Source organism: Schistocerca americana, chromosome 4 (genome assembly GCF_021461395.2).
Source record: "Schistocerca americana isolate TAMUIC-IGC-003095 chromosome 4, iqSchAmer2.1, whole genome shotgun sequence".
Lineage (NCBI taxonomy): Eukaryota > Metazoa > Arthropoda > Insecta > Orthoptera > Acrididae > Schistocerca > Schistocerca americana.
This window is the reverse complement of record NC_060122.1, coordinates 194,530,326-194,674,504: the sequence shown is the minus strand read 5'-3', so window position 1 is coordinate 194,674,504 and position 144,179 is coordinate 194,530,326.

Sequence of the window (144,179 nt, the reverse complement as noted above, 5' to 3'; positions counted from 1 at the left end):
AACAGAAAGGTTTAGGTGTTCGTTCTTCCCGCGCGCTGTTCGGGAGTGGAATGGTAGAGAGATAGTATGATTGTGGTTCGACGAACCCTCTGCCAAGCAAATGTGAATTGCAGAGCAGTCATGTAGATGTAGATGTAGACCTTGATCTCCATGACGCATGGCTCTTACATCTTGGGAACCAGTGTGGATGTATGAAGTTTACAGCCATTCTGCCAGTCAAATGGACCAGATATGTCTCATATGACATCCACAAAAAGATCAATGATGCAAAAATCTGGCTGATAACCTTCACAAATCAGTTCCTGTATATCCGCGCCGCCAACCTACCCATTCATCGCATCTCCCTATCCCTCAGGTCACCCGACGTCGCAGAGACCAAAGAACGCTAAACGTCATTCGCCTTCGAAAGCAAGCTTGTCAGCAAGCAGTTGCAGACATGTGGCGTCATTGTGTCAGGCGGCTGCCCAAGTACAAGTTACTGTGGTGGCTGGGATGTGTCAAATCGATGAAAGGCCCCGATAGCACACGGACGTCACAGACCGAGCTGATAAAGGACGACACTGGAGATTTATTATACAACGTCACGTGAGCACGGGAAGCAACCACCGTCGTCCCAGTGTCTCTTGGCCGTACGAAGCATCAAAGCCAGTCTACTCTGCATCAAGGTGGAGCAACTGGAAGACGTTCGCGACTGTGCGGGATTGCAAGACGGTATCCCCAACTAAATGGAGACAGTATAACACGTTGTGTGCGAGTTGTGCCACCGCAAACGTCAGGTCATCATAGTGATAAACGCGGAAGAGGGCGGGCGTGCTGTAATGCACACGTTCGCCTCATTACTCTGGGACTTTGTACATGGACCATCTGTTGTATGTCTCTGATTGTGTAGAGGTGCTGAACGATTTTTCAGCATCTATGGACATAATACCTGATAATATCCTGCTGTGACCCATCACATGCCTTTGGTGCGAGGAGAACCTAAGAAACCACCAGGGCTGGACAGTTTACCCCAGCAATTCTACCACAATTTTTGTGACTTTATGGGTAAAAAGTGACTTCAGATGTTTCCAGAACTGATATATCCTTATTTCTCTGTCCCCACGAATTCACTGAAGCATCCTGATCCCAGTGATGAAACCAAGTGGTGGCTGTAGGTGGCAGGACTTTCACCCAGTCACACGCCTTAACAACAGCTACAAGATCTTAGCCCGCATCCTAAGCCCACCTCTCCATGCTACTATGGGGCAAACAGTCTATACTAGTCAGATCTGCTTGGATGGTGTTGGAAAAAATTGTACACCATTAAGAGAGTACCACAACATAATAGCACTGATGGAGACCTACAAAGTACAGGGCGCCGTTGCCGCTATCGATTTCGACCACAAATTCCACTGAGCCGACCATAGATTCCCATGAGCAGTTTTGGACTGCTTGGGCCTCTCTCCAGTATCTGCTGGGATGGCCCTTCGACTGACCTACAGGATGTGACACTGCCTAATGGTAAACGGTTACCAATTTAGTCGCATTGTTATGAGATGGGAAGTGGGACAAGCATGCCCCTTGTCGGCCAAATTATTTGCAGCAGTGCTTGAACGAGCTTTGCATCGTCCACGGCAACGATTAGAAGGCATTTCGATATGGTTCATTCGACTATGATGTGGTATTGACAAATCAGTTCCTGTTCAGAGTCTGAAATACACACAGCAATTCAGCAGTCACGCTAGTACAGGGTGATGCTGGTAGCATCATCAACATGAGGGAAACAAAATACACGAATGTCTGAGGAAGGTCTCCCCCAAACAACAGTTGTGCCTTCAAATATTTGCAGGTACTGTTCTCTAGCAATGTTCACTGCACAGTGGCAGCAATATACGACTGACTACTACACCAGACATGAGCAACAAACAGCATCGAATGGACATGCTCCCACAGACATATATTGTCTCAAAACTGAATATTTCGCCTACGTCTTTCCCTTGATGGTTACGATGGCCGACAGGTTACAAGCAGGAAAAGGACATTCAGTGAGCCCTGGTCTCGGTTTTAAAGAGCGGTACAAGACCCTGACATTGCTGCATTGGGGATGGGGAGAGGGGTTGGGCGGTATTGGTTTAATTCATGTCTATAACCGCACTCGAATATTCTATCTCAACAGTGCGTATTGAACATGGACCTGCGCCCATGCGAATCTGATGGACAACCTACGATTGCCAGAGTCTGTCTCCTCAGACAGAGTATATTTTTCCAACAACCAGGACGAATGCAAGCTTTTCCCCTTTACTACATATCTCGCGATGCACACCAAAGCACACTCGACTTTTGGTTCCTACTGATGATGACACATGCGGTTCCAGCTGCCACCCAAAATGCAGAACCCATTTCGCTACTTGTTTAGGTTCCCTATTTCAGGATCCTACTGATCATTGGGATGTTCTGGGTATGAGATGCTGTTACTGAAGAAGGTTCATGGAGCTAATAGATCTTATATGGATGGAATAGGAGGGGACTCCCACCAAGAGATAAGGGTTAAAATAAATAAATAAGAGCATAGAAAAACCTCCACAATTCCCTCCCTTATCGTGAAGCATATGGCGTGGGTGTGGAGAAATAATGACCAGACCTCTCTTGTCGACCCCTGCTCTACCTGCCGTCTTGCTCCCACAGCAACCCTTCGAAAAAAAGTTGGTAGACCACTAGACATGAAAGGTAAAGTTTGACTTTAAGTCTCGTTCTGGCACAGTTTTAATTCTCCAAGTAGCTTATTTTTTATTGTTACTTCCTACAATCCTCTCACAGGCAATGCCTAAATATAGAATGATAATTATTTCCTTCTTTTGTGTCTCTTAAAAGGATGCCCTTCCTTGTCCTCTTCTTTTTTATTCTTGACAATATCTCTTCTTTCTTTACTACCTAGTCATACACCATGTAACAATAAGCAATTAACTGATTTTATCAGAAAATCTCAGAACAATATTGACAATAACAATAGTGAATTGAATAAAAAGACTTGAAATGAACTTCATGAAATCTACAAAACGAAAAATTTAAAAAATCATTTTAAACTTAATAAACAACAGTTAATTGAACTTATCAATTGACCTGAAGATAATATTAATGATATGGAAAATGAGTTTTATTTTCAAAAGGTTCTAGTAGATAAATGTTAAGTTATTAAATAAGAAACTTTCAGAAAAAATGTTCATGTTTTAATTTTCTAGAATATGTCACTTTTTAAAAGTCACCTAAGTGAATTAACTGAAAACCTTCCACTTTCAAATTGAGAATGAAATGAATAATGTTGATAATATAGCTTTTAATTGAAATTAAAGAGCAAGTAATCACTAATTTTATGTATGTTTTAATACAAAAAATAGCAATTGAAGCTAATATGAAATTTTATTGTGATTTTAAAAGACAAAACGAAATAAAAGAATTTGACTTAGGTTAGTTTAGTTATGTCGTGTTCCGTAGATTATTTTCACGATTATTTTATCGAAATGATGTGGAACATGTCAGATTACAAGATATATAGGGTGATCAAAAAGTCAGTATAAATTTGAAAACTGAATAAATAACAGAATAATGTAGATAGAGAAGTACAAATTGACACACATGCTTGGAATGACATGGGGTTTTATTAGAACCAGAAAAACACAAACGTTCAAAAAAAGTCCGACAGATGGGGCCTCATCTGATCAGAATAGCAATAATTAGCATAACAAAGTACAACAATGCAAAGATGACATTCTTTATAGGAAATGCTCAATATGTCTACCACCATTCCTCAACAATAGCTGTAGTTGAGGAATAATGTCATGAACAGCACTGTAAAGCATGTCCGGAGTTATGATGAGGCATTGGTATTGGATGTTGTCTTTCAGTATCCCTAGAGATGTCGGTCGATCACGATACATTTGCGACTTCAGGTAACCCCAATGCCAATAATCGCACAGACTGAGGTCTGGGGACCTCTGAGACCAAGCACGACGAAAGTGGCGGCTGAGCACACGATCATCACCAAACGACACATGCAACAGATGTTCCACACGTCTACCAATACTGTGTTTTTGTTTTGGTTCTAATAAAACACCATATCATTCCAAGCATGTGTGTCAATTTATACCTCTCTATCTACATTTTTCCATGGTTTATTATGTTTTCAAATTTATACTGACTTTTTGATCACCCGGTTTATACACACATGAAAAGTACTGATATTAATACTACTGAAAGTTTTACTTCTGCATATGCAGCTACATTTAGAGATGCAAATTTCTTATTTTTTCTACCAGTTCTGAAACAGAAACTCGTCTATGGAATAGAAGGAGGTGTCCAGAATAATGGATTTTACGTTAGATCTAAAACTTGATCTGCTACCTGCCAGACAATTTATGTTGTTGGGCAAATGACCAAAGATTTTTGTTGCTGAATAATGTACTCCTTATTGAGCAAGTGACAGCTTCAATAACGGATAGGAAAGGTCATTTGTTCCTCTACTGTTGTACATATGAACATCATTGTTCCTTGCAATTGAGATGGATTATTTATAAGGAATTTCACTAGCAAATATACACTCCTGGAAATTGAAATAAGAACACCGTGAATTCATTGTCCCAGGAAGGGGAAACTTTATTGACACATTCCTGGGGTCAGATACATCACATGATCACACTGACAGAACCACAGGCACATAGACACAGGCAACAGAGCATGCACAATGTCGGCACTAGTACAGTGTATATCTACCTTTCGCAGCAATGCAGGCTGCTATTCTCCCATGGAGATGATCGTAGAGATGCTGGATGTAGTCCTGTGGAACGGCTTGCCATGCCATTTCCACCTGGCACCTCAGTTGGACCAGCGTTCGTGCTGGACGTGCAGACCGCGTGAGACGACCCTTCATCCAGTCCCAAACATGCTCAATGGGGCACAGATCCGGAGATCTTGCTGGCCAGGGTAGTTGACTTACACCTTCTAGAGCACGTTGGGTGGCACGGGATACATGCGGACGTGCATTGTCCTGTTGGAACAGCAAGTTCCCTTGCCGGTCTAGGAATGGTAGAACGATGGGTTCGATGACGGTTTGGATGTACTGTGCACTATTCAGTGTCCCCTCGACGATCACCAGTGGTGTACGGCCAGTGTAGGGGATCGCTCCCCACACAATGATGCCGGGTGTTGGCCCTGTGTGCCTCGGTCGTATGCAGTCCTGATTGTGGCGCTCACCTACACGGCGCCAAACACGCTTACGACCATCATTGGCACCTAGGCAGAAGCGACTCTCATCGCTGAAGACGACACGTCTCCATTCGTCCCTCCATTCACGCCTGTCGCGAAACCACTGGAGGCGGGCTGCACGATGTTGGGGCGTGAGCGGAAGACGGCCTAACGGTGTGCGGGACCGTAGCCCCGCTTCATGGAGACGGTTGCGAATGGTCCTCGCCGATACCCCAGGAGCAACAGTGTCCCTGATTTGCTGGGAAGTGGCGGTGCGGTCCCCTACGGCACTGCATAGGGTCCTACGGTCTTGGCGTGCATCCGTGCGTCGCTGCGGTCCGGTCCCAGGTCGACGGGCACGTGCACCTTCCGCCGACCACTGGCGACAACATCGATGTACTGTGGAGACCTCACGCCCCACGTGTTGAGCAATTCGGCGGTACGTCCACCCGGCCTCCCGCATGCCCACTATACGCCCTCACTCAAAGTCCGTCAACTGCACATACGGTTCACGTCCACGCTGTCGCGGCATGCTACCAGTGTTAAAGACTGCGATGGAGCTCCGTATGCCACGGCAAACTGGCTGACACTGACGGCGGGGGTGCACAAATGCTGCGCAGCTAGCGCCATTCGACGGCCAACACCGCGGTTCCTGGTGTGTCCGCTGTGCCGTGTGTGTGATCATTGCTTGTACAGCCCTCTCGCAGTGTCCGGAGCAAGTATGGTGGGTCTGACACACCGGTGTCAATGTGTTCTTTCTTCCATTTCCAGGAGTGTATATATACTCTGATGGTGCAGTTAAAATACATAACTCCTTGAATAGGTGCCTACATGACGTCCATGGGTAAACACCAGCAATTATTCTCACTTCCCTCTTTTGTGCAATCCATACTTTATGTTAAAGTGATGAGTTACCTCAGAAAACGATACTATATGACATTATTGAGTGGAAATATGGTAAGTACATTAGGAGACTGATCTGTTTGTTACCAAGACTAGCGATCATATGAAGAGTGAAAGAAGTGGAACTTAATTGTTTCAGAAGCTCAGTAATATACTTCATCCAGTTCAAGTTGTCATCAATGTGAACCCCCAAAAATTTGGAAAATTGTACCATGTTAAGAGAGCCTATTCAAACGCTCCCCCCATGAACCATGGACCTTGCCATTGGTGGGGAGGCTTGCGTGCCTCAGCGATACGGATAGCCGTACCGTAGGTGCAACCACAACGGAGGGGTATCTGTTGAGAGGCCAGACAAACGTGTGGTTCCTGAAGAGGGGCAGCAGCCTTTTCAGTAGTTGCAAGGGCAACAGTCTGGATGATTGACTGATCTGGCCTTGTAACAATAACCAAAACGGCCTTGCTGTGCTGGTACTGCGAACGGCTGAAAGCAAGGGGAAACTACAGCCGTAATTTTTACCGAGAGCATGCAGCTTTACTGTATGATTACATGATGATGGCGTCCTCTTGGGTAAAATATTCCGGAGGTAAAATAGTTCCCCATTCGGATCTCCGGGCGGGGACTACTCAAGAGGATGTCGTTATCAGGAGAAAGAAAACTGCCGTTCTACGGATCGGAGCGTGGAATGTCAGATCCCTTAATCGGGCAGGTAGGTTAGAAAATTTAAAAAGGGAAATGGATAGGTTGAAGTTAGATATAGTGGGAATTAGTAAAGTTCGGTGGCAGGAGGAACAAGACTTCTGGTCAGGTGACTACAGGGTTATAAACACAAAATCAAATAGGGGTAATGCAGGAGTAGGTTTAATAATGAATAGGAAAACAGAAATGCGGGTAAGCTACTACAAACAGCATAGTGAACGCATTATTGTGGCCAAGATAGATACGAAGCCCACACCTACTACAGTAGTACAAGTTTATATGCCAACTAGCTCTGCAGATGACGAAGAAATTGAAGAAATGTATGATGAAATAAAAGAAATTATTCAGATTGTGAAGGGAGGCGAAAATTTAATAGTCATGGGTGACTGGAATTCGAGTGTAGGAAAAGGGAGAGAAGGAAACATAGTAGGTGAATATGGATTTGGGGACAGAAATGAAAGAGGAAGCCGCCTGGTCGAATTTTGCACAGAGCACAACTTAATCATAACTAACATTTGGTTTAAGAATCATGAAAGAAGGTTGTATACATGGAAGAACCCTGGAGATACTAAAAGGTATCAGATAGATTATATAATGGTAAGACAGAGATTTAGGAACCAGGTTTTAAATTGTAAGACATTTCCAGGAGCAGATGTGGACTCTGACCACAATCTATTGGTTATGACCTGTAGATTAAAACTGAAGAAACTGCAAAAAGGTGGGAATTTAAGTAGATGGGACCTGGATAAACTGAAAGAACCAGAGAATGTACAGAGATTCAGTGAGAGCATAAGGGAGCAATTGACAGGAATGGGGGAAATAAATACAGTAGAAGAAGAATGGGTAGCTTTGAGGGATGAAGTAGTGAAGGCAGCAGAGGATCAAGTAGGTAAAAAGACGAGGGCTAGTAGAAATCCTTGGGTAACAGAAGAAATATTGAATTTAATTGATGAAAGGAGAAAATATAAAAATGCAGTAAGTGAAACAGGCAAAAAGGAATACAAACGTCTCAAAAATGAGATCGACAGGAAGTGCAAAATGGCTAAGCAGGGATGGCTAGAGGACAAATGTAAGGATGTAGAGGCCTATCTCACTAGGGGTAAGATAGATACCGCCTACAGGAAAATTAAAGAGACCTTTGGAGATAAGAGAACCACTTGTATGAATATCAAGAGCTCAGATGGAAACCCAGTTCTAAGCAAAGAAGGGAAAGCAGAAAGGTGGAAGGAGTATATAGAGGGTCTATACAAGGGCGATGTACTTGAGGACAATATTATGGAAATGGAAGAGGATATAGATGAAGATGAAATGGGAGATATGATACTGCGTGAAGTGTTTGACAGAGCACTGAAAAACCTGAGTCGAAACAAGGCCCCCAGAGTAGACAATATTCCATTGGAACTACTGACGGCCGTGGGAGAGCCAGTCCTGACAAAACTCTACCATCTGGTAAGCAAGATGTATGAAACAGGCGAAATACCCTCAGACTTCAAGAAGAATATAATAATTCCAATCCCAAAGAAAGCAGGTGTTGACAGATGTGAAAATTACCGAACTATCAGCTTAATAAGTCACAGCTGCAAAATACTAACACGAATTCTTTACAGACGAATGGAAAAACTAGTAGAAGCCAACCTCGGGGAAGATCAGTTTGGATTCCGTAGAAACACTGGAACACGTGAAGCAATATTGACCTTACGACTTATCTTAGAAGAAAGATTAAGGAAAGGCAAACCTACGTTTCTAGCATTTGTAGACTTAGAGAAAGCTTTTGACAATGTTGACTGGAATACTCTCTTTCAAATTCTAAAGGTGGCAGGGGTAAAATACAGGGAGCGAATGGCTATTTACAATTTGTACAGAAACCAGATGGCAGTTATAAGAGTTGAGGGACATGAAAGGGAACCAGTGGTTGGGAAGGGAGTGAGACAGGGTTGTAGCCTCTCTCCGATGTTGTTCAATCTGTATATTGAGCAAGCAGTAAAGGAAACGAAAGAAAAATTCGGAGTAGGTTTTAAAATTCAGGGAGAAGAAATAAAAACTTTGAGGTTCGCCGATGACGTTGTGATTCTGTCAGAGACAGCAAGGGACTTGGAAGAGCAGTTGAATGGAATGGACAGTGTCTTGAAAGGAGGATATAAGATGAACATCAACAAAAGCAAAACAAGGATAATGGAATGTAGTCTAATTAAGTCAGGTGATGCTGAGGGAATTAGATTAGGAAATGAGGCACTTAAAGTAGTAAAGGAGTTTTGCTATTTGGGGAGCAAAATAACTGATGATGGTCGAAGTAGAGAGGATATAAAATGTAGGCTGGCAATGGCAAGGAAAGCGTTTCTGAAGAAGAGAAATTTGTTAACATCCAGTATTGATTTAAGTGTCAGGAAGTCATTTCTGAAAGTATTCGTATGGAGTGTAGCCATGTATGGAAGTGAAACATGGACGATGAATAGTTTGGACAAGAAGAGAATAGAAGCTTTCGAAATGTGGTGCTACAGAAGAATGCTGAAGATTAGATGGGTAGATCACATAACTAATGAGGAAGTATTGAATAGGATTGGGGAGAAGAGAAATTTGTGGCACAACTTGACCAGAAGAAGGGATCGGTTGGTAGGACATGTTCTGAGGCATCAAGGGATCACCAATTTAGTATTGGAGGGCAGCGTTGAGGGTAAAAATCGTAGAGGGAGACCAAGAGATGAGTACATTAAGCAGATTCAGAAGGATGTAGGTTGCAGTAGGTACTGGGAGATGAAAAAGCTTGCACAGGATAGAGTAGCATGGAGAGCTGCATCAAACCAGTCTCAGGACTGAAGACCACAACAACAACAACAACAACATTCAAACGCTACAGCAATTGCTGGTATGACTGTATTCAGTGTACACAACTGCATACAGTGAGTTTTTTCAAAATTAAAATAGAGTCAATTTTCTGAAAACCTCTTAAAAAATTCTTTGAAAGATATCCTTCACAATATCTTCAGTGTCTTTTTCTGGAATGGGATTTATTATAACACTCATGTCATCTGCAAAACTACTAGTTCTACTTGTTAAGTGAGAGGTCATTCACATGAGTAAGAAACAGCAAAGGACCCAAAATTGAACCGTGTGGGACTCCCTTTGTGATATCTCCACATTCAATAGACTTAACCACCCTTCTAACATTATTCTTGTTATTCAGCACAACTTTTCACTTCACAGCTTCTGTATTTCCTACAGTAGCTTTCATTACATTACCACCTAAACCTTCAATTCCTTGTTTAACTTGTTCAGTTTCATTGATAACTGGTTAATCTCCTTTTTAGTATGTTTTATGGTCTTTTCTTGATTTTTTTCATTTTTAAACTCTGTTTCTAAACTCTGTGTATTTTTCTGTTTCGTTTTTCTTTTAATAAACGGCTTCTGGATTGTATTTTGAAAAAAATTTATAAGGATAAAAATCAATAATCTCTTTTATGTTACATTCATTGCTTATGTATAAGAGTTTATATTTGTGTTTAACGCTTAGTGTTTAAAAATTATTACTCTCTTCTTTGTATTTACTGTTATTAATTTTTGTTTTGATATCTATAATCATAAAAACAAATTCATCTTTATTCCAAAATTTACTACACAATTCAGTAAAAATGTCAAATTTTAAATCATCTTTATCTCATATCTCATGATAAACATAACTGAAATGTCTATCATTATGTTGAAAATATTTCAGAAATTAAGATTATATCTATTTGTTTTCGTATTTATGAACAGTTTGATATAAGTAAGACCAATCAGTTCCTTTGTGTCTACTTCTACTGAAATATTCTCTAACTATATCTTGATTTTCAAGACTGAAATCATCAAAAACTACAATGCAATTATTTTCACATGCATGTAATGGTATAATTTCATCATCATTTTCAATGAAACTAGTAATTTTTACATTAACTTTACATTCTTTTTTCTTACACCTTTTTATAAATTCTTGATATTTTGTTTGATCTGAACTTTAAATATATATATATAGTTTCTTCCAAGTTAACCATCCTGGTGCCAGAATATAACTGTCACACATAAATGTACTTTTCCACAATCACTTAGTCCTATTAACAAACATCATATATAACTTTGTAAAAGTTTTCTACATTTCAATTTTCCTTTTCTTTTCATGTTTTCTTAATTTCGGTTTCCTATCTGTTATTGATTTACATAATTGTTATTAATGCAATTGTATGGAGCATTTGACTTCAGTGAAAATTCATCAATTCTGAAAAAAATTAACTTTCCCAATAAAATAAACATTTAGAAAATATTCATTGTTGGATTAATTCAACTTTTTTAATTCCATATGTTAGAATGAAAAACAATAACCAATATACCAAGCAGAAATGACAGAAATTACTGTTTGTATATATAGTTTGTAAAGCTTTTCAAATTATTCAATAAAAGAGTCTTATAACATGAAAGATGATGATATTTTTCGAATATATTGACAGTGATATTAAATTGTTTGTGGATGAACAAGAATGCACCTGACAATTTTTTAAACCTATGAAAAAACAATTACTCATTATATTCTTCCAACCATCATATTTGAATTAATAATTATAAATTTTTTCTAGCTGATGGCATGTCTTTTAAACATAATGATTGTATTCACTAATAAACTAATATTGTTTCTTCCTCTAAACCAAATGCTGTATTTGGTGGACCAATAATTTATAATCCAAATTAACCTATAAATATTCAAATTTTTGATACGACTTAAAACTTAATATTTACTATCGGTAATGACAACAATAATTTTATCAACTTAAACTGTGCATGGGTAACAGTAATTTTAAAAACGAATTAAGAATTTTTTCCTTACTAAATCATGGACAAAATCGAGAGTTATTATTTTAATCATTTCCTCTTAATGAAAGCAATTTAAATATTCTTAACATAAAAATAGAACCTTAAGTTAATGGATACATCCTAGTTGTTCACAAATTCAAATGACATTTGATGTTATTCACACAGATGGAACAGTTTTTTCAGCTTATGATAGTAAATCGAAATTTAAAGTAACTACTAACTATATCTTATAATTGTTTGATGTTGTTACAGTTCAAAAAAAGGAAGCAATATTTTATATAGAATAGAACATTCATTTATTTCTTCATTCAATTAACTTTATTTCTATCAAGTGAATTAATTTTGGAAGGACATATTCTGAACCACAACAAAAATTAAAAGCAAACAAAATGAAGTACTTTATCTATTACTGATATTTGGTGGATTTTTAAAGGATTTTAAACAAATAATTTGAGAAAGAGATTTAACACAAATATCCAATTGAAATTCAAGGAAAGATCAAGAATAATCTTTTCTGCAATGGACTACTAATAATGTTAACAGGATACATTCAAAAGAATGTAAAATTGTTGTACAATGTATGAAGATTAATATTCCTGGTGTTAAATATGAACCAGAGTACCACTTGAGCTACAACAAGAACACTGAAAATACAAAAAAAATATTATTTTCTTTTTTCAGACTTTAAATAGTGGAATTTGCTGGAGTAAATGAAAAAAGAAATTTTGAACCAGATATCACTAATTATGGTAATTCTGCAGAATTTGATATGCATTAATGTAATTTTGTAGTTTTCCAAACTAATAAAAAAACATATGTTGCATGATTCTGCTTTATTTCGCCATGTTAAATTCTAATATATTTATATAAATATGGAATAAATGAAGTTTTTACCCTAGACTTAAGGAATCTTCATTTCCAAAAAACATTCAAATGCTCATGATGCTTTTAAAGATGTTAAAAGAGTAACACAATCAAGTAAATATATAAATGTTAACCCATCCAATTTTATTCAAAGTTGTCTATTATTTAAAATAAGCTATGTAATAAATGTATTTAGCAGAATTAAAGTTTTATCTACAGATATGAATATGTGAATTATTTATGAAAATATACCATAATGTAGATTTGCACATATTAATTATGTGTGGTAAAAAGAATTTAACTTACAGTCAGAACATAGAATCCAATTGAAATTTTTAATTACATAAATGAATAAAAGATGACAAAGTTTTATGAATGTTATTTTCATTTTTACATTTCCTTTTGAAATATTTTCAAAAACAGAGAAGATGAAAACAGAAAAAATATCAGTTTCAAAAATTAAAATCTTTGATAAGTGTTTTAATATTTGAAAAACTAAAATTTCCAATTTAAATAAGAGCAAAACAAATGAATGTGAATGGTAGTATTGAAAATCTAGGAAGTGAACTTAACAGTTATTGTAATGGTTTTGTGGCACTGTTCATCAAACTATTGGAACTCAAAATAAATAAATCTTACACTATTTCAAAACCTGAAACTTTAAAACTAAAGATAGTGACAGACTTTATTACTCTTATATGATAAATGTAACATTACTCTTCCAGATCATTATACTACAATCTTTTCAAATTACAATTTTGAATTAGAGAAAATTGTTGGAGGAAAATTTATTTATTGACATGAAAAACAAAATAAAGCAAATTAGTTCACGTTACTGAATTTTAAGATACCTTAGATTCTTGTATTTCGTTATTTTCAATTAAATGAAAATTTAATTTGTCATCATAAACAAATGTTTCACTCTGAAATACAGTGAAACTGAAATCTAGGTTTTAAATCTGGAAATTTTAGAAAAGACTCAATTTGCTCCAGAATCGGCATCAATATGCTGCTACTATTTCAATATGCATTAAATATTAATACAAGTAATGTTAAAAATAGAAACAGACTATTGCACTACTTTGAAAAAGAAATTAAACCTGAAACTTCATTAAAGACAGCAGCAACTCTCTTTTCATCTCATTTCTGCTGTAGTAGTCTTATTCAAAACGCAGTTGAGGCATTGACTTAGAGCCTAAACTTTGCAATGGGAAACCACAAAACTATGCAAAAAATCGCTTATACTTACTTCATGTGAAAAAATCGGCTCTTGAACTTTTTAAGGCCATTTTCTTGTGGAATGTCGCTGTTACCATTTATATTCTCATCCCCTCAATTGACGACGACATGTTAATTCTTTCCGTGACAATGTCGTTTACGGTTAAATAAATTCCTTCCCATCATACAAGGCTCTTAAATCAAATACCTGAAATACCTCACATCGAAACGAAGGGTTTTTCAGTAGAAAGGCGACAGAAGCGGAAGCCTCGCGCCGTCGAATATTTGACAGAGCTTCTGAATTCCACTACATGACAAAAGTTAGAAGGTTTCCATGACTGTGCTCAGGACTTCTTTGACGTAAATCTCCGTTTGTAGCGTAGGAATGCGTGGCATTTCCTTTTCCAGGTTCCTCACGTCGCTCCTCAGACGTTCTTCTCCAGACGTGCGACCTACTGGGCGATGAAGCTGTGCGCACAACACAGCCGGGCTGCCTTCCCTCCAGCTGCTCCGTAGTCGAAGTTTCAGTATGAGAATCTCCTATCGCACGCTGAGCCTCAGAAACACAGCACGCAACAGGCGTATTGTTCGCCGATCGTCGTGTATGCGAAGAGTCTCCGGCCTCTATATGGCTTCCTTGTTCTGAGAAAGGATTAAGCCAGGTCAGTTTATAGCGAAAAACAATTATTCTGAAACAAGATATCGTCTGTATCTCTCTTGCTTCATTCTGTCAGAAAGATGCCTTGGAGGAGAAAGGCTTCGAAAGCCACGCGTTTTCATTACTATAAAATCAGAATAGACTAGTCAAATAAGTAACAACAAACACTGTCAAACTTCTTTTGTCCAACGTATAAACAACATTCAGTGTGATGTAATGGGTGTTCGATTAAAACCATGAGCAAGTAGTTAGTAAAACTTTATGTTACATAAAACGGCACACAGAGCTACAGTGTGTAATAAACTCTGCTCACATTCAGTAAGTCTTGCGAGTTAAGACCATTAATGAAATAAATACATATTTAACATCATCAGCCGATTCAAATTTCAGTAATAGACACTTACGACACGATACTCCTACCTATAAAATGACTAAGTCGAAAAGAAAAGCTGAAGAACGTAATATTTGAACAGCAACTAGATCTCAACACATACACAAAGGATATTATGAGCAATTACAAATTTCGTTACAATACATTCGGGTGAAGTATGCAGTCAGTGAAAGAATATTTGAATAGGGCGTGTCGTTGTCGCCAATGACTATAAAAATGTGCAAATCTTGACAAGGAAGGCTCTAGAAAGTTCTTGGATGGCCTTTCGTTTGTTCGACAACGAGGACACAAAGGAGATCTAGACTGTCACAAATCAGCCTAGCTACTTCCGTTACTTTGGTTTATTCTGTTACATCTATTGTTTTTTACTAATGGTAAATGTCGTCTCTTTGCCAATACGATAGTTAAATTGGTACTCAAATCGAGCAAAATACATTAACCAAACAACAGGCAAGAAGTTCGATAAAAATATAAAAAGAACATAAAACCACTTCCCCCCAAGATGAATATCGTTCTTCGATTCTTAATTAATTCACTTCAGACGAGTGGCAGAATGGTACCTTCTGGAATATTCCAGCAAATTATTTCCTGCTATCAACTCAATGATCCACCGACGATTCTATGTGTTGTAGTAAGATAATCCTGCTAAACGACACGACAATGCAAAGTCTCATACGGCAAACACACTATCGACACTCCTGCAGAAATTCGCTCCCCTACGCTCTGTAAAGAAGTATGGGACTCATCATCATCATCAACATCATCATCATAAAATACTGAATCAGTACTGACACAAAGTTTCTATGGAACAGTGTGCCTACTTAGCTGATTGGTAACGTGCTTCTCTGCTATGAAGCGGGCCGTGTGCGGTGCCTCCCGGCCAACAATGCCACACGATCATTTCATTTTTTTTTCTCAGGAATAAAAATCGATGTTGGTAAGCAGGATTGAGGAACTACATGGAGATGTACATCAAGATCACTGCACAAAGTATTAGTCACAGCGTTGAAAGATCACACAGCTCACTTAAGAACATTGTAGATGGCGTAAAACCCTCCAGCGCTGACGCAAGCTGTGGCAGTGAAGCGGACAGTGTGCATACGAGCGCACACACCCACGCGCGCGCCTGTGTGTGTGTGTGTTATTCGACGTATGCTGTACAACTTGAACCATATGACAGGCCGTAAGAACAGCGGTCGTAGAAACATCCTAACCTACAGGCTTTTAACAGTCAACGTTAGCCTGACAGAAACTGCTACAATCAGTGAATTCAAGTCTATCTTAATCAGTATTCGCACCCTGCTAAGAAAATGTTATGCAATGGACGGTTTCAGTCAGGTATCCCACGAGAGACCATATCTCACAATGGCACATAACGATGAATGTCTTCAAAGGACCAAAAAACACCTAAACTAGTCGGTAGCTGACTGGAAGAGTGTATTGTAGTTCGACGAGTCGTGATTTTTGCCTCTTTACAAATAATACAAGATGTCGAGTACACTGGCAGCCAAATTTGGCCAGAGGTTGGCTGATTGATATGGGGGAGGAGACCAAACTGTGAGGTAATCGGTCTCATCGGATTAGGGAAGGATGGGAAAGGAAGACGACCGTTCCCCTTCCAAAGAAACCACCTAGGCATTTACCTGAAGCGATTTAGAGAAATCACGGAAAACCTAAATCAAGATGGCCAGACGCGGGATTGAACCGTCGTCCTCTGGAATGCGAGCCCAGTGTGCTAACCACTACGCCACCTCGCTCGGTAGTGGCCAGAGGTGCCTCTAAGACTGTTGAGGGCTTGAGGCGTCCGCTTGACGAAAACAATGCTGCCGCTGAAACAGACTAACATAGGTGTACTGATAAGACGGATGCGTAGGTTCCAGGGCAGGACACACACAATGATAGTAACACTGAACAGTGACTAGTAAAACGTATTAATCAACATTGATTGGTAACACTGGATAATCAGTTGTAGAAAGCAGGTATAACCTATACATCGTGCGTTGACTACCGTTCCATGAACACGAACTAGCTGATTTTCTCTGAACTATCATGTGATGAACGGACATGATATAAAATCAGAAATACAGAAAATGAAATCAGACGAAGAATTGCAGCATACCCGAACACAAAACAATTAAAAACAATGTTAGGGTTATCTGGATCCAAACGAAATGTGAGGGGATGGAGTTATATGGTCAGATGAATGTGATGAGGTATTCCAGAAATTAGAAAGGAGTTTCCTCTAAAGTAATATAGGGTCTCGCCCAGATTTCAATCTACAGATCTCCATAGCTGCTGATCCATGTGGATAAGCATCACAAGGGGAAATAATTGAAAAATGAATTTTGTCAACTGCAGAAACTAGACACCAAGCTAAAAAATGGTTCAAATGACTCTCAGCAATATGGGCTTAACGTCTGAGGTCATCAGTCCCCTAGACCTAGAAGTACTTAAACCTACCTAATCTAAGGACATCACGCACATCCATGCCTGAGGCAGGATTCGAACCTGAGACCGGAGCAGGAGCGTGTTTCCGAACTGAAGCGCCTAGAACCACGCGGCCACAGCTGCCGGTTATGCACTGTGGAACAACCCGGCAAGCACCATGACAGATTACATCGCCTACGGTAGCCCAAGGAATACGCTGTAAGCGAGCATACTTGAAAAAAAAAAAAAAACTACAAGATGAAATTTGACGAAACTTTTTCCTGAGCTGCACTAACGGCTTTTGGTAGCCTGTAGTGAAAGAAGCCACTGGAATAAAGAGTCTGTGGTAACACACGACACAGACGGGGGGCAGCCACAGCGTGAGAACATCGAACGCTGAATCAGCTTCATCATCAGTGGGTGAGCGAATGGCCGTCCTGTCGCCACCCTGAATCCCCTGGGACAGAAGTAGTGTCCCCCAGCTGTCTGTGTGTAGTGTAAACCATGAAATTGTGAGAACTTATTCAGATGTCTGTGAATCGTGTAATTGAGGCGGAATGTGGGGACCAGTCCGGTATTCACCTATCGGGATGTGGAAAACCGCCTAAAAACCACATCCAGGCCGTCGATGCTACTCTGCCGGGCGGATTCGATCTGGGGCTGGCGCGCCTATCCGAGTCCCTGAAGCAGCGCATTACTGCTTTCGGCTACCCCAGCGGGTTATACAGTCAACGTTTACCCATATATAACAATGCCTCGAGCCTTAGAGACGTGACAGCTGGCAGCTGCTGCATATAAGGGCGCACCAGCAACCCAATGGCAGTCCTACAACTTGACAATAGCAAACGAATGCTTGGCTGCGAGATCGTGTAATTTCAGTTACATGACCCTGCTGGAAACTTGAGATCCTTTTATTGAACCAATAAAGGACGTCCAACATCCCTCCTCCTCATCCTCAGTACCCTATCAGAGTACGATGACAGCCTCTTCAGCCAATATACGCATAAGAACCAAAACTTTTCCCATTCAGTATGCCCTGAGAAAGGGCATTTGCAACAGTGACCGACATGTTGGAGTATTTTACACATTGAAAATGGGAACACACACCCAGGTGAATTTTATTGACTGTGACAACTTAGGCGGAAACGTACGGTTACAAAAATATTCGTTAACTGGAAAGTCGAGTGCAGTGCAACGATGACCTTATCTTTTACACTTCGTGCAAAATTCTTGCATGTCAGAGAAAGCGAGAATCGTAAGAACAGACAGCAACAGGAATATACGCTTCATATAGATGGAGGACTCTGTATCCTTGTATCCTTGAGATAAGGTCAGTTACATGCAACTTCCAGAGAATTTCTTCATGACGACTTTGCAATGCACTTCGTTTCATTCATGTATTTTAAAGTTACTAACTTATTTTCTATGGTATTCAAAGGCACTTGCCTGCCTGATCTAGAGACACAAATAGGCAAGCTAGTCGGTGGTTTTATTGTGTTTCTTGCTCCAAATCACTTCATTTATGGCTACACTGTGAATCGTACAGCCAATCAGTTGCACGCATCCATAACTCTAAGTTGCTAACTACTGCCATGTTCAACATTTTACAGTTCGCTTTTTTGATGAATGGGCACATCGAACACCGAGTCAAAAAGACAAATCAACAAGAGTGATAAGATATATTATCTCTCGCACAGAAACCTCAGGAATGGCAAATTTTGGTCCAAACTGCACCATCTCGTCTTTTCAGCGTCAGCAACATATGCCAACATATGGTGACGCCGTAAGCATTAGTGACGATGCAGCCGGCAGCTAGTGTATATAAGGGCGTGCCAAGAGGTCTCTGGCAGGCATACCATCCGACATTTGCCAGAGTGTGCTTGGCCGTAAGCTCGAGTATAACCACTTGACGCGTCTGGAAACTCGGGAATTTTTTATTCAGTGTTACCGCCGCAAGACTTTGGTCTCGTATGTCAACTATTGGTGTTTTCATTATTATACAGCGCTACGGTATAACTGCAGCTCGTTTCCCATTCCCATATCTCCACCAACGTTCGTCCCTAGTAGCTGAGTAGTCAGCGCGACGGAATGTCGTACCTAACGGCCCGGGTTCGATTCCCGGCTGGGTGGGAGATTTTCCCCGCTCAGGGACTGCGTGTTATGTTGACCTTATCACCATCATTTCATCCCCATCGACACGCAAGTCGCCGAAGTGGCGTCAACTTGAAAGACTTGCACGAGGCTACCGGTCTACCAGACGGGAGGCCCTAACCTCACGGGACTTTCGTTTCTATCTCCGCCAATGGTAAGCAGTTCAGCAAACAGGAACTTGCAATTCCACTAACGAAGACAAATAATTTAGACCCCGATGAAGGCCGTGTAACATCCCTCCAATATCCTACCGGATCACGATAACAGACACGTCCACCAGTGTATTAGAAACGAATCTTTCCTCATTCAACTGTTAGCAAATACACCGTGAAGAAGTTCATCTGTGACTGTGAGCAAAACATCGGAGAAATTTACACGTTGAAAATCCAGTCACATACCCAGACCAATTTTTTTAATAGAATCGAATATTTGTTCAAGATAAGCAGTTCTTCTTCAAAAGACGATTGTGTGGACCCACTTTGATTTTTTGACCAGGATGTAACAGCAGATTTGTGGCTGATTTCTTTTGAGTCGTGTAACAGTTTTATTCTTTCTGTCGTAATATTATCATGCGTATGTGGTAGTTTTTCTCCTAAGCTACACTCATTGTGACTTGTATGCTATGTTAAGTATTGTGGGTACCGCATTCCACACCACTTTCGCATTTTATGTAAACATGAACTGGTTTCTTTCGAAGTGTAGTTCACAAAAATTCACCTCATTGTGTAGGGCCTGTATCTACGACGTCTTGCTGTAGTTGGTAAACTCTTCTGCTATTAATTATTTCTTGTGCAGAAAAAGAAACTTTATTGTTTAATAAATATATGTAGTTACAAGAGGACTGTATGTAGGCAGGATTGTGATGTATTACTTCATAACTCTCACACTCATTAAGAAACCTAAAGAAAGATAAATGTAATGTGTTTCTCCTTTTCATTGCTAAAATTTACTGCTCTGCGTATGCTCCCTTCTATAGAAATCTGTACAGATTATACAATTCGTATTCTTCGTATATCGTATTTGACAGTGTAGCTTATTATCAGCCTGGCGCTGTGCGCTGTATAACAAACGTGAGTGGCAATGTTGCGGCTATTCATATACGTCACAGTGTAGTTCTATCCCTAAATCGTTATGAGATGTGTCCAAGATGTTCACCACTAATCATATGGTCATATGCAGTGCTATTCTTTCTTTTTCTTTTAGGCATTACCTTACTTCTAACGACATGGCCAAGCGGTTCTAGGCGCTACAGTCTGGAACCACACGACCGCTACGGTCGCAGGTTCGAATCCTGCCTCGGGTATGGATGTGTGTGATGTCCTTAGGTTAGTCAGGTTTAAGTAGTTCTAAGTTCTAGGGGACTGATGACCACAGCAGTTAAGTCCCATGGTGCTCAGAGCCATTTCAACCATTTTTCTAACGACATGTAAGAGTGCTGCCATTCATTAAGTCAGGAGGCAATTTTGTACAACTCTTTCTTCAGCTCTTTAGCGTCGTTAGACAACTACTCTTCACTGCAAGCGCTGCATCGTCAGTGAACAATGTTGGATATCTGCTGGTCCAGTTTGATAAAGTTGATTTGAAATCTCAGAAGTCCCGTTACGCTTACTTCGGGCAAGCCAGATGTGGCTTTAGTACCTGTAAAATTGCCACCGGCCGGTGTAACATACTGGGTTATATTGTAAAAGCAGTCTGTATCTTCTTTAAACCCTTCTGCCTCTATTCCTGATCCTTGTTCACCTTTGGTTTGTTGTTTTTCAGATCACACCTTTTGCCACATGCCATAGAGCTTTGGAAACCCACTTTTACTCTTATTAACAGAATGGGAAGACTTGCTGTACCCCGTTTTCAGTGTCATGCGAAGTCTCTATGAATGTTTACTAATACCTGACGCAATGAGTTATCCGAAAAAAGCGCACCGGAAAATAATATTGAGATTTCAGCGCGAAGATGCATGGAAGGATTTTATTAAATATTCATTATGCATTTCTCAGGCAAGGCTCTTTTCATGAGTGACTTCACGGGGGATACAGATAATGGTGGAATGAAAGGGGGAGGGGGGAGGAGATTATATTCCATGAAACAGATATATGTTAGCTAGATATTTCTTCATTTCCGACTCACGCATTGTTTAAAATGAACAATCTTATTACCACTATTCCTTAAGTGACGTGTGGATTTACCATATACATCTACCTTTACAATCAATATCGGAAAGGGGATCTTGGTCAAAGATGACAAGGCAACATAACACTCGTGCGAGCCAATTTAAACCCAATTCCAGGAGGTTTCAAAGAATTTCCACACTAGCATACACTACCGTGAAACATGGATCTGTAAAGATACTAGAAGGAAAGCGCCCTATGCTGATTAAAGATCTAATAATTCAAATAAATAGTAACCTGTCAACATACTCTGACTTGTAAATAATAGATTTCAGCTATCAGTCGTCCTTTCTAAATTTTATTGGCATATCTAGATTTCAGCTAGCAACTATCCATTCTCAATGCACTGTCATTTTTGATCAATGCATGTAATGCCTGTTGGTCGGGCTTTATCCACAGTTCATTGAACAATGCTATCACTAGGAGCGGTGTCTTCTCAAAGCATTCCAGATTCCTTCGCTGCACGCATCTTCAGAGTTCTGGTGACGAGGGGGGCGGGGGGGCCAAACAATCGCCAGAACGCTAAAGAAGTGCCAAGAGCTTACTCAGTCGGTAGGACGCTAAAAAAATTCGGGAGGCCGTCGTTATGAGCCCACAAAATTTGCAGGACGAGATATAGAACCGAAATACCTAGACAGTTTCCAAAAATTTGGGCGTTTGTTTGCTTGACCAACTGCAAAATTAAAAAAAAAAAATAGTGGGACGTTAACTGTCCTCGGCCACATTAAGCCACGTGCCAGGTTTGAACAATATTCAGTGGAAGTATGAAGGCTTTCACGATCGGATGGCATATCTTCTGGTAAACCTTCCGGGATGTAAGGTCGTGGTCCATGAAACTCTGCAGCTCCTAACGTTTCGTCCAGAGCTGCGCTGGACATCTTCAGAGGGGTGTTTCTCCTCGGGTCGGCAAGACTCACCGAAGGAGAAACACCCCTCTGAAGATGTCCAGCGCAGCTCTGGACGAAACGTTAGGAGCTGAAGAGTTTCATGGACCACGACCTCACATCCCGGAAGGTTTACCAGAAGATATTCAGTGGAAGGTTTTCAAGACTGTTCAACGATAACTAAGATAATGTTCCCTGACGACTACTGTTAATGTGCACGCCCAGTTACTCGCACGTCTCCAATTACTCGCACATCAACACATTTGCAGAGCGTACTCATCATGGAGTTCACTAAAAGCGTGAAAACAGGTTGCCGATATGAAACTCTAATAATAATAATGAAAAACCGGACAAGAGGAAGTAGGAGTCGCATTCTAAGGCTCTGGTACAAACGTATAAATGTGTGTAGATAATAATAATTATTTTGCTGTGCACAGTTGCCTGATGCTGGTTGTTCTATATGACACCATTTTGGCTACTTGTGTGTCCATAACCTACACCAGTTATCCAACCACGGAATGGGTAGTAAGTTTAACGTGGAGTCCCAACCACTTGTTGTTTCTATCGACTATTCGCATCGTTAAGAGGTGAACGCTAGGTTAAAAACAGAACTGAAAACTCTGCCGTCCGACCGAGACTTGGTCCCAAGACCTATACGTTAGCAGCCACGCACATTAGATCATCAGGACCGATATTATAGAATTTGTTTATATATATGTTTTTAAGAGTGAGTTTCTGGGTATCAAAATGTGTTGTACACATGGCAGTTTCTTTTGTTTACATTGATTTTGAAGCTTTTTTTTTCGCCGCCAAGGGACCGTAGGACTTAATACGTCTACCCGTTCCCGACAAAAAATGTGTCTCAAGAAAGCGACAGACAGACGCACAACAAACGGCCAAGAAATATTTTTATGTGATATAATTACTGATTAACAATGTTCGAAGTTTTTCCTTTACTTGTACTATGAAACCGGACTTCTTGTAAAGTTTCACGCTTCCAGATCAACGGGAAGTATCCTACAGGTTTTGATGAGTCAGCTTATGAATATCGAAATAGGTGACACAAATTACCAGACTTTTAGACTGCGTTGACTTATAACGTGATTCCCAATCTTTCTTAGACCACTACCTCTAAGTGAAATGATACATTAGCAAGCAAGTAGCCCCTCCCCCTCCCTGCCATCTGTTTGCTTCGCCTCCCCCACATAATCACCAACCTTACCAAGTAACTAAGACATAGAATTTTTAAAATGATAAAAGACGAATGACATTTGTGTGGCTGTGGTTTTGTTAGAATGACTTGCAAAGGAATTCGTTGTGAGACGCAATTCCTACCTGCAACTTCCCCTACAATACTCTTTGCCAGTGCTGCACTTGACCGACCTGCACACTGCAACCCCATTTAAAATTAAACAAGTTTAGATGTGTGCACTTCATTGCTGCACTCGTTACCTACCGAGCGAGGTGGCGCAGTGGTTAGCACACTGGACTCGCATTCGGGAGGACGACGGTTCAATCCCGTCTCCGGCCATCCTGATTTAGGTTTTCCGTGATTTCCCTAAATCGTTTCAGGCAAATGTCGGGATGGTTCCTTTGAAAGGGCACGGCCGATTTCCTTCCCAATCCTTTCCTAACCCGAGCTTGCGCTCCGTCTCTAATGACCTCGTTGTCGACGGGACGTTAAACACTAACCACCACCACCACCACCACTCGTTACCTCTGAAATGACTGAAATTGGTCAACTTCAGGCTGTTAATGCTTTGTATCTAACCACTCTAATAATAACAATAATAACATTGTGTACAGCACTATTGTAGTCATTGTGTAGTTACTGCTGAGTTGTGGTGTCAGTAGCAGTAATGGACACCAGAAGATCCTGAGGAAGATCCCAGCAGAGGGGTCGAAACGTCGATCATTTTAGATGAAACATAACGCGGCCTAATAACCCAGAAGATTTTAACTTCAGTGACAACGGCCACGGAAGCCTATAGACTTACATAATTTATTTATCTTTTTCGAAACAAGTAGCGGAGCAATTTCTGCACTACTGTGGGAACTATCTACAACTTGGAGAATACATTTGCTTGATATATTTAGCATTTGTAACGTTTATGTCTCAATTTCATCATCAGCACTGTACGGGTCAATGCACAACACATGTATGAAAGGAGTTGGGTGTGGGAGGAACCTGTAACCTCCACCGTATTAATGCTACTGAAGAGAAAAAGTAATTATTGATAACTTATATAATCAACATTAGAGTCTTAGAAAACTGTGATAATAGTAATGATCATTTGAAAATTATTTAGCTTTGTGACTGAAACAGAATCGACACGTTTAGTTTTTACCACTCAGAAAATTTCATTTTATCCCTTAGCGGATAGTTACCCCCCGGCTGGGAACCACTGACTTATAAGCTCTACTTTTTCACGTTGCAAAGGGGCGGTAGACTTTGTATTTCAAGGTGATACATCTACCCTTTACTGAGAAAAAGGGGTCGTAGTAGTCGGACAGACAGACAAAAATGTCAGTCAATAGGTGTTTATGGATTATGGTAAGACACCCTAACATAAATTTCGTGCCTACGCAGTGCTTCAGACAGTATAGGAATATTACAAACAGAACAGAAGACTATTCTGCTGGACTCATTCCGTGTAAGACAGGAATTACAAATGACACTTAGATGAAAGGGGGCTGAAACAGACAGTGCGCCCAACCATTATCTTAAATCCACCTGTTACCTGCACCTATTGTTTACGAGATCCCGGTTCTGAATAAAGAAGCCAGTATTTCACTCGAAACCTTTTTGTTCTCAGTTTAGCTGAGGTTCAGACAGAAGTTTGTTTTCCTCCCGAAACGTCATAACTTTGAGTTAAGGATATGCTCTACGATTCTGCAACGCACCGACGAGAGAGACGTAAAATCTAACTTAATTTCTCTCAGGGCCTGGTGCGCTTTCGGTAAACTTGACTTTCGTAGTCCACTCTCGGACGAAATTTAGCAATTTTCTTATTTCCAATACAGCCCTTGTCTTTAATACAACTAATACTCTACGCTCTAAACTGAGTCATAGAACAGTAAGATACGTGTAGAAATCCTGGAGATCGCCAACAGCGAAGCCTTTTATGTTGGGCAGACCGGAAGATCTTTTTTCACACGCTTTAGAGAACACACAGGTATACACAACAGAACAACTTTTGTGAACCTTGTCCGCACATCTAAGCGTAAAGTAGTAGACATGCGCCGTACGCGAAAAGTTCCCGAAGATAAAGGGCTTAACGTATTGGAAAACAAACAAATTTATAGAAATAAAAAGAGATACGCAGATCACCTTCTGAATGACCAATTAGAATAAGCTGACCATAATTTTGTAGCATTTATAATGGTTTATTAACAGTCTACGTAAGCCAGAGAAGGAGACTGTGATTTAGTAAGTTGTTTGGTTACAAAAATTGTTTGTATATATTGACATGTAGGTGCTTATGGCAGAGGTTCGAGATATAACAGATACTGTATCATCACTTAGCCATAATATTAACTATAGACTGCGGACTCAGCCTAGCTACTTCATTTTCGTTATTGCTTTTTGTTTAAATGCCCCCATTCACGGTAGCTCTTGACACACAGCATGGATTACAGACATCCTCTGCGCGCTGCACAACGTATTCACATACGCACTATTATGACCTACTCATACCTTTAATTTTATTGTAGTTATCTAAATTGTTTTTGAAAGTATACGTGCATAAAAATTACATTGATTCTGAAGTAGACACGTCGCACCCAATAAGGGCTGCCCCTGCATCTGGATTAGATGACTATTAAAGTAAGTTGGACCCCATGTGGATTTCGTTTAGGTCTGCTCCATTTCTCCAGTGGCTGATACTTTGTGGGACTCTTCCAGGTCCGGCTGGTTCAACATTCAGGTTTCCATTTTACTTCACTATACTTTTATAATTAAAGATATGGGTTTTTAAAATGTTTTGATTAATTTTACTGTTGTTTTCTCATTGTCAATTACCACACAGCTTGTAATTAATACAGATTTTATATGGAGAACAAGCCCATGACAATATCATATGTGTGGCCAGATGGCATTCCTAATCGTTGTATTGGGCACTTTGAGAAACCTACCTTCCTTTCTAGCGCACCGCTGTTCATTGCATGTAACTACAAGATGTGATCCTTTAGCATGCACTACACAAGTCATCCAGTGGCGAGATAAGTAACTTCGTAGCACGTGATTTGCCTGTATGTTTACACTCTGACAGCAGCATAGTACTGGGCAGCAAGCTTGTGAGAACCGTGTTCATCACCAACATGAACGGACAGCAAGCTTGTGAGAACCATGTTCGCCACCAACATGCACGGACGGCAAGCTTGTGAGAAACGTGTTGGCCACCAACATGCACAGATGGCAAGCTTGTGAGAATCATGTTTGCCAACAACATGCACGGACAGCAAGCTTGTGAGAATTGTGTTCGCCACCAACATGCACGGACGGCAAGCTTGTGAGAATCTTGTTCGCCAACAACATGCACGGACGGCAAGCTTGTGAGAATCGTGTTCACCAAAAAATGCACGTACGGCAAGCTTGTGAGAATTGTATTTCGCCGACAACATGCACGGATGGCAAGCTTGTGAGGACCGTGTTAGTCACCAACATGCACGCACGGCAAGCTTGTGAGAATCATGTTCGCCAACAACATGCTCGGACAGCAAGCTTGTGAGAATCGTGTTCGCCACCAACATGCATGGACAGCAAGCTTGTGAGAATCGTGTTCGCCAACAACATGCATGGATGGCAAGCTTGTGAGAGTCGTGTTCGCCAACAACATGCACGGACGGCAAGCTTGTGAGAATCGTGTTCACCACCAACATGCACGGACGGCAAGCTTGTGAGAATTGTGTTCGCCAACAACATGCACGGATGGCAAGCTTGTGAGAATCGAGTTCGCCACCATCATGCAAAGATGTTAGAAGGATTTTATTATCAGTGTGCTTTTTATCATCTGCGTGTGTTGCATTACCTAGATTTTTATCCAGACATGTGTTAATGGGAAGTCCTTTTTATGCTATGATTTGATGTAATGTGACTTGGCAATTTTGTAACAAGATCCATAAAGTATGTGGAATTTTATATATATTATGTAATCCATAATAAGAGTTATATTTTCTCTCGAACTCCCTCCCCCTCCTTGTTTTCTTTGTTTTCACCCTAGGCGAGATGATGGCACTACAAGACTTTTGAGACCGGTCATGATGGAACAATAAATGTCTCTCTATTGAGATCATGCCATAGAAGTTAAGTTAGTAATAGAGAGGTTCCAGATAATACGTTTACGACCTTTTTTTACGCCACCAGAGCATTAACATATGCTGGTATTCAGCTCTAAGCGGTTTTCGAGACAGTCTAATCAACCATTTTCTGAAGACTGCAATCTTAATAATAAGAAGCCACCGCTGTCACTGTAATTTGACTGGAACCCAGCGGCATTATCCCTTGCTCTAATCGCGATTGTTCTCTGTCAACAGGCGCAGATTTCTATATGAGTGTGAGCTGAAATGTAATGCCTGCGGACTTTTTCCTGTGTTCTGAATATCGGTTGAAGTAGTAAATGTCATCTGTATCACCCGGTCGGCCTTATCGCTCCGCTGACGCGAGTTGCAACCTTCTGCGGCTAGAGGGATCCAAACTGTGGCGTGTAACATAGTGGTTTTACACGTAATTAGGCCTACGAGAATGACTTGCCGCGGTGCGTACATCGCTCGCTCAGCTCGGCAGACAAACTACGTTTCTACACCTCTTAACTCGTAAAAATGTGTGTATGTACGAGTACAAACGAGAACTGCATCTTCTTCTGGAATCGGTTACTATGGAGTGTTACTGTTGTTAGTCCTGCAATGATCGGAAGTCCATATGCCTACTCATAGTTACTTACGGCTATACTGGTGTGCAATATAATTTAAATCATGCCAAACTGAATATCAGTTGCACGGCGCACCACTCTCTGTATGAAATGAGGACTGTTAAAAAGGAGACTAAATGCTACACACATCAAAAAACGCTGTGCATCACTTCGCTTCCGTGAGTTCCGGGACCAGTACTGGAAACTGGAATACAGATCAATATAAACATCAATTCCCCCCTTCTTGTTGCTCATAAAACCACACATTTCACGTTGTACCACCATACAGCGAGATCTTCATAGGTGGTGGTCCAAATTGCTGTACACATCGCTACATCTAATAACCAGAAGCGCGTCCTCTTGCATTGAAGCGTAAATGTATTCGTCGTGACATGCTATCCACAAGTTCATCAAGGCGTTGTTGGTCCAGATTGTTCCACTCCTCAACGGCGATTCGGCGTAGATCCCTTAGAGTGGTTGGTGCGTCAGGTCGTCTATAAACAGCCTTTTCAATCTATCCCAGGCATGTGCGATAGGGTTCATGCCTGGAGAACATGCTGACGACTCCAGATGAGCGAGGTCGTTATCCTGAAGGAAGTCTTTCACAAGATGTACGCCAATATGTTGCCGATATGGTTGCAATATCGATCGGAGGAGGGCGTTCAGATATCGCACAGACGTTACGACACCTTCCAAGACCGCCACCGGCGTACGTTGGCTCAACATAATGCCACCCCAAAACAGCAGGGAACCTCCACCTTGCTGCACTGGCTGGACAGTGTGTGTAGGGCGTTCCGCCTGACCGGGATGCCTCCAAAGATGTCTCCGATGAGCGTCTGATTGAAGGTATATACGACACTCATCGGTGAAGTGAACGTACTACCAGTCCTGACAGATCCATTCGGCATGTTGTTGGGTCCATCTGTACCGCCCTGCGTGGTGTCGTGGTTGCAAAGATTGACCTCGCCATTTACGTCCGAAGTGAAGTAGCGCATCATGCAGCGTATTGCGCACAGCTTGAGTAGTGACAAGACTTCCTGTGGATGCACGAAAAGCGCTATTCAACATGGTGGTGTTGTTGTCAGGGTTCCTCCGAGCCATAATCCATAGGAAGCGGTCATCGACTGCAGTAGTAGCCCTTGGGTGGCCTGAGAGCGGCATGTCATCGATTGCTCCTGTCTCTCTGTACCTCCTCCATCTCCGAACAACATGGCCTTGGTTCACTTCGAGATACCTGGTACTTCGCTTGTTGAGAGCCCTTCCTGGGACAAAGTAACAATGCGGGCGGAATCGAACCGCGGTATTTTCCGTCCAGGCATGGTTGAACTACAGACAACACGAACCGTGTACCTCCTTCCAGTTGCAATGACTGAAAGTGATCGGCTGTCGGACCCCCTCCGTCTAATAGGCTCTGCTCATGCATAGCTGTTTATATCTTTCAGCGGGTTTAGTGGCATCTCTGAACAGTCAATGGGACTGTGTCTGTCATACAGCATCCACAGTCAACGTCTGTCTTCAGGAGTTTTGGGAACCGGGGTGATGCAAAACTGTTTTTGATGTGTGTATAAACAAGCCGTTCAACCATTTATATCGAGTATTGACCTTAAATTGATGTTGATGTGTAGACTTCGTAATAGCATTATCGTTTGTACGTACACTCCCACCTGCGAGTTAACAGGCTTAGAAACGCATTTTCGCTGCTGGGCTGCGCGAACGAGCGAGTTCAGTCCTACCTTCGTGACGTACGCACCACGGCCTGTCGTTCTCGTAGGTCTCGGTCGATGCGTGAGTAACGGCATGCTGTGTTTTCGGAGTTTCTAACCGCAGAAAACGTGCCTCCAACTGAGATGCATAGAAGAACGAAAGCTGTGTCCACTGATGATTGTGACGACATCAGCTGCGTGTAGGATTGGGTTGACGTGCTCGTAGTGAAGAAGACGGTGGTGCTAACCCCAGCTTGTGTAGGCAGAGATCGAAGTGGATGACTGCTTACGGCAGCCGATGAGACTCGTCACAATTGGGTAGATGAACTCATCAGAGAAAATCATGGGATAACACAGACACAGCTAGCAGACATGTTTGGCATATCACAAGAGTGTGTACAGGCCATCACTGTAGAACTGCAGGGCAGAAATATGCGTACTTGGTGAGTGATTCGAGCGCTCACTCCTGACATGATACTGGTGAGATGGAACATCTGTCAACAACTTCTTTTGCGTTGCGAGCTTGGGGGTGATGCACATCTTAACAACATTGTGACACGTTACGAAAGCTAGGTTCACCATGTTGACCCAGAAAACATGGGTTCCACCGCGAAGGATCAGGAACGTCAACAAGTTGAAGACCTTGCTATCAGCAGGCAAAGTCGTGCTCACAGTGTTCTTGGATATTCAAAGTGTGGTGCGTTTGTAACTGATGCCTAAAGAGACAACCATAGTGTCTGCCAGGTACTGCGAGAGTAACAGAGGACTGTAATCATGTATTCGAAGAACCCTTCTACACCATTTCCTTCAGGATGACAATGCCACACGAACTGTGTGACACCTATAGCAATCCGACGCCCTGGGTTCACTGTCATCGATCATCCTTCATACAGTCCCGACTCGGCTCCATCCGATTTGCATCTGTTTTCAAAACTTACAAAACATCTTAGAGGTCTTAACTTTGGTGATGATGAGGCGATGCAAGCAAAGGTGTGTTTGTGGCTCTGTCAAAAAGGTCGAACTGTGCAATGACGGTATCAACAAACAGGTGTGTCGTGGGGAGAAATGTCTTCGTTACCGGGGCGAGTATGTTTAAAAATTAACATGTGGACAAGAAGAGGAGGCCATAAAATGTTAATAAAGTTCGATTTATTTAAAAACCTTCAAGAAATTTCACATATCAAATTCGGAGGCTCTACTTTTCAGCGTGACCTCGTATTTGCTGTTCTATCAATTGGTCATTCGTGGATCTGTGCTCTCAGTGAATGCCCGATATACTCATCACGAAACTATGGGCACATTAAAAAGAAACAAAAAGAATATTTAAATGTTTATGTGATAGTACTGTATAAGCTACATATGCATCTTATCTGCCTCTGTGGTTACGAAGTCTTACTAGGGCTCAAACACCCGCTCGGATAAACTAATTCGTGTTGCACCTTCACAATATTGAGAGCACTGGAAACAATCAGAAATATACGGTGTTACACAACTCTAAGTCAAGTATGGTTGCTAACATTTATTTTTCCATTTTGCTGGTTATTGACATCCATTGTTGTGTATTGTATTACTTTAAGAAATACAGCAACCAATGCATCCAACCATGGTCTTATGTATTTTTATTTAGACCATTGCGTGTTTCGTGCATTCACCCATCTTCAGTTGACGTATTAAGTAATTACATCTTCAAATAGCATGTCGTTAAAAAACATCGACTATACTTTGGACGCTGCAGCTTTTCTGTGCTAATTAGTAATTTTCTTCATCTATTACACTTAGCAGAATGTGTATTTACAATGTGTGACTCGTTAGATGAAACTACTTTCTAATTTGCTTGTTGTTGCTCCTATTTTCGGCGCTTATAGTCGTGGCAGACACACTTGTTGCTTGTCTCATGCATTTATTCATTTTCAAACTTGCTCCAATATGTCAAATTCATTTAACTTCATATAAAATATGAAGTAATAATTATTTTGTATGAAATATATTTATTACATCTGTAAGACTGAAAATAGTTTGTGTATCAGTCACTACTAAACTTGTCATATAACCTAGCCTAGCAGTTACTAAGGTCATTAAGGAAACACAAAAATAAATTAGACTGGTAGTATATTGCATGGTGAGCACTTTTAATTTTGAAACATTCAGAAGCTTAAAAATGTTCGATTTATACGCTCAACTGACTTCAGCAATACTTTCAGAACCTGTAAGCAAAGATGTAATTATGACTGTAGACATAATTTTTCCTTGTAAACCATTATGAGAGTCGGCAACATGACGAATACTGTGATGTTTTTGTGCTTCACACAAAGAACAAAATGCATAATATTGGGACTTCTATAAACAGAACAGAAATTAAGTGCATCTAATGAGTAATATGTAGTATAAAAATGGATGTCTCTATATGTTTGTGTGTTCTCCACATCTCTTCCTAAACGAATGAACCAACTTCAAACAAACTTACCAAAATTATCCGTTAATTTCAGGCAACAATCGCTGTGTGGTTAAGTATCATCTACCTATCACAGATAAGAAAATACACTCCTGGAAATTGAAATAAGAACACCGTGACTTCATTGTCCCAGGAAGGGGAAACTTTATTGACACATTCCTGGGGTCAGATACATCACATGATCACACTGACAGAACCACAGGCACATAGACACAGGCAACAGAGCATGCACAATGTCGGCACTAGTACAGTGTATATCCACCTTTCGCAGCAATGCAGGCTGCTATTCTCCCATGGAGACGATCGTAGAGATGCTGGATGTAGTCCTGTGGAACGGCTTGCCATGCCATTTCCACCTGGCGCCTCAGTTGGACCAGCGTTCGTGCTGGACGTGCAGATCGCGTGAGACGACGCTTCATCCAGTCCCAAACATGCTCAATGGGGGACAGATCCGGAGATCTTGCTGGCCAGGGTAGCTGACTTACACCTTCTAGAGCACGTTAGGTGGCACGGGATACATGCGGACGTGCATTGTCCTGTTGGAACAGCAAGTTCCCTTGCCGGTCTAGGAATAGTAGAACGATGGGTTCGATGACGGTTTGGATGTTCCGTGCACTATTCAGTGTCCCCTCGACAATCACCAGTGGTGTACGGCCAGTGTAGGAGATCGCTCCCCACACCATGATGCCGGGTGTTGGCCCTGTGTGCCTCGGTCGTACGCAGTCCTGATTGTGGCGCTCACCTGCACGGCGCCAAACACGCATACGACCATCATTGGCACCAAGGCAGAAGCGACTCTCATCGCTGAAGACGACACGTCTCCATTCGTCCCTCCATTCACGCCTGTCGCGACACCACTGGAGGCGGGCTGCACGATGTTGGGGCGTGAGCGGAAGACGGCCTAACGGTGTGCGGGACCGTAGCCCAGCTTCATGGAGACGGTTGCGAATGGTCCTCGCCGATACCCCAGGAGCAACAGTGTCCCTAATTTGCTGGGAAGTGGCGGTGCGGTCCCCTACGGCACTGCGTAGGATCCTACGGTCTTGGCGTGCATCCGTGCGTCGCTGCGGTCCGGACCCAGGTCGACGGGCACGTGCACCTTCCGCCGACCACTGGCGACAACATCGATGTACTGTGGAGACCTCACGCCGCACGTGTTGAGCAATTCGGCGGTACGTCCACCCGGCCTCCCGCATGCCCACTGTACGCCCTCGCTCAAAGTCCGTCAACTGCACGTACGGTTCACGTCCACGCTGTCGCGGCATGCTACCAGTGTTAAAGACTGCGATGGAGCTCCGTATGCCACGGCAAACTGGCTGACACTGACGGCGGCGGTGCACAAATGTTGCGCAGCTAGCGCCATTCGACGGCCAACACCGCGGTTCCTGGTGTGTCCGCTGTGCCGTGCGTGTGATCATTGCTTGTACAGCCCTCTCGCAGTGTCCGGAGCAAGTATGGTGGGTCTAACACACCGGTGTCAATGTGTTCTTTTTTCCATTTCCAGGAGTGTATGACATCACTGAGACGCGTGGAAAAACACGGCATCATCCACGAGGTTTTAATTAATTTATACTTTACTGCTAATGCGCTCCTACAGTAGAGTGAAGGAAATCTCTAACATCTGGATGCGCTTTTGACAGAATCTGACTGTGAAGTTCAAATGGCTGTAGGCGGAAACAACAGCCGTCTATAGAGCTATGAAGAGGCGTTGCCGTGGCGACGTTTACAAAAACATGTTCTAGACAGGCGAAGGTGCTGAGTACAGTGTAAAAAATTGTTTAATAGTTTCATAGGTGTTTCCACGAATAGAATACATGAAAAAGAATTTTTCTATACTTCACTTCAGACACAGTTATTTTTTTGTTTGTTTTTGTTCATAACAGAAAATTAGAAAAATGAATACCCAGACAATCCAGTGGTCATTAGCTACTTGTAAATAGTCATCTCACAAACGGTAGTAGAAAACCGAAACTGTTATATTGTACAAGGTAGTTTTTAACGATGTACTAGTCGAAGGTGTAAATACATATTATTCCAGTTGAAGATGCGCAAAAGCTCGAAGCGTGAAAAGGTAAAAAGAAAAACAGATAAATGTGGATGGTTATTGTGTCTTAAAGTAAAAATGTAAGTACATTTCTTACATATGGTGCTAATAGAGTGTCTACTTCTGTGTGTCATCAATTGATGGTTTGAGCTTAAAATGAATCTCGAGATCGTTATTCTCGAAAACGTTGATTTGCACGCGTTTAGGTATTATTCACATTTAGTAGTTCTTTATTTTCTTTTTGTCTCAGCTGCACTGACAATTTTTGGTGATGCAGTTTCGAACTTTTCCGTTCATTATCGAGAACTGAAACTTCTTCTTTTGCTTCTGCCCTGTCCCAAATCGATTCAGGGTCGGCATGGTCACTTACGAATCTGGCGTGGTTAGTGTAAGGGTACGAGGTACTTATAAGCGGCGGAAAAATCGAATTTTTTTATGCCTATATTAAATTGTATAGATTTTCCTGATTGTATTGATATATACATTCTAGGGTTGCAAATAAATAATGACCTATATATACCAAATTTTAAAGTTACGGTCATGTATGCCTCTACGCACCCTTTATTTCTGTTACACAAACCAGTAGTATTTCAAAAAGAAGAGTGAACTTTCTGTTTACAGGGGTTATACGTATGATACACTGCATATATTGGTAACAGTGCAGATTTATAGTGTGTGTAAATGATTATCTTGTCTAGCATTTACTTTCGTTTCGCTGAAGCAGTTTGTTCACGTGTTTCTGAACGTTCGTTGCCGAAGTGCTACATATATTTGTGGAAATACTTATCTTTTAGTATGTAATCAATACGAACTATGCCACTCATCAAGAAATTCAATAAAAGGAAATTCCGTGGTAACCAGTTCACAAGCAACGCAAGCCACGCTGTTTAAAGTAACCTGTCTATCAGTTCTTAAGGGAAGTAACTCCCACATGGCACGCTGTCTGGAAATAATTGAACAACAAAGTAGCAGGAAGGGTTTAGTGTCAAATTTGTTGTTCTGTGTAGATCCTGCAATAAACCTACCACGAAAGCGACTTAGAACGTTGTGCATAATTCATATGATGTGAATTTGATGTTAGTGCATACGATGCATGGAACAGGAAAAGGAAAAATGCTGCTCAAACGTTTTGTGGTTTGATGGACCTTCCTATTCCCGCCAGTAGGTTCAGAAACTGCATAAAAAAAACTTTTAGGTGCCTTGACGGTTGTGGCTAAAGCATCTATGAATCGTGCAGTAGAACAAACTGTAAATATTAGTGAAACCAGGGAGATTGCTGTTGCACTTAATGTGACATGGCAACATCAAGGACATCGTTCCTTGAATGCTGTTGTAAGTGCACTTTTAGGGAGAAGGTGTTGATGTTGAGTGCTTATCTAAGTGCTGCCACATCTGCCATAGTAGCACTGAAGGACATATTCAACATCATTGTTCTAAGAATTATGATGGTTACAGTGGAGATACGGAGTTTAATGGAGCCCTAAAAATATTTCAGAGGTCGGTGCCCGTTTATAACGTTAAATATACGAAGTACCTAGGCGATGGAGACTCTAAAGCTTTCAATAAAATTAATCACTTCAGTGTTTATGGTGATACCTTGGTAACAAAATTGGAGTGTTGTGGACATGTGCAAAAGAGGATGGGTGCTAGATTGAAGTAGCTACAAAGAGAAATGGAAGGAAAGTTGCTGCCTGATGGAAAACCTCTATGATGCCGAGGCAGATTGACACAAACTGAAATAGACCTTCTTCAGAGTAATTATGGACTTTCCATTAGTCGAAGTGCACCTCTGAGTGATGTTACAGCAATTAGAAAAGCTGTACTGGCCACCTACTTTCAAAAGTTGTCCACAGATCACCACCCTGTTAACGGAGGTTGCCCTAAAGGAGCAGATTTTTGGTGTGGTTACTAAAAAGCAAAATAAAATGGTCAAATACACCATCATAAGCATTCTCTTCCGGAGCCTGTTATAAGTGAAATAAAACCAAGTTTTAGAGACCTAAGTGACCAAGTTTTGCTTAGTGAATGTCTTCATGGGAGCACTCAGAATACAAATGAAAGTTTCAAACATTTCCTATGGGAAAAATTACCGAAGAATCTTTTTGTAGGACTAAATACATTAAGATTTCGTGTAATAGATGCAGTGAAATGTTTCAATGATGGACAGATAGGAAGGTTGGAAGTCCTGAGAAATTTAGGCATAAAATATGGCTCTAATATGGAAGATCAGTTGCTTGTGTGTGGAGACAACGGGTGCATGAAACTGAAAGATTCGCTCATCAAGTTACCAAAGAAGCAAGAAGTGGTAAAAGGAATGCATAGTTTAATTAGACTCCTATCTTCATTCGCTATTAACCACAAGTATGTTTCAGAATTCAAGTACAAATATTGCCTACAGTTTATAGAGCATTGCTCTAATTTTTTTCTGTAACTTGCAACAGTACATACTTATGTAGCAGACCTAGCCTTTATCGCAGAATCAACTAAATTATAGAAAAAATGACATTTTTATTGGAAAAAAATGTCACCAGAGCACCTCCCTATTCCTGAGATGTTCGCAAACGATTAATACTAACATTGGTACATTTTGAGCTGTACATAACTGTTAAGTTTCTAAAATTCCGATCCTTGGTGGAAGTGCCTACTTCACAGTAAGTCATCCGGATTGCAGTACAAAAGAGTGCATCATTCCAAACTAACAACACAGGCCAAAGATGGAAAACTTTTTTTTGCTGAAAATACCCTATGCTTATGTTTCTAGAGTGGGAAATCTAAATATGATAGTTAGAAAACGATATCACCCACTATTTCTTCACATTTTGCAGTTAAATTTATTAAATTAAGCGATTTTTTAAAGAATTTAGCAGCTTTTCTATAGTTAAAAATAATTTAAAAAGGAGTTGTAATGAACGTAGATGACGTTGGTAGCACTGCTGCAAATCATTTTCTGGCAAAAGAAAAGATCGATACTATTTTTGTGTTAACATACGGTGTTTTGTTTACTGTCAACCTCACATCACCAACATGTACCTCCTGTACATGTGCTCTCTGCTGAGAGTTTTTGTTATACTTGTAGTGAATTTGTGATTACGAAACACGAAAGAAACATTACAGACTTTGTAAAAAAGGTTTATCTATCATACTTTGGATCTAAACTTCGTGATCAAGATAAATCTTGGACGCTGCATAAGATATGTTATGTGTGTGTTGAAGATCTCAGAAAATGGTCCAAAAAGGAGAAAAAAGCCTTTAGATTTGCTGTTCCTGTGATATGGAGGGAGCCAAGAAATCTTTGTGATGATTGCTACTTTTGCGGTGTTGATATTACTGGTCATAATTTGAAAAAAAAGAGACGGCAATAAGCTACCCTAACGTTCCGTCGGCCATTCGACTAGTAGAGCATGGTGTAGATTTGCCGGTTCCTGAACCACCAGATGATTTAAATTCTATTCAAACAGAAGTATTTTCTGATGTAGAATGTGATTTAGATGAACCAGGCGATGATGAATTCCGCAGTAATACAGAAAATCTAGAGCCCAAATTGTTTACTCAGACAGCGCATAACGATCTGGTTAGGGATCTGGGCTTAACGAAAACAGAAGCAAAATTGATTGGCTCTAGATTAAACGAAAAGAACTTATTGGCAGTTGGAACCAGCATATACATGTATTCAAAGAGAGAGAAGCAATTTTCCAAGTTTTTTCAATAAGAAGGGGATTTCGTGTACTGCTCAGACATTACCGGTTTGATGATTGAGTTTGGTATTGAACACGAAAAGGAAGACTGGGGACTATTCATTGATTCATCCAAAACTAGTTTTAAGACTGTTTTATTACAGAATGATAACATGTATGCATCTATACCTGTGGGACGTTCTACACATATGAAAGAAGCCTATGAAAACCTAGAAATAGTGGTAAATAAAATAAGCTATTCTGCTCATGGTTGGATGATATGTGGCTACCTAAAAGTAACATGCATGCTCCTTGGCCAGCAAAGTGGCTTTACCAGATTTCCATGTTTCTGGTGTGAATGGGGCAGTAGGGCTAGGGATCAACACTGGTGCAACCCGGCCTGGCGTGTGACGGAGTCTTTAAAACCTGGTGAGAAGAACTCCTACCACCTCTACATATGAAGTTAGGCCTAATGAAACAGTTTGTAAAGGTTTTGCCTAAAGATGGGCCGTGTTTTACGCATCTCTGCCAGAAGTTTACACATATTTCAGATGCTAAACTAAGGCGTCTTTGAGACGGACCTGACATTAGAAAATTTATGTTTGATGTTAGCTCTGATTACACAGTGACCTTAAATGAGAAAGAAGCGTAGGTATCATTCAAGCAAATCGTTACAAAGTTCTTAGGACATGAAAAAGACCCAAAATATGTTTGCATTATAGATACAATGTTAGAGAAATTTAAAACTTTAGGATGCTTAATGAGCCTGAAAGTTCGCTTTTTGAACGGTCACCTTGATTACTTCCCGGACAATATGGGAGATGTTAGTGACGAGCAAGTAGAGCATTTTCACCAGGACGTTAAAATGATGGAAAAACGCTACCAAGGCCGCTGGGACATCAAGATGATGGGGACTACTGTTGGCCAAGTTCAGCAAGCGACTCATCGTAGACAAAGCTACACAAGAGGCTTCAAAGAAAAAAGAGAAAGAAAATACAAACCAATTCCAGCTGACAAGTGAAACCTCTATTAACACATATCATTGTTTTAGGTAGCTTACTGTAAATACGGCACCCCAGGGGACTTCAGCTAGAAGTACGCGGGTGGCGACCGCGGGGACCCGAGCTGAGTCTGACATTGCTTCCACTTACTTGTGTCAGACTCCTTCTTTCTCCTTCCCTGTCGGCCTCCCTTGGCCAACTCCTGCTTTTTCGACCCCAACGGTATTAGGTTTCGAGGCCTGAGGGCGTCTTTCCAGTTTTCTTATTCCTACTTATAACCCAACTCCTGAGGGGAGCTCACCCCTTAAGAAATGCCAGCATTCCTGTAAGCTGTTAGGGTAACACCGCTGGTGGGACGGGAGGCCAGCACCCTCTCTTCGTAAAAAATTAAACATGCTTTCAAGACTACAAGTAAGCCTCGGAACATTACTGACAAAAATAGACGACGTCAATGGCAAAGAAACGGTATACGATTTGGAACGTGGAATGTAAGGAGTCTGTACAAGACAGGAGCTGCAATCAGAGTGGTCAAGGAAATTCAGAGGTACGAACTAGACCTAGTTGCACTGCAAGAAATCCGGTGGGACGATGCTGGGAGCATTGATGTTGAAAACTGTACAATTCTGTATGGAGCCTGTGATCGAGGTCCTCTGTTAGGCACTGGTTTTTGCGTCAGTAAGACGTTGGCCACAAATTTTTCAGAATTCGTTTCAGTCAACCCAAGAATATCTTTTCACTGGAACTCTGGAAGTAAAGCATATTAAGGCGACTTTTGTGAACTGTCATGCTCCCACGGAGGAGAGCGAATGTGAAGTGAAAGACGAGTTCTATGCACAGCTAGAGGCAGTGATGGACGCTATACCAAATGGACACCTGAGGATCCTCCTTGGTGATATGAATGCCAAGGTTGGGAAAGAACAAATATTCCAAGGCACAACAGGTAGGCACAGTGTACACAACCTAAGCAATGACAATGGAGTTATGTTCATCAGCTTCGCTACCTCATTAGAGTTGTTCATCTCCAGCACAAACTTCCAGCGGAAAAACAAACATAAGGGAACCTAGGTATCACCAGATGGGAGAACTGTAAATCAAATAGACCATGTTGCCGTTGATCTCAAAGCCAAGAGATGGGTGTTAGACGTTAAGACAGCGCGGGGTGCCGAAGGTGGGAGTGATCGTTTGCTGGTCAGAGGCCATTTAAACATACGGTGTAAAGGAAGAACGGGGCCTAAGTTAAAAAGAGTGGAAAGGTACCATGTGGAGAAACTAAAAGATGAGGCAAAGAAGACCAGATACCAGTTGCAACTTAGTAACCGCTTTGAAGCACTCAGTGAAGTGGACGCGAATCAGGACTTCGAACTTATGTGGGGAAACATCCAGAGCTCAGTTAGGGATACAGCAAAGGAAACACTCATGGGAAACCCAGTGGGCAAGAAGATCTGGTTTGGAAAGGAATGTGCAAACGCCCTGGAAAGGAGAAAGGAAGCCAGGAACGGCTGAAGGGGACAAATCTGACACAGGCCACAGCACAATTTGAGGATGTCCGAAAGACTACATAAGCAATTCTGAGAAGAGTAAATACATAAGGAATATCATCACTGAAGCAGAAACAGACTTCAGAGGACAAAAGACGAGGGAAATGTTTCTGAGGGTGAAGTACCTCTGCAAAAGTCACCAGGCCAAGCAGAAATTTGTCAAAGATTCCCGTGATAAGATCCTGACGAACGATAGGGACATAGCTGAGAGATGGAAAGAGTACTTTCGACAGCTGCTAAATTGTGATGAACCCGAACTGCAGTTTGATTTCCAGTATCCAATTACAGCCGATGCAGACTATCCCCCACCTACCCTGGATGAGATAAAAACCAGAATCAGACACCTTAAACAGAATAAGAGTCCTGGTGAAGATGGAATACAGGCTGAAATGATCCTGGCAGGAGGAGAGAAACTGCAGAAAAAATACACCGACTGATACAGGCAATATGGACCAAAGAAGAACTACCAGGAGAATGGAAAACAGCTCTGATTTGTCCAGTACATGAGAAGGGCGACAAACTGAAATGTGACAACTATCGAGGAATCGCCCTGCTTAACTTCTGCTATAAGATCCTGTCCAATTGCCTCATTCATAGAATTTAGCCACTGGCAGAATCGGTGATTGGGGAGTACCAGGGAGGTTTCCGGCCAGGACGGTCAACAGTAGATCACATCTTCAGTCTCCGGCAGCTCACTGAGAAACTGTGTGAATATGGTAAAGATTTGCATATTTTATTCGTTGATTTTAAGAAGACCTATGATTGCAAACATCGCAAGAGCCTGCTCAACTGTTTAAGGGAGTTTGGCATAGTAGAGAAACTCATCAATCTGATAAAGATCTGTCTGAACGAAACACATGCAAAGGTGACGATGGGAAATCGCGTAACTGAGGATTTTGAAATTGTGACAGGACTCAGGCAAGGAGATGGGTTGTCCCCTATCCTGTTCAACTTTGCCCTCGAGAAGATCGTACGCGAGACCTTCCTAGAGAACGAAGGGATTGAAATCGAAGGAAGAGACTGGCATACTTGGCCTATGCAGACGACATCTGTTTACTCTCTAGGTCGGAAGAGGAGTTGGAGCAAATGACCAAAGCGCTAAAGGACGCTGCCAGCAAATTTGGGCTTAGCATAAACGAAGCTAAGACAGAGTACCTCGTAATGACGCGTGGTCATTGTCAGACTGCTGATCATCTACAATCACTGCAGGTTGGGGACCATTCCTACAAGAGAGTGCAAGAATTCAAATACCTAGGGGCACTTTTCACTGAGAACTCGTCATATGAAGCAGAGATCAATGCCAGAATACAAGCAGGAAACCGATCTTACCACAGCCTAGCACAACTGCTTCGGTCCAAATCTCTCTCCAGACAGTTCAAGATTCGACTGTACAAAACCCTGATCCAGCCTGTTGTTCTATATGGCTGTGAGACATGGAGCATCCGGAAACAGGGCTTCCATAAGCTCCTTGTCTTTGAGAGAAAAGTGCTTCGGAAGATCTTCGGTCCGGTTCTGGATGCAGATACAGGGGAATGGAGGATCAGATACAACCAAGAATTTGAGGAACTATACCAGCAGTCCAACGTAGCAGGAGCTGTCAAAGCCAAACGAATGCAGTGGGCCGTCCATGTGGCCCGCATGGAGGATCACAGATGGCCTCGGAAGCTCCTGGATTTCACACCTACAGGAAAGAGACCGCCAGGGAGACCCAAGAAGCGTTGGAGGGATGGACTCCATGAAGATTTAAAACAAATGTCAATGGATGTGGACGAATGGCGGATAGCAGCAATGGACAGAATACAGTGGAGGAGGAAACTTGTAGATGCCTGTGGTCCACTGGGCCTGATCACGTAATAGTAGTAGTAGTAGTAGTACTGTAAATACGGGCCATGCTTATGTTGTAACAAAACGTTTCATTAATTTCCCCGTTTACCGTGTAGCATAGCATTTTTATACTATATACCTAAAATGAATCTTCTCGAAAACTATGGGTGGTACAAAAAAACTAAGGCTAGATTTCAATTCAGCACATAAAAATCTATAAAGATCAGCAATCAAAGTAAAGAAGTGTCTCAAAAATAATTTATCGTTGGCCTATGTAATTTACTTGTTGATAAAAATGTACGAATGTCACTGCTAATAATTTTAGTATCTATAAGGTAATGCTTCAACAATGAGCGGAAGAGTTGGAAACTAGTCTCTAAGTACCAAGACTCTCAATGCAACTGAGAGACAAAAACAAAATAAATAATATAACTGACTACCGTTCAGGATGGCTTTACCAAAGCCAGGTTGGAAATGAAAACTATTATTGCCTTGGTGATCTCGTTTCTTTGCTGCATCGTAATGCTTTCTTTGTGACATAACTACATACGTCCGTATCGATTGACTGTTGCCTACTCGAATTTATAATGCAATGTACACGCGCTGTAAGCAAAGCGCAGTGCATCGCGTTTAAAGGCGTACGAGATACACAGGATTTGTTGATAAAATTGCCAGGGGCTCAGAAGGATATTTCTCTACGACTGCTCGAGAATAAGCCGCAGCCTCTGTGGCACAAAGCGCTGAGCGAAATAACACGTGTAAACATACCAAGCTTACATTTCTCAAATAAGATGATTCACTTGCAGTGCTATATCGCTGCGACTTATGAAGCAACTGATGCTATGGACCATTCCACAGATTACGCTTGTAAAAACTGATCGTACTAAGGACGTCTCGCTGCAGTAGCAATACTGGATAAAACCTAGCCATAGACGAGACTAAAGAATGTCACCGAGAACTGTGAACAAAAAAAAAGTCTCAGAAGGAACAACAGAGATAAAAGCCATTGCTCAAAGTAGGTTCCTCACAGGCTATCGCACTGGAATAGGAATGTTACTCAAACGACTTGCGTTTCTTCCTCATGTGTTTTTCGGTCAACTATGATTATATAGCAGCCGCAACCCACACACAAGTGTTTAGACATACATATGCCAATAATCTGACTGGACTATAGCTATGATGTGGCTGAAGAATATTTAGCTATACGACCTACATGGTATACCATTAAGGAACTATTTAATACGGGTGCTACATCCCGTGTGGCCAGCGATCGAGTGTGTGACGCTCCTCAATGTGTTTGTCTACCGTTCGATGGGCATAGTGTACTCATAGTATTAACCAACGAACAGTAATGATTAAGTCTGCCCTTGTTGGAGCAGAATTATTGCACGGCTGTGAAAATGATTTCAAGCGTTTTAGTGACGAAATTGTCAATGATAGGACAGAGAAGGTCAACCGCGAGCGTTATCTTCCCCAAAGTGGCGAAAAACGTCAAAACCACATAACGTATGCCACACCTACGGACGTCGCAACAAGATGTGACCGACCGTTTTCCCAAAGGAAGTTCTTTGCCGGTGTGCGAGGTTGCTGGGTATACTTAGTGAGTCACCGGATGTATTCCCCTTGTCGTAGCTCGGCGAATGTGGTGTCTTTCTAACAGTGAGTGGATCCAGGAAAGAAGTGGCAGCGTCATGTTCACAGAAAAATCACTTTATAGTTAAGTCGGCTGTTCATTTGAATGCACCCCTAGTTCAAGTCACAGCCCTGTCAAAAGCTGACAACATGGTCTTTTCTTGGAAAGCGTCATAATATGAACTTGTAGGTGAATGTTATGGTTTACTTGATGAACTTTGACGGATGATAATTGGAGACCATTACGATTGCCTCTGAATACGAGTTATTGTCACATGAAATATAACAAGACATAATTCGAAAAGGAAATGCGTAGTACAAACTAGACTGGAGAACAGCTTCACTACCATTGTTACTAAAGATTTTGCTGAGTTCCAAAGATCGGATATATTCCAAGCCTTACATCCACATACCTATGTGAACGGCACCATTGGAGGCAGGTAACATACTGTGCATACATTATATTCAACGTGGTGAGCTCCATCATGGGTGGAAGAGAGCAGGACAGAGGGAGGAGGAGGAGGAGGAGTAGGAGATTAGTTTTTAACGTCCCATCGACAACGAGGTCATTAGAGAGACGGAGCACAAACCCGGTTTAGGGAAGGATAGCTAAGAAAATCGGTCGTGTCCTTTGTCAAAGGAGCCATCCCGGTACTTGCTTGCGCAGTTTAGGGAAATGACGGAACATATAAATCAGAATGGCCGGACCTGGCGTTGAACCGGCGTCCTCCAGAATGCGAGTTCAGTGTGCTAACCACAGCGCCGTCCTACTCGGTAAGAACAATAGAGTGCAATTCATCGTGGTTACGATAGTCCTTCAATAAATGTAAACTTATGAAAAGAAAATGAAGTCAAAAACCATTCGCGGCAGTCGTAACAAACTGATCAAAACAGCAGACTTCACAAATTTTATTCCTCTTTGTTTGAAATATTCGTTAGCTACTGTCGCATCCTTGCATCTTGGCGAAGATTCACTAACAATGGGAAATGGTTTCCCAGTTTTTATTATTTCTCACGGTGGTAACGCTATTTCAGTTTTCATTGTAGTCAACAATATAAAATGATGCCGACTACCATGACCAATTTATTATCTCTACTTACCTACATTCAACAGCCTCAATAACAAGATTTACTCTAATCTCTTCCAGTACCATCAATTTACTCATTCTGCCGTGTCATCCAGGTGTAACGTTTTCTGAACGCCTCGACTAAAGAACAGTAAAGTTCTCCTTGTTCGTGGTATGTCTGTTTCCTCTAGAGTTCTTACTAGTGCTCATCTACCGGTCCTTATTTTTCTCTTAATTATCAGTAATTTGCTTTACCTTTACAATTCGTATCTTTCCAATATTTTCTTCGTCGAGTCTCTTGTGGCTTACAAGTTCTTTCACACAATTCTATGCCCCAGATTTGCAATTTTAGGAGCTCATTCTAATTGCCATATAACTGCTCGATAACAGCTGTCTCCAAGTTTTGAATATACTTCTCATATTCTTCTTGTAACGACCACCTTATGCACTACTGCTTATTAAGTGTGATACATCATTCACCCCTTCTATTATGTATTTAGCTACTCCCTATTCTCAAACGTCAGACAATCTTCCTTCCTTGCACTCCTCGTTTCTACCACTCTTTATCGGTTTCATCTTGGTTCAAGAAAAAGTATCCTGTTCATAACTGATGAACAAGTAAGAATTACTGTATCCAATTATAGCCCCACATAGGCCTATAAGTGTCTGAAAACCAATAGTTTCCCGTTACTATGTGTTATGATCGAGTAGATTAGCTCCTTATAATAATGTTGCCGAGGTTCCACGCTGCAGAACTTTGTGACAAACACATAACAACAGGTTTTCCACGTGATCACCGTTCATTTGAAGACAGCCTTCCGCACGTTACGCACACAAGATCAGTATACGTTCAGAAACCCCAGGCATAGTGCACATGCATGGACAACATTACACAGTGCAGTCTTCTCAGTTTCCCCACAAAAAAGGAAAAACAAATTACAACGGACTGAAGCCGGTTGACATCCAAGACCACAGTTTTGGTGATACACGACGAATATCATTGTAGTCAAGATTCGGGTTTCGTATTCCCGAACAGCCACGTGAAGTTATGCCAAGTGCATCGTGATACGCATTTCTTCATCATAAATAGCCCTAGACATAATTAGTGTTGCAAAATTCGCATGAGTGCACTTGTGCATACGTCATATCGGGGCTCTATGATTCTTATGATCATTTGCTTGTTTCATTGTCCTCTATTCTCACCTTTTGTCTGTACTAAAGACCTGGACTTCTCTCAGCATCGAATGAATCAAATTTTCACCCAATGCAGGCTCGATGTCATGGTACCAGCAACAAAGTGCTTTCTCGATTAGATCGATTTGATATGCTCAGTAATACTGACGTAGTATTTTGACAATACTGACGAAATGTTATCAAGAGCGTTCATATCGAGAGAGTTTGCTGGCTGCCACAATCTCTGGAAACCTAGATTATTCGGAGATAGGTGTGCAGCCCGTAACTGGTGACAACTGGCACTTTTACCTTGAAACGTAGATGGTCCAAGGTTTGTACCACTGAAATTGCCCCTAGTTATGTTGACTACCTCCTTCCTTATGGTTTTTATTATGCCGTAACAGCGAGTACCCTGTACCTGTACATATTTTTATCCTTCCAACCCCTTTGGAACAGAAGACCAACGAGACAATAAAAGTTTCACATCCTCTCTTGTTTCGGTTCACAGTTTCAAGCTAGTATCACTAGTTTGTCAGAGAAAAATACCTCGCACCAGTTTTCCGCTACCTTGTCTTCCTCGTATATATTTAGAAAGTGAACCTTGCCTATGATATGTCTCTGTGCAGAGGTATCTGCTAGAGAGTATTTCTCTTGACAGTCACCTCTGAACGTCATCTAAACACTCATTCATGTAAAATACTATTCTTAAAGTCTTGTTCAGTTACGGAAGCAATTTAACACGAACTCTTCCTCTTTTCTCAGCTTGCTAACATTTTTATTGACATGGACAGTCGAGGGCTTATGTCCTTCTTACGACTACATATGTGTCGCAAGTTTGATTTTACAACCTCTCTGCTTTTTTAAAATCTTTCATACTGTTTTGTAGCCAATGTACACTTTTTCTTGCAGTTTCGCTACTTCTTACACTTTCTGGGCTAACAAAATTTCTTGCTTCTCTCTTTGTATCTAGAGTGAAATATTGATCTATCTTCCCACGACCTAAAACGAAAGTTCTAACTTCTCCGGGGACATTTTTAAATATTTAGAACCATAGTAACGTCATATAAATGGTGTGTAACAAGCATGAACATAGAAAGTGTCATAATGACATTTATTGTGACTTTTTCACATGTTAGCTACTCTTAGCAAGCACAACATGCTACAACGGAAAGCTATTATGCCCTCTAGAGGTATAACGGGAAGTTACTACTTCTTTTCTAAGCATATAGAAATTGATAAATATTAAACAGTGTGTCAACAAGATTTTGCATTCGAAATGAAATGAGTGAAATCATCGGATGGCATTGATGGCTAGGAGTCCCCACCTGAGGAAACTGCAAGTCTTCTCAGTTGGCGCCGTATTGGGCGACATGTGTGTCGATGATGATGAGGACAACGAAACAAACAGTACCCCGAGCGGACAAAATCTCCGACGTGGCAGGCAATCAAACACACGCCTTCTGCATGACATTCAGGTGCACTGACCACTCAGCTAAGGGGGCAGACATTTTCCAGTCATGTTGACCTCATTCTATATCTATTTTAAAATCCGACACCTAATACTCTAGATTAGATTACATTAGATTAATACTAGTTCCATGGATCATGAATGCGATATTACGTAATGATGACGAGTCAAATTTTCCAAAACATGACATAATTAAGTTAATTTAACAACATAATTAAGTTAATATAACAACTTTTTTATTTTTTTAAAATTTTTTGTTTGTTTCTTTTTCTTTTTTTCTTAATTTATATCTAAAAATTCCTCTATGGAGTAGAAGGAGTTGTCATTCAGAAATTCTTTTAATTTCTTCTTAAATACTTGCCGATTATTTGTCAGAGTTTTGATACTATTTGGTAAGTGACCAAAGACTTTAGTGGCAGTATAATTCACCCCTTTCTGTGCCAAAGTTAGATTTAATCTTGAATAGTGAAGATCATCCTTTCTCCTAGTATTGTAGTTATGCTCACTGCTATTACTTTTGAATTGTGTTTGGTTCTTAATAACAAATTTCATCAGAGAATATATATACTGAGAAGCTACTGTGAATATCCCTAGATCCTTAAAGAAAAGTCTGCATGATGATCTTGGGTGGACTCCAGCTATTATTCTCATTACACGCTTTTGTGCAATAAATACTTTATTCCTCAGTGATGAATTACCCCAAAATATGATGCCATATGCAAGCAGTGAGTGAAGCCAGGCGTAGTAAGCTAATTTACTAAGATGTTTATCACCAAAATTTGCAATGACCCTTATTGCATAAGTAGCTGAACTCAAACGTTTCAGCAGATCATCAATGTGTTTCTTCCAGTTTAATCTCTCATCAATGGACACACCTAAAATTTTTGAATATTCTACCTTAGGTATATGCTGCTGATTAAGGTCTATATTTATAAATGGTGTCATACCATTTACTGTACGGAACTGTATGTACTGTGTCTTATCAAAATTCAGTGAGAGTCCATTTACAAGGAACCACTTAGTAATTATTTGAAAGACATTATTGACAATTTCATCAGTTAATTCTTGTTCGTCAGGCGTGATTACTGTACTTGCATCATCAGCAAAGAGAACTAACTTTGCTTCTTCATGAATATAGAATGGCAAGTCATTAATATATATTAAGAACAACAAAGGGCCCAAGACCGACCCTTGTGGAACATCATTCTTGATACTTCCCCAGTTTGAGGAATGTGCTGATCTTTGCATATTATGAGAACTGCTTATTTCAACTAGATATTATGTTAAATATTGATAAATGATTATGACTGATGAAAGAGTTCTAAAAATTATCAACATTCGAACAAGGCATAGGGTGGCATGAAGACAAGGAAGAAAATATTGCAATTATTTTAAAACTTGATGAATAATGTTAACTGATGTAGGGTTCTAAAACTATCAACTTTCGAGCAGAACGTGCAATGTTGTATCCCAGGAGAATACGAAAAGTCGTTAAAGTTGCTCTCTGGCGGCGTGACAAGCCAGTCTACCTGACTCATTGTCCAGCAAACTGACAGATAGGAGCAAATCCTGAGCCGGTCACCGTAGCCCAGAACCGACTGCGACATTCGGGACAGTCCGGGTGTCCAAGTACAATGACATCATGGCAATGGTAATACGCCATCTTGATGGTGACAGAAATGAGCGTCTCAAGAAAGCTCACTTATAACACAATAACAACTGTTTACGCACTGATGCAGCAGAGAAGAGCGTCTGAAAGACGAATTTGAGAAAGCCTGAAGCCATTAGGAGAGTTGATGAAACAAGAAAACTACTACATTCTATGTCATTGCTACCCCCTACCACAGTACAGCGCCAACATAAACACTATGATTTTCGCAATCAATGATCTGATGCTGTTCTGTGGAAAGGGGCTGCTCTGTCAGTCAGCTCTTCGCACGCCTAATCATTGACAATCACCTATGGAGCTACAGATCACACTGGGGAGAGACTCCGACGCTGCGCGCACCATCGCCTTGTCGCTCATCGTTGATGGGGTGTACAGACTGGTCCACTGGATGCTTGACCAATGGGGTCAAGAACCAGTTCGCCATCTATCTTTGTGAGGGGAGCCACTGTTGCTGATCTCGTCCATGCTTCCGCCCTTAAATGGAATCCGTGGATCGAACGCTGCATGGTAGTGCGTACTTAGGGGCAGGAATGAAGGTAGAGTCACCTGGGTCGACTTCTTCGACGTCAACAAGAATATCTTGAATGTCAGCTAGCAGAGCTGGTGTCCACTATGTGCCGCACCGGCTACGATGTCAAGCAACTGACCAGTCATCATTTAATGGCTGTCGGACGACCCATCTTCTACACAGCAGTACTGTTGGCTTTATGTGCGCCTGCTTCTGCTGAGGGGGTTCGCACACCACTGCCCTCACTAAGCTGCCAATGTCATGGGAAGAGAATTATGTTTTTTTGGGTAATAAAATCTTTTCTTCCTGCTCTTGTTTGTAAGCCTATCTTTCTCACCACACACTGCTCAGCACAATCCCGACGACTGTCGGGTTCTTGCACTTGATCCCTATAGCTGTTGTCAGCAAGTGACGGCCTGCGGTAGAGACGACTACGCCCGAGGCCACAACCAAACGTCTACAGAAGCAGCAGTGGCCGACATCCTCTACACAGCTCCACTGTATGGTCAGCGCTTTGGATTGCAGTTCTCTACGCTGTGGTGCTGATATTTGTTGATCTTCAAAAATGGTTCAAATGGCTTTGAGCACTATGGGACTTAACTTCTGAGGTCATCAGTCCCCTAGAACTTAGAACTACTTAAACCTAACTAACCTAAAGACGTCACACACATCCATGCCCGAGGCAGGATTGGATCCTGTGACCGTAGCGGTCGCGCGGTTCCAGACTGTAGCGCCTAGAACCGCTCGGCAACTCCAGCCGGCCTGTTGACCTTCCTTTTGCGTCATTTGTAGTGAACTTATTTAGTCATGGGGACTTCCACAGAATGGTACGTTAAAAGGTCATTAGTTAGGCCTCAAGAATCTCTGGATTTCTCTTTGTTTCGTATTGCATTTTGTCTAGGGCAGACTTGCCATGTGTTCAGGCAGTGCCAGATAAAAGAATCACTTGCGAAGGATTTGGACTCAAAGCACAACAGTTCACAGACTCCTGTAGGGCCATGATACGACGTAAATATAAAGTGGCGTCTCGTTATTGTTCGTCTATATCGTGTACTGTTTCCCTATATATATAACAAAAATGCCAGCCACACGGGAAGCAATTCTGAATGAAGTGAAAGCCTTGAGGTGCGTTGTTGAGGACTACATCTCAGCATAAGCAGAGCAACGAGACAGCACGTAGGAGGGTAGAGGAATAGCAACCCACCGGTGGACAAAGTGCATTATGTTTAAGGAAAGAGCAAAACTGTATTCAGTGTAACCACCCTCTCCATTGATCGCGCATTTCTGGAAAAGCGACTGAGGATGGAACTGCTTTTATTGCTGACGTCAAATTTGCCGCCGAATTGGCAAAATCGTTGGAGGGAACGGCATTGTATACGGGTAAATTGCGGATAGTACGTGATGTAAATATGTACGTTGTGTACCACGGGACTCTTAGTAAGGCCGCAGCGTTTGATGAGCTGGCTTACGGTATCATCCAGCGATATCGAAAGCAGAATAGCGCAAGCATTCGCAGAGACAAACTCAATGTACCGCCGCAGAAACACGGCGAATCGGAATAATCTTTTTTTGGCTAAATCAGGAACTTCATGCGCAAACGTAAAATAATAATAATAGGTTCCTTTTACAGACTCCGTGACTCATACAGTAGCTGAACGGTTCAAAGATGATGATGATGTTTGGTTTGTGGGGCGATCAATTGCGCGGCCATCAGCGCGCTTACAAAGTCCCAGTCTTCACACAGTTCAATCTAGCCACTTTCACGAATGATGATAAAGTAATGATGAGGACAACACAAACACCTAGTCCCCGGGGAGCCGCCGGAAATCGAACCCGGGACCACGTGCTCCAAAGGCAGCAACTTTAGCCACTAGACCACGAACTGTGAACTGAACAGTTCAAAGAAAACTTAAGTGTCATTTCAAATAACTAGCACACAAATACAATTATAGTGGGTGGTGACAGCAGTCGACCCTCGACATATTGCCAAAAATACGTGTTTAAAGTCGGTGATAGGCATAAAATGTAGTCCGAAATCGTACTGAATGCCTTCTCAGAAAGTTATATTCAACGACTAGTTTACTGTGTGGCTAGCCCCGGCGGAGGTTCGAGTCCTCCCTCGGGCATGGGTGTGTGTGTTTGTCCTTAGGATAATTTAGGTTAAGTAGTGTGTAAGCTTAGGGACTGATGACCTTAGCAGTTAAGTCCCATAAGATATCACACACATTTGAACATTTGAATTTGGCTAGTACAGTACTCCATTAGAAGTGTAAGTAGTTGCAAGAACATACTTGACCTCCTAGCAACAAATAATCCTGTCCAAATAGGGAGGGTCATGAGAGATGCAGGGGTTAGTGAACACAACGGAGCTGTAGCTAGACTGAATACAGTAACATCCAGACAGACTGAGGATATACACAAAATTCATCTATTAAAAGAAGCAGATAAAATATCGCTTGTCACTTTCCTGATAGACAGTTCTTACTCCGTCCAATCTGACTATTTAAGCGTAGATCAGAAGTCGTTTCAATTCAGAGAAATAGTGTCAACGGCAATTCAGAGAAATATACCAAATAATCAGAGATGGCACTGATCCCACATGATACACAAAAGAGGATACAAAGCTATTGCAGAAGCAACAAAAAAGCATGCCACATTTTAAAAAAACGCAAAATTCCCAATATCAGCTTCCACAAAGAATATCTGTCTCGAAATCTCGCAGAGAACCAAAAGAGATTCTCGTCGTACGTAAAGTACACCAGTTGCAAGATGCAATCGACATCTTCACTCCGCCATTACAATGGTGATGCTGTTGTTAATAGCGCCGTTAAAGCAAAGTTACTAGACACTGTTTTCCGAAATTCCTTCAGAAAAGGAGACTAAGGAAAAACTCCACATTTCAAACCAATGTAAACTGCCAACATATCTTAGGAGTATATATCCTCGGTGTAGCGAAGCAGCATTTAACACTTCGGAAATGCAAGACTTCCGGTCCAGATGGAGAGAAGTGATCATCAAAATAAAATAAGAAAAATCATTGCTCGCAAGGAAATATTTAAGTGTTAGTTTTTACAGCGTGCCGTTCGAGAGTGGAATGGCAGAGAAGTAACTTAAAGATAGTTCTATGAAGCCTCTACCAGGCACTTAATTGTGAACTGCACAGTAATCCTGTAGATGCTGTTGTAGAAACGTATCAGCTGACGTGCAATAAGGAGGCCGACAGTGTAATCCTTCGTGAGGCAGAGAATAGGGCTATGTGTGTGATTGTAAGGAGTATTTCTGCTAATCAGTAGCTCTGTATGATGCTGACTGAGTAACGATGGTAAAAGTCTAATATAAGGCAACGAATGACTTTATTGTTCATATGATGCGTTTCGGAATTCATCCATCAACTGATATCCTGTTGCCAATGCTCCACGTATAAATGTTGGTTCAAGTTGCATGTGAAATAAATGTTTGCAGAAGCGGAGAGCATCCATGTTTTATCTTGACTTATCATAGTGTTTTCAAGAGAAATAGACGAGTATGTGCGATGGTAGGAGGAAGTGTTCAAAAGAACGAGAATTGCATGATTAACACCAGCACTGGTAAATGTCATTTTGCAGCAGCGGAGGTAAATTATGTAGAGTACGAGATTACTCAGGAAAACCACGTTTAGCCTCAGCATTGCGGAACCTCTCGCCACTGCAGACAGCTAAACAACTGCACCTCTTTTCGGTTCCTGTAATTATTATCGTAAATCTTTAAAGAGTATCGCTGAAATTACGAACTTTGAATATTTTGGTATATAAAGGACCAAAATTTGTTTGGTCTAATGAACGTTAAACATTGTTCAGTACTCTGAAACATGAGTTTCCATCTGGTCGATATTTCCAAGCTTTGAAAAATAATTCTTTCGCTGTGTCTTGCGATGCAAACAGTATGGCTACTTGTTGTGTTCTTCCTCAGAGTATAGGTAGTAAAGAACATCCTGTAGCGTATGTCTCCCGACAGTTGAAGAGAGCTGAGCGACATTATTCCATGACTGAGAAGAAAATATTGATAGTCGGCTACGGTATTTCTTGCTTCCGCTTTTATTTATATCGTCAAAAGTTTCAAGCAGTGATGTATCACGCTGCGTTAAAATGGTTACTAGGACTGAAGAAACCTTGTAGCTAAGGAACGCGATGTGCCCTACGATTAAGCTTATTTAAGAAGTAATGTACAAACCAGTCATAGCCGGCCGGAGTGGCCGAGCGGTTCTAGGCGCTACAGTCTGGAACCGCACGGCCGCTACGGTAGCAGGTTCGAATCCTGCCTCGGGCATGGTTGTGTGTGATATCTTTAGGCTAGTTAGGTTTAAGTAGTTCTAAGTTCTAGATAACTGATGACCTCAGAAATTAAGTCCCATAGTGCTCACAGCCATTTGAACCATTTGAAGCCAGTCATGCAACCGCACCTAATTTTAAAAGGAAAATAGCACTTCTACAAGCAGTTGTGAGTAGCACAGCTGAGTGACAAGACACCTAGACAACTGATGCTGACTGTCGGATTTTCAAGACGGTTTGTCATGCGTGACGGCTAATTGAGCAGAACGACAAAATGCGGATTGCGGGTGTAAGTATCTGCAAAGTTCCAGAACCAAGTATTGAGACAAACACATCACCTTCCGTTGACAGGCCACGGTAGGTATAAAGGAAATGATAGATGGGTTCTCGAGAAATTTTGATCGAGGGTGAGGAAACGAGATGTCGAACGATAGACAAGGAAATGGCTTTTCTTTAGCCAACAACCGATTCCAAAACAAAGGCTACGGGAATCCCATCAAAAAAATTAAAAGGTTTTTCTGAGTCATCAGTCATTTCACTGGGTTGATGTGGGCCGCGACCAATCCTTCTCTTCATTGCAACGTTGGTCCTCAGTTATTTGCTGGATGTACTCCAATCTCCGTCTCCCTCTACAGTTTTTGTGCTCTACGGCTCCCTCTAATACCATGGAAGTTACTCCCTGACGTCTTAACAGATGGCCTATCATCCTAACCCTTCTCCGTGCCAGTGTTTTCCATGTATTTCTTTCCTCGCCGATTCTGCGCAGAACATTCTCATTCCTTACCTTATCAGTCCACCTAATTTTAACATTCGTCTGTAGGACCTCATCTGATATGCTTCAGTTCTCTTATGTTCCGGTTTTCCCACAGTCTATGTTTCACTACCAAACAATGTTGTGCTTTAAACGTGTACTCTCACAAATTTCTTCCTCAAATTAAGGGCTATGTTTGATACTAGCAGACTTCTCATGGCCAGGAATGCCATTTTTGCCAGTGCTAGTCTACTTTTGGTGTCCTCCTTGTTCCGTCCGTCATTGGTTGTTTCTCTGCCTAGTAGCAGAGTTCCTTAACTCAATTCTCCTACGTGATTACCAATCCTGATATTTAGTTTCTCGCTCTTCTTGTTTCTGTTACTTCTAATTACTTTCGTATTTTTTCGATTTACTATCAGTCCATATTCTGTACTCATTCCGTTCAGCAGATCATGTACTTCTCTTCACATCAACTCAGAATAGTAATGTCATCAGAGAATCATGTTTTTGATATCCTTTCACCTAGAATTTTAATTCCACTCCTGAACCTTCCTTCTATTTCCATAATTTTTTCTTCGGTGGATGTACAGACTGAACAGTAGGGGTGAAAGGCTACATCCCTGCCTTACTCCCTTTCTAATCCGACCACTTCCTTCTTGGTCGTCCACTCTTGTTATTCCCTCTAGGCTCTTGTACATATTTTATGTTACCCGCCTCTCTCAATAACTTACCCATATTTTTCTCAGAATTTCGAACACCTTGTACCATTTTACATTGTCGAGCGCTATTTCCAGGTCGACAAATCCTGATTTTTCTTTAGTCTTGCTTCCATTATCAACTGCAACGTCAGAATTACCTCCGTGGTGCCTTAACGTTACCTAAAGCCCAATTAATCGTCACCTAACACATCCTCAATTTTCTTTTCCATTCTTCTCTGTGTGTTATTCTTGTCTAGAACTTGGACGGATGAGCTGTTAAGCTGCAAGTGCGATAACTCGCACATCTCCGCTCTTGCAGTGTTCTGAACTGAGTGGACGTTATTTTTCCGAGACTGAGATATGTAGGCAAACTCATACGTTCTACAAACCAACGTGAATAGTCCTTTTGTTGCTAATTCCTCTAATTACTTTAGAAACTCTCATGGAATGTCATCTAGCCCTTCTGTCTCACTGATCTTAAGTCCTCCAAAGCTCTCTTAAATTCTAATTGGGCCGGCCGCGGTGTTCTAGCGGTTATAGGCGCTCAGTCCGGTACCGCGCGACTGCTACGGTCGCAGGTTCGAATCCTACCTCGGGCATGGATGTGTGTGATGTCCTTAGGTTAGTTAGGTTTAAGTAGTTCTAAGTTCTAGGGGACTAGTTATAAGTTCTAGGGGACTGATGACCACAGATGTTAAGTCCCATAGTGCTCAGAGCCATTTTGAAATTCTAATTCTAATACTGGATCCAATATCAATTCTAAATCGACTCCTGTTTCTTCTTCTGTCTTATCAGACAAATCTTCCCGCTCATTGAGGCCTGCAATGTATTCTTTCCACCTCTCCACTCTCTTCGCTGCACTTAGTGGTTGATTTCCGGTTGCCTCTTATTGTTAATACCCTTACTTTTAATTTCACCGGAGGTTGTTTTGAGTCAGTCCCACCGACAATCATTTCTTTTTCGATCATATGCAGCCATTTCGTCTTATCTCCCCAGCACTTTTGATTTATTTCATTTCTCAGTGACTTGTATTTCTGCATTCCTGAATTTCTCTGAAGAGTTTTGTACTTTCTTCTTCCATCGATCAGCTGAAGTATCTTTTCTGTTACCCATGCTTTCTTCGCAGCTACCTTCTTTGTACCTATGTTTTTCTTTCCATCTTCTGTGATTGCCCTTTATAGAGATGTCAATTCCTCTTCAACTTTACTGACTACTGAGCTATCCATTGTTGCTGTATCTATAGCCTTAGAGAACTTCAAGCGTATCTCGTATTTCCTTAGTACATCCGTATCCCATTTCTTTGCACACCGATTCTTCCTGACTAATCTCAAACTTCAGCGTACTCTTCACTAGTACTAGTCTGTATCTGCTCCTGGGTACGCCTTACAATCCGGTGTCTGATTTCGGGATCTCTGTCTGACTATGATGTAATCTAGGAGAACTGTCCCCGTATCATCCGGCCTTTTCCCAATATACCCCCTCCTCTTGTGATTGTAGAGCTTAGTATTCGCTATTACTACCTGAGAAATGGAACTCAGTTCGATTTACATCCCCCTCATTCCTTCTGTCATGCCCATATTCTCCTGTAACTTTTTCTTCTTCCCCTGCAACTGCATTCCAGTCTCCCACGACTATTAGATTCCTATCTCTCTTTATGTACTGTGTTATCCTTTCAAAATCCTCACATACTCTCTCTGTCTCTTCATCTTCAGATTGCGACGTTAGCATGTGTACCTGAACTATCGTTTTTGATGTTGGTTTTGCTGTTGATTCTGATAAGAACAACCCTGTCACTGGACTGTTCACAGCAACGCACTCTCTGACCTTCCTTCCTATTCACAATGAATCCTACTCCGGTTATATCATTTTCTGCTGCTGTTAATATTACTCTATACTCATATGACCAGAAATCCTTATCTAGTTTCCATTTCACCTCTGCTATATCTAGACTGTGTTTTTGCATTTTCCTTTTCAGATTTTGTATCTTCTCTACTACGTTCAACTTCAGAAATTTCAGGCGCCGACTCGCGAACGTTATCCTTTTGTCAGTCCTTTTCTTATGGTCACCTCCCTCTTGGCAGTTCCCTTCCGGAGATCCGAATTTGGGCTATTCCGGAATCTTTCGCCAATGGAGAAATCATCATGTCACTTCTAGAATTACAGGCCACATGTCATGTGGATACACGTCACGTCTCTTTAATGCTGTGGATTCCATTGCCATCTGCATCTCCATACCGTCGATTATTGCTGATTCTTCCACCTTTAGTGGCAGTTTCGCACCCTAAGGACAAGAGAATGTCTTGAACCTCTGTCCGCTCCTCCGCCCTCTTTCACAAGGCCGTTGACAGAATGAGGGTGATTTCTTATTCTGGAAGTTGTCGGCCGCCGATGCTGATTATTAATCAAAATTTAAGCGGTGGCGAGTGCTAACCCGGAACCGAAGAAGTTTTCATTATTAATCAAGTAGTTACCCCTAGACGACAGGAGTCTTATTTAATAGGATAAGAGTAGGGAGTAAGTACATATTGACCGCAACCGACCATCTATGACGATATATCGCGATGATTGCTATCCCTGTCCAACAAGTGAGTACATTTGCCTAACCAATGGTACACGATTGGCTCCTCACTTTTGTTCTATATCATATAATCACAAAAATGGTTCAAATGGCTCTGAGCACTATGGGACATAACATCTGAGGCCATCAGTCCCCTAGAACTTTTTAGAACTACCTAAACCTAACCAACCTTAGGACATCACGCACATACATGCCCGAGGCAGGATTCGAACCTGCGACCGTAGAGGTCTCGCGGTTCCTGACTGAAGCGCCTAGAACCGCTCGGCCACATCGGCCGGCCTATAATCACAGATTAGGGCACAAATATTATCCAAGATCTGATGATGCAGTTGTGTCGTCTGTTCTGCATTTGCAAGCCGAGAAGAAGTCCCTTTCAGTCTCAAGGCAGATGGAGAATAGAGAGATTTCATCATACGAGTTCAAGTGTACACAGCTGTTTTGCACACTACGACAGCTGCCATTTTAACAACGTGCTGCTATATTATACTAACGTTTACGAAACAAATCGTGACGGCCTGAATCGATCTGTGTAGGTGGGAGATTGAACTTTCGTTTAAAGATATCGCTGCAACGAACAAAACAAACACTTGTCAGGAACCTTTCCGTGGTACCCTAGCTATCTCTTCCATCCATCAGGCAGCAAGTCATTGTTATCAGTTTGAGAGGATAATTAATTAAATGGATCATGAGAGTCACTCTGCATCGCGAGTATCTTTTTTCAGTAATCGGATTACACACACCAGGTAGGTCAAATGGGAATCCGTGGAGGGAAGACGAAGTTCCTTTCGAGGAACAGCATTGAGAACTGATATCTGAAGCTGACCGCTGAGGTATTCTACATCCCACACCATCCATTTCACGTAAGAACTGCGCTATTAAAAACACGATAATAACGACTGTGTTACCGTCACCCTGCATAAGAAAGTGGTCTTGACTCTACAGGCACACACACGAGACGCTGATAGTGTTATGCTTTCGGGTAGAAATTGGATCTGCGATTTGGAATCAAGGCTATCCATTCTACCACGTACTTGCGTTGTATCTTGCAGAGACATCTTTTAATGATTGTACCGGCTGGTGAATCTACTCGTGCACTCTCATATCTCGAAACGAGTCACCTTTTTCGAACCTATTTGCTAAGGATCCCATGCAGCAAAAACTTCAGCGCTATTTTTTAGACAGTTCCTCTGCATTGTGGTAGTGATCGAACTCCCTTTCACACACCGGTGTAAAGCTTCATCGCTTGTACTGTAGGAAGACCATAGCCAACAGACATTCAATCACACGAGAGGGTTCCTGCATTGTTCCTTCATAAGAAGTTTGATACACTGTTTCTTCGCATGTAACACAACAAATCAGCGTACATCCCCACATGACTTAGAGATCCGTGTCAGCTGCTGCTAAACCGACATTAACATGTTTCTATTCTCTGGTTCTCAAAGAAAGCTGACTACTACACGGCATAAACTGTACCTCTACCAAAACTCAGGCTGGTAGAAATAAAACACAGAGGCGATGTTTATCATTGCCAAAATTGTGAAAGGCGTCGCAACATAAGGGAACTGGAAGAGCTTGCTGTATTGTAGAGCGCTTCCAACAGCTATTCGAAGGTTATCACCTGTACAGTTAATCTCATCTTCCCTATCGACAGGGTAGCGGAAGTCTCCGCGTTCCATTTCGTAAAGCACTGTTCTTTCATTTTGCAGTAATGTATATGATTACTGTTCTGGCGATGATCATTGCCGGAAGATGCTGTTCACAATACTCGCGGAGTAGTACAAATAAAGAGGATTGTCACTTTATTATTGAAAAAGTAAAAACTTATGGAAGGCATAGCAGCATATGGAAACAGGACCAATCTATAGCACTGGGAAACGCTACCAAACAACTATATGGGGGTGATAACATCTACATTTAATCCCATGTTCTACATCGACAAGAAACATATATCCGACGTTAAACTAAGTCTCCCTCCATCTCAGCGAAGTGGTGTCAGTCGATTATTATGCGCTAATCATTAGCATACGTAGTGGACGCTCGAGATGAGAAAGATTCCGTAGATATGGAATGATGTACTATAATACACAATGCAGTTGATAGCGAGAGCAATTTTACCCACAAGTCGGAGAGAGCTATACCTACGACATTCTGCAACCCATGTAGAAACAGTGTGAGCTGAGTTAATGCTATAGGACCGTGTTTTGACTACTCAGTGGAAATGGGAACATGTTTTCGTACTCCGCCACGTATGTACGTTGTATAAGGTAATAGCCAAACAACGTCTGCTCCTGCAACATGACGTAGTACAAAAGACAGTACGAACAATTACAGTGGTGTATGTTATCGGGAAAATTAGGAAGACTCAACATCAAGCAGATCCACGTCCCTCAGCGTCCATTCACGTCTATAACCCAAACATTCTATCATCGTTATTCTGTACTACCCAACAGAGACAAATTACAAACTATAAGAGCTCCACTAACGGCATCTGATATATTTCTACCGTATCCCTCTTTTCCAATATATCGAAAACGAGTACCATCTACGTGCAAGCATCGAGCATATGCGGCGATCCTATTAAATATTCAGGTGTTTATCCAATGGAGCAAGTGGCCAGTGATCGACGTCGCCTGCACAGACCAATGTAAAATTTCATCAGCTGTACTGTACAAGAAAAATCTCCCGCAGGTTATCAGCTGCAGGAGTGGGTCCCAGTTTCATTGTTAGATACACAGATTTTTAGGCTGTAACATGCTTTGTACACATTCTGCTACGAGTTCGACGCCTGTGTCATATTCTAAACTGACATTAACAAGTTTTGGTCCACTGGCTCCCCCAGAAAACTAGACATAGCACGGCGTACATCATGTTGGTGCCCACAGCACACCCACAAAATGGGTGATTGAAATAAGAGACAGTCAATACAAGGAAACTGGAAGAGATTTGAAGCTTTGTGGAGCCTTTCCAAACTGCTGCCCAGGTGATTGACGACCTCTGCATTTACACTCATCATTCAGAGGGACAGGGTAGCTGATGGCGTTGTGTTCCATTTGTTTCCTCATAGCGCTGCCATGCACGCTATCACTGTTTCGGTGTTAGCCATCCCTGGGAGGTGTTGCCTTCTCCACGAAGACTCTTTCTCCATGTCAAACAAGAGAGTCAGTCAATCATTATGTGGTTATCAACAGCGTACCAGTGAACTGTTGGGATGGAAAGGATAAGCATCAATGTTATAGTGCGATCAATGTTAGTAATTTCATTGCAATTTGAACATCAACCAATGAAGCGGCAGCATGTGTACTAATTTCTGTGCCATGGCTAATCAGGCCCTCCACTAGTTTCCGGCCACGCGGGATTAGCCGAACGGTCTCAGGCGCTGCAGTCATGGACTGTTCGGCTGGTCCCGGCGGAGGTTGGAGTCCTCCGTCGGGCATGGGTGCGTGAGTTTGTCATTAGGATAATTTAGGTTAAGTACTGTGTAAGCTTAGGGACTGATGACCTTAGCAGTTAAGTCCCATATGATTTCACACACATTTGAACATTTTGAACTAGCTTCCGACTAACATCGTGAATGTAAATAGATGAATATGTGTACATTCATTCATTGATAATTCTCGATCATACACATCATACTATACCAGACAGCAACCTACATATCTCCAGCACTTCGATCATAGTACATAATTTACGATCTTTCTCTGTGTACATAAGATTCACAGGGCATTCTCGCATTCTTTGGACAAAGTTAGAGACCTAAAGATCTCTTCACGTTGTCTTTGACCAACGATCGCTGCAGCACTAGCACCGATTTAATTTGCAGCTGACCTGAAGTAGAGCGCTACATTCCACGTTTCATGTAAGAACTGTGCGAACTGAGGCCATAACTGCTGTCCTGCATCCATCCAAGAGCTCTAGATTTCTCCAGATGCGCTAATGTCGAGGAGGTTAGCAACACTTATCAGTGTATAGTAGATATGAATGTGTGGTTATGATATAACGGACGCTCAGGAACAAGAAGAGGGTGGTTTTCACGCTTGATGGAGCTCCATGCGGATGGAGTTTGCTGCATTTTACGTAAATCAACCTATCAATTCTAAAGTATTCTTCTAGTGTCTGTGGTCATTACAAAGAAGCTATTGGTAAGAGGGATCATAAACACATGCACTCCTAAGGCTTCAAGGCTCAAAACTTAAAACATTCTATAATATTAGATCGTTGCGGTTTCCAACCTATTAGTTGTAAGGAATGCAACGCTGTTACTATCCCAATGTAAGAAATATATTTCCAATGCATGAAATACATTCTCCTTGCTGGTTTCTCCATGCTAAACGATGGTGATAAACTTAAAACGAAAAACTACTTCGTTAAAACATCGATTCCTTGTTATACATGTATAATATAGCTTTCCAGAGGTGTACAGCCCCCACTATTCACATGCTATGCTCGCATCAGCCCTATATAAAATGATCGTTAGTAACGGTGAATGCAACTCACAAAGAAAGAAACAAACATATTATCGGTGTTTGACATGTGAAATTATACGTCACGCCAACACTAACTCCGTAAACGGAATATCTGTCAAGCAGATGTACATACGGGGACTGTAGCACCTCACAAACAGCTGTCGCTAACTTAGAATCACTGCAGTAATGAAAATGAAGACTCGATTTTATGTCCAAGATGCGGCAGGGGGATTGAGTATGTCGCATAAATCTTCGTTCGTCTAGAGGAGTATGTCGAAACTGGGTGGAAGTCCTCTCATGACTGAGGGGCTTGCTGTTAACGACTGCAAGTAGGCAGTGCTCTAAGTCGCACACAGAACACGCAGTTGTATGTGAGTCGAAGGCAGGTTGTGTCATACAACTGATGTTGCCTCGACGAAAAGTAAAAACTGTGTCCCCAGTTCCCGATGCTTCCATCTCAGCATTTTCCCATATTCCTCTTGCTGTCGTATACTTGTTACCTTGTACACAAATTGTTCTGCACCAATCAGAAGACATGCAAGTACTCCCTCAATGTCCCTGAATTTCGGCGTATTTTCACAACATTCTACTGCATGTCTATTGAGGTAATAGTGACACGCGAGAGTTGACTCCTGTCTTTGAAGCTTTCCTGAGAAAAAGAGAACCATCTGCCTCTAAACTTACTTGCATATGCGTTAAAGGATGACAGAGTGTGGATGGAGTTATCGTTTGAGATGGAGTTGTAACGAGGTAGGATTTAATGGTAGACTGATGATGCATTGTAGACAGAGAGGGACTTGTCACTGTAGTTCATTTGACCGTTTCTTCCGTTGTTCTGTCGGGATGCATCAGTTGTGTGACATAAACTGCATTCGACTTCGGTGACCACCCAAGTGCTAGCCATGCCCGACAGCGCTTAACTTCAGTGATCTGATGGAAACCTCTGTTAGCATCCTGGTAATATACGAGGGGGGACCCAAAAGGAACCGGATTGCTGTCATAAAAATTTTATTGATGAACCGTTTTACAAAATTACTTCAGTCACCTTCAAAATACTCTCCATTACATGCGATGCACTTGTCAAGTCTCTTTTCCCACTGTTGGAAGCATGTTTGGATCACTTCAAGTTTGATATTGTCCAGTGCCCTTTGCGAAACTGTTTTTACCGCCTCCACATCGTCATAACGCTCCCTTTTTAGCGTTTTTTTCATTCATGGAAATTGGAAAAAGGCGGACGGGGCTAGGTCCGGCGAATACAGAGCGTGGGGAACGACAGACCACCTCTGAGATGCCAAATAGTGGGTCACTCGTAAAGCCGTGTGTGCTGGAGCGTTGTCGTGATGCAGAAACCAGTCACCTGATCGCCAAAGTTCCTGGCGTTTCCTCCTCACATCCTCCAGCAAACGCCTTAAAACATCCAAGTAAAAGTGCTGGTTAACAGCCTGGCCAGGGGGTACGGATTCCCGATGCACAGTTCTAAGAACATCCAAAAGACAATGATCATCGTCTTCACATTTGACCTCACTTGCCTTGCTTTTTTTGGTCTGGGAGAGTTGGGAGTAATCCACTGGCTTGACGCTTGCTTGGTTTCTGGGTCATACCCGTAACAACAACTCTCATACCCTGTAATGACTCTGTTCAAGAAGTTTGGATCACGTGGAATCTCTTTTTTCAAGTCCTGACAGACATTCATGCGGATGGTTTTTTGCGCCTGTGTGAGAAGGCGCGGAACAAATTTAGCAGCAACACGTCTCATGTGCAAATCCGCACTCAAAATCCGCTGGCACGACCTCCCACTGATTCCTGTCTCTGCTGAAATTTGGTCTATCGTTTGTCGACGATCCTCGTTGATCTTTTGGCGGACCTTTTCAATGTTCTCCTCATTTCGCGATGTTGAAGGGCGTCCAGAACGAGCTTGGTCTTCAACACACATCTCACCACGTTTAAAGCGCCCAAACCACTCATAACCCTGTGTGCGGCTCATAGCGTCCTCCTGGAAAGCTTCTTGAAGCATTTGGTGCGTCTCCATTGCACTTTTCTTAAGCAGGAAACAAAATTTCACACACACTCTTTGTTCTTTTAAAGTTGCCATAACGACTTCGCAGAGGTAACCCGCCAACAGTCAGAGAAACACAGCACCACATTTGCACGTTCAGCTGTACACTGACGCCGTCTGCACAGCTGTTTCATGAAGATCTCTACTAACACCATCTAGCGTGAGAACTCTGCACTACGTCTACGAGTGGCAGCGCCCTCGGAGTCCGCTTTCTTTTGGGTCCCCCCTCGCACATACAAATAAAACAGGGGTTTGTAATTTCCATGGTTCAAATGGCTCTGAGCACTATGGGACTCAACTGCTGAGGTCATTAGTCCCCCAGAACTTAGAACTAGTTAAACCTAACTAACCTAAGGACATCATACACATCCATGCCCGAGGCAGGATTCGAACCTGCGACCGTAGCGGTCTCGCGGTTCCAGACTGCAGCGCCAGAACCGCGCGGCCACTTCGGCCGGCTCGTAATTTCCATTAAACTGTTCTGCTTATCTTTATGCTGGTCCTCCTGTTGTTCTGTGTGTTTGAGATGAAAGTTTCCGGTGACGTCCACAAACGTGGTGACTCAGCTGCCCTTAACGCTGTTCTTTTATGCATCCCGCAACCTTATAGCTAGCTTCATTAACCAAGCGCGAGATTTTCTTGTTCTCTGACAAGCTTCAAGCAAACTCTTAGTCCTACAGGAAAAGTTAGCTGGACCCTTTTGTAGAAAATTTAATTTAGTTAAATTTTGTACTGGAATACGTTCTCACTAGAGGCCATGGTTTCTGAGGACCTGCCAGGATTTCTAGTATGTTGCTCGTGGCACTGCCTACTACCACTGAACTAAAATTTCCGACTACACGAACTATTCCCGACGTTCGACCTTCTTTGTTCCCTATTGATTGGGCTACTATGCCAGCAGTACTTGGCTACTTCGTGAATGTTGTTAATATAAACGTGAGGTTAATGGACGAAAAACGACTTCTGTAAAAATTACGCTGCTACTAACTAGGTTAACAATTCGATTCAAACTAAATCTTCACAAGTACAGTAGCTTCGTAAGCAGAAGGCCTGACGAATACAGCAATGTAAGTGTTTATGATACACTGCTAGAATTCACAAAACCTTTACGTAAAATATACATGAACGTCAATTTTACGATTTTTAGGAGCTCAACAAAACCGGTGGCGTAATGCGGCCAGCCAATGAAGGCCTTAACAGGTAGAATGTGTGATATAATTAGTGCTATCGCAAATATTTGAGTACGAGGGAGTTCCATGAACAACGTACTAAAAACGGTGACCAATGAGGGCTGTGTGTGGGAGTAGAGCTGCGTTTTAAGGTCACTTTCGTAAATTTTGCTTGAATAACTCGGAAACTACGGCGTCTAGCGAAAACGTATTCGAATACGAAATTACCTAAACTATATTTCCTACAAAAAGGCCTTGTTAATTTTTTTCTGTAAGACTCTAGCGATCGAGAGAGATAATTTAGAAATCTCGCGTTGGTTTTTGAAGGCCTGATACAGCATTACGAGTTGCCTAAAACGACAGCGGTAGGGGCAGCTGAATTATTCTGTATGGAACGACTTGTAGAGTTACGGAGTTAATTAATTGATCTGCGCAGGTGGACGTGCAGCACTACTTTCCCAGCCGAAAACTTGAAATGTGTTTTACGAGCGATTGCAACCATCTGCCAGTGAAGAGAGCTACCGGTGATACCAGGAGGCGGCGTTGAGGCCCCTGCCAGCAGACTACAATCTAGAAGATGGCCGGCTCTGGTCCGACTCCGCCGGCCCGGCGTGTGTGGGCCGGGCGGAGGCCGCCCCGGCGGCCGAACGTAAAAACTTTGTTGCTTGGCAGTAAAAGTTTTATACGACTGCCCGGCCGGCGAGGCGCGCGCCCGCCTGTACTGTACACACACGCACACACACGTAGAGGGACCGCCCAGACGTACGGTGGCACGCGCAGACGCTTCTGCTACAACTGTGGACTCGCCGGCTAGCGGCTACCTGCTGCCTCTTACCTGCCGCCCGGCCTGGCGGGTAAATAATCCCACTGTGCGTGGCCACGTTCCCTCGTGACGGCTCACGGCGGTCACCGCCCGACAAAGGCGCCTTCTCAACCCACCACTTCCATTTCTCTACAACAGATCCGTCCACAAATGGCATAGTCCGGTCACCAACGAGTTTTGTTTCTCTCATCTCTTCAAAAACGTAATGCGGGTACTCTGTGTAATCAGCTGCTATAGTTTCTTCTTCACTGCTACAGCATCCTGAACTTTCATTGCTCACAGTTTATCGCCTAGAATGATCCAGTGATGAAGAAATGGGCACAGCAATGATTCTCATAGATTCATGAACTCAACAGATCTGGCAGTGCTACAGGTAAATTCGTCAAAACGTAAGATAAGGGCACCAAGATTTGCACCGTTTAAGAACGTTGGGAACACTGAAAAAAATTGCTGTTACAATTAGGAAATCAAATAATTATTGAAACCCAATTGTCATGACTCAGACGATGCAATTTATTAATTCATTTGAACATCTTTCTTTCTTTCTTTCTTTCTTTCACTGGTGCCATGTCCCGCACTGACGCAGGTTCGGCATTGTTAGGAACGGATTTGGCAAGGTTAGTATGAAGGGGTAGCCAGATACCCTTCTTGCCGCCTCCCTGTACCCCTCGGGACGGAATTAGTGTACTCCAGCTGTCTGCATCTAGTGTATTTCATGGAATAGTGTGAACGTGTTCAGATGTCGGCAAGTCGTGCAACTGAGGCAGAACGTGGGGACCAGCCCGGTATTCACGTAGCGGGATGTGGAAAACCGCCTAAAAACCACATCCAGCCTGGGCGGCACACCGGCTCTCGTCGCTAATCCGCCGGGCGGATTCCTACCGGGGCCGGCGCGCCTACCCAAGTCCAGGAAGCAGCGCGTTAGCGCTCTCGGCTATCCTGGCGGGTCTCAATTTAAACACTTTAATGGGTTCTAAAAAAGCCTTTGTTTTGGGCCCGACATCCCACCATTTCAGGAATACACAGTCTAAAAATGTACTTTGTGACAGAAAAGAGCTTTCCTATGAAATGAGACACTGCGTGTCAATTGGCCCCATACGGTGATGAGATGCCGTATGGGGCCAATTGGCACGCAGTGATATCGTAAGTAAAGAACTAAAAGGCTACGACATCTAACGGCAGGAAAGGAAAATGCCTCAGATTTACGAGAAGGGTGTTGAAAAGTAATGTCTCCGACTTTCTTAAGTGAAAACTTTTAAGACTTTTTTTTATAAAAATACAGACTTTATTAATACTCCACATCTTTATTTTTCACGTCTACGTATTTTCAGACCTCTGCCGCTAGACGGCCCGACTTGTAGCATTTAAACAGGTGGTCTGTAACGTAACTATGCCGATACACGTGCGCAAGAGCACGCTGTAATCGAGTTTCGATTTCGACGGATTCGTCTACACACGGAGCACCCTCTCCTTTAGTATGGCAACGCCAGGCGCACACGAGCGATGCGACGTTTGCAACAGTCCCACGCCTTGGGTTCGCTGTCATCGATCATCTTCCATACTGTCCCGACTCGGCCCCAATCCAAAACTATAATAGCTCCTTCGAGGACATCACTTTGATAGTGACGAGGCGGTGCCCACAGAGCCACAACCTCTGTGGCTCTGTCAAGGAAGTCAAACATTCTACACTTTAACAACAAACAAATATCTTGTTTAGAAAAATGTGTTCATCACCAGAGTGACTATGTTTATAAATATGTATGTAGATATGACGAATAAGACGTAGAATGTGAATAACATTTGTTTTATTTAAAAACGTTTAAGAGTTTTCAAATAAAACCTTCGGAGGCATTACTATTCAGAACGCTCTCGTAAAGTAGAACTTTCAATTGGCAGTGCCTTCTGATGTATATACCTGTAGGTAAAAGGAGTGTACAGCAAACAAAGTAACTGAATAAATGAATAAAAATTGAATTTATTTAAAGGGATTTTCTTTCCTAGTACGTTTTGAGAACATTTTTCGTAGATAACAGCGGCTTCCTGTAGTACTTTAAAATGAACATAAACAGTCTCGACCGCAAGAATTCTTTACTTCTGTGGTTACCGGTTCTGGGTCAGTTTTAGACCATCTTGAGACCTCACACCATGATAGGCGTTGTTGATGAACGGAGCAGGCGTTACGACTTCACGAAAATTACCTTGAACTCTAAAGTTAGTAATGTTTAAAAATGTTAACGATGTTGAAGTTCTTAGGGAGGGTAATCGCTTGATTTTAGACTGTTTTTGTTGAAGTTTTAGTGAGTGTATTGAGTCATGGAGGACTGAAAAGTGAAGGAGAGTGTTCGCTAAGTAATGAACTATTTAGCGAAATATTCTCGAAAATTTGCGAGTGGTAGTGAACAGTGTTAATGACCATCAAATTATTTGCGTCTTTAACTTTGTTCCAGAGAAATGATTGGACTCTTGCGGCATTTGTTGATGAGAAACAAGAGTACATAAATTATACCAAGATATGCGACATGTTAACAGTAGATCAGTCACCTTTTTAACTGTGAATTTTGGATAGCAATGAAGCCAAATAGTGTTCTGTTATACACTGTTTGACAATTTCTAAAGAACAGAGACTCTTTTGGACAGAAATAATCACAGGCTGCGATGGACGACATGAAACACAGCCCACATGTAACAGACGCGGAATGATATACGTATAAAGAAAAATGGTACAAATTTCACAATATGGGAAAGCAAGATTACGGACACAAAGAACGTACATCTTTGGCAAAGGTCAGACTCCCAACGTTAGGTCAATATTCAGACTCAAAGTAAGGAATATGCTCTCCTCGGGCATTAATGCACATTTTACAGCTGTTATTCCTGCTCACTACCAAGCTGTTGAGAAGTCCTTGGGGAATATTGTCTCACCCCTGGATCTAGGCGTGTTTCGTTGAGAAACACTCCTGACAATAGCATCCCAGGCATGCCCTGTAGGGTTTAGGTTCGGGGAGTATGCAGGCCATCCCATACGCTCAATATCTTCACTTTCCAGTGAGTCAGAGGCCTCAGCGGTTCTGTGTGGGCGGGCATTGTCAGCCATAAACAGAAAGTCAGGGTATACCGCAGCCCTAAATAGACGGACAATAGCCAGTATAATCAAGTTGTAATACCGCCTTGCAGTAACGGTCCTTCGCGCAAAGATTTGCATCGGTTTTCGGCCATTGTGCATAATGCCTTCTCATAACATAACGCTTAGGCCATACAGATGAGCTTCATGAACATTACATGGCGTGAAGCGTGTTCCCGTCTCTCCCCGCACTAACTGGTGGCCAGAATTACTTGCTACAGTGAAGACAGTGAAGTAGGATTCATAGCAGAACTTAGCTCTGGAACGCTGTTGCTGACCGTAACCAACATGCTCCCTGAAACAACGAACTCTTTTTGACTATCATCATCATCATCATCAGCCAATTCAATCATTAGATGATGTGGCCTCTTCGAGTCGTGGATTCAGGTAGGCTTTCTGAAGTCTTCTCCAAGTGGGACGGTCTTGGGCAGTTCTCTCCCAGGTGTTACCAGCGATCTTCTTGATGTCTTTGTCCCATCTGTCTGGTGGTCTTCCTCTAGGTCTCCGGTGCTCTCTCGGACTCCACTCCAGTACTTGCTTTGTCCATCTGTTGTCTTTTCTTCTTGCGACGTGGCCAGCCCACTGCCATTTCAAGGAACCTACTCTCTCTAAGATATCATTTAATAGGCTTCCGAGGATACAAACCAACCTGATTTAACTGACGCGAAATGTTTCTGGCAGAGGCAAGATTACCGACTGTGGTTGCAACGTATGCAACGATTTCCCTAGGAGTGAGATGTCTGCTCCATTTCGCAACTAGTGCTTGCGGTGTGGTGGTCCATCTACAATCACCGATATACTTTCCCATAGCACTGCGACGTTCAGTGGCCTTTTTAATGGTGAGGGACACTTTTGGACACTCCCGGTACTGTGGCCACAGCAGTGATACAGTTGCCGGCTTCGAGTCATCCAACTACCCGTCCACGGTTGTAAACTCTCAAATGACATCGTAGAAATGCTGCCATAACATACGGAATGTTGATTTAAGTGGTTCTACATCAGCCTTCGTCAAGCCCTTTACTGGATGAATGTCAAATGCATAGAGAGCGTTCGTGCACAGACTTTGCCGCAGTAAACACGTCCCGTCCTCTTCATTTCCTTTTACTATCATTGGGCGGGTGTTCCGTAGCAAGTGCAGGTTGTTCCACAGCAACTGGAAATTTTCCCTGAGCAAGTGATACTTTTTTCTTAGTAACTGAGAAGCATTGTAGGGTGCAAGACATGAACAGTATCGCTGTAAGAGGATATTTATTTCCCGTGAATTAGAGACAGCATCGAGAAGTCTATTAGGAAATGAATGTATGCAGTGACGTGATTGTCGTGATAAAATTAGGTTTTAGTACATTTCTGGGGAACAGTGCTCATAGAAAGAAAACACATGCAACAGAGAAAACGTCGAAGTTCTGCTGCCTGCCTACTGAGTCTACACTCCTGGAAATGGAAAAAAGAACACATTGACACCGGTGTGTCAGACCCACCATACTTGCTCCGGACACTGCGAGAGGGCTGTACAAGCAATGATCACACGCACGGCACAGCGGACACACCAGGAACCGCGGTGTTGGCCGTCGAATGGCGCTAGCTGCGCAGCATTTGTGCACCGCCGCCGTCAGTGTCAGCCAGTTTGCCGTGGGATACGGAGCTCCATCGCAGTCTTTAACACTGGTAGCATGCCGCGACAGCGTGGACGTGAACCGTATGTGCAGTTGACGGACTTTGAGCGAGGGCGTATAGTGGGCATGCGGGAGGCCGGGTGGACGTACCGCCGAATTGCTCAACACGTGGGGCGTGAGGTCTCCACAGTACATCGATGTTGTCGCCAGTGGTCGGCGGAAGCTGCACGTGCCCGTCGACCTGGGGCCGGACCGCAGCGACGCACGGATGCACGCCAAGACCGTAGGATCCTACGCAGTGCCGTAGGGGACCGCACCGCCACTTCCCAGTAAATGAGGGACACTGTTGCTCCTGGGGTATCGGCGAGGACCATTCGCAACCGTCTCCATGAAGCTGGGCTACGGTCCCGCACACCGTTAGGCCGTCTTCCGCTCACGCCCCAACATCGTGCAGTCCGCCTCCAGTGGTGTCGCGACAGGCGTGAATGGAGGGACGAATGGAGACGTGTCGTCTTCAGCGATGAGAGTCGCTTCTGCCTTGGTGCCAATGATGGTCGTATGCGTGTTTGGCGCCGTGCAGGTGAGCGCCACAATCAGGACTGCATACGACCGAGGCACAAAGGGGCCAACACCCGGCATCATGGTGTGGGGAGCGATCTCCTACACTGGCCGTACACCACTGGTGATCGTCGAGGGGACACTGAATAGTGCACGGTACATCCAAACCGTCATCGAACCCATCGTTCTACCATTCCTAGACCGGCAAGGGAACTTGCTGTTCCAACAGGACAATGCACGTCCGCATGTATCCCTTGCCACCCAACGTGCTCTAGAAGGTGTAAGTCAACTACCCTGGCCAGCAAGATCTCCGGATCTGTCCCCATTGAGCATGTTTGGGACTGGATGAAGCGTCGTCTCACGCGGTCTGCACGTCCAGCACGAACGCTGGTCCAACTGAGGCGCCAGGTGAAAATGGCATGGCAAGCCGTTCCACAGGACTACATCCATCATCTCTACGATCGTCTCCATGGGAGAATAGCAGCCTGCATTGCTGCGAAAGGTGGATGTACACTGTACTAGTGCCGACATTGTGCATGCTCTGTTGCCTGTGTCTATGTGCCTGTGGTTCTGTCAGTGTGATCATGTGATGTATCTGACCCCAGGAATGTGTCAATAAAGTTTCCCCTTCCTGGGACAATGAATTCACGGTGTTCTTATTTCAATTTCCAGGAGTGTATTTCGTGCGCTGCTGCGTGCTGACAGAATGGACAGCGAGGGTGCCCGCTTTCCAGTATTGTACCTTCTCTCCTTAACAGCACTGGTGGCTCTCAAAGTAGCTCTACCTGTTCGGGAATTCTCTCAATATCGCGCCGCATTGACCTGGTGAGCGATGGGACCATTAATATTCCACAATAACTTGGCTAACGGATAATTGGGCTTAAAAGTCAACATGAGTGCCGCCGGAGCTTGCTTACACGGCTCATGGGCTCCAATACCAAAAGTAAAAGAACAGCAATCGCCTTATCAGAAACCATAAACTGGTTACTAAATATGAAATGTACTGCCAGATATCCAGTTTTTAACTTGTGAGCGGTGAGCAAACCCACATAAACACTGTTAATTTTCTCTGTTGGGGATTGCATTACACTGGATGCCAGTAAATCTTAGAGAGTGTTCGTCGTCGACTTACTCATCACACAAATCTCACACGCTTTGACGAACGTCTGAAACGCATCTGATTAAATACTGATGTCGAAAAATGTGCGAGTGGGGGATAGATCAGTTAGTTATTTCAATTTTTACAGCTCCTTACCTTAAAAATCGAACTATATGTTCGCTCATTGCTCGCATCTTATAATCATTTAAGAAGAACGCACAACGGATAGCTATTTTTTTAAATTTAACATGTTAATCAAGGAGACAGAATACGAAATCCACTTTCATAAATGAGGCTGTTAACTCCCTTTTCGACAAATACACTAGGAATTGCAGTACAGAAATTAGGAAGCATTTTTCAACATACGATACCAATAGTTTATTAAACAGTTTGACTGAACGTAGACGCAGTACGGATTAAAAACGACTTTCCAGAAAAATTGGTTGGTTTGGTCCCCTAATTTTCGCGAACATTTAGTGAGACACCTAAATGCACAAGGCACAAGTCGAAGTTGGGATAGCCAAGGGAAACATGAATTCCGAAAAGAAACTTGCACCTGTACACTCACCAGTACCACAACAAACCGAAATGAAAACCATATAATTGCTACCAGAACTACCACAAAACCTAATGGCTATTCAGCTAAGAGTATCTTGACTACAGATGTGAGAAAGACCATGGGCTGATCAACACGTGGTCCCACATGGCACAACTCGGTTATAGCTTCGGCAAAATTTATAGAAACACGGAAAAGTTTAGAAGCGATCTACAATCGTTGAAGATGTGAGAATATGTCCGAAATTTAACGGAAGATCGAACTAAATGTTATCAGCTAAATAAACAGCGAAAGCACTCTAATCTATACAACCACAAAAATAATATCGCTGTGTAAATACTTATTCTGCACTACAAATTGAGTTCAATCTACTGACTGGTTGAAAAAGCCAGTATTCTTTAGTCTGCTGGCATGTGGTTAAAAACTCTGAACTCCACAATGAAAAAGTGTAAATTTACTACAGAGGAATTCAATAGAAATTTGAAATACGTTTCTAAGAGTATAATTCATGACCTGAAGGAGTAGTTATTTGCTGTAGGTCAACAACGTATAGGCCTAGACTCTACCATTGACCCCAAGGCCGAGTTCCGAAAATTCATGGACAATCTAAATTGCGCCTGAGACAATATCGTATAATAAATTCATCCTCTATTTTGAGAATGGATCCACAGCACCAGCGAATAAGAATGGCAAAACCTTTAGTTCTGTCCTACACATGGAGCCCAACTCACTCTTACACCAGTATCAACATGAGCAGGCACTGATATGAGCGTGAACATTGTTAATGCACATGAGATCTTAATGATGGCTCTCCTTCGGATAATACACGTATTTTCTGGAGAACAAGCAGGCACTATGGTTATTAAACAATGAATCTATAACCGGACGGTATCAATGGAGCTGTCAGGTAGTGTCAGCCATCTGTCTGCCGAGTTTTTTGGAAAGCCTCAGTCTTTTGGAAGAATTTTAGGATTGAACGCAACACTTACGACGGCTCTGAAATGGTGTATGTCGGGGCTGAGAAACACTTCTCTTAGTTTAGCCGAGGCACGTGGTTGGACATACTGTAAGGTACGGGTTGTCTAGATAATTATCTTTGTGATAAAGATGTTGTTCAGTTTAAGTCCAAATGGACATTCAAAATACGCTGCCTAAAGTTTGGGAGCGTAACACCTTCCCCACCCTGCTTCAGAATTTATGAGTAAGGTATGGGCTGCTTCTCCAGCAGGGAAAAGAGTATTATTAACTTTTCTTAGGACTGGACGGAGGGTAGAGCAGACGAGAGAGAGGGAAGACATGGTGCTAGACTTGTGATGGCACGAAAATCTTATGGGGGAGATTGTGTGGGTGTGGAATTACCAAGGTTTTGTGGGAAAGGAGGTGCGGAGATGCGTGGCTACTCTATGGAGAGGAGTTTCTGGTTTTCACTTTTGTTTTGAGTGGGTTGCTCTTTTGACATTCGTCCTGGACGTGACTTTGCACTGGCATTCGTCTTCACTGGGGAGCCTGTAGTGAAGTATGACGAGTCAAATTTGTCCATGGTATGACCGGTGAACGTGTGTAGAATAAATCCAACAAAGTCTATTCGGCGTTAGATAATTTCAGATTGCGTTATCCATGTTTTCAGCCAGAGTAAACATATAAAACTTAGTTTTTTCCAAGCAAAAGACACTCTGTTGAGTGCTAATTATTTGTGGTGTCTATTTGTGTTGTCAACTCGCTTAACGTGTGTTATTTGTTCTATTTTATGATCAATAAACTTTTCCCATTTATTATAAAAGTTTAATCTTGTTTGATATATTAATCACCCATCAATAATTGACTACAGTAATGACAAGACCACCATTTCGTTAAATTGTTTCGGCACTGAAGCGTTATTTAAGATTCTGACAAAAGTGATAACCTCCAATTCAGTCCATCAACAGCAACCGCTCTAAGAGGGTAGAATCAGTTTAGCAGACATATGACCATGTAGACGCAGGGAAGGATTCCAAGATAAAAGTGATAGCTGTCAGAGTGTAAGGCTACAGTAATCTGCAGCCTTTCAAACCAAACCACAAGACCAGTGTAGACTTGCAACATTTTGTGAAAGATAAGGAAATACAAAAAATTTTTGTACTGAAATAAAGCACACATAACGCAGAACAGAATGATATCATATGGCTGAGTGTGTTAACTGTTTTGTTTTCTCTAGTTTTAGTAAGCAACATTATATATATATATATATATATATATATATATATATATATATATATATATATATATATATACTTTACACAATACGTCCCACCTGTCGAGAGTGATATGAGATGTTACGACGACAGTAGATCTGTTTCATCAACTTATTTAACCTCCACCCTCAGCTGTAGTAAATAAGGGACAGCTTAATGGAGGTGTCCAGTTGCCTCTGATGCAAAGCAATAGACGGCCGACATTTCTGACAACAAAGTAAGGAGGAGAGGGGGGGTGTGAAGGAGTTGCTCGAATGTTGCTTTCAGGGATGTTTGGACCTGTGACCGTGATGACAGTACGGCAGCGCAGGTGACAATACCGCAGAGGTGGCCATGACCTCCCTCCAGCGAGCTGGAGGCTCTCTGCTCCAGCAGAGGCACTCTCATGACTCAGGACAGGCTGCCCTGTCCCGTGGTCGAACAGTAGACTGTATACTGCTTTCCAGGATGTCGCTCCTGGTGGCAGAGACGAGAATACTTTAGTACATGAAAGGCTGAGTGGATATGTGGTCCAGCCTATGTTCGTTTAGGGCTTAAGTCACATACTCTAAATACCTCTGTGGTGGCAAGTGAGGAAAGGCTTCCACTAGCGTATTCCAGTCTCGGCTGTTGCTACACTATGCCCAGTTGGCTCTGTTTCGCTACAGTGGTTGGTATGACTTTAATCTTTTTCTGTTACTGATTATCCTGATGTAGATTTTCATCTACACCACGAGACACATTCCTCCTGCTGATTCAGAAGCTTGTTCATAGACAGCATTAATTCCTGCCCTAGAGCTTGATTTAAGCTCGTTAGATTTGCAGCAAACAGCATTTCCATGGGCTCCTCTGGTCAATACAAACGAGGCTGCGAAATCTACCGGTGAGTTATCACTGAAATGGCGGCGGGAAGATGGGAATTAGTCTCCATTATCTCTGACGCTGTTCCATTTAATAACAAACCAGTCCCGTTTAATTCTAGCCCCTTTGCTGACGTAAGCTCCCACTGCACGGAACAACTAGCCGTTACTATTATCTCGTCAATGGTAGAGTGCAACCGATAATCCTCGACCTGCTTAAATTACAATTCCAGCTCGACAACTTCATTATTGGATTCTCGTACCTCCTGTTGTGCCACTAACAACATCAATATGCAGGAAACCTGCCCCTCTCTTATCATCATATTTGGACAGACTATGATTCCCTCAGGTGCATTTTTGTGACTGCTTCCTCCATTTCTACATGTCTTCCCTAGTCTTTTGCCGTTAATAGTAGTCACCGAGTCTTTACTCTTCCAAAATTCTTGAGTATTACCTAACTGACAGGATACGTAAGATGTGCAGCATTCGTAACAGGCTTGTTTCCCTGCTACTGGTATAGAAACGGAAATGAAAAATTTCACTCCATCAGTTCTCCCTGATACTGTAGCTATCTTGAAATAAAAATGTTCTAAAATCAACCCCAACTCCGGTGGTAGTTTCCTTAAGCCCTCTAAATACTGCTCTGGTGACAGCAAGTTAACCCCAGCTGACCTCTTACAGCCTACTGCATATCCTTCAGTAGTTGTGTTTCTTCCCTTCATGCTTGCCTAACATTGTCTTCTACGGATTGCAACCATTTTGTCGTTACTACTTTTCTATTTAAGACTTCTACATCGGTCTGTAGTTCCCTGTTATTCTGATTAACTGCCTCTTTTGTAGTTCTGGCTTACCACATTACTTCTCCAGTCAGTTATCGTAGCGGTCATGTGTTACTCAATCCGTCATTCTCTAAACTTACAATCTTGCGTAGTGCGCCAGTCTTTTTACTCACTGCCTTACCTGTTCTACGGTGTCGTTCAACCTTCGAAAGGCTTCCTCATCACCAATGCCAAATATTGTTTCCATAAGCCGACCTCCAATTTCGATCCAACCTCCCTTCCTCCACGTATGAGGAATAACCCTCAGTGGCTCGTTCATCTCACTTCTTAATTTCTCGTACGCCCCATGTACTCTGTCACATGTATACCCAGGGATGAGTGGTTATCACCCCGTCTTCCTACCTGGCGAACAGCGTTACACCTTCCACGTGCTAGTTCCGTAACGCTTCCACCCCGACGAAGATCAGAAGTCCGACTACGAGCCGCATTATCTCGCCTTCGCTGCACCTCACCTACTGGCAGGAATACCTATTACTTACTTCCCCCTTAAACCCATTGCTTCTCCTCATCCACTAAAACTACATCTAACCTAAAAAAAATATTAAATGACTATCTCCTACGCCTTAACCCTCGTCACTGTTTCACTCACAGCGTCTTGTTTTTTCTTCTAATACCTTCCTCCTCACTCTATCTTTCTGGTCCACAACTCCTATCCCTGGAATAGGTTCCGGAATCCCTTCATAATTTTTCTACTGCTCTAAATGCACAATTTTCGTTCTCGTTGGAAACTTAATCTTGAAGTTTACCGGAGACTTGGTGTTTATCACTTGGTATGAGCCCTGATACTTTGCAAAAAACTTATTTGTCTTTCCCTTTGGCGTGTACGAAGTTGATAGCACCAGCCACTGTCCAACCTTACACTGTGGCAGTCTTGTTTCTCAAGTGCTCATGGATTTATTCTCTGTACTCTATTCCATATTTCCCTGATAACTCTGGAAAATTTCTTAACACACTCTGCGGAATTTCTTTGCTTTGTTTACAATATGTCAAACGGTATTGGTATGTTACGACGATATACTACTCCATATGGCGATAATCCTGCATTCGTCCGCTATTTTGTGTTGTAGGCGGAAACGACATACTTCAAACAGGCGTCCCAGTTGGTCTGATGTGAGTCAACGTAGTATCCAAACATCTTCTCGATTGTTCTATGCACTCCTTCAGTTTGTCCATTAGCTTGTGGATGGAGTGGACTCGTTCTTAACTTCTCCGCAGTCAATTACTTACACAATTCCTGAGAATGCACCTGACTGAAGTGCGTTCCCTGGTCTGCAGCTACTGTTTCAGGCACTCCAAACTTCAGTGTCTAATTATTCCCAGGTGCTTGTGCCACTCTTTGTGCCTGCTGGTTTGCCATGGCGACCATTTCTACGTATCTGGAAAATTGATCGATGATTGTTAGTAAGTACTTTTTCCCTGCTGGTGTTTTATTGAATGGACCTAAAACATCAGGCCCCAGAAATTCGAATGGTGCTAATGCTGCAGGTAACCTCTTCAATGGTACTCTTATTCGACACAAATTCGCTCTTCGTGCGTACTGTATGCAATTCCGCACATACTGTTTTACGCCCGTCTGCCTATTCCTTCACAGCACGTTTCTGCTACTCTTCTGTTGGTAGATCTACAACCTCCACGGTCTGCTAATATATGATCATGAGCTTCTTATAGTACTCTGTTTCTTAGTTCCGTTGATACCAATACCAGTAGTCCGAGCTTGGTTTGTTTTCATAGCAACGCATTCTGCATATAAAACTGTGACTGTTTAAAAATCTGCTCACATTCATCACCTGCTCTCTGTGCATTTTATCTTTCCTTACGCTCATTACCACCAATATGTAATACTGCTATTTTTCTGCTTAAGCCATCCACATTTTGCGTACTTACTCCCAGGTTTATGCGTGGCTTCGAAATCAAATTTACTAAGTCTTAGTGCCGATCGTGTCAACCTACTAGAAGGATCCTTTAACCCCAAAAACCACTTTAATGCCACATGACTGGTTATCACTCTAAACGTTTTACCGAGCAGATAACATTTGAAATGTGTGGCTCCATAAATAAGGCCTAACAGCAATTCTCCATTGTGGAATAATTTCTTTCTGCTGAATTTAGTTCCCATTATGCATACATGTGATACCGGGCACTCTGCGCCTTCTACTTCATGTGTCAACACACAACCAAGTGTATAGTTTGATGCATCACATAATGAGACAAATTCTCTATTAGAATCCGGAAATACCAATATCGAATTCAATGTTAAAGCTTCATTTAGCTCATCAAAAGCGTGGTGGCACTCTTCTGACCACACAAATTCCGTACCATTATCTAACGACTGTGTCAACCGTCTGGCGACATCCGCAAATCCTTTTAAAATCCGGTGGTAACAGCTCGTGACTCCTAAGAATAATTGCTACTACATTACAGACCCTGGTAGAGGATATTCACGTAAAACTCTACTTAATTTTGGATTTGTCTTAACCCCATCTTTATTTACGATACTTCCTAGCTACGCTATTTCTTTCGTCACATAATTACACTTACCTTCACTCAATGTTAACTTCGCTGCCTTTATTTAACCTTACCAAGACTACCCTTAATCGTTGCATATGTTGCTCTGTATCAGTCCCCGACACCACCATATTATCAAGATACACAAAGCATTGCTATGGTTTTAAACCTCTGGAAGTCTTTCCAACAATCGCTGAAACGTTGCAGGTACATTTTTTATATCCGAATGGCGGTCGTCTGAATTGATTGCGTCCCCAGGTTTCCGAAAATGCTGTTTCTTGTCGATCCTGCGGTGCAGTCTCTATCTGGTGATAACCATTCTTCAAATAAATTGTTGAAAAATATTTTCATTGCCCTAAATGATCTACAGTTACTGTGGTGTTTAGCAAAGGATAGGCATCCATCATGGTTTTCGCATTTAGACGTCTGTAAACACAGTAAAACCTATATTTTCGTGTTCCATCCGTTGACTCTTTTGGCATGACGACTGTTCCTGCTCCCAGAGCACTCTTACTTTCTTCATTTATTTAATTTTCAGCTGTTGATCGATAAATTCCTCCAAAATTGGCTGCAAGTACCTAGGTATTCTGTATGGTTTTCTGTAGAATGGCGGGTCATTTCCTGTTGGTATGCGGCGCTGTGTAGTATGTGTAGCTAGTAATGGCCCGTTTGGAAAATATAAATCCTTGGATTCCAAAAGTAATATTTCCACCTGCCCTCCGTGGCTTACTTCTAGGTGCTTCATTTTTCCTTGTAATGCAGTTTCAATGGCGTCTGGCGACTGTCTGATTCACAACCCTCGTGTCCCATCCTGCTCTCGCCATGATACACACATAAGAAATTAATAACCCTTTTGGTAATCTTATATCCTCTTCGTTCAAATTACCAGTAGAAACAGGTACCTTCTTTTCATTCTGTGCTTCTTGTAAGTGTACAATACCTCTTTTAACTAAGCAATCTGCATGATCTAATACTTCATTATTTTATAACTGTTCCACTACACACAAAATTTCTGCCGGAAAACTAGACTCAGAACTGACACCCAGTGATATCCTGTAACCCATAGGTACACAATCGTGCGAATCGAGTTTCTGTGTGATCGTTCGTGGTTTAATCGGTTGTCTTTCGTGACAGAAACCCCTTGAAACATATGTACGCTGGCAATGGCTTCACCTAACTGAAACATTTTTCCATCAAGTTCAACCCTATACTGCCAAAGATCGAATGTGGCACAGTGGTGATATAAGAAACCCAATCCTATAAGCATGTCATAGCCCACGCTGAAGTGTGGCATGGCCTCTGCACTTTGTTTCAGTTCAAAAGTCTATGTCCACTGATCCTAATGATGTGACATCTTTATCCCCCATTCCATGCAATCTGTACCGTGGTGGGTCCCATCGCTTATGTTTCACCAGATCGCTACTGTCGATCGACACATGCAACCATGTGTTCAATAAAATCTTGCTACCCTTCCTTCCTTTTATTCCTCTCTTCGCACAGACCACCTCTGTATACGCTTTCGTAGCATCCCATCTTACTGGGAATGACAGTAGGTGGACCTGGGGTTTCGGTTGGCGTTCAACATCTTTTTCTTCGACAGTCCTCTTCTTTTAGAACTAGCGCTGTCTTAAAAAAACATCGAGCGCCCTCTGCACAGCTTCTTGCAGAATAATATTATTAACTCCTAGTTCATACGTACATCCATCAATTTCCCTTGTCCTATCTGCAAGTTCTTCCACAGTTTCCGTATTTTTTGTTTAGTTATTACCCCTTATTGTTCCCTCTAGTTTCTGGCACTATTTCGTTTCGTATACCTCTGAATTAAACCGTCTCTAAATTCTTCGAATATTGTGGCTCCATTAAGAGCTTCTGTGTGCCCTACGTAAGTTTTAGCCTCCCTGTTAGTCTCAAATTTGGAACACTCAATAGTTCCTTCTCCCACCAACCCTTCATCTCAGCCATATTTCCAAGGCCTTCACCAGTGGCCTGCATATCGTCAGCTGGCTGACCAGAAAAAGGGGCAATTGAACGTGTGACTGACAAATCTAGACCCCGTTGTGAAAATCGGGCGTCTACCAACCTGCGCAGTTCTGATTATCTGCTGTTAATTGTGATACCTTTTCAAATAATATGCATACTACTTCCAGCTCTGACACACCATGCATTTGTGGTTCTGTCTAAATTTTATATTTGACAACCTTTTGAGAACTAACACTCACAAAAAAAGAAAACAAAACACATTAATTTCATTCTTACAACTAATCGTGAGCCACCTTGTCTCTCAGCATTGCATACCCATATGCCCTTGACGATTGCATGTATAATATTTTACTGGAACTGATTCTTTCCATGGGGATGAGTGGCCTTCAAGGTTACACTGTGCACATCTAACAAGTACTAACAAATTGTGACTTCTATTACCTTCAGAACTACACAAATCCATGGGCTATCTACTCACAATAAAATCTACTTTACAAAACGCATGACCATCAAACTTCGTCTCCATGACCAAACTACAATCAAAATTTTTGGACTCACCATACTGTAGGCTGTAGGTTTAGATGTTGCTCCAAGAAGGTGACGTCAATGATATGTCACCAGTGTTAGATGATCCTTGGACTGTTACCTATGTAGAGTGACATGTGGTGTCAGGACGACAGAAGTTTTGTTTAATTAGTTTTTTATTCCGCCAGTCGACAGTAGTACATCAGGAACAGCTTGGTAGAAGTGTGAAGTTGCCTCTCATACATCAGACCTCTGCCTTTGTTGACAGTATGATGACCAGAGCCGAGCATGGTGTCAATCAAATGCTGCTGTTAGCCTCATTGCCAGTTGTGACTATGATAACAGAGCGGCAGCGCAGTTGAATAGGGCAAGGCTGTCTACAGTGCACTTTTTTAGTGCACCGTGCCTACATTAGGAGCAAACCTATTGTTCTCTTCCGATTGACTGGTCCTTAGCCTATAGTTCAGCTAAGTGGACCAAGATCACCTGGGGATAATCCTTCCTTTTAACTGACAGGTCATTAACCTATGATCCCCCACCCCTATCCCTCCCCTCCTTCCCCCCTCCCCCTCGCTGATACAGGCCTAAATTATTCCAATAGTCCCCCTCTAACTCTTTCAATTTAATTAACTACTTAATTAAACTGATGAATTAATTCACCCCTCATCCTGTGGTAAACCCCACAACCCTTCCCTCCCCTCCCCCTCCCGCTCCCCTAGTAACAAATTGGCATCTCTATGCTGGAGAGTATGGCTCTCTCAACAAGAAATTCAATTACATAGCAGAAGGTATATTCGCTATTTAGAAAAATGCAGTGTGCAGGAGTTGGTCTCTCTTGCTCATTAGTCTCTACTGTTTTGGAAGATGCAGGTCTTGTAAAGTACACCAAAGAAGTAATTAAATCTATCGGCTTTTGTTTTCATTCTCATGGCGCAAGGAATACAATCATGAAACACCCATCACACATGTTAGATGACCTTTGGACTCTCACCCATTTAGAGTGACACGACACATCAGGACGACAACAGATTTGTTTAATTAACTTCTTTATTCAGAAGAAATACTTCAGTTGATTGATGAAAGGAGGAAGTACAAACATGTTCCGGGAAAATCAGGAATACAGAAATACAAGTCGCTGAGGAATGAAATAAATAGGAAGTGCAGGGAAGCTAAGACGAAATGGCTGCAGGAAAAATGTGAAGACATCGAAAAAGATATGATTGTCGGAAGGAAAGACTCAGCATACAGGAAAGTCAAAACAACCTTTGGTGACATTAAAAGCAGCGGTGGTAACATTAACAGTGCAACGGGAATTCCACTGTTAAATGCGGAGGAGGGAGCAGATAGGTGGAAAGAATACATTGAAAGCCTCTATGAGGGTGAAGATTTGTCTGATGTGATAGAAGGAGAAACAGGAGTCGATTTAGAAGAGATAGAGGATCCAGTATTAGAATCGGAATTTAAAAGAGCTTTGGAGGACTTACGGTCAAATAAGGCAGAATGGTTAGATAACATTCCATCAGAATTTCTAAAATCATTGGGGGAAGTGGCAACAAAACGACTATTCACGTTGGTGTGTAGAATATATGAGTCTGGCGACATACCATCTGACTTTCGGAAAAGCATCATCCACACAAATCCGAAAACGGCAAGAGCTGACAAGTGCGAGAATTATCGCACTATCAACTAAACAGCTCATGCATCGAGGCTGCTTTCAAGAATAATATACAGAAGAATGGAAAAGAAAATTGAGAATGCGCTAGGTGACGATCAGTTTGGCTTTAGGAAAAGTAAAGGGACGAGAGAGGCAATTCTGACGTTACGGCTAATAATGGAAGCAAGGCTAAAGAAAAATCAAGACACTTTCATAGGATTGGTCGACCTGGAAAAAGCGTTCGACAATATAAAATGGTGCAAGCTGTACGAAATTCTGAAAAAAGTAGGGGTAAGCTATAGGGAGAGACGGGTCATATACAATATGTACAACAACCAAGAGGGTATAATAAGAGTGGACGATCAAGAACGAAGTGCTCGTATTAAGAAGGGTGTAAGACAAGGCTGTAGCCTTTCGCCCCTACTCTTCAATCTGTACATCGAGGAAGCAATGATGGAAATAAAAGAAAGGTTCAGGAGTGAAATTAAAATACAAGGTGAAAGGATATCAATGATTCGATTCGCTGATGACATTGCTATCCTGAGTGAAAGTGAAGAAGAATTAAATGATCTGCTGAACGGAATGAACAGTCTAATGAGTACACAGTATGGTTTGAGAGTAAATAGGAGAGAGACGAAGGTAATGAGAAGTAGTAGAAATGAGAACAGCGAGAAACTTAACATCAGGATTGATGGTCACGAAGTCAATGAAGTTAAGGAATTCTGCTAGCTAGGCAGTAAAATAACCAATGACGGACGGAGCAAGGAGGACATCAAAAGCAGACTCGCTCTGGCAAAAAAGGCATTTCTGGCCAAGAGAAGTCTACTAATATCAAATACCGGCCTTAATTTAAGGAAGAAATTTCTGAGGATGTACGTCTGGAGTACAGCATTGTATGGTAGTGAAACATGGACCGTGGGAAAACCGGAACAGAAGAGAATCGAAGCATTTGAGATGTAGTACTATAGACGAATGTTGAAAATTAGGTGGACTGATAAGGTAAAGAATGAGGAGGTGCTACGCAGAATCGGAGAGGAAAGGAATATGTGGAAAACACTGATAAGGGACAGGATGATAGGACATCTGCTAAGACATGAGGGAATGACTTCCATGGTACTAGAGGGAGCTGTAGAGGGCAAAACCTGTAGAGGAAGACAGAGATTGGAATACGTCAAGCAAATAATTGAGGACGTAGGTTGCAAGCGCTACTCTTAGATGAAGAGGTTAGCACAGGAAAGTAATTCGTGGCGGGCCGCATCAAACCAGTCAGTAGACTGATGACAATAAAAAAAAAAAAAAAAAAAAATCCGTCATTCAGCTGTGGTACGTGAGGAACAGCTGGAAGAGGTGTGTAGTGGCCTCTCAAGCAAAGCAATAGACATCCTGTATTGTTGACAGCATGGAGAACACGGATGAGCATGGTGTCAATTGAATGCTGCTGTTAGTGACATTGCCGGCTGTGGCCATAAGGACAGCGTGGCAGCACAGCTGAAAGTAATACTGAGGCAGTGGTGACCACCCTCCATCGAGTGTGTCGCTCTCTGCTCCATCAGTGGCTCTCTCGTGACTCAGGGCAGGCTGCCCCATCCTGTGGACGAATAGTGGACCCTATACTACATTCCAGGATGTTGCCCTGAGTGTTACATGCTCATTGTGTGGGCTGTGATACTGAGGCGAGAATATGTTAGTACACTAGTGGCTGAGTTCTTATATGCTTCAGATCATGATGATTTAGGGCTTAAGATACATACTCTAAACACTTCCTTGGCAGCAAGTGAGGAAAGGCTTCTGTCCTTCCACTAGGGTACAGCACCATTGGCTGCTGCTATGCTGAATCCAGCTGGCTCTGCTTGTCAATGCCTGTTGTGTGTGTTTTGCTTCGCAGTGCCTAACATTCTTGGCTGTCTGTCACTGGATCCATTGTAACTCACTTCTACTCTAGCATACATTTCGACTGAATACAGTCGATACACTATAGTTACATGAGACTCTAGCGAGTATTATTACCAGTAATTTAAAATTGCGTCATATTCGCAGCTACTCGACGTCTGGTAACGATGATGTACAACGGTCTCTCGAAAAATATGCCTAATGCAACACATTTTCTTGCTGAAAGCAGTTTTGTTTCATTCAGGATTCCAAGTTTTATTCAGAATTCCAATACACCACATTATTACCCAATATATTGACGACAAAACTCAAGTCTTGAACATAACCCCCATTCAACGCGATGGCCTCAGGTTACCTTACGTGGAGGACATGTATGCTCGTATGTATGGTACCATGCTATTGATCGACGTCGAAACCAATGTCTTGCTGCATAAATAAACTCCCTATCATCCACTTACTGCTTCCTGAAAAGTGCATCCTTCATTGGAGCACACTCATGGAAGTTGGAAGATGCGATATCCTGACTGTAAAGTGGATGAGGAGGAAGAGTCCAATGAAATGAGGTGAGCTCCTTTCTGGTGCACAGATTTCCGTTAGGCCTTGAACTGTCATGGTAATCCGTCGAGTGACCACATGTTCCAATATTGCACGAGTCACAACTTCATGTGGCCAACTGGAACATTGGATATTGGACAGGTTTCTCCAACACTGTAGTGATATTGACAGACTCCTGTCTCAACGATTTACCGTGTTTTTCTTCACTGCCAGGTCTTCTTAGACATTCTGCTAGCGCCTATGAACATCTGCGATGCTCTGCTTTCAGGCAAAAGAAACTCAAAAACTGCTCACTCCTTGTAAAGTACCTACATTGCAGACGTCATTTTAAAGTATATGTATTGCTGCCAGAAAACTAAACGTCATGAAATTATGGGGGCTGGAGCGTGAATATTCCACGCTGTCCCATAACAAACATTACATTTCTTTTCAACAGAAATTGACCGAGAACTGAAATGTATCGCATTACTTATCGAACGTCTTTTGTATATAAGCAGTTCAGGTGCAGCCTTGCCCACAGTTGTTTGTCCGGATTAAAAATAACTGAATATTAATCTTGCGTTGATCGCCAGTTCTGATCTTAATTTCATCACTAATCTCTTCTTCCGTCCGTTTTCTCTCAATCCACATTCGGTATTCATTAGACTGTTCATTCCATTCGACACGTGCTTTTCACTGAGGATAGCAATTTTAGAAACGAATTTTGTCATTGATATCCTATAGTTCTGAACTTTAATCCCTCGCTGTAAACCGTCTCTTACGTCCCTTTTGATTGAACAATAGTAAAGAAAAATTACTTCCCTATGTTACAGCATTTTTAACCCGAGGTCCTCGTTCTTGTTCATTCGTTTTTTCGTTCTCTCTCCGTTCTTGGACGTATTGTATATTGTCCGTCTTTCCCTATAGCTCGCTCCAGGTCTTCCAGGACTTCGAATATTTTGCATCATTTTTACAGTGCCTATAGTTTTTCCCACGTACGTAAATCTTGTCAACGTATCTTCATTTTTCTTAAGTCTCCTTTCGATTAGTAATCTCAATGACAGAATTGCCTACCTGGTGCACTTACCTTCCTGAGAGGCAAACTGATCACCATCTAACAGGCCCTCTGTATATTTTTATTTTCGGGAACTTCGATGCATAAGCAGTTGGCTGATTGCGAGATAATTCTTCCATTCATCTCCCTGAGCTGTTTCATGTTTGGCTGGATGACATTTTTCCTGAAGTCTGATTGTACGTCTTGTGATTCATGTATCTTACACATGAACTTGAATAGTCGAATAGCTGAGTAATCAGGGGAATGACCTAAATCCCTCTTCTAGCATCTGGTCAACCAACTTCTTCATTTGATTCTTGCACAGTACTGAAACACAGTAAAGAGGATACGTAACTGGTACGGTATGCACGAGTGGAATTTTGTACGCTTCCTGATTGGTCTACCCCATTTATTTGTAAACAAGCCGGGAAAGGACTCGGAATACTCCCGCTACTGTGTAACTTTCTACGAAAAGTAGTGATCATGCTCAAACTCTCCGAAGTGACAACTGTTAAAAATAGTTATGCTGGGCGCTCAACAAATCCCCATGCCGGCAATATTATGTGGCTATCCCTGACAAATCCAGAAGTTAAATTACCCCTAAGACAATGTCTATACTAATAACAAAAGAAGAAAGTCGTCGCGTTTGTTTGAACACGCTCATCTCCACAACTTCTAGATGAATGTCCGTGGGGGTTTTCATGGGTAACCTGAGTGTAGCTTTCGGCAACGTTCGGGCATTATTTCATCAAAATCAAATCACGAAAAAAAGGTATTGCGATTTATAATTTTATCTGAAACTATCGTGTCTGTCTATTTGCCTTTTTAAACACGCTAATCTGTAAGGCAAGTACGCTAATTTTGGTGGTGTTTTCACAGGTTGCTTGAGCATACCTGCGGGCAACATATAGGCTTTATTTCACCAAAATCAAAGCCCAAAAAAGAAGATAACGTTAATTTAAATTAAAATCATCTACTAAGCTCAATAGTTTGGATGTTCAGTCAGCACGGTGTAGTACAGCAAAGAACTAACAGATGGCGTTGTTAGTTTCGCGGTACACCAAAGAACAAATAGACGGCGCTCTCTGCCATCGGAAGTTTACATCAGTGGCAGAATTAATTTATATTGGTATGGTGTCTGTTCTTCGGACTGGGTTTAAAAAAAAAAATAGAGACTACTGAGTCGATTCGGACGCAGCTCGAAACTGGTTTTGTGGTCTTACGCCACCGGTCTCCAGAATTCGCTTCGGCTATCCGAGCACGTCTGCCGTCTGACCCAAAGCTCCACACGCCTCACATACAGAGTAGTGTCCCCTGTTCATAATTCCTCTTCGCACGCAGCCCAGTTGTATTACCACGAGTACTCGAACATTTCTGTGCATCTACATTGAAAAATCTATATTTCGTGAGGCGCATACATCATGTACGTCTCGCGTCTGTTAATTCAGGCTCTACAGTCTGGAACCGCGCGACCGCTACGGTCGCAGGTTCGAATCCTGCCTCGGTCATGGATGTGTGTTATGTCCTTAGGTCAGTTAGGTTTAAGTAGTTCTAAGTTCTAGGGGACTGATAACCTCACAAGTTAAGTCCCATAGAGCTCAGAGCCATTTGAAACTTTTTTTTTTTTTGTGTATTCAGACATGCACTGACTTATATCAATGTCCTTGTGATGCAAAAGTCTGAAATGTCTTTCGTCAAAGAAAATTAAGTACCACAGTCTTGATGAATACAATCTCACTGCGAATTTACTTGGGTAAAATACGTGAGTTCACTGATTAGCTTTGTGTATCGAAAATTTTACATTGCTTTGTTACTTTCGATAGGTTGTGTTTATATTTGACTTCTTTCCTGCCGGCCGGAGTGGCCGTGCGGTTCTAGGCGCTACAGTCTGGAACCGAGCGGCCGCTACGGTCGCAGGTTCGAATCTTGCCTCGGCCATGGATGTGTGTGATGTCCTTAGGTTAGTTAGGTTTAATTAGTTCTAAGTTCTAGGCGACTGATGACCTCACAAGTTAAGTCGCATAGTGTTCAGAGCCATTTGAATCACTTCTTTCCTAGGAATATTTTTCTACCTCAGGGACAGAAATATTTTCGGAAGCTTATGCCAACGATACAGTTAACAGTCGCAATCTTATCTTTAGGAATACTTACTAATATTGAAATTATTTGGCATACATGTACTGATTTACCGATTTTGTTTTCTGTATTAAAACGTTGACGACATTGCTTTGCTTTTTTGGATGGTTTTATCTATATTCAGTGCTCGTAAGTAAAGATGATTTTGTTTTGCTTACGAATATGAATGTCTAGTAAACGGTTGAGAAGATTGTGCTTTGTGCCGTCTTATGAATCCAATGAAGATCGTGAGGCTGCAGGTCGAGAACACCACGCCTTAAGTCGCTCACTGGAAAGTCCTTCCGAAAGCGACTGTCTTGCATTATCTCGATCCTCACAACCTTTCACTCACAGAGGCTTAAAGTTACTCTACCCAATGTAAGACAACAGAAGCGGAAACTGGGGAAAGTGACGCAGACGAGCGATTTTTTATACCCCAAAACTGTATTATTTCTAGCAGTTTAACATTTCCCTTTAAAACTGTGCAATTACCAATGAGCTTATGCTGTGCCATGACCATAAATAAGGCACAAGGAGAGGCAGTGCATGATACAGGTGTGTACTGTAGTGTAAGCTGCTTTTCGCAAAGCCGGCTGTAAGTGGCTCTCTCCCGCGTTAGTGAAGCAAACAACCTCTTCGTTCATGTCCCAATTTACACTACTTCAAATGTTATATACAAAGTAGCTTTGTGAGTAAAAAATAAATTACACACTGACGAGTTGTTGTGTTCAGCTAGAAGTAAGTACCCAGACAATGCTGTGTTTCTCAGCTAAAGCTGAATAAATTCGGATCCAAGGACAGCTTGAATGGCGAAATTATGGGGCTCCAACTTAGAAATGAATTTCAAGTGAAATCTGCAATCAGAAATTCACACAATATTTCACCAAGTAACTTTGTTTATTGGTCACTGGCTATTTTACAAATGATAACAACCTTGCGCAGTTGACGAAATTTTAAAACGGCACAAATGGCAGAATACCAAACATGACTAGTCAACGAGACAGGAGAAGTCGAGTCCAGGAGAGAAGAAACATGTTCTTCAATAATAAACATAGAAATTAAGGGCACAGGGTGGTTTTAAGCGTTAACTATTCTATCGGGCAACTCAGGACATACTGCAGTTAGCTCTCCATAGCATCTTATTAGAAGTCATCCTAGCCTGGAAGATTTATTAGAAGACGCTATGAACCGCCCCACCCAAATGACTAGCACTACTGCACCCAAAACATTCCTAAGTCAAATGGCACTTAAGTTTGCTCACAGCCCTTTCGTCAAGCAATAAACCTGCATCACATCACCTTTAGCAGCACGCTGCACATCAGCGTGTCTGGTATTTTCAGCTTTCAAAAGAAGTGCTTCGAACGATAACTAAGAATTATACATAAATGTAAACAGCATGCCTGGTCTGTCGTGCGGAGTGACTATTTCCAGTATGTTACAGACAATATCAGATCTTTTATGCATTAAACACAATGTTTGAGCAGCATGTTGAATGCTACTAACGTACTTGGACAATACCTCTTATTCGCCTTGTATGCGAACATAGTAAATCCCAATCAGGCTCGAGTCTTCAACAGATCCTCAGCGAAATTAGTGGCAAATTGAGCTGCACCGTTCATGGCGGAGGTTCACAGCATCCTTGTGTTATGGCTGTTCCTATGATTTTAGATAGTTAAAACTAAGGTTGAATGTAATTTTAGTTCCATTTTCCAGAGGTTTTAATAGCATTCTTCCACTACATCTAAAAAAAAAGGTTAATATTGCGTTATCTGCAGAGGACAGCTGGTAGAAGCTTAATGAGGTTTTGTATAAGTTGTTAGGTGTCCTAATGGAATCTGGTACAACGGTAGAGTCGGAAAAATCAGAATTGCAATGGAAACAAGTGAAACCTTTTGGGCCCATTTCGACAGCATCAGCGATCTGGACTGACACGGAGAAGTTAGTGGAATCAGACTCTCTTTTGTCTATTAAACGTGAGCTGGTCACTGTGTTTCTCTGGTCGGTTAATTTGTACAAAATCTTCATGATTTTAACTGTTCTATGTACACTACGCATGTGTGCATTGATGGATAATGGGCAAGAAGACTACTCTGACGTGGACAGTCAAACACTAACGGAAGTTAAGATTATGAAACAAAGTTCTTTTGGTCATGCCTCTTCTTTCACACCTCAACTTGAGTGGGAATATGTTCAGATAGTTCGAAGATACGTTTTGATGTTGAGTTATTCCACGCATTTGAGGTGCATCAAGTGTTGAAGCATCATACTATCACGTTTGCGAGTCAGGCTCTCATGAGATGGCCATGCAATTATAGGTTCTACTTATTTGGCGCAGTGGTCCAGGATTATCCTGAACACAGGGCACTAAAATTCTTAACGAGTTCAAAACGTCTTCATGGTTACTAAACCAGGTGAGCACTGGATCTTCAAGGGTTTATTTTCCCAGATGTGTATGTCGTCAGTCAGGATGAGGTCACTGCGATTGGGTTTTTGAGGTTGAATCATTATAGAAGGATGATCTCAAGGTAAACAGTTTCAGTATTGTGAACAAGAGTCATGTGAAGCAACAGTATCGCGTATGCAAAGTATAAAAGAGTAGCGCATCAGTGGAGCTGTCATTTGTACTCAGACTACTCATGTGAAAAGGTTTCACACGTGATTATGGCCGCACGACAGGAATTTTTAGGCTTTGAACGAAGAATTTTCAGAAATAGTTAGGGAATTCAATATTCTGAGATCCTAATCGTTATTTAATTCTGTATTCCGAAATGCACAGTGTCAACAGTGTCACGAGAGTACCAAATTCTGGGATTACCTGTCACCACGATAATGGCTGTGGTCGACGGCCTTCTCTTAACGAATAAGAGCACCGATGATTGTGCGGAGCTGTCATTGTTACCAGACAAGCAACAATGCGTGAAATAACCACATAAACAATGTGGAACATACAACGAACGTATCGGTTAGGACAGTGGGGCGAAATATGGCGTTAACGGGCTGTGGCAGCCGATGGCGGACGCGAGTATCTTCGCTAACAGCATGGCATCTCGTGCAGCACGTCTCCTGGTCTCGTGACCATATTGGTTGCATCCTAGGCTACAGGGACACATGAGTCATGATTTCACTTTGTAATAGCTGATGATAGGTTTCGAGTGGTGGAGAGCACACGAATTCATGGCCCCAAATTGTAAATTGACGGAATGTCAATGCTAAGGGCCCGGGTTCGATTCCCGGCTGGGTCGGAGATTTTCTCCTCTCAGGGACTGGGTGTTGTGTTGTCCTAATCATCATAATTTCATCCCCATCGACGCGCAGGTCGCCGAAGTGGCGTCAACTCGAAAGACCTGCACCAGCCGAACGGTCTACCCGACGGGAGGCCCTAGCCACACGACATTTCATTTTCAATATTGTGGGCAGTATTTTCGCGGAATGGACTGGGTCCTCTGGTCCAAATGAACTGATCATTGACCGGTAATGGTTATGTTTGGCTACTGGGAGGTCATTCACAGCCATTCATGGAGTTAATGCTCCCAAACAACGACGGAATTGTTTTGGTAGACGGTGCAACATGTGAAAGGGCCACAATTGTTTGTGATTGGTTTGAAGAACATTCTGGACAATTCCAGCGAATGATTTCGCCACACTGATCACACGATATGTATCCCATACAACATTTATGAGACATACTCTAGAGCCAGTTCGCCCACAACATCCTGCAAAGGCAACACTTTGGTAATTACGGACAGTTATTAAGGCAGTACGGTAAATACACTGAAGCGCAAAGGAAACGTATAGTCATGCGTATTCATATACAGAGACACGTAAACAGGCAGAACAGGGGGCTACAGTCGATAACGCCTGTACGACGGTTGGAACTTTAATAGTGGCAACTATTTATTTACAGCTCGTTCAAAATAGATACGTGTTTCAAAGTTTTACTGACCTTGAAGGTAGTCACCAGCATTGTGTATAACCCGTTGAGAACGATTTCAAAGTGGTGGGATACTCTTAACAGTGCCAGTTGTGTTCACAGTTCGAGCGGCAAGGGCTATTGCCCGAGAAATTTGTAGCAGTTCTGAAGCGAACGTCATGAAGTGTTTCCTTCTGTTTAGAAATCAAGTTGACCTCACGAGGGCCTATGTCAGGGAAGTGCAGTAGGTGGTATAGCACTTAGCAGCCCCATCAGTCACACATATCAGTAGCAGTTTGCACTGTACGTGCTTGAGCATTGTCCTGCAAAATGATGGCCAGGTCCTGCAGAAAGTGTCATCACTTCTGTCTCTAAACTGGTCGCAGGTTGTGTTCCAAGAATGAACAGCATAGAGACAGAAGTGATGACACTTTGTGCAAGACCTGACCAACATTTTGCAGGACAATGCTCAAGCACGTACAGTGCGAGTGGAGGAGTTCTCCTTGAGGTAGTGGCCGATATTAAACATGAAAAAAATATATTAATGTGGCAGTGACGGCTATCTACCACTAACTACTGAATCAAAAGCGATATTGTAAATAACTTGTATTTATTGTAAATTATCTCACGATAGAAATTAGATCATATTGAACAAATCATGAATGAAAACAAATTAAACAAATTGTACACTGTTCTTAGATATACTACACTGGTAAGATTGGCTCTCAGCTCTTTATGTTAAGTTGATGCAAAGTTAGATTCAGTTATGCCCCTGGATAAGCAAATGGTTAATGCGATCTGACTGCGTTCCCATAATCTCTTTTGTGTCTGAAATAATACGAACTTCAGACACCACCACCAAGAAACAAACCAAACAACATGCAAAAAGACAAATAGCCAATAACGAATCGTAAGCAAAACTGCACGGATGCTCAGTGGAAGGCAACAACACGATCCAACAACTATTTCTAAACTTTACTGCCGCTGCTGCAAGTTTACAATACCGTCTACCAGCGTGCTGGCTCCGTCGATACTGCTGGTGCAACGACTGCAGCTGCGAAGTCGCTGAATTAGGATAAGTCTCTCAAATATCTTGAGCAGAATAAACTATGAATGAACAAGTGTTGTAAGCAAACTCATGGTTTGCGATGGGTGATGGCAACTCGATGCTTGCAGGTACAAATCAGTATGAGTGGGTTCATGGAGCTCATACTGTTTCAGATCGAGATAGCTTACCTCAAAAACTCGCCTATCTAAAGACAGTATTCAGCGAAAATGGGTATTCCATCCGGCAGATTAACAGGGCACTAACAGTTAAAACTAAGAAGCAGGAAGTGAATAAAGAGGAGAACATGCCGGAACAATCTTTAGCTTTTCTTCCTTTCGTTGGCAACACTTCGTTTAAAATAGCAAGAATCCTCCGAAAATGTCAGGTAATAGTGGTTTTCTGCCCACCATCGAAGATTGCGGACCTTGTGGGATCAGTTAAAGAGAATCTGTTTCTACGAAAGGCCGGAATTTACAAGATACCGTGCTAATGTGGTATGGCTTACATACGTATGGCTTATATAGGTCAAACCACAAGCACCGTGAAAGAATGCTGCACTGAACATCAACGTTACACCCGCCTTTTGCAGCCAAGCAAGTCCGCTATTGCTGAACATTGTATTTCTACTGGACATTCAATGGAGTAAGAGAAAACAATGATTTTGTCCACAGCAAAGTCTTTCTGGGACTCCATTATTAAAGAATCCGTAGAAATACGACTGGCGGAAAGTCTGTTAAACTGTGACAGCGGCTACCAGCTGGACAGTGCATGGAATCCCACCATCCACGATTTGCTCAAATCGAAGACAACAGAGTGCGTCGACGGCCGTGGCAAGTAGCAACGCAGAGGGCGACTGAATTCCGCTATTCCACCAACGAGGGCACTGCCGGCGGGCAGTGTGGTTCAACTATCAAGTTTTCGACGCATGCGCAGAATAGTTACAGTGCGCTATATATTGCGGAACGGAGGACGTTTTCACCAGTCTGCGACGGCTCACCTGAAGATGACTGGCAGGTGCCCAGTTGAAATATCGTGCGAAGTATTGAACGACGACCGGCTGCAAGCCCGAAATTTGTTTGAACAGTCAATTCGTCCGGAAAATTTTAAAATTCACACATGTGAACGTAACTGCCTAGAACTGCAGGTCCAAAGTCTTTGACAAATGGTGCAGGAGTCATTACTTCTCCTCAGATGCAGTCATTGGTGTCAAAGAGTGAAAGAATGTGCTAAGGTCTGATCAAGGTAGATCCATAAAATGAAGTCAGTAGTTGCCAACCGGAAGGTGGAATGAGTATAATATATTTGAGTAGGAGGATCTTTGACGGTTAAGAGAGCCGGCCGCGAGCAGTAAAAAAAAACTCTGGAGTCCCAGCGAGGTTCCCGGAGGAAGCAAACGTGTGGTGACAGCTTTAAGGTTGCACTACCGCTGCGCAATTTACACTGAGCAAACCTTAGCACATATATATGAAGATATATAATGATTTCAAAATGGTTTCGGTTAGATAATGTTAAAAGCTTTTGACAATGTTGACTGGAATACTCTCTTTCATATTCTAAAGGTGGCAGGGGTAAAATACAGGGACCGAAAGGCTAATTACAATTTGTACAGAAACCAGATGGCAGTTATAAGAGTCGAGGGGCATCAAAGGGAAGCAGCGGTTGGGAAGGGAGTGGGACAGGATTGTAGCCTGTCCCTAATGTTATTCAATCTGTGTATTGAGCAAGCAGTAAAGGAAACAAAAGAAAAGTTCGGATTAGGTATTAAAGTCCATGGAGAAGAAATAAAAACGTTGAGGTTCGCCGATGACATTGTAATTCTGTCAGAGACAGCAAAGGACTTGGAAGAGCAGCTGAACGGAATGGACAGTGCCTTGAAAGGAGGATATAAGATGAACATCAACAAAAGCAAAACGAGGATAATGGAATGTAGTCGAATTAAGTCGGGTCATGCTGAGGGAATTAGATTAGGAAATGAGACACTTCGAGTAGTAAAGGAGTTTTGCTATTTGAGGAGCAAAATAACTGATAATGGTCGACGTAGAGAGGATATAAAATGTAGACTGGCAATGGCAAGGAAAGCGTTTCTGAAGAAGAGAAATTTGTTAACATCGAGTATAGATTTAAGTGTCAGGAAGTCGTTTCTGAAAGTATTTGTATGGAGTGTAGCGATGTATGGAAGTGAAACATGGACGATAAATAATTTGGACAAGAAGAGAATAGAAGCTTTCGAAATGTGGTGCTACAGAAGAATGCTAAAGAGTAGATGGGTAGATCACATAACTAATGAGGAGGTATTGAATAGAATTGGGAGAAGAGGAGTTTGTGGCACAACTTGACAAGAAGAGGTGACCGGTTGGTAGGACATGTTCTGAGGCATCAAGGTATCACAAATTTAGCATTGGAGGGCAGCGTGGAGGGTAAAAATCGTAGAGGAAGACCAAGAGATGAATACACTAAGCAGGTTCAGAAGGATGTAGGTTACAGTAAGTACTGGGAGATGAATAAGCTTGCACAGCATAGAATGGCATGGAGAGCTGCATCAAACCAGTCCCAGGACTGAAGACAACAACCACAACAGATAATGTTCAGAGTTAGGATGTGTATATCCAAGGTTTGACGCAGTAACCGATTTGTAACATTTTTGTAAGAGTGATTAATGCTACAAAAATGTTGGAAATGGTAGTTTTGTGTACGACTTAAAATTTTAACAGTATATACACTCCTGGAAATGGAAAAAAGAACACATTGACACCGGTGTGTCAGACCCACCATACTTGCTCCGGACACTGCGAGAGGGCTGTACAAGCAATGATCACACGCACGGCACAGCGGACACACCAGGAACCGCGGTGTTGGCCGTCGAATGGCGCTAGCTGCGCAGCATTTGTGCACCGCCGCCGTCAGTGTCAGCCAGTTTGCCGTGGCATACGGAGCTCCATCGCAGTCTTTAACACTGGTAGCATGCCGCGACAGCGTGGACGTGAACCGTATGTGCAGTTGACGGACTTTGAGCGAGGGCGTATAGTGGGCATGCGGGAGGCCGGGTGGACGTACCGCCGAATTGCTCAACACGTGGGGCGTGCGGTCTCCACAGTACATCGATGTTGTCACCAGTGGTCGGCGGGAGGTGCACGTGCCCGTCGACCTGGGACCGGACCGCAGCGACGCACGGATGCACGCCAAGACCGTAGGATCCTACGCAGTGCCGTAGGGGACCGCACCGCCACTTCCCAGCAAATTAGGGACACTGTTGCTCCTGGGGTATCGTCGAGGACCATTCGCAACCGTCTCCATGAAGCTGGGCTACGGTCCCGCATACCGTTAGGCCGTCTTCCGCTCACGCCCCAACATCGTGCAGCCCGCCTCCAGTGGTGTCGCGACAGGCGTGAATGGAGGGACGAATGGAGACGTGTCGTCTTCAGCGATGAGAGTCGCTTCTGCCTTGGTGCCAATGATGGTCGTATGCGTGTTTGGCGCCGTGCAGGTGAGCGCCACAATCAGGACTGCATACGACCGAGGAACACAGGGCCAACACCAGGCATCATGGTGTGGGGAGCGATCTCCTACACTGGCCGTACACCACTGGTGATCGTCGAGGGAACACTGAATAGTGCACGGTACATCCAAACCGTCATCGAACCCATCGTTCTACCATTCCTAGACCGGCAAGGGAACTTTCTGTTCCAACAGGACAATGCACGTCCGCATGTATCCCGTGCCACCCAACGTGCTCTAGAAGGTGTAAGTCAACTACCCTGGCCAGCAAGATCTCCGGATCTGTCCCCCATTGAGCATGTTTGGGACTGGATGAAGCGTCGTCTCACGCGGTCTGCACGTCCAGCACGAACGCTGGTCCAACTGAGGCGCCAGGTGGAAATGGCATGGCAAGCCGTTCCACAGGACTACATCCAGCATCTCTACGATCGTCTCCATGGGAGAATAGCAGCCTGCATTGCTGCGAAAGGTGGATATACACTGTACTAGTGCCGACATTGTGCATGCTCTGTTGCCTGTGTCTATGCGCCTGTGGTTCTGTCAGTGTGATCATGTGATGTATCTGACCCCAGGAATGTGTCAATAAAGTTTCCCCTTCCTGGGACAATGAATTCACGGTGTTCTTATTTCAATTTCCAGGAGTGTATATTGAGATCAATATTGTGCTTAAATCTAACAGCCTGAATCATAATCCACATTATTTGCTTGTATGGAATATGAAAATGAGGAGTAAAGTAAAGTTACCCACCAATGAAAGAACGTAAAGAAAATGAGGCCTCTTTGCACTATATTTGTGTGCAGCTCATGGTTTGAAATCGATTTTGGTATAACTGAAGTTATCAGAGCAAAGTTATTTCAAATAACTAACTTTATGCCATTCCACAACTGGCATTACTCAAGGCAATATATAATTCCATTAATTAAACATCAGGGCCACAAGTTAAATTTTCAGTACCATCTTAATGCCATTGCATAAACAGCGCCATTCTCTTAAACGTAATTGCTGCGTCAAATATATGTTTCATTACTGGCAAAATGGAGGAGTTCAAGAAACAAGTTTGCAGACACAGTCAGACGCAGGTTGGTTGAATAATTAATTTGGAACAATTTTACTGTTGATACTTTCACTAATTAAAAAGGACAATTTTGCTTATATACTTTCAAGAGTAGTATCATGCATTGTGTATAATACAGCAGTTGTCCCTTGTTGTGGTCACATGTGGTCGACCAGAACCTTGATGGGGAGTATACAAGCCTTCAAGTTCCCATGTAGTTAAACATCAGTCCGCTGTCAGATCCGACTGCCCCACAAATACGGACATTGGACGATTCAAACAGCTGGCCAAGTATAGACGAACTATGAGCCCCCTTTGAAATTCTTTCATGTACTGATAACACAGCTTCATGTGTGTTTTTAGCCTCTCCATGTTCTTGACAGTGACTCTGTTCATGACCCTTATACAACCTAAAAAGCCTGGTAAGAACACTAAACAGAAACAACACAAATCACTTACATACTCATTGATGGTTTGCACGTTCACGAAGGTCTATTGACCTCTGACTATGTTTTGTGGGTGCTTCACTTTTTTGTCGGGCATTGTACGAGCCAAATGCTAAGCTTATCAGTACCTGAGGTGGCGATAAAGTGGGGCTAGTCCTACCATGCGGATTACAGCTACTATGAGGGCCAGGAATGGTCTTCAAAGAACACCAAGAACCAAGACCTAAAAAGGATCAACATTGAAATATTAGCATGCCAATGATAGCTACTATCAGGTACATATCGATGGCCGAATTAACTCTCCAGGCCAGTGACTGTTCAGATACATTCTGCACATGAAAAACCACATGTCCCAGTCAGCTGCTGTGACATTGGTGCTTAGTCTTCCCAGTCGCAGAAAACAGCCAACCACCAAGTTGTTGTCCGGACCAAAACGTACTCCTCCATTCGCTAGCGCACTGTTTTCCGTTCCCCAATGACCATGCTACGCTCTGTTCCCAGTTGGCTTTCACCACCTAAGCGCAGGAGTGGCACAATAAATGTGAACAGTCTTGGGCACGTTATTCTGGTACCAAGATTTCTAGGGATTTCTGACGTAAAAAACCTCAGTACCAAGAAATAATTGTTGCAGAGTAAAGTCTGTCTTGGAACTATCCTCGAACTAACCGATTTGTAAAAGTTCGTTGTGTCACTGTGGTGACAACTCTTGTCACTGTGGCCGTAGAAACAGCGCGATGTGCCACAGCAATACGCCGAACACGGCTGTCTTCCAGTGACTACCTAACAGATCAAAACGAAAGTTTCTGTTCCGATACTGACAATGTTGAGTGTTTGTGGAAAATATTCAAGGCAATCGTAAAATGCGTTTTAGACAGGTACGTGCCGAGTAAAACTGTGAGGGACGGGTAAAACCCACCGTGGTTCAACAACAAAGTTAGGAAACTACTGCGAAAGTAAAGAGAGCTTCACTCCAAGTGTAAACGCAGCCAAAACCTCTCAGACAAACAGAAGCTAAACGATGTCAAAGTTAGCGTAAGGAGGGCTATGCGTGAAGCGTTCAGTGAATTCGAAAGTAAAATTCTATGTACTGACGTGACAGAAAATCCTAGGAAGTTCTGGTCTTACGTAAAATCAGTAAGCGGCTCGAAACAGCAATCCAGTCACTCCGGGATGATGATGGCATTGAAACAGAGGATAACACGCGTAAAGCTGAAATACTAAACACCTTTTTCCAAAGATGTTTCAAAGAGGAAGACCGCACTGCAGTTCCTTCTCTAAATCCTCGCACAAACGAAAAAATGGCTGACATCGAAATAAGTGTCCAAGGAATAGGAAAGCAACTGGAATCACTCAACAGAGAAAGTCGACTGCACCTGACGGGATACCAGTTCGATTCTACACAGAGTACGCGAAAGAACTTGCCCCCCTTCTAACAGCCGTGTACCGCAAGTCTCTAGAGGAGCTGAAGGTTCCAAATGATTGGAAAAGAGCACAGGTAGTCCCAGTCTTCAAGAAGGGTTGTCGAGCAGATGCGCAAAACTATAGACCTATATCTCCGACGTCGATCTGTTGTAGAATTTTAGAAGATGTTTTTTGCTCGCGTATCATGTCGTTTTTGGAAACCCAGAATCTCCTCTGTAGGAATCAACATGGATTCCGGAAACAGTGATCGTGTGAGACCCAGAAAGTATTAGATACAGGCTCCCAGGTAGATGCTATTTTCCTTGACTTCCGGAAGGCGTTCGATACAGTTCCGCACTGTCGCCTGATAAACAAAGTAAGAGCCTACGAAATATCAGACCAGCTGTGTGGCCGGATTGAAGAGTGTTTAGCAAACAGAACACAGCATGTTGTTATCATCGGGGAGACGTCTACAGACCCTTAAAGTAACCTCTGACGTGCCACAGGGGAGTGTTATGGGACCATTGCTTTTCACAATATATATAAATGACCTAGTAGATAGTGTCGGATGTTCCATGCGGCTTTTCGCGGATGATGCTGTGGTATACAGAGAAAATACAGCATTAGAAAATTGTAGCGAAATGCAGGAAGATCTGCAGCGGATAGGCACTTGGTGCAGGGAGTGGCAACTGACCCTTAACATAGACAAATGTAATGTATTGCGAATACATAGAAAGAAGGATCCTTTATTGTATGATTATATGATAGCGGAACAAACACTGGTAGCAGTTACTTCCGTAAAATATCTGGTAGTATGCGTGTGGAACGATTTGAAATGGAATGATCATATAAAATTAATTATTAGTAAGGCGGGTGCCAGGTTGCGATTGATTGGGAGAGTCCTTAGAAAATGTAGTCCATCAACAAAGGAGGTGGCTTACAAAACACTCGTTCGACCTGTACTTGAGTATTGCTCATCAGTGTGGGATCCGTACCAGATCGGGTTGACGGAGGAGATAGAGAAGATCCAAAGAAGAGCGGTGCGTTTCGTCACAGGGTTATTTGGTAACCGTGATAGCGTTACGGAGATGTTTAGCAAACTCAAGTGGCAGACTCTGCAAGAGAGGCTGTCTGCATCGCGGTGTAGCTTGCTCGCCAGGTTTCGAGAGGGTGCGTTTCTGGATGAGGTATCGAATATATTGCTTCCCCCAACTTATATCTTCCGAGGAGATCACGTATGTAAAATTAGAGAGATTCGAGCGCGTACGGAGGCTTTCAGACAGTCGTTCTTCCCGCGAACCATACGCGACTGGAACAGAAAAGGGAGGTAATGACAGTGGCACGTAAAGTGCCCTCCACCACACACCGTTGGGTGGCTTGCGGAGTATAAATGTAGATGTAGATGTAAACTCTTGGCGATCTAGAGCCCGGTCTTATTGCGACCATTCTTTCTCACTAGCTCTAGTGCCAGAATCATGTACAGTGGCTAAATTCCTGCCAGATCTTCCTGCAGTATTTTGGCAGGAAAATCCTGCTTCTCATAGTCCTACTACATGACCTCGTTCAGAGTGAGCTGTTGATAATGGCGTGTTCATCATCGTAAAGACATCCTTGACTAAAATCAACTCACCGCGTCCAGTCCCAAAGGCAACCAACGATCACGATCGCTACAGCACGTGTTTAAGGTAAACCTGATTTGCATCTTCATAGTGACGCGGCTACCAATTTTCGTTTACCTCGCACAACCCCTTCTTGAGACCGGGACTTTTCTTATATCAGAGTCTTCTGTATGTTAAGAGTTGGTGATGTCACAACTATTGGTTTTTCAAAAGTGGACTGCAATGATAATGAATTTAATAGCGTCCCAAGGTAACTGAGTTGTCTAGCTCGAAGGTGCCATCGTCATAAAGTACGAAATCATGCACAAAGGGGTTCAGAAGGTACATAGTGGTCACAGAGCGTTAGATTAGTACTACAGGTCCGATGATGCCCATGTTGAACGTCCCCCACAATGGTACACAGCCATTGACGCCTGCGTGCACAGTGCAGTTAACGTATCGCGTAACCGTGATCCGACCAGGCGTCACGTTGCCGTTCATCTACGGTCCAATCTATCCAGCGCACACTACTACCGTAATTGATTGCTGTCGTTTGCTCAACATGGAAATACAGGGTCTACTGTTCAAAACCGACACGTTCAATAAAATGCACTGATTGGTGTGTTCCGAACTACACGTGCCAACACCCGCACTGTTCTGTATCATCAGCTCTGCGACAAGTAGTCACCCCTTGCTACACAGTGCGTCCGAACTTCACGGTCTGTGATGAGACGCGGACGTCCTACATCTCTTCGCTAAGTCTGCGTTTCACCGTCGTTCAACGGTTTTCCACCGATGCTCTCGGTAATAATATTACAACAGCTGACCAGCTTAGCGGTTTCGGAGCTGCTCGTTCCCAGCTGTGGAGCCGCAACAATTTGTCTTGATCGAAGTCATCGGATGTCCCCATTCGCTGCCCAGAGAGCATTACGTGCCTGCAACACTACCAATCTCGCGTTGGACGGTCGTTACACTACTTTGCTACATCAAGGTAGTTTCATAACCAGCAGTTGCATACATATTCTTTTAAAATTTAGTACGTACATTTTCGTCAAATCTTTGACATTGTTTGATGTAATATTTTTTCGTGCTTAATGTTGTTAGGTTAGGCCGGCCGAAGTGGCCGTGCGGTTAAAGGCGATGCAGTCTGGAACCGCAAGACCGCTACGGTCGCAGGTTCGAATCCTGCCTCGGGCATGGATGTTTGTGATGTCCTTAGGTTAGTTAGGTTTAACTAGTTCTAAGTTCTAGGGGACTAATGACCTCAGCAGTTGAGTCCCATAGTGCTCAGAGCCATTTGAACCATTTTGTTGTTAGGTTAGGCAACATGGTATCGAATGTTCAGCGATACGTGCTCTCTGAAGGATTTCTTTGAAGTGCAGTCGACAGCTAATGTAATTCATTGGCCGTTGATGCAAGTGGTTTATTATCAGGCAATATTTCATCACTAAATGTCATCAGTATGTTAGGGAAAAATATGTTTTACTGCAGTAGGTACCGACGGTAATGGGCTGTGTCAGAAACCAGTACGGCGATAATGGAGCTGTGTGAATTGCAACTTCGTCTTATACTAGTGGCACGTTCTTTTGTTTGCAACCAGTTAATGCTTTAATCACGATCTCAATTTAAAAAATGGAAATGAGCGTCTGGCGTCATTGGCCGGGAGGCCCCCTACGGGGCAGGTCCGCCCGCCTTGGTGCAGGTCTTACTACATTCGACACCACCTTTGGCGACCTGCACGATGGATCGGGTGAAATGATGATGAAGTCAACACAATACCCAGTCCCTGAGTGGAGAAAATCCCCGACGTAGCCGGGATTCAAACCCGGGCCCCTTAGGACGGCAGCCTTTCACGCTGACAGTTGAGGTATCGGGGCGGACATCTCAGTAAATATTCTTAGTAAAAGAAAAATGAAATTCTAATCGGAACTACTATTTTTTACCATCCTTGTGTACTTGTCCAGAATAGATGGCACATATATTACATTTACTGTGCCGAATCATCGGCGATGTCAAAGTTATAAAACATTAATCTCTTTTGTACATCGTTCCAACACCTTGTCTTTCTAATGGTCATCCATAAATATAATTTGATGTTAAGTAGCCTCCCCGTTTCAATTTGTCTTATTGTCGCCAAAGTGCTCATACGTTTACCCAAAATTATGCACGTTCGCTTTACCTCCATACTTCTGAAATATTTTTCTACGATACCACTTTCACTATCTTCGCTTAATTTTCATAGATATTACAGCTTACTCACATGGTGCTGAACATTATCGCCGTGTTCTCAGTATTTCTTATTTACTTTCCCACACTTCATAATTAAAAGCTTTCTCTCGGTCCAAGGGAATGTCCATGCTGTAGAGTGAGTTAGCGAAGCAGTTACATCAAGTTTATATCGAAACCTTAGTTCGCGTGGCCTTCAGACAGTATGTAAAGACCTTTTACCCGACGTCACTCCTGAAAATAATTTATTAAGAAAGGTAAATCCTGTTCACATCTGATTCCTTAATCGAAACTGTTTACAAATTTCGGTGAAAATAAAGGATTTAATTTACTGCATGTTCATTAGCGATTAATTTCCGTTTTGTGCTATATACCTCTATCTATATAACAGACAGCCACCACAGTGGGTGACGCAGTAGTTTATTGAAAAACATCACACCTATTATATCACGTTTTACAACCAAACGTCTCCCACGTCGCTCGGCACTAGTGTTATTGCCTTGTCATACTTCAGCTTCCCCTATTTGCCTTTGTAACTTTATTACACCAGGGATTTATGCTCAACGTTTTATGACGAACACCAAGTTCCTCTGTTTTCTTCGCTCTATAGTTTTCATGCTAAAGAAGAGACGTTAGACGATGGAGAGACAGCAGTTACGACTGCACCGGCGGTTTTGCAGACAGCTATCGTTGTGGGCTGCCTTCGATCTAATTTGCTGGCTCGATTCTTCCGTATCAGACTAATTAATCGTGCATCATTATTCTGAAGCCCATACGTAAAAAGACTGCAAAAATAATGATTAATGATGTTGCAGATCGAGAGCGTTATATTTTCAACTACATAAATTTTTATTAATTTATGTTCATACATACGTGAATGGTGGTCTTAAATGAATTGCAGATTCAAATGAAAAATGATTGAACAGTAAGTGGTGAAAGCGTGCAGTGCAATTAGAGCATTTAATACAGAAACGTATGTAAGATATGCTCATTTAACTGCACAGCAATTTACCCCAAGTTCAACAACAAGCATTAAGAGACCAAAATTGCAATTTCCAGCCGACAGTCGTGATTTTAAATGAGGTTCGTTATCAAGAATAAGTACGAAAGTTAGTATAAACTGCAGCAAATAACTATAGTTCATAGGTGCCGTACAAAATACCGTACACAATGTTCTTATTGCTGTGCAAACCATTTACAAAAATCACATTCAAATAATCGCCACACTGAAAAGTTAAAGTATTTAACTCAAGCCCACGTACTTGTCACAAGTACACTGAAAAGTTTTAGATGTACCCTGCGTTCACAAAATTGTTCCAAGTTAATGTGGTCTATGACTCTTCTTGGCTTCATAGATTCTCGCCTGCCTACTGATGATGATCGACCAATGCACGAGGACACCGACAAAAGTAAATGTGTGCCCTCCAAATACCCCTTCAGTGCTTTCTTTGACGTCAGACCCTACCGAATGCAAGTTATACGCTAAAATAAGAGTTACCATTCCAATTTAAACTAAATTATAGCACTCCTTTTATGACCCCTCATTAAAATCACAACGAAATTTCGTACAAGTTATTCACGAAAAAATGGTTCAAATGGCTCTGAGCACGATGTGACTTAACTTCTGAGGTCATCAGACGCCTAGAACTTAGAACTAATTAAACCTAACTAAGGACATCACACACATCCATGCCCGAGGCAGGATTCGAACCTGTGACCGTAGCGGTCGCTCGGCTCCAGACTGTAGCGCCTAGAACCGCACGGCCACTCCGGCCGGCAGTTATTCACAAAGATAGCTTACATCTGATCTTACAACGTAACAGAATTCTACTCAAAACTCTAAATAGATATCAAATAATAAATCGTGATTACTTATTCACTAGAAACGTTGAGTACAGATAAAGGAAACTCATGTTTCTCATGTTTCATCTATACTAAGTGTATCTGTGTGATGATACGGCAGCTTACGGGCCATTTCAGCGACAATTTTTTGCCACACGATGCGTGGCTAGTGAGTACAAATAAATTTTGTCAAATTGTTGAAATTTATAATTATATGTTTCAGTATGAATGTATGATAATTTAAAAATATGTTTTAATTCTTATGTGTCGTGTTCCTAGCGAGGGCGCTGGTGGAAGTACCAATCTTTGTTACCGACTCAGCAGCCACGCCCCGAGGAGATTTACAAAATCATGAAAGCTATTCAGGTCATGTTCATCCTTAACCGCACACTGATTAAAGCTGTTGAACAACTCGAATCATGAGCTACTTTCACTCTGCAGCGGAGTGTGCGCTCATATGAAACTTCCTGGAAGATTAAAACTGTGTGCCAGACCGAGATTCGAACTCGGGACCTTTGCCTTTCGCGGGCAAGTGCTCCACCATCTGAGCCACCGAAGCACGACTCACGCCCTGTACTCACAGCTTTACTCCTGCCAGTATCTCATCTCCTACCTTTCTTTCAGGAGTGCTAGTTCTGCAAGGTTCGCGGGAGAGCTTCTGTAAAGTTTGGAAGGTAGGAAACGAGGTACTGCCACGAGTACAGCTGTGAGTACCGAGCGTGAGTCGTGCTTCCGTAGCTCAGATGGTAGAGCACTTGCCCGCGAAAGGCAGAGGTCCCGAGTTCGAGTCTCGGTCGGGCACACAGTTTTAATCTGCCTGGAAGTTTCAACTCGAATGATGTTTTAGATGTCTCACTTTTATAGTTGCCTAAGGAAGACAAGTAACAAACATTTCAAAAAGTATGAAAAATTATTCACAACATCCAATATCCGCTTGAAGATCACTTTCATGAACAACTGCGATTACTTCATGATTTAGGATATATTGAAGCTGCCTACTCTGAAATGAAGTTTGAAATATAAGGCGAAAGAACTGCAGTTATTGAATACAGGCTTCGGAATCTTATGTGATATTATGTCTTAAATGGTAATCATGTTCCAAAATGTAAGTTGATTTTCGATTACTTTTGAACCAAGTGATTCTCCAGTAACTGTGGGAGATGTGTTGAAGTGACAGCTGTGATTCAGAAGAACAGAGATTATCATTTTGCTAGCGCTGAGGTGAAGTCTACGAGGCTACTTATATCGCTGTATGCTATACGATACGTTAAGCAAGTTATTAATGAGGAGTATTGTATTGCGTGCGGGAGGACGGTAATACTTTCCTAACTTAATAAAGTATAATATGGTTTACTGTACTGGGTAAAGTGTGTTTATATTTCGCCGATGGATTGTCTTTAACTTAAGACTGCTAGTTGAAGATTCAGAGAGTGTAGATTGCTTCAGGTCCACACGAAGTAAATGTCTGTGGATCGCAATAACAATAGGTCAACAATAATAAGCCATTTAAAATCTTGATGTTACTCACTGCGGTTAACAAGAAGAGAGCTTAAACGCTCCAAGTTCGAATACGAGAACAGAACCAGAGACATTAATGAAAAATTTCTTCGGAACGTTACGGTGGTATGCACCTGGATTTCGAATTACTTGAAACGAAAGCAGAGCTTCGGAGGTATAAGTGTATTACATCCTGGCGCGGCTTATGAAGACTCATTAGACCAGTGTGGCTGGCGCATGTGCACATCGACTTTTAATAAACTTGCCTGTAATTCTGCGAGCTTAGACTTTCTTGGCGAATCTCGATGGTGAAATCTTCTCGGGTTGTCAGCCGAGTCAAGGCGTCGTTCTGAGGCTCTACTTGGCTGATAACCCGAGAAAATTTCATCATTGTATATAACACTTTATACACGTACAAGATTACACAAAATTTTGTTGTGATGTTTAGCGATATTTCCAGCTTTCGTTTTATATTTCACCTGATTATATTATTCCCGTGGCACAGTTGAAATTGATTTTATACTCCACTGTTAATCAAATAATTTCAACTCTCTTAATATTATGCCTAGAGTAATGCTTGACCACAGTTTTTCGGTTTTACTTGGTTTTTATTTGTCATTTTGGTAGAGTCAGTAAAACATAGCTGTCGATATTATATTATTTATCCATGAGTATCTTAGCCGCTATTGTGTTTCCTCCGACGTTCAATCAAATGTGCGCGCACTGGCTGTGGGAAAAACTCACATCCGGCGCCCATCTAAATGCATTCCTTGTCGAATGGGCTAGCTGCACCGAACTGCCGGTACACTTCCGCTCAACGAGTTGGATTCTCGTAACGTCACACACCCATTTCAGGTTTCAGCTATCCAGTTAAGTGCAATCTGAAGCATCGGCCAGATTTCCTTGCTGTGATTCAGTTTGTAGCATAGACAGATACTACACAGTAGACACAAGTAAACTAACGTGAACATAATAAATACACTTTGTAAGAGGTCCATGACTGAGTAATTTATTGCTAGCGCACGCGAGCAGATGTAATTTCGATGGATTGCTCACGTGATGCCTGCGACATGTAAGCTATAAGAGAATCTCGGACCAGGGAGCAGTAGTAGTTGTAGCTGCGGCGGTAGGAGTAAGTAGTAGCTAGCAGTCATGTGTATGGAGTTGGCTGGGCCGGTCGTGTGGAGCGATGGCGGTGCCTGAGCGATGTAATATAAGGCAAAAGCAGCCGCCCGCATATGTAGTGTGTTACAACAAAATTTGTACTATTGTTATATCAAGTCCCATATAAATGTTTCCAAAAATCTTTCAATAATAATCCTTTTTATAAAATTAACGTTTTGACAATCATTCATCTGAATTTAAAGAATTTACTAATTTCTGCAATCCATGGTCATCCCGATTATCGTAAAGAAAAATCAGTCGTTTCCTTTTATACATGACAAATCTAGCGGTCAGCATTGCACTGGGCTTTCCCAGAAAAATTTCTTATAGGAGCAGATATGTAAGCGTTATCCGGTGAATACATTGAGGAAAAAATTTTCAATTTATTCAGAATGATCTCCCAGGGCCATGACGCAGCACTGCTGACGTCCAAATTTACCAGTTTAGATTCACAGTCAGTTAATTATTGAAAGGTTATATATCAGTCACATTTTTTATTGGGAGGTTGGTCACATTTTTATTGCGATATTACAGAAGTAAACTGTTCGGAGGTTACACTCAGTGTGAATGCTATACATATTTTTTCTGATTATTACTATCTTTAAATAAATCTCTAAAATGAAAAAAAGGTTCATTTCTGGTCTTATTAAGATCAATAAACTTTAGCAACTACGATTTTTATACCTGCCAATAGAATTTAACTAACGGCAATTTCACCTTCCAAGAGAACCTTTTACTTTTTAGCTCGTTACAGGCGACCTCAGACGCAGCACGGCACTGTCGACTGATTTTGATGACTGGTGTTGTCCTGTGATGACGCCAGTGCTTTGTTACTGCCACCAGTACCCCTCCTCCATTTGCCTCTGTGTCCAGTAATCAGAGCTCTGTGCCACCTCTTACCAGCCACATCATGTTTTTTGTTTGAGCTATCAGTCTTCTGACTGGTTTGATACTCCCCACCACGAATTCCTCTCCTGTACAAACCTCTTCATCAGAGAATAGCACTAGCAACCGACGTCCTCAATTATTTGCTGAATGTATTCCAACCCCTGTCTTCCTCTACACTTTTTGCCCTCTACCTCTTTCTCTAGCACCATAGAAGTCATTCCCTGATGTCGTGACAGGTGTCCTATCATCCTGTCTCGACCCCTCGTCAGTATTTGCACACACATTCCTGTCCTCTCCGATTCTGTTCAGTCTCCTCATTCGTTACCTTATGAAGTCCACCTAATTTTCAACATTCGTCTGCAGCACCACATTTCAAATGCTTCGATTCTCTTCTGTTCCGGTTTTCTCACAGTCAACGCTTCCTATGCTAGTGAATATTCAACTACCCAGATAGTGACTCTTTATTCCATTAATCTCATGCGTACCCAGTGATATTTCACCTGATTATATTATCCCAGTAGTACAGTTGACACTGATTTTATAATCCGCTGTTAGCCCTTCTCCGTATGAACAGGTGTCCACTATTGTTAGTTCTCTAAAGAGATGTATGAAGGCGAGAAGACAAAGTGCAAATTTTAGTTAATGGATGTAAGGTCAGCATGTTTTTATATAGACCCAAACATGTTTCACCATCTTCGTGCCATCGTCAGCGAGTTTTCTTTATCCACAGCTTCTTCTTATATTACACGTTTCGAAAAACAGTAGGACCTTGTCAATTATCTAGTAATTTTATCACCAAAGACGGCCAAAGCAAGATCTGCAAAACGAAATAATGATTTTGTAAATTTTGAATTTAAATAAGCGACACATACCTATCACATCCCAAATGTAAATACTTCAACTTACTGGATTTGAGTTCCGATAGTTATTAACTAGCTTCTGGCCTGTGTTTATGATATTTCACAAAGAAATTTACAAGCAAATAAATTAATTGCATCTTCTCTGATCCTCAGGTAAGCAACTGCAAACATTGTTGGGGATTAAGACAAAAGGTCAAGGTCATCTTTAAGGGAGATTTCTAATGATCATAGATGGGTCGTAGGAAAGGATGCATTGTACAGGACCGTTGATTCTTTGGATTATTTAAATTACAGAAATAAGTGAGCTGACCAGGTTGTAAGTGTTGGATATGCATACAAATGGTATTACAAGCACGTTACTGGCAGTTGCATTAGCAAAACCTGCGTCTCGTCAACATCAGTGGCCACACCAGGATCCTATTACGAAAAGGGGCATTAGAAACCCTTGTAATCTCGCGTGGGATCTCCGTTATAATCGGGGAATATATTAATTAAAGAGATTATCTGAACACTGTACGACTCGCCATGTCCCTTTCTCCACGAGTACGGGATTCACAAAGGAAACTCATGGAAGTACACATAAATTGCAAAAAGACTTATAGAACTCAATTAATTTAGAATATTAACTACTTTACTACCAATACTCACTTTAGAAGTTTACAGAGTCGTTGATGATTGCAAATAATTTTTCAGTGCTGCGTAGACCAAGTCTCACAAAGAGAACTAGCGTTAATTTGGAAAAATTGCGTTGTGAAGTTAGAAGAGACCAACTGTGATGGGGCGGTTAAGCTCAAGTGAAACTTTGCCTGCCACCTCTCACACGTGGGCACACACCACACTAAGAAAAACCAGCCACTGAGTGAAAATTTTTAACACGGATTAAAGAAAAAATAAGATCAAACAATAAATCAACGATAGAGTTTGTGTGAGAAGCATTTCAAAAATTTTACTGAAGCTAACTGTCTCCACAAGCCAACTCAACCACATGGAAGCAAACACAAAGAGACATAACGAGAACCTACGGAAAAAAATCAAATTTCGATTCACCAAAAATTAATATCGCAAATACTCCCCTAGAGAACTTTGAAAATCTTCCGATCCATAACTCGACGGACATCTCACTCAACTCAAAACAAGGTAGTATCTGGAGCAAAGACACTACGTCCCAGAGTTGGTACGGGCCACACCGCACCAAAATCTGCCAGAACTAGCTCCAATGCTATCCAACCGAAGTCCTAAAATTGGTCAGTTGGAGCACGTGATCAGTGTTGGGCCAGCTTCTGCACATCAGAGAGGGCAGCTGCTGTAATTCCCATGCCCATCCAAATTGACTGACTTAACCAAAGATGGACTCGCCTTCCTATGCCTAATTAGCATGATTTTTTTTCAAAAGTGCTCATACATTGTCCTAGCAACTCGTGCATCTAACTACACTGAAAAGTGGCGGTATAAGGGTGCTAACTTCTTTCACAATTATTTCTGTTATTTCTTATATATTTTAGTTCTCAGATTAAAAAGCTGCCTTAAAAGATAGGAGAATTAATCTTGAAGCAAACGAGTCAGCCACGAAACTGGCGGGCACGTTTCAACCTTGCAAGGTTTTAAAATATTGTCACTACGAGCTCGTTGAACACAGGTGCAGAATGGACTAGTGAATTCAATGGACTGAATGGACTGTCAGTGTTTTATGGACTAGCCTTTTCTGGAGACTGGAACATGGAGCATGAAGCATTCAGTGGACTTCGTAGAAAGAGGACCAAACATGAACAGATGGACAGAAATAACTGTCGGAGTCGAAGTGTAGAAACGTATCTGCTACGTGTTCACTATGTATGCATTTTGTTTTGGAATCAGTCACTGACTGACACTATTCAGACTATATACTATTCGTTCCTGAATGTGCTTGTCTACTCCAGCCGTAAAGCATTTTAAATAAAACAAACTGTATTAAGATTTTACATCTTCATTGTTCATGAATATAGTCACCCTGGCGACGAATACATTTCTCTCAAATGGACACCAATTTGTTGTTACCGTCACTACAGGTGACTGTGTTGACGGAGTCACACACTCATCGCTGCTTGCACCTCTTCATCACCGTCAAAGTGATGACCGGGAAGCAGTTTCCTATGTTTTGAAACACGAAAATCGAATGAGACCAAGCCGGCGCTCAATGGAGGATGATCGATGACAGTGAACCCAAGTCATCGGAGAGCTGCAGATTTCGCAGCTCTCGTATGTGGTCTGGTATTGTCATGCTAAAGGAAAGGATGTTCCACTTGTGGATAAATATTTCAAATTTGTGCGTTTAGTTTTCTCAGTACTTTGTGGAGTTTATGGCGGTGGCTTTACGCATCAACTCCACAACTTGAACATCCCAACTTAGTGTAAACACGACTTTTTCTGCTAATGGCATAGTCTCAGCCTTATTTTTGCTTCGGTGATCCGTTGTAGCCGAACTCTTTGATAGTGTCTTGGTTTTGGGGTCAAAATGGTGACCCCAGCTTTCACCACCTGTCATAGAGTTGTTAGAGATTGCACCAGTCTCACGATGAAAACGCAAAAGAAGTTGTAGGAAGATGTTCAGTTTCCTCCGTATCACATCAGGAGTGAGCATTCGAGCAATCAACAGTGCACACAGTTTTCTATATAGCAGTTCTGCAGTGACAGCCGCTACACGCTGTCGCTATTTGCCACACTTCCTTGAGAGCTGTGCCAGAGTTCCATTTTCTCAACGAGTCCGATGAGTCAGGTCAGTTTCCGTAAGCTGTCGTCCACTCCGAGTTCTGCCTCACACCTCACAGTGTTGTTTTATGTGTAACCACATTACATCGAACGAGAACTTAAATTCAGAACGAATTACATATGTAACATACTTATTATGAACTACTCTGTATTCGTTAGTAAATAACATACGTGTTTTTTGATGTCTTGCTATCGATACCAAACAAGTGGAACAACAATACAATACGAACCAGCTTTCGCCTAAATTATGTCTTTGACCAGCGTCGATGCTCCGAGACTGTTTTGTAACTGTCCTTCCTCTCTTTCTGGATGCCGAATTGAATAGACGTCAGTGTTCTGTAGTCCGTCGTTATCTGAAACAATGATATTTGTGTAAATTAAATAACTTTATTTCAGCCTCGATGCTTCCAACATTCCTTTCCACATAAAGGGAATACTAAATCACAATATTTGACCTTTCAAACTGAGTTGGAGACAGCATTTTTGATGACGTCAGGGTCAGGCGCTTTCAGCGTTTTATCGTTAGGTGCTGTATTGTTTTCAATTTGAGCCTGCATTTTCTGACGAATACCGACAATCTTTTCTTTAAAGTATTTTTACATCTGCGTGGTAACACTAGTTAACTTACTTCACCAATCGTCATGGAGCGTGTTGATGGTTTGGCAAAATATGGAATTTTAACAAAGGACAATTATGTAACAAGAAACATCGAAAGCAAAATCACATATTTAAATGATTTCATTTTTCTGTTACACAAAGAAAATCAGTTCCATGTAATTCTTAGAGTGCCTGAATTCGGTAATTATTTTAAATTGTATACACAGGCAACCATTCCTCAAAATTAACGCTTCAACGTTGCTAGTATCAGAACCGTGTCCTTCATTACTAGTATAAACAACAAAACGTCGAACATTACTGATGTCGATACAATCATAAAGGTGCACAAATATTTCGCCTACGGATTTCAGTTGAAGGCGCGTTTCCTGCTTTAAGAAACTCGATAACTGCACGCAGTTTCCCTCGCATCGATATGGACACTTAAAATTGTTTTCCATCACCCCAGTTCCGAGAGTTGTGGAACTTGTACAGAAAACTGGAATGGAGATCAACATAAACATCATTTCCGCTCTTTTTATTGCTCAAGAAAACCAAACGTTGCATGTTGAACCACCATACAGCGAGCTCTTCGGAGGTGGTGGTGTAGACTGCTGTACACATCGGTACCTCTAATACCCTGTAGCACGTTCTCTATCATTGATGCATGCCTGTATTCGCGATGGCATACTATCCAAAAGTTCATCAAGGCGTTGTTGGTCCAGATTGTTCCACTCCTCAACGGCGATTCGGCGTACATTCCTGAGAGTGGTTGGTGGGTCACGTCGTTTATAAACAGCCCTTTACAGTCTGTCCCATGCACGTTCGATAGCCTTCATGTCTAGAGAACATGCTGGCCACTCTAGTTGAGCGATGTCGTTATCCTGAAGGAAGTCATTCAAAAGACATGCACGATGGGGGCGCAAATTGTTGTCCATGAGGAAGAATGCCTCGCCAACATGCTGCCGATATGGTTGCACTGTCGGCTGGAGGATGTCATTCACGTATCGTACAGCCGTTACGGCGCCTTCCATGACCACCAGCGGCGTAGATCGGCCCCACATAATGCCAGCCAAAAACAGCAGGGAACCTCCACCTTGCTGCACTCGCTGGACAGTGTGTCTAAGGCGTTCAGCCCGACCAGGTTGACTCAAACACGTCTCCGACTATTGTCTGGTTGAAGGATTATGTGACACTCATCGGTGAAGAGAACATGATGCCAGCCATGAGCGGTCCATTCGGCATGTTGTTGGACCCATCTGGTGTCGTAGTTGCAAAGAAGGACCTCACCGTGGACGTCGGGAGTGAAGCTGCGCATCATGCAACCTATAGCGCAAAGTTTCAGTCGCGACATGACGTACTGTGGCTGCACAAAAAGCGTTATTCAACATGATGGCATTTCTGTCGCGGTTCCTCCGAGTCATAATCCATAGGTAGCCGTCATCCACTGCAGTAGTAGCCCTTGGGCGGCCTGAGATAGGCATGTCATCGACAGTTACTGTCTCCCTGTATCTCCTCCATGCCCCAACAACATCGCTTTGGTTCACTCCGAGACGCCTGGACACTTTCCTTGTTGAGAGGCCTTCCTGGCACAAATTAACAATGCCGACGTGCTCGAACGGCGGTTTTGACCGCCTTTGGCATGGTGTAACTACAGACAATACGAGGCATGTACCTCCTTCTTGATGGAATCACTGGAACTGATGGGCTGTCGGACCCCCTCCGTCTAATAGGCGCTTTGGGTGGGTTTAGTGACATCTCTGAAGAGACTGTATCTGTGATACAATATCCACAGTCAACGCCTACCTTCAGGAGTTAAGGGAACCTGGGTGATGCAAATCATTTTTTGATGTTTGTAGCTACGTTACTCGCCGGCATTACAATTACGTTATCATTCGTAGCCCTCTAGTGGAAAAGAATTACGACTTGCGTCATCAAAGTGAAGAGTTGTCCGAGTTAAATGAGTGGCGTGTAATTCTTCAAACAACATTGTGGGGGCACAAGAAATTCGGACGCATTACTTTTCAGTAACACTCGTAAGAGTTAAGAACAAAGCAAGGAATAGTAGGTAACTACTTGGCAGCTGCAGTCACACATTGACAATGGAACCGTAGGAATATAGCATGCTGGTGATCTTTTGTCTGGTGTGTTTTAATTCCAATTCTATCGATCAATAATCATTCATAAAATCCACAAATATTTTCTGTTTGTAACAACATCTGTGGAACTATAATCGACGTACGCTATGACAGCACTATATTCCATCTTCGAAATTAAGTACACTGCACAACAGAATCAAAGGATCATTTCTTAGAAATACGGCGCTTCCAAACCTTTGCAACGCTTGAAGAAGAAATTTGTCTCAAAGGTGTGTACAGTCTTCCTGTGTAACGGTGCAAAAGCGTCCAGCCCTGCGACGTCACCCTCGGGCTAGACGAGGCGTCAAACAACAGGGCCACAGCCGAGAAATTAATTTGACATGTAAGACAGATTAATGATGTCACATTGGCGACAAATTTCACCAGTGTTCTTCCCAATGTCGCCATGGATGTGTTACACGATCGGATAGTCCTAATATCCCCTCATACGCACGTTTCATCCCTTCTTATGACGCCTCGGCGATGGGGGTCAGAACCGTGAAGTTCAATATTGAAATCACGTGGTTCTTTATGAGCGGCCGAAGAAAACGTTCCAGACACGCCACGTCTGAGAATCGACACGAAAGGCCTCGAGAGGTGGCTTAAAGGAGCTGATTGAAACCACCTCTTTTCCTGGGGTGTTGATTTTCACACACTGAGCGGACAAAAACGACAGTTTGCAGAGCAACAGGAAGACGTTCTTGTCAATCTCTGACACTGCTGAAACCCATGGGCTATTTAAGCTTCCTCTAAGGACATTGTGGGGCTGCATTATCGTCGAACGTCACTTTTTGGAGCACATCGCGACCGCAGTTTTTGTTCTCGTGTACTGGTTGAAACCACTAGGGAACGTTCAAAACGATTCGACGAAATCTGAACTTGATCCGAAGCGGCAAAGGCTGCTGAGCCTCGCTGTTAGATCGATAACGTAGCCAGGAGAGGTGAGGTCTTTCTTTGCCGCTTCAGCGGCTTTGGTATTTCTCGGTGATAGGAAGGAAAGAGTGAAGTGTGCTAGTGTGTGGCGCTCGAAGCTGGGTGTCCGGCGGAGTGTACGTGATTCTAGGGGCGCAGGGAGCAAGTATTACAGGCGCACGGATTTTCTGATGCTGGCGTCGTGAGCCGGCTTTTACCGCACAGGACGGTGCAGTTGTTCACGTGACGTGCTGGGCGAGGCTGCCCCTGTCTTGGCTGTGCTCCTTCCTTTGGTTTCAGAGTTCTTCCTGGAGAAGATGGCGTTATTATGGTGTAAACAAGGTATAAAAGATCTATGTGTTGACGGAGCTGTCATTTGTACCCAGCTGATTCATATGAAAAGGTCTCCGACGTGATTACGGCTGCACGACGGGACTTAACGCGGAATACTTGTTGCTACCAGACGTACGGGACATTCCATTTCCGAAATCGTTAGGCAATACAATATCCTGGGACCCAAATTGTCACGAGAGTGCCGGCAGCACCAAATTTCAGTCATTACCGCCGGCCGGAGTGGCCGAGCGGTTCTAGGCGCTTCAGTCTGGAGCCGAGCGACCGCTACGGTCGTAGGTTCGAATCCTGCCTCGGGCATGGGTGTGTGATGTCCTTAGGTTAGTTAGGTTTAAGTAGTTCTAAGTTCTATGGGACTGATGACCTTAGAAGTTAAGTCCCATAGTGCTCAGAGCCATTTGAATCAGTCATTACCTCTCACCACGGACAGCGCAGTGGCCGAACACCTCCACTTAGTGAGCGAGCGGAGCGCCGTTTGCGTAGAAGTGCTAACAGACAGCCAACATTGAATGAAATAAAAGCAGAAATCAATCTGGGTCGGATGTACGAAGACTGTATCCATTAGGTCAGTGCGGCGAACGTTGGCGTTAATGGACTATGTCAACAGGCCACCGACGCGAGTGCCCTTGCTAACAGCACGACACTGCGTGCAACACATCTCCTGGGCTCGTAACCATGTACGTTGGACCCCTGGCGACTAGAGAAGGGTGGCTTGGTCGGATGAGTTCGATTTTAGTTGGTGAGAGATGATGGAAGGGTTCGAGTGTGGCACAGTGCTCAGGAAGCCATAGTGAGGGCCATGGTGAGGGATGAGTTTAGATGGAATGGACTGGGTCCTGCGGTCAAACTAAACCTATCATGGACCGGAAATTGTTATGCTCAGCTACTTGGACACAATTTCAAGACGTTCATGGACATCATTTTCCGAAATAAAGATGGAATTTTTGTGGATGACAATGCGGCTTATCACCTGGTCACAATTGTTCGCGATTTGTTTGACGAACATTGTGGGCAGTTCAAGCGAACAATATGACCACCCAGATCGTTCGACATTTATGGGATATAATCGCGAAGTCGAGGACTTCCTTCGACTTCTTACGTCAATGCCACGTGGAGCTGCTGCCCTACGTCAAGCGAAAGGACACCCGACGCGATTTTAGGAAATATTCCATGACTTTTAACACCTCAGTTTAAAGCATCAGCTGATGGATACTTTTCTTGAAGTATAAAGATAACGAAGTTCTGAAATATAGTTAACTCTAAGAGATGAATGACTAGTCTATGTTGTCTACTGGATCGGAGGTCACGATTTGGGAGGTGCCTTTCTCTCATCGGATGCATACGACTCTGTGCGGTGGCGCTGTGGAGATAGGAGCAAAGGTGTGGTTTCGTCACCGCCACTCATTTGTCTGTGCGGATAGCAGCGAGACATCTCTATCTTCTGTTCTATCGATGTCGGCTGCCGTCTTTGGTAAGGCATCGCCGTCTTCGCACGATACCACGCAGTGGCTATATGCATTCACCGTATCTAAAGCAACCTGTAAACCGACGCTAAAAGTTTGAAGTGCGCGCTATAGACAGGCGTGGCAGAATGACGCTATTGAGTGGACAATCACGTGTTGCCCAACTCTTTACCATTGCGCATCACTCCAACATCTGCGTTCTCATGAGTACCACACTACACTTCTGGAGCTCAACCCTTATTTTTTTAGGTCTTAAATAGAAACTAACGTGAATGCGTACTTTAAGATGTACACACACACACACACACACACACACACACACTCATAGAGTGGTCAGAAAATGTGTGAAATGCTTCTAGGGATGTTACAGGGCAGGTTGTACTGAGACATAAACGTCAAGAAAAAAATGGGATACGTTGCTCCGTTTCCGAGTTATTCAGCGTAGAATTTAGCCAATCGGGGAGTCGCGCGCTCACACTCAAGCGGCCTGCCACGGGGGGGTGTTGCCCAACGAATGCTTTGTCTCGTTAGCTGAAACTTGAATTTAAGCGCGCGACAATATGATTGGCTAACTTCAATGCTAAGTAACCTGGAAACGGCGCAACGTATCGCATTTTCTTCTTAACATTTATGTCTCAGTACAATCTGCCCTACAACATCACGACAAGCGTTTCAGACATTTTCTGACCATGGAAATTAAGCGTTTCCGGACACATGTCCACATAACATCTTTTCTTTATTTGTGTGTGAAGAATGTTTCCTGAAAGTTTGGCCGTACCTTTTTGTAACACCCTGTATATACTCAGTTCGTACCTATTCCTTCCCACGATATCTTCAGAGCTACTTCTAAAGAGAAGCGACAAAAATAACGAATATTCGCCAGTTCGCTGATGTCGTAGCCCTGCCCGTTGTTTACATTCTACAATTGCTCGAAGCGCTCCACCAACATAGTGCACTCTGTGTGTTCGGACAGTCGACAGCGGGCACGCCGCTATCTTACTTCGGATCGTGAAAGGTGCGCCGTTCAGAAGTCGTCACAAACAGCAAACGAGCGACAGAGCGGCGTGATGCGGCGGCACCTGTTGCTCAGCCGCAGCCGGTTCCATTTAGCGGCGCGTCCGGCGCCAAACACTTGGCGATTTTCACGCGGCGCTGGCCGCTAGCATGGTAGCGCTCCCGCTGTCCGGACACCTCGCACAGCCGGGGACCGGGCTTTGTCGCGTGGCGGAATTACGTGCCGCCCGGCCCCGCAGCCGTGCTGTAAACTCGTTTCCGCGTCCCCCCCACCGAAGTTAAATTCCGCGGGGGAAAATTGCTCGCAATTGAGTTAGCCCGGTTTTATCGGATTACGTCTCGGAGGCCCCCCTCACAAAACTCCGCCTACGCTACACTGTTCGCCCAGCGCCCTTAATGAGGCGTACTGAATACGACCCGGCGGTTTCACGAACGTGGATCCGTGCGTAGCTGATGCGATTCTAGGGTTATTTTTTGTCCGCGGAGTTCTTAATAGAAATTCGCTCGTTTGCGACGCGTTTCCCCAAAGTATATGTCTATTATAAAGTTATAACTAAAAAAAGGACGGACCTAGAGGCAAGTACCTTGCGACATAGCTGCATTTTCCACTTTTTATGAGAAGAAAGCAAACAAAAGCAACACTCTTGTTGATTTTCACAGCATAAAGAGAACGATAATATTCCAAAAAAACGTGCACATGCAATGTTCAACTATTTCTACATTTACCACTCTACGACGAAGAAAAATCTACGCAGATATTTGGCTTGGCATTGATAGATGGAGATGTTGGACGCCCTCCGGAGAATACAGTGCCAAATTCCGCGCAGTTGACGCGTTACGTCGTCAAAATCCCGACATGGATGGAGAACTCTGCCCATAATGCCCCAAACGTTCTGCCGGCCGGAGTGGCCGAGCGGTTAAAGGCGCTACAGTCTGGAACCGCACGACCGCTACGGTCGCAGGTTCGAATCCTGCCTCGGGCATGGATGTGTGTGATGTGCTTAGGTTGGTTAGGTTTAACTAGTTCTAAGTTCTAGGGGACTGATGACCACAGCAGCTAAGTCCCATAGTGCTCAGAGCCATTTGAACCATTTTGAACTCCCCTGCGGCACACCTGAAATTACTGTTACTTCGGAAGACTTCTCTCCATTGAGAATTATATGCTGCGTTCTGTTATCTAGGAACTCTTCAATCCAATCACACAATTGGTCTGATACTCCATATGCTCTTACTTTTTTCATTAAACGACTGTGGGGAACTGTATCGAACGCCTTGCGGAAGTCAAGAAACACTGCATCTACCTGTGAACCCGTGTCTATGGCCCTCTGAGTCTCGTGGACGAATAGCGCGAGCTGGGCTTCACACGATCGTCTTTTTCGAAACCCATGCTCATTCCTACATAGTAGATTTCTAGTCTCCAGAAAAGTCATTATACTCGAACATAAAACGTGTTCCAAAATTCTGCAACTGATCGACGTTTGAGATATAGGTCTATAGTTCTGCACATCTGTTTGACGTCCGTTCTTGAAAATGGGAATGACCTGTACCCTTTTCCAATCCTTTGGAACGCTACGCTCTTCTAGAGACATATGGTACACCGCTGCAAAAAAGGGGGCCAGTTCCATCGCGTACTCTGCGTAAAATCGAACTCGTATCCCATCAGGTCCAGCGGCCTTTCCTCTTTAGAGCGTTTTTAATTGTTTCTCTATCTCTCTGTCGTCTATTTCGATATCTACCATTTTATCATCTGTGAGACAATGTAGAGAAGGAACTACAGTGCAGTCTTCCTCTGTGAAACAGCTTTGGAAAAAGACATTTAGTATTTCGGCCTTTAGTCTGTCATCCTCTGTTTCAGTACCATTTTGGTCACAAAGTGTCTGGACATTTTGTTTTGATCCACCTACCGCTTTGACATAAGACCAAAATTTCTTAGGATTTTCTGCCAAGTCAGTACATAGAACTTTACTTTCGAATTCATTGAACGCCTCTCGCATAGCCCTGCTCACACTACAATTCACATCGCGTAATTTTTTTTGGTCCGCAAGACTTTGGCTATGTTTATGTTTGCTGTGAAGTTCACTTTGCTTCCGCAGCAGTTTTCTAACCCGGTTGTTGTACCACGGTGGGTCTTTTCCATCTCTTACGATCTTTCTCGGCACATACTCATCTAACGAATATTGTACGATGGTTTTGAACTTTGTTCACTGATCATCAACACTATCTGTACTTGAGACAAAACTTTTGTGTTGAGCCGTCAGGTACTCTGAAATCTGCTTTTTGTCACTTTTGCTAAACAGAAAAATCTTCCTACCTTTTTTAATATTTATATTTATGGCTGAAATCATCGATGCAGTAACCGCTTTATGATTGCTGATTCCCTGTTCTGCGTTAACTGTTTCAAATAGTTCGGGTCAGTTTGCCACCAAGTACGCGAAGTGTTTGGTGTTTCAAGAGGCACAATAGCGAAGATTTATACCGCATACAGGGTAAGCGGAGAAACTTCATCAGCTAAACTATAACTAGGAACAAATTGTGTGTTGAACGGTCGTGACGAACGATCATTGAAGAGAGTTGTGATGAAAGGCAAGAGGATTAAAGCTGAAAAAGTCACTGCAGAGCTGAATGTCGCATTCGCGAACCCTGCCAGCACCAACAAAGCGCGGAAACGCAGGATGACCTGGTATCCGAAACCCGCTCATCAACGATGCAAATGACCGAAACAGATAAACTTGTTGCCGAAGCTCTGAAACCTGGACTAAGCAGCAATGGAATAACGTCATTTGCTCGTATGTGGTTTTTTTTCACATTCTTTCCAACGTCTGGCTGAGTTTATGCCCCAAGAGTGGAAAAGGGGGTTGGGGGGGGGGGGGGGGGGGGCGGCCGGGCGGCAGATTGGTTCCATCTCAAGGTACAATGCTTGGTCCTGAATGGTGAGGCTGCGTTCCGAGACGACAGAGCACCTGTTCACCCAGCTCGCAACGTCCAGTACTGGTCTTGTGAGCACAAGAATGAACTGTCGACTTCTCCTAGCCACCAGCCACCTCGTTGCATTAGTATTGTGTCTTTGTTGTCTATTTTGGAGGGAAGGGTGCGTGATCGCTAACCACATCCATCATCCTTGCCAGAAATTTCTACTGCATTGGAGGACTGATACCTTTGATTCACTTGTAAACCATATAGGACCTATATTTATGGTGTCAGAGACCCCTGGAATCTGTTTTGGATTCCAAGAGTCTTTTTACACACTATTGGGCATGGCAGTGTGGTTATGTTCGTTATGTTCACATACTTTTGTCCACCTCTCTGTATAAGAACAACAAATCTGCTGATTGACACAGCACACAAAGTAGGCCCCCGCAAATTTAAAGGTACAGCACGCAAAGATGCGCAACACCTCTCTTATGCATATGTCACTGGTGGTAGATGAACATTTGCGTTACTCTATGTCGAGTGTTAATATCCGTTCTTCTATGTACAGCAATCGCACTTCCGTCACCATGAACGTAATAGTATAAAGTCATTTTAATTATTTCAAAGCAGAATAACATAAACGTGAAACATCAGAGATCGTTGCGATGAATGTGTTTCCACTTTGGTCTATCTGCACGCTAAGTTGGGAGAAAGACGTTTCCGAAGATTTCTCGCTCCAAGTCTCGTCCTTTATGTGGAAGTAGTTTGAGATGTGTAGTAGGCTTCGAGCGTGAGCAGACTACGTCTGACGCAACCAAGCCCCTACCAGGCCATTGTCAAGATCTGGGGAAACTATTCCCGAATTGAAGACCACCATTTTCAGGGTCAAATGTGAATACTGACCTATCACTTAATGTGTAGTACGGGCAACGAAAGGAATCCGAAGAACAAAATGTTTACCTCACAATTAGTGCCGAGTAATCTATCTTAAATGAATTTAGTTTCTTAGTTTCTAGTATTACGCCACCATCAAAAGACAGGAAGTGATAAATATTTGTGATCTAAGGTATCCTCAGGATTGATGACAGCTTCCACTCTCACAGGTATACGTTCGATTAGGTGCTGGAAGGTTTCTTGGGGAATGGCACCCCGTTCTACACGGAGTGTTGCATTGAGGAGAGGTATCGATGTCGATCGTTGAGGCCTGGCACGAAGTCGGCGTTACAAAACATCCCGAAGGTGTTCTATAGGATTCAGGTAAGGAGTCTGTGCAGGCCAGTCCATTACAGGGATATTATTGTCGTGTAATCACTCCGCCACAGGCTATACATTATGAACAGGAGCTTGACGGTGTTGAAAGATGCAATCGCCATCTCCGAATTGCTCTTCAGCAGGGGGAAACAAGAAGGTGCTTAAAACATCAATGTAGGTCTGTGCTCTAATAGTGCCACGCAAAACAACAACGGGTGCAAGCCCCCTCTATGGGAAACAGGACCACACCGTTACAATACCACCTCTGAATTTTACTGTTGGCACTACACGCGCTGGCAGATGACGTTCACTGGGCATTCGCCTTACCCCCATCCTGCCATCGGATCGCCACAGTCAGGGGCGTTTCTAGAAGTCAGTCATGGGGGGGAGGGGGCTAATGGCGGGGGTGGGGTGTTTGGGTGAATGGAATATCGCTTAACAAAAGGAGAGGAGAGTTGAGGTACTCCACCAATAAATTGGTAAAATTTTGGGTTTTGGTAACTGTTTTGGAGTTCAGGGTAAAAACGTGTCTACAGAATGTGTGTGCCCGCAAAAATAATACGATTTGACCGAGATATCCGGCGATTTCCCAGTTTTTGCCTGGGGTTAGCAATGTAAGTGTTGGTAGGCATACCCGGGATATTTAGCTTTCTTGATTATTGTAAGTGGTACTCGTACATTACTGTACATCCACTGTATATTAATAAATGATAATTTTAAGTTAAACGATATTTGTTGGTTTAGATAGCAAGCTATTTGAAGCTCTTATTCTTTTGTTAAAATATGTTTGAAATACATTGCAGCCTATATTACGACAAAATCATTTAAAGAATGTTTGAATCTGTTGAAGTAATATATTCACTGATCTCTGTACTCATTTTGGCCAGTGTAATATGATACTCCATTGGGGGGAGGGGCTATAGCCCCCATAGCCCCCCGCCCCCCCTCCCTTGCCAAAGCCACTGGCCACATTGTGTACCGTGATTCGTCACTCCACACAACGATTTTTCACTGTTCAGTCGTCCAATTTTTATGCTCCTTACACCAAGCGAGGCGTTGTTAGGCATTTACAGGCGTGATGTGTGGCTTATGAGCAGCCGCTCGACCAACAATATAAAATTATCTCACCTCCCGCCAAGCTGTCATAGTACTTACAGTGGATCCAGATACAGTTTGGAATTCTTGTGTGACGTTCTGCATAGATGTCTGCCTATTACACATTACGACCCTCTTCAACTGTCGGCGGTCTCTGTCAGTCAACAGACGAGGCCGGCCTGTGCGCTTTTGTGCTGTACGGGTCACTTCACGAATCCACTTCGCTATCATCTCGGAAATAGTGGCTCTATAGATGTTTAGGAGTGTGGAAATCTCGCGTACAGACGTATGACACAAGTAACACCCAGTTACCTGATAACATTCACAGCCCGTGAGTTCCGCGGAGCGTCCCACTTTGCTCTCTCGTGATGTCTAATGGCTACAGAGGTTGCTGATATGGAGTACCTGGGAGTAGGTGGCAGCACAATGCACCTAATATGAGAAACATATGTTTTGGAGGGTGTCCGGATACTTTTCTTCACATAGTGTATGTAATGAACTACACAGGGCTCGTTTCTCACAAGTATGAGCGAAAATGCGTCAAGTCTTAGAGTCAATATATTTACAAAGTAAGAGATAGTGAGATTATTTTATCATTCACTAACTTTTTCCCTTTCCGTTCCTGGATAATATTTTCTGGCACTCATTCATCCGTTGATTTTAATGATTATTTTTCAGTCTTTATTATTGTACGCCTTAATTTTATCTACCTTCCTTTCCGCAATTGGATCGCATTTTTCATTCAACTAGCTTCGAACCGAATAACTGTGATTTCCGCCATAACATGAACTAGCAGATGGCAACTTCCATAAGTAATGCTACAGTATCGCCAATGAGTGCTACAGTTATTTTTAGTATGTCTGTGATCGCAGCTGAAGTTCACTGTTGGGGAACTCTGCTAAGGAGCAATGTCGAGTGAAACTTGTGATGTTTCACTAGTCTGAACTGTAAGAATTCTGGTAAAATAAAACATTTCTCTGGTCAAAGTGGTTGTTGAAATACGATGCCATTTTAACTGTAAATGAGGAGAGTGGTGTAAGGCGCCAAGGGCAATTTAGAATTGGAAAGTTATTTGCGTGTAGGCCTATATTCGTCTAAAAGGTCGCTCTTCGCTGACATCCAGAAACCCATAGCACTGCCGGACGTTGACGGATAAATAAACTGCTTCTGCTGACGACGGCTCTGTGTCAGCGATACTGCCTGTCCGATGGAACGTGGTCGGTTTGGCGGCACGGTGTCTTTCATGCTCGTCTTCAAACGTCGAACGCTTAATTTTCAATATTGGTAATATTCTTGTATTCATGATATATACGAACTTGAACGTAGAGCGGTGTAGTTGCAGAAAGGGGAAAAATATCATAGAATTATGGCGTTGAGCTTATGACTAGAAGAAAGACTGAAAAGAAACGTCAGGTGTGATAGTGTCTTCGAAGTGTCTGTGAAAGTAGGGAGAGCATTCGACAAGGTTAAAAGGAGACTTACAATGTTGGAAAGAGTGAGATATGATACTGAGGCAGGCTAATACTCCGTAACATTTACATAAAATATATGGGAACAAGGGATGTTGCTACTTACAACAGAAAATTTAACGTTAAGGAGAGCAAAGCAGAGATTGAAGACGTTGTTTTGCTTCTACGTAGAAGTAACAATGAAGCAAGTGAAAAGTAGTTACGGAAGAGGAATCAAAGAGTAAAGGGAATAGATACGACTACTAGCAGAAATCGTAGTGCCCTATCGATACAGGCCAGAGGGTTTGCGCGGTCCCAAAAGTACCTCAGTGGAAATCCCCGGTTTTAGACCGCGAGCAGCGCTAAAAGACAGGAACGTGCGCTCGGTACGACTTAGGGTTACGTGGCACTAAACAGTTTCTGAGTCGGAATAAAGGAACCAGTACGCCTAGCTGAGAACAGGTTGTTTGCTGTTCTCCTTCAATGCTTGGACCCTGTGGTCAGTCTTTTGTTCAATCGACAACCACTGTGATGGCCCTGAACAGTAATAGGTATACTTTGCTGGTTTGATGGTCAGCTACAGCTCATAGAAAACTACACATAGAATGTTGTAAAGAATGAGGCAGAGAAAACACATGTTTCCTTTACCGCTAGTAATAGAGCCGTGATACTGACCTTTGGCGAAAGTTAAGAAAACCCAGTGAGTCACTGTGGACAGTTGGGGTGGAGACCATCGCGTGTTTGCTGAACAGTCTTTTAGATATAATTATTCTGTGGCCAAAGTTGTAATTTTAATGTCAAAGATCGAGGTGCTGTTCCTGATGGGAGCGCCTTTCTCCTATGGTTTGAGACGTTTAGAGGTACTGAATCTCCGACGAAGAGAAAACTACAGTGGCTTCTCCGTTCAGTCCGAACTCTTAAAAACGTGGAGTGAGAAGGACAGTTCATGCTAGTCCGAAACGGTCCGCTATACGACAACCTGCAGTTTTCGTTATGTCAAGTCGTTCGTTTAATCGCATCTTACATGACGATCTCAAATTTTACTCGTATAAATTAAGGATCGCTCAGTAGGTAAGTGATAGCATTCGGTGCAACGTAAGGATTTTTGTAGCATGATGGTCGACATTCTTGCGTAAGATGCAGATGTCATAATATTGCTGAGTGACGAAGCACATTTCCATTTGGATGGCTGTGTTATTTTATAGAGCCTTCCGTAATATGCACTGAAGAACTGAAAAGAACTGCACCAAAAACTTCTACAAGCCTCAAAAGTAACAATGTGGTGTCTCCAAAATGTCAATTGCTAGTCCATACTTTTGTGAGAAGGGAAGACGTCAGCATGCTATATCGAATCATTAAACAACTATTTGTGCCCAGTCCTGGAAATGCATAGGGCGAAAATGAGAGAGATGTGGTTCCAACAGGATGGTGTCACAGCTCACATGGTAAGAGTATCCATGGAAATGCTACGACAGATCTTTCTTGGACACGTCATCTCACAATTTAGCGACGCATCTGGAATCACGTTATCCCGATCTCTTGAACTACGTCTTACTTCGTGGGTGTACCAGAAATAAAAGAGTATATTTGAAAAAATCTGCACATTCAATAACCTGAAAATTTCCGTTCTTCAAAAATTAGTGTGTCGAATGATATACCGAGCCAAGTCGTGAAGTGCTTTTAAGCAGAGGTTCCGATTTTGGGTCCGACGAAAAAGGTGTCATTTTCATGACATTATTTTCGAAACTTAATTAATGTATGTCGATTTTAAAAATTCGGTAGTAATATTATTATTTAATGTTAAAGAAAGTGCTGCCAGAGCGTAGTTACTACACACTGTCTTCCGAAATTCATTCACCAAAGCAGACGAAGTAAATATTCCACAATTCGAATCAAGAACAGCTGCCAACGTAAGCAATGTAGAAGTGAATATCCTTGGAGTACTGAAGCAACTTAAATCACTTAATAAAAGCAAGTCTTCTGGTCCAGACTGAATACCAGTTAGGTTCTTTCAGACTATGCTGATGCATTAGCTCCATACTTAACAATCATATACGACATCTCGCTCGACGAAAGTTCCGTCTCCAACGACTGCAAATTGGCACAGGTCACACCAAGGTAGTAAGATTAATCCACTTAATTACAGGTCCATATCATCAATGTCGATATGCATCAGGATTTTGGAACATACATTGTGTTCAAACATTATGAATTACCTCGAAAAGAAGGGTCTATTGACACACAGTCAACTCGGATTTAGAAAACATCGTTCTTATGAAACACAGCTAGCTGTTTACTAGCACGAAGTGTTGAGTGCTACTGACAAGGGATTTCAAATGGATTCCGTATTTCTGGATTTTACGAAGGCTTTTGAAATTGTACCACACAAGCGGCTTGTGGTGAAACTGCGTGCTTATGGCATATCGTCTTAGTTATGTGACAGGATTCGAGATTTCCTGTCAGAGAGGTCACAATTTATAGTATTCGACTGAAAGTCACGAGTAAAACATAAGTGATTTCTGGCATTCCGCAATGTAGTGTTATAGGTCCTTTGCTGCTCCTTATTTACATATACGATTACAAAATCTGAGCAAACGCCTTAGGTTGTTTGCAGATGACACTGTCGTTTGTAGACTAGTAAAGTCATTAGAAGATCAAAACAAATTGCAAAACCATTTAGAAAAGATATCTGAATGGTGCGGAAATTGGCAGTTGACCCCAAATAACGAAAAGTGTGGGGTTATAGAAAAGGAGTCCGTTAAACTTTGGTTACACGATAAATAAGACAAATCTAGAGGCCATAAATTCAACTATATACTTAGTAATTTCAATTACGAACAGCTTAAATTGGAAGGAACAAGTAGAACATTTTCTGAGGAAGGCAAACCAAAGACTACGTTTTATTGGCATGACACTAAGAAAATGTAACTGACCTACAATAGAAACTGCCTATACTACGCTTGTCCGTCCTCTTTCCGAATACTGCAGCACGGTGTGGGATCCTTACCAGACCGACTTGACGGACCACATCGAAAAAGTTCAAAGAAGGGCAACAACTTTTGTATCATGGCGAAATAGGGAAGAGAGTGTCAATGAAATGATAAACGATTTGGGATCGACACCTTTAAAACAAAGGCATTTTTCGTTGCGGACGAAACTTCTCACAAAATTTCAGACTCCAGCTTTCTCCTCCGAATGCGAAAATATTTTGTTGACGCCGATTTACATAGGGAGAAACAATCACCATCATATAATAAGGGAATTTAGAGCTTGCACGGAGTGATATAGGTGTTCGTTCTTTCCGCGCGCTGTACGACATTGGAATAATTGAGAATTGCGAAGTAGGTTCGATGAACCCTCTGCCAGTCCCTTAAATGTGATTTTCAGAGTATCCATGTAGATGTAGATGTAGATGAAAAGTTTTTTTTCAATAAATCAAACAGCAGAATTTATTCAGTAGTGAAAATGGTGCATGCCCTCTGCTCCATGCAGTACTTGTTTTCTGTGTAACCTGTGATCTGTGCTTAATACACGAGCAGTGCACCACGACTCAACCGTGTTGACAGGACTGTGCAAGCTCATAGTGCTACGAGGTGGATGCCACATTAATTGATCTTCTATATCCCAGCAGCAGCGTATAGCGTCTTAAGAGGGACAAGATCAGAAACAAATGGCCTGTAGGAATAACAGATTGTATTGATGAGCGCAACTATAACTGCAAAATCTGCAGTAACACCGTTGATGTTATTCCAAAATGGAACGGAAGACTGGAAAGTGTACCTGCAGCAACTACATTATCATTGCTCCATTTTGAATCTAAAGGATCATGAACGAACAGTAGATACCCTTTACTGCGCCTCGTTCATCTCAAGAAATAGTGTGCCTTCTCATAAAAGTACATTCCCTTGTAAATGTTCATAGTTATCGTTCGCTATGATGTGTGAAGTGCTCTCAGGATATAACGAACGTGGATCGTATATGCTGTTGTAGCGGAAAGAATGCCATCACTTTCGAAAATTGCGAATAGAATTATTCCGTGGCAGCGTAGCTGAACTTAAGGGCAGCGTCGTGAGTGCGATTTCGTGTGTTAATGAGCAGAGTAAGCTGTTTTGTGTATATTTTGTAATTAGGAACTCGATTATTCCATATGCTCCATATCATGAAGTTCAAAGTTCAGCATTTAAATCGTCCACCTTGTGTACCGCTAAGAGATACAAAGAGTCGGCATGGCTTAAAAGGAAGCAGACTACAGAGAAGGATAACTCTTGTAAACATCGAAGTCCACGTATGTGCTTGTCTGTGGAGTGAAGGATACAAGCAACTTCCTCACGTCATCGTTTGTATGTAGAATTTTCATCAAGTAAGTGTAGCCACAGCTAAGTGCCCCATAATTTGCCCTGAGTGTTTGGTTCAGCAACGATACATTAGCAGTGTTTGCGCCTCTTGAGCTTCTTATACGATAGAGGTCACCTGTGATACTGTGTCAATGAATAAAATTGAAATTTATGTTAATACTGCACTGGGAGAGTCCCATGAGCTATTAGCTGATTTCTGCATATTAAATAAAACAGATACTTTTCAAGTGGACCTTCGTTCCTATATTGTCCGGATTGACAACCTAGAACTTGGATTACACATGTCACGACCAGCTACAAATAAAAGGCACTTTTCCAGCAGAAGTTTTTTGTAAACTTGTAGTCAGATGAACTGCTTTCTTAGTAATCAGTTCAATAAATGTTTACAATATCCGTGCCTTAGACGCTTTAGAAAAGATCCGGATTCTCAATTAAAGAGAAATTAATTTATTTCCTCTCACTTTAGGACTCAGTTGTCCACATCTGCACGGTGTATTCATCCTGTAATGTTGTTACCTCCAATCTTGTACCTTCTAGATTACCTAACAGCAAATGTAGCATCGCCGCTACAGCTAATTTTACATTTAGTAAGTTCAGGTGGGATTGGACCATGTCCAAGTCTCGATTAATCGCTCTGATCGTTGTCTTGTCTTCTTATGCCCTGTTAATGCAATAGTTAATTTCTGTATTGCGCAGGTGTTATTCGATACATCTTGCTCTACATTAGCCAATTAAGTGACCGGACTCTATCTAGTTGCTCTGTCGTTTTCTGCCATCACCTGCACCTGTCCCAGCGTATTTTTCAGTTCCAGAATATCGTCGTTATCTGGTGCATCGAATACTCTCTTCAGTAATATTTCACCAGCGTCTAATAATCACCTGTTCCGTCGTAACAATCTGCATGGTGCTAAATTCGCCACTTTTTGTAGCTGATCATGTAAGCACGCATATGAAAACCCCCATCCGCTGTACTCCTCCTGTATTTCTCCCAACAATCATTTCCTCTCACCTTCGAGATGCATTCCAGCGAATGTCTCTTCTAATATTCGTACCTAGTTTCTTATTTCTTCTGTGTTTTAGGTTAGCTTCAGCGTCCACTGGCGACAGGTTAACAAGAATGTCCTCCTGCCTGGAAAACAGCAGTTCTGCTTGTTCAGTAGTGTATCCAATACTTCTTTCCTGAAGAGGTGCATTATCATAAAAATTATTATACCCACTCAGGACGTTCTCGGTATTAATGGCAACTAGGGGAAAGGAATTCGCATCATTCTGCCTCCTCCTTTGCAACCAAATGGTTCATTATCACATCAGTCACTGTACTACAGTAACGAACTCCCATTACTTTATACACTGTCTACGAATGCATTAATACCACAAACATAGCAACAATGCAGAATTTAAGCCACTATATTATAACAGAACGATGATATAACCTTTTACCACGAAACCGTTTATATATCCCACAAAATTCGGTTTCTGCTGGCCTGATCTGAGCGCATAAGCAATCTGTACACATTCTGCTCGTTATTTTATGGCTGTTCACTTACCTTTTAAGCTTCCACTTACTTCTCTGGCACCAGCACTTCCACTTCTGTTAAGATGCCTAAAGTACCCTTAAAAGCCCTATCTAATCTTACGTGAACAATTGAAGTTGTCAGTATTTGCAACTTCACGTTAACCCATGATGTCATCTCTATGACTTGATACTGACATTGAAACTGTATATCAGTGTGCTTAATCTCGCCCTTTGGTGTGTAATGGTTCACTAGCATGTCTAACTGATCAATTATATACTCAAGCAAATAAACAGTATGTCTCCTCATTTGTTCTTGCCTCTCTAGTGCATTCGTATTCGTATTCGCAGTTTTGACCTTCCACACGCCCATTAACGTCTTTTAAAACTTCTTCATTGATTTCCCATCTTTTCAACTTTAGGCTTAACCATTTCAAAAGGTTATAGCATCATTTTGCCATGTACGACTTCATAGAGCGAGAACCCAATGCTGTCATGCACTTAAGAAATCTACGCAGCCTTGATACAGGGTAGGTTAACATAAGAGTCATTGTGGTGACTGCTCACATAATACTTTAACATTTTGCCAATAGTACATTTAATGAATTCCATTCTTCCATTTGATGGAGGTGGAAGAGACTGTTTCTGTGGCATCGATAGCTACCACGCCACAACGTAGGTGCGCTCTTCTAGGTTGGCACTACGACACCGACACCAACGAGAACGCCCTCTAGCCGGCGCTGTGCAGCTCTACGAGCGCCGCTCCTGGTTCTACCCATTTGTTCGCGATCTGACGACCCAGCAACTTAGCTTCTACTTCTTAGTGGGCGAGCTACTACCGTTTTTGCCTGTGTAACTTTTGTGAGCTTTGACTTATCAGGCTTCGCACCTACGTGCTCCTCAGTGCAAAGTTGCAAAGTATGATCCGAATCCTTCTGCTTGACAAATTCTGTTTGCTATCTTTGTGCACTACCTCATAATCGAATTCGATTTATTTTAGTGCTAAACAAGTTAATGTGCTCCAAGGGTCTTTCTGCCACGATAATTACTTTAGTATTCCATGCTGTGCTGTAAATTTGAATTTCCTACCAGCCATACAGGAAACTATGAAAATAGATAATACCTTTCGTGATTCCCTGTGTTTCTTTCTCCAAGGTGAGTGACTCCACTCAGCTTTGTGTAACTGCTTCGATCATATTCTCTGAGGTGTTCCTTGGAGAAGCAGTCATCGAAAAGTGTCTTGCAGAGTTTTCTGCACTGCATGCGGCATGCTTCCAAGGAGCGCACCCAATACACCTGAACCAGAGCCCTCCTTGTCCACAGGCAAGCGTAGGTAGTGATTTATTTGAATGCACCAGTAATGATCAGCATACACATAGACACAAATATTGTACACATTCGACACCTCCGATGACAGTGATTTTGTTCCTTATCCTTCTCTGGCTGCTCACTAATGCATCCTCGTAAAGCTGTCTCGTTCTTGTTCTTCTAACAAGTCTGTTCTTTATCTGAATTCCTTATTTATTTCTTTATCTTAGTTTCATTTTCACGGGCTACTCTCCCGTTGACTTTCAGTGCACTACTACGCCAATCTGTCAATACACACTAATGCGATGAGATTTTATATGTTAAATTGTTGCAAAGAGAAAATAGATCTCTCAACGACACGATGACTGATACGCGGAGATGACAAAAGTCGTGGGACAGCGATGTGCGCATATGCAAATGGCGATAGTATTCCACACACAAGCTATAAAAGGCCAGTGCACTGGCAGAAATGTTATTTCTTCTCAGGCGAGTCATGTGAGAATGTTTCCGACGTGATTATGGCCGCACGAATGGAATTAACAGACATGACAAAAGTCGTGGGACAGCGATGTGCGCATATGCAAATGGCGGTAGTATTCCATACACAAGCTATAAAAGGCCAGTGCACTGGCAGAAATGTTATTTCTTCTCAGGCGAGTCATGTGAGAATGTTTCCGACGTGATTATGGCCGCACGAATGGAATTAACAGACTCTGAACGCCGACTGTTGCAGCTAGACGCTAGGATATTCCATTTCGGAAACTGTTAGGGAATTCAATAATCAGAGATACACGTTGTCAAGGTGTTACTTCTCACCACGGACAACGCAGTGGCCGACGGCCTCCAGTTAACGACAGAGAGCAGCGGAGTTTGCGTCGAGTTGTCAGTGCTAAAAGAAAAGCAACACTGCGTGAAATAACCACAGAAATCAAAGTGGGACTTTGAGCGTGTCCTGCAGGACAGCGAGGCGAAAGGTGGTGCTAATGGAACATGCCATAGACGACACGAGTGAGCGCCCTTGCTAACCCCATGACATCGCCACCAGCGCCACTCCAGAGCTCATGACCATATCTGGTAGACCGTAGACGCCTTGAAAACCATTTCCTCATCAGATGAGTACCGATTTCAGTCGATAACAGCTGATGGTAGGGCTCGAGTTGCCAATAAGACACTGTACAAGTTTGTGGTGGTACTATAATGGTGTGGGCAGCGGTTGCGTGAAATGGGCTTCGTCCTCTTGTCGAGCTGAACCGATCACTTACGTTCAGCCACTTTGAGACCATTTTCAGCCATTCATCGACTTCATTTTCCCAGGCAACAATGGGATTCTTACGAATGACAGTGCGCCATGTTAACTGGCCACAATTGATCGTGGTTGGTTCGAAGAGCATTCTTGACAATTGGAGCGAATGATTAGACAACGCATATTGCCCAACAAGAGCCCCATTCAACATTTATGGACTATAATTGCCCAAACTCTTACACCGGCAACACATTGCAACTATGGACGGCTACAGAGGCATCATGGCTCGTTATTATTGTAGGGCACTTGCAGCGACTTGTTGAGCCCATGCCATGTCGAAAGGTTGCACTATGCCTGGAGAAGGACGTGTCCCATGGCTTTTGTCACCTCAGTACAGGTTCCAGTAACACATTCAGATTAAAATCTCTTCCCTTTTTGTTTTCTGTCATCTGAAAATAGCGAGAAACTGGCATCTTTTATTTATGTCCTTCCACCGATCAAATGCCACTTTTCTTCTTGTCTATCTTTGTTCCTTATATGGATCGGAAGAATGCAAGTGTGCTTGGAAGTAGTCATTTCTTATGGTAACATTCAAATGGTGAATGCATAAGAAAACCCACAGTCACAGTTCCCCAACTCGCGATTACTATTTTCACTCGCCGTTCAGCACGATTATCCCACGTGTTCATTTTATTTACTTTATTTATTTGAACATGATCTGATTAGGGTCATCAGTCCGTGTCTTACTTCGCACTTGGTATTCGCACATACTGTACATTTTTAAGTCATATTTATAGGAAATAACAATTTTGATATGACTAATAGTATAAAAATAATTTGAGTGTCTATGGTGATAGTGTGCTTATATAGTATCAACTATAAAGCCATAAAGTTAATAGCGGCAGTACTTCTACTACCGCTGCTGTTGCTGTCACTAACAGTGATAATAGTAATGATAATGACAATATTAACGGCAATGATAGTGGAAGATATAAAACGAAATTGAAGGTGTACAAATTAGATGTTTTATTATGTAGTGAATTCCGGGGAAGGGAAATTCAAGCTAAGCTTACTATGATATGAGGAAAATTTGTTTGCAAAAAAGGATATACAAGGGTAACGAGTGTGTCCAGGGACAGAACTAATCGTGAGTGTTTTTTAGTAGGTATGAAATTAACTGTCTTCTGAAACTGAAGGTGTTATTCGGGTCTCCAGTATGATGGGGGATATTGCTCTTGAATCAAGATGTGAAGTACAGTGTACATCGACAAGACAGAAGAGGAAGCAGAGAGTATGGAAACCTCTGCACTTGTCTGTAGGCCGCCGGGAGAGCTGTGCATATGATGGTGAAATATTTCTGTGATCCAAGAGTTGCAAAACATAGACATAACGAACGTAGGTATTAATTACCAATTCGTGTCGCTGTGAGCTTTTCTAAGAAAGGCCATGTTGGATAACACTGTTGTAACCAGTGATATGATGTATACGTGTCGGTACAAGGTCTTTTTTCAGGTCACGGGGGAATAACTTGTTATGTTTTCGTCGAGTATGGAGAGATGCTGATGCCTTTTTGCACACTGCAGTTACGTACTCAGTCCAGTTTAGATTCTCGTCTAGGCTCTTCCCTTAAGGAATGGAATTGATGTTTGTCCCACTGAGGGCTGAAGGTGGTTGTGCTTCCCGTAGTTCAGGATAATAAGGTTTTTGATGGGTTAAGTTCATTTTGAAATTGCGCACTAGCCGGTATTGAGATTCTCAATATCTCACTTCAGGTTTACTGTGTACTGGTCTGTCTTACCCCCCGACAATTTATGGAATTCGCACCATCGCGTCGTCCTGTGTAGTTCGCAGTGTTCGGCAACCTACCCACGCCTGTTGCGGTGCAATGGCGCTAGAGGCGTCCGCGTAGGCCGCGAGGTGTGGTACACGCTAGGGCTAGTTCTCAGTTCCTGACCGCCAATTTTTAGGAGCACAGCTCTACGACAACGAGGCAGACTTGATGTTGGCCAGGGTTGTGGGTTTCGATAGTTCACCTGTAGTCTCGAGAGGCTCAGAGGTGCGATGTTACTAAAGTCGACGTTGTAGGTAAAGGCCTAAAGTTGTTGCTCCCTGTTTCTGTTATTGCATTCGCCACAGTCGAGGTACAGACTTGCGTAATTTGTAGCCATGAGTGTTGGTTATTCAGTGGTCTGTCGCTCTCTTGCGTTCCTCAGCGATACAGATAGCCGTACCATAGGCGCAACCACAACGGAAGGGTATCTGTTGAGAGGCCAGACAAACGTGTGGTTCCTGAAGAGGGGCACCAGGTTTTCAGTAGTTGCAGGGGCAACAGTCTCAATGATTGACTGAACTGGCCTTGTAACACTAACCAAAACAGCCTTGCTGTGCTGGTACTGCGAACAGTTCAAAGCAAGGGGAAACTACAGCCGTAATTTTTCCCGAGGGCATGCAGCTTTACTGTATGGTTAATGATGATGGCGTCCTCTTGGGTAAAATATTCCTGAGGTAAAATAGTCCCCCATTCGGATCTCCGGGCGGGTAATACGAGACTCAAGAGGACGTCGTTATCAGGAGAAAGAAAACTGGCGTTCTACAGATCGGAGCGTGGAATGTCACATCCCTTAATCGGGAAGGTAGGTTAGAAAATTTAAAAAGGAAAATGGATAGGTTAAAGTTAGATATAGTGGGAATTAGTGAAGTTCGGTGGCAGGAGGAACAAGACTTTTGGTCAGGCGAATACAGGGTTATAAATACAAAGTCAAATAGGGATAATGCAGGAGTAGGTTTAATGATGAATAAAAAAATAGGAATCCAGGTAAGCTACTACAAACACCATAGTGAATGCATTATTGTGGCCAAGAAAGACACGAAGCCCACGCCTACTACAGTAGTACAAGTTTATATGCCAACTAGCTCTGCAGATGACGAAGAAATTGAAGAAATGTATGACGAAATAAAAGAAATTATTCAGATAGTGAAGGGAGACGAAAATTTAATAGTCATGGGTGACTGGAATTCGGTAGTAGGAAAAGGGAGAGAAGGAAACGTAGTAGGTGAATATGGATCGGGGGTAAGAAATGAAAGAGGAAGCCGTCTGGGAGAATTTTGCACAGATCACAACTTAATCATAGCTAACACTTGTTTCAAGAATCATAAAAGAAGGTTGTATACATGGAAGAAGCCTGGAGATACTGACAGATTTCAGATAGATTACATAATGGTAAGACAGAGATTTAGGAACCAGGTTTTGCATTGTAAGACATTTCCAGGGGCAGATGTGGACTCTGATCACAATCTATTGGTTATGAACTGTAGATTAAAACTGAAGAAACTGAAAAAAGTTGGAAATTTAAGGAATTGGGATCTGGATAAACTGACTAAACCACAGGTTGTACAGAGTTTCAGGGAGAGCGTAAGGGAACAAATGGCAGGAATGGGGGAAGAAATACAGTAGAAGAAGAATGGGTAACTCTGAGGGATGAAGTAGTGAAGGCAGCAGAGGATCAAGTAGGTAAAAAGATGAGGGCTAGTAGAAATCCTTGGGTAACAGGATAAATATTGAATTTAATTGATGAAGGGAGAAAATATAAAAATGCAGTATATGAAGCAGGGAAAAGGGAATACAAACGTCTCAAAAACAAGATCGACAGGAAGCGCAAAATGGCTAGGCAGGGATGGCTAGAGGACCAATGTAAGGATGTAGAGGGTTATCTCACTAGGGGTAAGATAGATACTGCCTACAGGAAAGTTAAAGAGACCTTTGGAGAACAGAGAACCACTTGTATGAATATCAAGAGCTCAGATGGAAACCCAGTTCTAAGCAAAGAAGGGAAAGCAGAAAGGTGGAGGGAGTATACAGAGGGCCTATACAAGGGCAATGTACTTGAGGACAATACTATGGAAGTGGAAAAGGAAATAGATGAATATGAAATGGGAGATATGATATTGCGTGAAGAGTTTGACAGAGCACTGAAAGACCTGAGTCGAAACAAGGCCCCGGGAGTAGACAACATTCCATTAGAACTACTGACGGCCTTGGGAGAGCCAGTCCTGACAAAACTCTACCATCTGGTGAGCAAGGAGTATGAGACAGGCGAAATACCTCCAGACTTCAGGAAGATTATAATAATTCCGATCCCAAAGAAAGCAGGTGATGACAGATGTGAAAATTACCAAACAATCAGTCTAATAAGACGCGGATGCAAAATACTAACGCGTATTCTCTGCAGACGAATGGAAAAACTGGTAGAAGCTGACCTCGGGAATATCAGTTTGTATTCCGTAGAAATATTGGAACACGTGAGGCAATACTGACTCTACGACTTATCTTAGAAGCTAGATTAAGGAAGGGAAAACCTACGTTTCTAGCATTTGTAGACTTAGAGAAAGCTTTTGACAGTGTTGACTGGAATATTCTCTTTCAAATTCTGGAGGTGGCAGGGTAAAATACAGGGAGCGAAAGGCTATTTGCAATTTGTACTGAAACCAGATGGCAGTTATAAGAGTCGAGGTGCACGAAAGGAAGCAGTGGTTGGGAAGGGAGTGAGACAGGTTGTAGACTATCCCCGATGTTATTCAATCTGTATATTGAGCAAGCAGTGCAGCAAACAAAAGAAAAATTCGGAGTAGGTATTATTGTCCATGGAGAAGAAATAAAAACTTTGAGGTTCGCCGATGACATTGTAATTCTGTCAGAGACAGCAAAGGACTTGGAAGAGCAGTTGAACGGAATGGACAGTGTCATGAAAGGACGGTATAAGATGAACATCAACAAAAGCAAAACGAGGATAATGGAATGTAGTCGAATTAAGTCGGGTGATGCTGAGGGAATTAGATTAGGAAATGAGACACTTAAAGTAGTAAAGGAGTTTTGCTATTTGGGAAGCAAAGTAACTGATGACGGTCGAAGTAGAGAGGATATAAAATGTAGACTGACAATGGGAATGAAAGCGTTTCTGAAGAGGAGAAATTTGTTAACATCGAGTATAGATTTAAGTGTCAGGAAGTCGTTTCTGAAAGTATTTGTATGGAGTGTAGCGACGTAAGGCAGTGAAACATGGACGATAAATAGTTTGGACAAGAAGGGAATAGAAGCTTTCGAAATGTGGTGCTACAGAAGAATGCTGAAGATTAGATGGGTAGATCACATAACTAATGAGGAAGTATTGAATAGGATTGGGGAGAAGAGAAGTTTGCGTCACAACTTGACTAGAAGAATGGATCGGTTGGTAGGACATGTTGTGAGGCATCATGGGATCACCAATTTAGTATTGTAAGGCCGCGTGGAGGGTAAAAATCGTAGAGGGAGATCAAGAAATGAATACACCAAGCAGATTCAGAAGGATGTAGGTTGCAGTAGGTACTGGGAGATGAAGAAGCTTGCACAGGATAGAGTAGCACGGAGAGCTGCATCAAACCAGTCTCAGGACTGAAGACTACAACAACAAGAACATAAGAAGGAGACGCCGATATAGCACGCCACCGTGAAGAAGTGGTGTGGTGCGGCCGTTTTGGATTACTTTAAGGACTGGCTACGACCGCAGAATTGATCTCTGATTTCGCAAAGGAGCGTTTTGCCGTCGTTAGCTGACGGAAGCGACCGGTAGTGAGTTAGTGGTCACCTTTCAAGTGTAGTACCCGTCAACATTTCTCAGCCTTGTTGTTGTTATTAGATTAATCAAAAAGGGAAAAAGTGGTGGGTTGCTGACTTGATATGGTTTCCAAAACGGTGAAACTTGGAGTGTGGAACACTGACGCTTCCTTGTGGCATGTTGTCGCATAGTCACACTGTTCACAACCATGCGAGGAATTTGTGAGATTAGTTTTGGTGTTTTTAATTGGTATTGGTTTTGTTGAGTTAATTTGAAATTGTTTGTACTGTTGTTTTTTCGTCTTTTGTAGTAGTTGTTATTGCGGAGCTCAATTGTGTGAACTCGGGCGCTTCACTTTTGTGGAGTGGTTCAATTGTGCATCACAGTAGTTTGTTATATTGTGCTTCACCATAAGCACTGACCTGGCTACGGTCGCAATGTCGTATCTCACTTGTTCCGCACAGCGCCCTATCATCAGTTGCGCTGAAGCATGTCCGGTGTTTGCACCGGTTTGCGCGGCAAAGTCCAGCTACAGAAGTACTGTATATCCACATATCTAGCTGATTTCGAGATTCTGTGGGCGTACTTGGCAGACTGTGGCACTAATATATTAATATTTTAGCAGAGTTTTTAGGAGCTTGGCCAGTCCTAAGGCTTTTTAAAATTCTAGTAAGTTTTAAAAAATTTATTGGTTAAATTTTTGCTTTTAAAATTTAGTCTTGATCACACCGCATATATTACAAGAACATAGGTGATCGGTTTCGGTCATATCACATGACCACCATCAGACTCATGGCATTCTTCTCAGCTGCTTCACCAGTGGACATCACAGCAGCACGTGGTGTGATCAAGACAGAATTTTAAAAAGAAAAATTTTAAAAATCTTTGATCACTGTTCCAAAAATGTTTATTAAAGTTGTTTATTGGGAAAGTCTTAGCTCCGCTCCTCCTCCTATTCAGTTTTTTCATTGATAATATTAAGCACTGGTATTTGGTTTCGTACTCAGATGCAACTGGTGGTGATTAGCACATGTGTGGTACTTGCAGTGGGACAAAACTGATCTTCTCATCGGTCTGGGTACTCTCCCCCCATCCCCATCTGCCGCCGTGCCACCTGTGTAGTTCTGTTTTAAGTGAGTGTTCAGTGTTGTGCGTCGTCTGTCAGTGTTGCGAACAGCCATCATACTGTCGCTAGTTGTGTTTTTTATCTCGTGCGAACTGAAACCAGACTGTCGCCTTGTTTTTTTTTTTTTTTTTTTTTTTTTAATTGTACCTGTCTACTTACTGTTAGTCTTAATCCGAATCGTAACCCCAGTATTTTAATATTTTAAATTCCACAACTTTCTGCCATTTTTCAATTTCTTCTTCTAATGTCACCGTTTTATTGCATTTCTCTTGTATTCTCATTATGTTTTTTAACTTTTCTGTAGGCTGTAGAGCGCGTCATAGAAGGCAGCCGCCTATGTTTTCTGCCAATTCTCTACGCTGATCTGCAGCTTGTTGACTACGCCAAAATGTTTTGACAGCCTGCGGATCATGGGAGCAGAGATGAAATACTGAGGGAGCCAAGTCCGGACTAAAATATGGGAGATCAAACACCTCCCATCGAAAATTCAGCAGGAACCTCATCACTACGGCTGCAGTATACGGCTGAGAGTTGGGTAAGGAAGGAAATACATGACGATTATGTTGTGTGGGCACCATGAAATCAAACAAGTTCTCTCTCAGGCACTCATTCTTGGTGGGACACATTATACACACAATTCCCTAGGCATCTTTGTTTGCACACCGTGCACTCAGAGCTGAAAAGAGCGACGTGACGCGATCGACAGGAATACTAGAGAGAGTGTCCAGACTTCTATGCAAAGCTACATTGGATTTGTAAGTAGGCTGTTTACGTTTTTATGCTGGTAGCACTACGTAGCGCTCAATATGAAAATCACTGGCTGTGCTATGTGCAGTCTGTGGCTGGGTGGCATTGTTGGAATTTGCTATTGTAGTGTTGGGCAGTTGGCTGTTAAGAGCGTGTAGCGTTGCGCAGTTGGAGGTGAGCCGCCAGAAGTCGTGGATGTAGGGAGAGAGATGGCGGAGTTTTGAGAGCGGATGATCTGGACGTGTGTCTATCAGAGACAGTAAATTCGTAAGACTGGATGTCATGAACTGATACATATATTTTGACCTTCGAACACTATCAAGGTAAATACATTGTTTGTTCTCTATCAAACTCTTTCATTTGCTAGCTATGCCTATCAGTAGTTAGTGCCTTCAGTAGTTTGAATCTTTTATTTAGATGGCAGTAGTGGCACTCGCTGTGTTGCAGTAGTTCGAGTAACGAAGATTTTTGTGAGGTACGTGATTTGTAAAAGGTATAGGTTAATGTTAGTCAGGGCCATTCTTTTGTAGGATTTTTTGAAAGTCAGACTGCGTTGCAATAAAATTATTGTGTGTCAGTTTAGTGTTGATGGGAATAGGTAAAGACCGAAATGTCTGAATACGTTCAGTTCTGATCAGCTGTTTGAAAATCATTTAATGTAAGAAGTTAGTCATAATTTTTTCTAAGGGGACGTTTCACATGTCGACTCTTAGCCGAGGATACCTCACTAGAATCTGATTTTTTATTGTAGTTTGTGTAATTAGTGTAGCTATTGCTTATTGCTAGCGCGTAATTATAGAGAGAATTTCCTTGGTAGTTGTAGTTTTCCATTGTTGTACAGTAAAACAGTTGTGCCATGCATGTAGATTTGCACCAAGTATTTCGCAGCTGCGCTTGCAATTAACTAGATATTA